Source organism: Mus caroli, unplaced genomic scaffold (assembly GCF_978045245.1).
Source record: "Mus caroli unplaced genomic scaffold, Mus_caroli_1 scaffold_10, whole genome shotgun sequence".
Classification (NCBI taxonomy): domain Eukaryota; kingdom Metazoa; phylum Chordata; class Mammalia; order Rodentia; family Muridae; genus Mus; species Mus caroli.
This window is the reverse complement of record NW_028227265.1, coordinates 54,627,953-54,771,507: the sequence shown is the minus strand read 5'-3', so window position 1 is coordinate 54,771,507 and position 143,555 is coordinate 54,627,953. Positions and strand designations below refer to the sequence as shown.

The 143,555-nt window shown below is 45.3% G+C and overlaps 2 protein-coding genes and 1 pseudogene across 6 annotated transcripts; all 3 read left to right on the top strand.

Moving 5' to 3' along the window:
* Positions 1-52,787: 52,787 nt before the first annotated feature.
* Positions 52,788-91,495, top strand: Hmgxb4 (HMG-box containing 4). Of its 4 annotated transcripts, none has more exons than XM_085843808.1 (11): positions 52,788-52,888; positions 57,938-58,041; positions 58,662-58,810; positions 58,915-58,993; positions 59,750-60,684; positions 81,205-81,286; positions 83,540-83,604; positions 84,934-85,039; positions 85,727-85,896; positions 90,552-90,674; positions 91,092-91,495. In XM_085843808.1, exons 2-11 carry the CDS (start codon positions 58,011-58,013, stop codon positions 91,134-91,136), a joined length of 1,785 nt encoding a protein of 594 aa, XP_085699934.1. In that variant the 5' UTR covers positions 52,788-52,888; positions 57,938-58,010; the 3' UTR covers positions 91,137-91,495. The 4 variants fall into 4 exon arrangements, with proteins under 4 accessions (XP_085699934.1, XP_085699936.1, XP_085699935.1 ...); XM_085843810.1 differs by lacking the exon at positions 57,938-58,041 and adding an exon at positions 59,101-59,215 and having other exon boundaries at positions 52,817-52,888; XM_085843809.1 differs by lacking the exon at positions 57,938-58,041 and having other exon boundaries at positions 52,821-52,888.
* A 369-nt stretch (positions 91,496-91,864) lies between these two features.
* On the top strand, positions 91,865-129,620 carry Tom1 (target of myb1 membrane trafficking protein). Of its 2 annotated transcripts, none has more exons than XM_085843812.1 (15): positions 91,865-91,959; positions 107,507-107,591; positions 109,704-109,782; positions 111,005-111,154; positions 111,422-111,556; positions 111,649-111,795; positions 114,111-114,227; positions 116,696-116,829; positions 118,153-118,186; positions 118,528-118,621; positions 120,166-120,286; positions 124,054-124,129; positions 126,965-127,024; positions 128,612-128,651; positions 128,761-129,620. In XM_085843812.1, the coding sequence occupies exons 2-15, from the start codon at positions 107,554-107,556 to the stop codon at positions 128,913-128,915; spliced, it is 1,380 nt and encodes a 459-aa protein (XP_085699938.1). In that variant the 5' UTR covers positions 91,865-91,959; positions 107,507-107,553; the 3' UTR covers positions 128,916-129,620. The 2 variants fall into 2 exon arrangements, with proteins under 2 accessions (XP_085699938.1, XP_021025109.1); XM_021169450.3 differs by lacking the exon at positions 91,865-91,959 and adding an exon at positions 94,773-94,922.
* Positions 129,621-138,533: 8,913 nt separating this feature from the next.
* Positions 138,534-138,899, top strand: LOC110300854 (protein dpy-30 homolog pseudogene; annotated as a pseudogene).
* The last annotated feature ends 4,656 nt before the right edge of the window (positions 138,900-143,555 follow it).

The following is a 143,555-nucleotide window of genomic DNA, read 5'->3' as shown; positions in this document are numbered from 1 at the left end:
CTGGATGCATACACAGACCAGGACTCTTACTAGCCTATCTCACTATGTTTAGTAAGATTCACAGCATAAGTTGTCTTTCCTGAGACTGAATGTTTGCACGGGGTGTCATGGGTCACTAACAGTTAGGCTCCAGGTAACGACACAGGACCTCAAAGGGCAGGCTTCTGGGGAACATGGTCTGAGTGTTAGCTCTGGCTGTTAGCTTTGGCTGTGCATTTTTGTTTTATTCTTTTGCCTCTATAAGCAAGGGAGAGGTCAGATAATGTGAAATTCTGTGCAGGGCATTTAATATACCGCACTGTGCTGCCATGGGGCTTGATTGTGCTGCCTGGAGCTTCATGTTATGTGGCTCTGCTCTGAACAGCTCACTGAGAATAGCATTGATACTGAAGCCTGAATCAAAGAAAAGTCAACACAGAAATAGCAAACATAAAGGACAGAGCAGGAAGGAAGCAGAGAGGAAGAGCATGGGGTTAGAGAGCAGGAAGGAAGAAGAGAGGAAGAGTGTGGGGTTAGAGAGCAGGAAGGAAGAAGAGAGGAAGAGGGTGGGGTTGGAGAGCAGGAAGGAAGAAGAGAGGAAGAGGGTGGGGTTGGAGAGCAGGAAGGAAGGAGTGAGGAAGAGGGTGGGGTTGGAGAGCAGGAAGGAAGGAGTGAGGAAGAGGGTGGGGTTGGAGAGCAGGAAGGAAAAAGAGAGGAAGAGGGTGGGGTTGGAGAGCAGGAAGGAAGAAGAGAGGAAGAGGGTGGGGTTGGAGAGCAGGAAGGAAGGAGTGAGGAAGAGGGTGGGGTTGGAGAGGGTGGGGCACTGTGAAAGGAACAGGCACAGGGAAAGACTGAGAGATAAAGACGAGGAATTGGATTTTAAGGGCAGGGGAAAACATTACAGTTTTTAGAGGTCTGAGTTTTTCTCCACCTGCTTTGTAGGAAGTGGCTTGTGATTCAGGAATGGCAGTGAGGGGAACAGAGATGAGCCGCCAGTTTTGATGACCATGGTGTCAATGGCTGCCCACCTTTTTCCAAAAGTATGCCCCTTTCTGACCTCTCAATGCCAGGAATCCCCAGTCATGCCTCATATTGTGTGCCCAAGGCTCTGGAGTTTAGAAGGCTCCTTTGCACCAAATGGCACTTGATTTGAGCTTCTTAACAAATCTGAGACATATATCACCCCACCACCACCACCACTTCCTAGGATTCAGAGAGGTTGAATGTCTGCCTAAGGACATACAGCTAGTTAGTGAAAAAGCTAAAAGTGGAAGGATACCACTTCCTTGTCAGAGAGACAGCCAAAATACAGAACTTTGAGAGAAAACAGTGTCTAGACCCATGCTTCCAAATGGTATGTTTGCGGGCGTGGGGGGGGACACAAAAAAGGTCAGAATCTTTACAATCCAGTGACCCTCAAAAAAATGTCTGGATCCGGGGGGTGAGTACAGAATTTGCTACACAATCTTGGATGGGATCCAGGTAGACTGGGACCCTGGGCCACCTTGGCCCTCTGCCTTCTCAACTCTAGGGTGAGTGGAATCAACCAGGCTGTGAGAACCCAGCAGAGATGGGGGAACCTTCCTCAAATCTTCTCCACAGGGGACATCCTTATCCTAACGTGCAGTCTCATTTTATATATTAGTATGTGTATACCCGACCCTCTGCAGGAAGTTGGGGGTGTGTGTAGATGGTGGGATGACCAGGGATCGGGGGTCAGAGTCTACACTAGGACACGGAATTTCAAAAGACCTTAGTGCCTCCTCCCTGCCTGGGGGAATCCTAGGTTCCTAAGCTAGCACTGCCACCTAGTGGTCATTTTCTCCTCTCTCTAGAATAGGGAAAGATGGCAGGTCTCTCCCATCACTGGACTGACAGGTTCCAGATGGGAATGAGCTTCTGCTTTTCTAAGAAGCCTTGAGGAAGCACTGGCAGAGAGAGCCTAACCCTAAGCGTCTCAAGGGTCACCAGAACTATGAGGTAGAATAAAGAACCCGAGAGATGGGGTGGGGGGGCACTATAAAGGAAAGAAGCCACTCACAATAATGCCATCATTGACTGCAGAGACCATAATCCCTCTTCCAAAAGATGTCTCAAATAAAACAGCAGGTGAGCTGTGCTCACTTAGATGAAGACTGTTTGTGACCTTGAATTTTACTGCACTCCCGTCTCTCATCCTTAACTCTCAACAGTGTGTCTCATTATATGTATATCATTTATAATATATAATATTGTGTATATTATGTATAGTAAAATGTAATATATAATATATAGTAAAAGTGTAATATATAATATATATTTAATTTACAAACGAAAATCTAAGATTAAAAAGCTGGCAAGATGGCTCAGTGGATAAGAGCACTTGGCATTAAGTTGACAAAATGGGTTCAGCCCCTGGGACCCACATGGGGAAAGGAGAGAACCAACTCTCACAAGATATCTTCTGACTTCCAAAGGCACCTCGTGCACATTTGTGCACACACACACACACACAAACACACACACACAAACAAGAAAAAGATGTTTTTCTCGAAAAAAAAAATGATGTTTTTAAAGTAAGTCAACTCATATGTTTTCACGTAAAATTTTTTAGACATGGAGAGTCTTATATAGCACAGGTTCATTCTGCGATAATCCTCTTGCCTTCACTTCCACAGTGCTAATTACAGGCATGTGCCACCACGGCCAGTAACAAAGTGCCTAGAACCTAGGATGCCATGCTTACTAGGCAAGCTCTCCAGTCACTAAGCTCCCCAGACCCAAGTTTTACATAATTTTATGCCACTTAAATTGTATGCCGGGGCCTAGCAAACACAGAAGTGGATGCTCACAGTTAGCTATTGGATGGATCACAGGGCCCCCAACGGAGGAGCTAGAGAAAGTACCCAAGGAGCTAAAGGGGTCTGCAATCCTATAGGTGGAACAACAATATGAACTAACCAGTACCACGGAGCTCTTGTCTCTAGCTGCATATGAATCAAAAGATGGCCTAGTCAGCCATCACTGGAAAGAGAGGCCCATTGGCTGTGCAAACTTTATATGCCTCAGTACAGGGGAACGCCAGGGCCAAGAAGTGGGAGTGGGAGGGTGGGAGTGGGTGGGTAGGGGAGTGGGGGGAGGGTATGGGGGACTTTTGGGCTAGCATTGAAAATGTAAATGAGGAAAATACCTAATAAAAATATTTTAAAGAAAAAGAAATACAGGTACATCCATTACAAAAAAAAAATTGTAGGCTTTGCTTAATGTCTAAATGTTGTATATCTTTCCCTTTGAGCAGTAAAAAGCTGCAAGATCATACATACAGCCATTCAAAGGACCCTCAGATGCCACTCATTGTGAGAACACTTGAAACCAGGTCTTGAGTGTTGCTTTCATCTTCCTATGTGTCTCACTGTCTAAATTCATTATAAGCTGACTAGCTTTAACTCATTCTGGGACATTCCTCCTGCGGCAAAGTTACGGATCCAGCTTTCCCAAGGCTGAGGTTCCTAAGAGAGGAAAAGAACTCCTGGGGCTGTGGTAGTGATCAACTGAGATGAGTTGATCATCAACATGAGGGATGGCTACTTGGTATTATTAAAACGGGTGCTATGAAGCCACAATTACTCTGATACCTAAACCACACAAAGACCCAACAAAGAAAGAGAACTTCAGGCGAATTTCCCTTATGAACATCAATGCAAAAATACTCAATAAAATCCTTGCAAACTGAATCCAAGAACACATCAAAACGATCATCCATCATAATCAAGTAGTCTTCATCTCAGGGATGCAAGAATGGTTCAATATATAGAAATCTATCAACGTAATTCACTATATAAACAAACTCAAAGACAAAAACCACATGATCATCTCATTAGATGCTGAGAAAGCATTTGACAAAATCCAGCACCCATTCATGATAAAAGTCTTGGTAAGAACAGGAATTCAAGGCCCATACCTAAACATGATAAAAGCAATGTACAGCAAACCAGTAGCCAACATCAAACTAAATGGAGAGAAGCTGATAGTAATTCCACTAAAATAAGGGACTAGACAAGGCTGCCCACTTTCTTTTTTTTTTTTTCTTTTTTTTTTTTTTTTTTGCTCACTTTCTCCCTACCTATTCAATATAGTACTTATAAAAGGGATAGAAATTGGAAAGGAAGAAGTCAAAATATCACTATTTGCAGACGATATGATAGTATATATAAGTGACCCCAAAAATTCCACCAGAGAACTCCTAAACCTGATAAACAACTTCTGCAAAGTAGATGGATATAAAATTAACTGGAACAAATCAGTGGCCTTTCTCTATACAAAGGATAAACAGGCTGAGAAAGAAATTAAGGAAACAACACCCTTTACAATAGTCACAAATAATATAAGATACCTTGGTGTGACTCTAACTAAAACAGTGAAAGAGCTGTATGATAAGAACTTCAAGTCTCTGAAGAAAAAAATCAAAGAAGATCTCAGAAGATTGAAAGATCGCCCATGCTCATGCAGTAAAAATGGCCATCTTGCCAAAAGCTATCTACCTATTCAATGTAATCCCCATCAAAATTCCAACTCGATTCTTCATAGAGTTAGAAAGAGCAATTTCCAATTTCATCTAGAATAACAAAAAGCTGGGCGGTGGTGGCGCACGCCTTTAATCCCAGCATTTGGGAGGCAGAGGCAGGCAGATTTCTGAGTTCGAGGCCAGCCTGGTCTACAAAGTGAGTTCCAGGACAGTCAGGGCTACACAGAGAAACCCTGTCTCGAAAAAAAAAGAAAAAAGAAAAAAATAGAATAACAAAAAACCACAGGATAGCAAAAACTATTCTCAATAATAAAAGAACTTCTGGTGGAATCACCATACCTGACCTCAAGCTGTACTACAGAGCAATTATGATAAAAAAAAAAAAACTGCACCGTATTGGTACAGTGACAGGCAGGTAGATTAATGGAATAGAATTGAAGACCCAGAGATGAATACACACACCTATGGTCACTTGATCTTTGACAAAGGAGCTAAAACCATCCAGTGGAAAAAAGACAGCATTTTCAACAAATTGTGCTAACACAACTGATGGTTAGTATGTAGAAGAATGAGATTTTATCCATTCTTATCTCCTTGTATAAAGCTCAAGTCTAAGTGGATTAAGGAACTCCTCATATAACCAGAAACACTGAAACTTATAGAGGAGAAAGTGGGGAAGAGCCTCAAGATATGGGCACAGGGGGAAAAATTCCTGAACAGAACAGCAATGGCTTGTTCTGTAAGATCAAGAATCGACAAATGGAACTTCATAAAATTGCAAAACTTCTGTAAGGCAAAGGACACTGTCAGTAAGACAAAACAGCAACCAACAGATTGGGAAAAGATCTTTACCAACCCTAAATTCCATAGAGGGTTAATATCCAATATATATAAAGAACTCAAGAAGTTGAAATCCAGAAAACAAAATAACCCTATTTAAAATGGGGTATAGAGCTAAACAAAGAATTCTCACCTGAGGAATACTGAATATCTGAGAAGCACCTAAAGAAAATGTTCAACATCCTTAATCATCAGGGAAATGCAAATCAAAACAACCCTGAGATTCCATCTCACACCAGTCAGAATAGCTAAACTCAAAAACTCAGGTGACAGCAGATGCTGGCGAGGATGTGGAGAAAGAGGAACACACCTCCATTTCTGGTGGGATTGCAAGCTGGTACAACCTATCTGGAAATCAGTTTGGCAGTTCCTCAGAAAACTGGACATCGTACTACTGGAAAATCCAGCAATACCAGTCCTGGAAATATACCCAGAAGATGCTCCAACTTGTAATAAGGACACATGTTCCACTATGTTTATAACAGCTTTATTCATAATAGCCAGAAGCTAGAAAAAAACAGATGTCTTTCAAGAGAGAAATGGGTACAGAAAATGTGGTATGTTTACATAATGGAGACTATGCAGCTATTAAAAATAATGAATTTATGAAATTCTTAGACAAATAGATGGATCTGGAGGATATCATCCTGAGTGAGGTAACCCAATCACAAAAGAACACACATGATATGCACTCACTGATAAGTGGATATTAGCCCAGAAGATCAGAATACCCAAGATACAATTTGCAAAACACATGAAACTCAAGAAGGAAGACCAAAGTGTGGATACTTTGATCCTTCTTAGAAGGGGGAACAAAATACCAATGGACAGAGTTATAGAGTTCAGAGCAAAGACTGAAGGAATGACTACCCAGAGACTGCCCCACCTGGGGATCCATCCCATAAACAACCACCAAACCCAGACACTATTGCAGACACCAACAAGAGCTTGCCGACAGGAGCCTGATATAGCTGTCTCATGAGAGGCTCTGCCAGTGCCTGGCAAATACAGAAGCGGATGCTCACAGTCATCCATTGGACAGAGCACAGGTTCTCCAATGAAGGAGCCAGAGAAAGTACCCAAGGAGCTGAAGGGGTTTGCAGCCCTATAGGAGGAACAACAATATGAACTAACCAGTATCTCCAGAGCTCCCTGGAACTAAACCACCAATCAAAGAAAACACATGGTGGGACTCGTGGTTCCAGCTACATATGTAGAAGAGGATGGCCTAGTCGGTCATCAATGGGAGGAGAGACCTTGGTCTGTGAGGCTGTCTCTTATACTGTATAGACCCCAGTATAAGAGAATGCCAGGGCCAGGAACCAGGAGTGGGTGGGTTGGAGAGCAGGAGGAGGGAGGAGGGGATAGGGGATTTTCAGAGGGGAAACTAGGAAAGGGGATAACATTTGAAATGTAAATAAAGAAAATATATTTTTTTAAATGTGAACTGTCATTTACAGTACCCCTTAGACACCTGGCTCTGTGTGAAAGTGGTGGAGTATATGTTTAAACAGTATTGAAAGCTTTGACCCTCTCTCTCTCTCTCTCTCTCTCTCTCTCTCTCTCTCTCTCTCTCTCTCTCTCTCTCTCTCTCTCTCTCTCTCTCTCTCTGAGCTTCCACCCTGTGAAATAAGGATGACCACAGGCCTCACACAGGTACACAGGACTCAAAAGTCAGTTACACATTTTAAAGTCATTAGTAACATTGCTGAGACAGAAGAGCTGTGGTTTGAATGTGTGTCTCTCATGTGTTGGAAGCTGAGTCCCCAAATTCACGTGTTTATAGCATTTATAGGACTAAATGAGGCCATGAAGTGTGGCTTCCATTATGGCCTTGTGAAGTAGAAATTTCTGGTTGTGTGTTGTGATGATTTCCTGAAGCAGACCCGTGAGAAGACATGTGATGTTTGAGGAGAATATTAAGTAGGACCCAACAGACAGTGATAAGGCACTTGCATTGTTAGCTGTGCAATGTTTCATTGGTCTCAATTCATCTCTGATGATTCACATTTGGTGACACTTTTGAACTGGACTATTGATATCTATCAATGAATATTGGAATCATCCCAAAAAACTGCTTCTAACCAGGTCCACATCCCCTTGTCCTATTATCCATCTTTTATCCCCTACCTTTGGATGGTGGGCTAGAAGGGAGGTCGAAGTATTTGAGAACCCTTATTAAGGTAGGTTTTGAAAAATCTAAGCCTACAGATGGGGCCCAAAGTGACTTAGGTATAATGGGAAACTCTGCTTTGACTATGATAGAGGAAAAGGCAGATTATGAGGGGTTAGCAATGCTCTTTAAGGAGCTTGGCAAAATAACAGCTACAGCCACTGGGTGGTCTCCTACCTTATTCCCAGAGGTGGTTTTCTGGTTTTGCTTCATGGCATTCAGCATACTATTTTGAAAAAGACTGGTGGGAAAACTGACAATTATCTTATATTAGAGAAGACTGCAGAGTTGGCTATGCAATCGGGGCTGCTATTTGAAGAGGTTATGGAACCTTTAGAGGGTGGAGTCTTTCTAGAGGGAGTCTACTGGGACCAGGGTTGACAGTTTTCTGTGCCCTCTTCCAGCTCACTCTCTGCTTCCTGTCTATGATTGGAGATGTGATTTCTCAGCTTCCTGCCCAGCCACCTGCTGGCATGCCTTGGCACCATTATGGTCTCTCCCCCTAAAAATGGAAGCCAAAATCAACTCTTTCTTCCATTAGTTACTATATCAACTTGTGTTCTCATGCTAATTTTGTTACTAAAAAAAAAAAAAAACCCTGTTTGCAATGTCCTGCACATAAGCTAAAGGAAGCCTGCCCCCAGTTGGCTCTGATTGGGAAATAAAGTTGCCAATGACCAGTGACTAAACAGGGTGAAAGAGGTAGGACTTTTAGGATTCCTGGGGAAAAAAAAAACACTGGGGTAGGAGGGTTAGATTTCACCAAGAGAGAGGTGTAGGACTGACCATGTTGTGAAAGAGAGGAGGGTGAGATGGCTGAAATGTAGGTACAAAGGGAAAGCGGCCCCATGGGAGGGCTGCCCAGAAGGAAACAAGGCAGCAAAGAGAAAAAATACATTTAGAAAAAAAACTCAGGAATAGTGGAAGAGAGTGTGTGCTAGCCGCAAGGAGGTTCAGGAAGTGCCCAACCATTGAGTTAGTAAGGCATGGTATAAATAGGGCTACATGTATATTGTATGTCTTTCATTCACGAATCCAGAGAAGTCTGGAGGGTGGCTCGAAATGGGATCACTTGCTGGGAGGAAGCTCAAAGCAGATTAAGTATTCTCTGCTACATGTCACCTTGTGGTCATGGTGTTTTATCACAGCAACAAAAAGTGACTAATACCTCTGCTAACCCCTCGCACTGGGAGAAGGTCATCAAATCTAAAATATTCACTCTTGCGAAGTCACAAAATATCTATCTCTAACAGAGTGCCACAGGCCCCCATTCCTCCTCTGCCTGTACCAGAGATGGGGCTTATCAGTCTAGGTAAATGTCGGCAGAGGACAGCCCTGAGCTCAGCTGTGTGCTCACCTTTACCCTTGCTCTCACCATGACAAACACATTCCCGAGAGCACTGCCAGTCAAGACACTCAGCATACCGTTAACTGTTCAGAATTATGATTTCTTTATAGATGGGCAACAGAAGAGATTTTAAGGCACAGGAAAATTGCAATGCTAGAGTGGATACACTGTGTAAAACCTAATCCTCTACACCGGGAAGGCCCAGAAGACATGCTCTTCATGAATCCTATAAGACACAAAACGGTGAGAGGTGAACCTACATATTTGAAGAGTTTTGTTGTTGTCCTTTTCCTTGTGCCGGGGGTTAGGGTTGGAGATGCTGCTCCTCAATTAGATGAATTAAATGCTATGGATTTAATTCGGTCCCAAGGTAGTAGGGGCCAGGTGGCAGCATTGAATTGCCAGAGGCAATGTGATCATAGGTATCATAGTGAGCAGCATAGACAAAGAGTTCTCACAATGACCTAACCCAGAATGGTCAGCATAGGCTGGGTGAATTTTATAATGAATGGCATGACTCCTTTGGACCTTTGGTACTGGCATCATGGTATTTCCCAGCTAGAAAGAGATGAGAAGTCCGCTACATTTCTGCTTGGTCTATATAAGCAGAAAAAGTCTCAAACAAATGAAAGAAAGTGTGTATCGAATCATGGCAAAAGGCAATCTTGGCCAATGAATCATTTTCCAGACTTGAGCTAGTTTACAGATTCAGAATCCCTTGAAATAAGGGGTGGCTAGGTGATAAGTCACCTCTGTTAGCCTCTCTCCAGTTCTTCCCCAGAAGTACTTAGAGCCTTTTACAAGGGTAACTATATACTCAGAGAAAATAAATAATTGAAGTTCTAGTGGATACTGGTTATGTCCGATTCACAGTAGGTCCTCAAACTCATCCTGTGGTTATTTCCCCGGTTCCAGAATGCATAATTGGGATAGATATACTTAGACATTGGCAGAATTGGTTCCCATCTTCATCCAAAGGAAACCAGGAGCAGACTGGCTCCCATGTGGCTAGGAGGAGAGTCTCAAAACCCACCCACACAATGACACGCTACTTCCAACAAGGCCACACCTACTCCAACAAGGCCACACCTTCTAATAGTGCCACTCCCTTGGCCAAGTATATTCAAACCACCATGATTCTACAGCCCCAATAGGCTTGTTGAAACATATGAGTCTATGGAGACCATACCCAAGCACAGCATAATGCAAAATACATTCAGTCCTACTTCAAAAGTCCCCATAGTCTATAGCAGTCTCAAAAATATTAAAAGTTAAAAGTTCGAGGTCTCTTCTGAGATTCATTCAATCAATGAATCTCTTCTGAGATTCATTCAATCCACTATAAAGAGTCAAAATCAAAAAGCAGATCACCTCAAACATCACAGGATATACATTACCATTTCAAAACGTCATAGTGAGGAAATAATGAACCAAACAAGACCAAAATCAGCTGAGCAAACTTCAAACTGCTTCTCCATGTCTGATGTCAAAGCACTCTTCAGATCTCCAACTCCTTTCATCTTTATTGACTGCAACAACCTTCTTTTCATAATAATAATTACAACCACAAATATTACTATTAATTATTTATTTAACAAACCAATGCTTTTTCACAGAAGGCTTACCTCCGGGGCATGCAAAAGGGGCCTACAGATGAAGCAGCCCAAAGTCAAAACAAGGATGGTGACCCGGGTAGAGGGAAATGTCCCTTTCCAAGAACTGCCAGGCTGTCAATAACATTCCAACACCCCAGTTTCTCTGCAGATGGGGAGGGAGGGAAGGTGAAAAGATTCATCTCTCCTTGCTGAATCAGGAAAGAATCATTAAGTACTCAAAAGTCTAAAACAACATAAAAACACTTAGCGACTGCCAGGAATTATTGGGGAAGAATAGCAAGTACATCATCAAGTGTACAAGGTAGTTCAAAACCCAGGGGCCCAAGAAAGAGGCTTAAGTTCAACTGTCACTGAAGACAAAATGAGAGTCCAAAGAAAGAACTGGGTACCTCTCCCTGATGAAGAATGTGGGCTGTCCTCAGTCCCTGAGGACACTGGGTGGAGGCACAGGATGAGAGCAGACTCCAGGCAGTTTGAAAAGCTCTCCAGCATAAAGGGAGAGTAAACATTATCCAAAAGGTGATGGTGAGCATTGCTATAGTCAAAGATGTTTATACATATAGATGAGAGAGGGGAAAGTAGCATTAACTCCTAGTGCGTAAATGAGCAAAGAATGTAAGCAGACAGCTCACAACGGGGAAATAATGATTAGGAATAGAACAATACAACCTGCCATAATTAAGATTTGAAGATGAAATCCTCATTCCCCCAGGCTCATTTATTGAAGCCTAGGTCCCCAGCCAGTGCCACTGTTTTTAGAGTTGTTGAAAGGTCCAGGAGTGGGTCACAGATTGGGGGTCCATTGGGTTATGACTTGCTCTGACTGTCCTCATTATCTCCCTCTGCTTCCCATCTTCAATGATGTGTTTTCAATGCCATGACTTTCTGCCTCATACGGACCCAGGGTCAAGTGAGCCAAGAACTTTGGACTAAAACTTTAAGTCAAAATATATATTTCTTCAGTTAACGTTTGTATATATATACTTGCCTGCATTAGTTTACATGCAACATATGCATGCAGGACCCTGTGGAAGCTATATGAAGATGTAGGATCCTATGCAACTGAAGTTGCAGATGGTTGCAGTCTGCCATGGTGATGCTAGAATATGAATACACAGGTCATCTGCAAGAGAAGAGAAGCACTCTCAACTGCTAAGCCTTCTCTCCTACCCTATGTCAGGTGTTTTCATCGTAACAGTGAAAAGTCTAACATACTATGATGTAGACTAAATTAACAGACCACAAATACCTCACCCATGAAGTAAACAAAATGGTTTTCTGTTAATTAATATTTGTTGGACTGGACAGATAGTTCAGTGGTAAAGAGTATTTCTTACTCTCAAAGAGGACTCACGTTTAACTCCTAACATTTAACTCCACATTGCAGTTTATAACCACCCATAATTAAAAAAACATTTAATGGCATTAAGAATTGCTTATAATGTTGAATGAAAGTTCAAGTCACAGATCTGGGCATGTGGCTGGACTGGGAGAGTGCTTACTAGCAGACAGGAGGCCCTGGGTTCAATCGCCAGCGCTTCATAAAACCCAACATGGTTGGAAGCTAGAGAGATGGCTTAGTGATTGATACATTTGTTGTTCTTCCAGAGGACTTGGGGGTCAGGTCTCAGGACCCTCATAGTGGCTCATAAACATAAAGGATTTGTCACCCTTTTCTGACCTCTGAGCACCAGACACACACGTAGTACATACACATGCAGGCAAAACATTGATATGCATAAAATAAAAATATAAATTAATCTAAAAACTTAAAAAATATTTCTTGCAATAGCAAGCATGGTAGCACACACCTGCAACCTTGGCAGTTGAGAGGCAGAGGCAGGAAGATCAGCCATTCTTAATCATCCTTGGCTTCATAAGGAATTCAAGATCAATGTGCCTATGCCTTGGGTACATGAAACCCTGTTCAGGCTGGGGGAAGGGTGTATGGGGGACTTTTGGGATAGCATTTGAAATGTAAATGAAGAAAATACCTAATAAAAAAATATATTAAAAATAATAAAAAAACTAATAGGTAATGATATACATAGGTAAAATATGTAATTTTATAATACATATGCATAGATGTAGAAAAGAGGTAGAAGGAGAAAAATCAAATTGCTAGTACTGAAAATTGTGATCTTAAAAACTTAACTGGACATGATGGCACATACCTGTAATTCTAAAACTTGAAGAGGTAAGACCTTGAGTTCAAGGACAGCCTAGGTTCATAGTAAGACTCTGTCTGAAAGGAAAAAAAATAAGATACGAAAGATCAGACCAGCAAGGTGGCTCAATGGGTAAAGGAGCCTGTCACAAGCCTAGTGACTTGCGGTGGATCCCTAAGGTGTTCATGGTAGAAGGTGAGGCAAACTCCTGATGCTGTCCTCCGACCTCTACACCCAAGCTGGGAGCACACAAACACAGATAATAAATAAGTGCATTCAGGGCATATGAAATGTGGAATAGTTCGACACTGGTCAGATTTCCTTTTCAGGTGCATAGCTTTTTAATTCCATTTTTGCTACATGTTTTAGTTAGGGTTACTGTTGCTGTGAATAGACATCATGACCATGACAACTCTTTTTTTTTTTTTAAGATTTATTTATGTATTATATGTAAGTACACTGTAGTTGTCTTCAGACACTCCAGAAGAGGGCTCCAGATCTCGTTACGGATGGTTGTTAGCCACCATGTGGTTGCTGGGATTTGAACTCTGGACCTTTGGAAGAGCAGTCGGGTGCTCTTACCCACTGAGCCATCTCACCAGCCCGACCATGACAACTCTTATAAAGGAAACCATTGAATTGGGCCTGGTCAAGTTTCTACCCTCAGAGCTGGTGTGAGAACAATGAACTTCATCAAGTCACATGCTCAACAAAGCCCAGAGGAAGCAGTTGATCCATGACATCTACTGGCATCAGTGCTCAGAGGCAGAGTCCATCTGCCCATCTGGAGAGGAAACCGTAAGGTGCCTAGGGTCACACAGAAGGAGTCCTCACTTAGATCTGTGTGATTCCAAAACCTCTGGTCCTAGCCACCCCAGATACTGGATCTCATTATCCATCAAGCAGTGTGCAAAAGGCATATATACAGCCTGGACTACTTCATGCCCACAGGGAAGGTCCCAGACAGGACAGCCCAACCCCAAAGTACAGCCCATCAATCCACCAGGGTCAAGTCCTAAAGTCCAGGGAGAGTGACATGAAGGGGCTTCCATGGCCAGGATGAAAACTAGGACCCCACCATCTCTGATCCTTCTATTGGGGGTGCATTCCCCTCTACAGCAAGCCTGGGAAGGCAAGAACTATATCTACACTGATTTTTCAGGGCCAGGCACAGACAGGGCCTTGTGTATGAGAAGTGCTGGGTACCAGAGACATCCAACTGATGGATGACAGACAAACAATAAACAACTCAGATTTATAGGAAAAGCAGTCTAGGAAAGAAGACAGGAGCCCATGGCTGAGACTAAAATCAGCACAGCCCATAGCAGAGGCAGAACAAGGATGTGACTTTGAGATTCAACACTTGTGCGATCCTGGGGAAAGCTGGCCCCAGACAGAGAATCTTCCAGTCAAGTACTGCTTGTGGAGTCAGTGGATACAGAAACAGAAGAGGCAGGTCACAGCCACTGAAATCCCCTGACTGCTGGGCCGGGTTCTGGGGTCTCAAGTACAAGCAATGTCAGCAGCTTTAGTCTGTGGGATTTTTTTCCTCCGGACCCACAAGCTGAGTACTATGGCAGAAGGTGACTCCTTTTTCCTTCCCTCCATGGCCCATGAGGCTAACCATAAAATACTCTCTATTTCAAGTCTATAGGAGAAAATGCTTCTAAATCCATTAAGTTGCTAATGCATGCATTCCGATACCAAAAAGAAAGGTGCAGGATTGATGGATGGACCTGTCATATTTATGGTTGATAGCTGAGTGACTAATGGGCTTTGCAGTTTATAACACAATGCTCTCTTCCTTCTCCTCTTCAAGCTCAGGGTGATTTATAGAGCGGGTGCATTGCAACGGTATGACAGTGATGACACTCTATCACCCTAGATTATCAATGAGTCCCTTTGAGAAAAGGATGCCCTGGACACAGTGTAGAAACAGAGTGGAGAGAGAACATTTGTGTCCAGCCATCTGAAATTCACAGCCTTCTTCCCTGAAGCTACCCTCCTCTTTCTATTAGGGGTGGAGGAATTTTTAGACAAAACAAAGCTGGTTCTCTCCCACCCAGACTGGTTGAGTCTGCCCCCAAAAATGGGCAATGGCTCCTCTTGGCTGTCCTTACTCCCCATCTCTCTGGCCCAGCTTCAACAGGCAGCTTCCCAAGGGAAGAGGGAGGCTCATAAGACTTGAGAAGTGCATGAAGCATACAAGGTCCAGAAAGTAAACTTTACAATTCCACGGAAGCTCCTGAAATCCAGGTTTCTCTCTCCAAGGGAACAGAAGAAGTAAGAAATTGCTATAGGGAAGAGGAAGGCAGGCAGGCAGACAGACAGACAGACAAGCTCAGCTGTCTGCACATCATACAAAGAGTTACAAGAATGCAGCTCTTACAGATGGAGGTACAAGAATGGCCCATCCATTGACCAGGAAGGAAATATGTAGACAGAGGACCGCACATCACTCAATTGGGATCATTAGTATCCATTCCACCACCTATGTGCCCCGAAATTGGCTCTCATCTATCCTTTTGACTCAACATCACCAAGCTGTGTGTGCCTGGCCTGATGCCTCTGTCTGCCTTTCCCTACTGCTTGTTTTAAGAAAAGAAAGGAGAAAAAGAGAAAAAAACTGTCCTATGCTAGGGGTAAAATTTGAGTCACCTACAACCTATGTTCCTGAAATAACCCTAGTAAATTCTCTGGCTCATGAAGTAGACTCATTTCTCTGGCCTGTCATTGGTGCCCTATCTGGGGTAGATAGACATTTGTTCATGTCATACAACATCATCATATCTGTCAGGGATTGAATGTGGAATGTGAATACAGGCCTATGTGTATGAACATCAGATGATACTGTTCTAGAAGACTGTGGAATACTGACGTTTTGAGGAAGGTAGGAATGAAGGACTGAGTGGAGTAAATTCCTGTCAACTAAAGGGAGAGGACATATGAGCAACCACATAAATATAGCAACCTCTTTAAAAGGGCTGAAATAAAGAAGAATAAAAAGGAGGGAAGAAATGGGATGGGTGTCAATGAAAAGACAGAGTGCAATGTTATTGCTGTGCTGTGAGAGAGATCCAGGGCCACAGGGTGGGGGGCGGGGGGAGCAAGAGAAGAAAGCAAATACATAGGAGCAGGTCTCACAGATGGAGGTACAAGAATGGCCCATCCATTGACCAGGAAGGAAATATGTAGACAGAGGACCGCACATCACTCAATTGGGATCATTAGTATCCATTCCACCACCTATGTGCCCCGAAATTGGCTCTCATCTATCCTTTTGACTCAACATCACCAAGCTGTGTGTGCCTGGCCTGATGCCTCTGTCTGCCTTTCCCTAGTGCTTGTTTTAAGAAAAGAAAGGAGAAAAAGAGAAAAAAACTGTCCTTCAAGTGAAAGCTTTTTGAAAAAGTTACTAATGCTTCAGACAGGCAGTAGCACCACCATTTGGCAGCTCCAAAGCAAGACAAACAAAGCTAGGTGTCCATTTTAAAGGGTCTAGAAGGAAAGAGAGATCTCATACCACAAGGCAGCTCAATTAATATGTAGCCTGTGCTATGGAACATACACAACTTAGACTTACATGCTAAGAGTCATTAAGCTGCTGGATAAGGAAGAGGGGTTGATTAATGTATGGCTGCCTCAGACCCAGATGGCAGGGTATTTCTATCCTGAAGTAACCTTATCTGTGCGAGGCCTGGATTACCTAGAAGACCCGAATATCCTGGTCATCCTACTGTTGATCTCCAGCCTCAACACTCCCATCCCTAAGACATTCCATTAAAGTGCCAACAAAAGGTACCCTGAACAGACACAGATGGGCAAGGGAATGTGCCTATGCCTTTAGCAGCCCTGATGGAGCCTTGGGAAGTCAGCAGCCTAGAACTTGAGCTAGCTCTACAGCTGCAGTCAGACTTTTCTGTATTGGGTAGAAGATTTAAAAGATCCCAGACCTTCATTCTCTACATCCTCTGCCCCTGAAGCTACCTCAGCATGGCTGGAATTGAAGATAGCATGTTGACCGTCGAAGGACATTTGATTACATTGTGAACCCCCAAAACTTGGTTGTGGTGTGACCCAACCCTAGTACACACCTTTAATTCAAGAGCTAATAAAGTCAACCCTAGGTCAAGAGGTGAAACAAGTCACCGTCAAGCACAAGTAAACAGAAAGAAGGGTCTTTGGGTTGAAGGGTATTTAAGACAATATGGGGGGGAGGGGATATGCTGGATAGTCCTCCAGGTTCAAAGACATACGCAAAGACTCAGACTTCAGTACAATAGTTGTATTTATCATTTTCTATTCTAGAGAGAAGACACACAGGGGAATTGTGACACTTAGACATGGGGGTAACTCCCAGAGGGAAACAGGGACAGGTTTCCAAAAGTCCTGTATTAATTACTTTAAGGAAATCAGGATTTATTTTGGCTCACAGTTTGAGGGTGCAGCCCCTCATGATGAGGGAAGCAAGAGCAGGCGAAAGATGGTCACATGGCATCCCCAGTCTGGAAACAAGAGAGATGAATGCTGGTTCTCAGCTTGTTTGCTCTCTTAAATTCAGTCTGGGACCTGAGCCAGTTAGCTCAGTCCAGAAACTCCAGTACAGACATGCCCACAGGTGTGTCTCCCAGGTGATTCTGTATCCTGTCAGGTTGACAATCCACTTAACTCCTCAGTACTGACTCAGGAGAACACATGTGGGGATGCTGTCTACCAGGGATGCTTGTTACAAGTTCAGTTCCTAGTTCTTTGATGATCTGGTCACACAACCCCTTCTTCTTGTTTAGCAGGAAAACTCTAGATCTCCGAGGAGAGCAAGTGTTGAGCATAAGCCACATTTTTTTGTGTGTCAGTTTCCTTTAAAATTAAACATTCTCTCCTATAGAGAAGGGGGGGCTCAGGAAACTCACAGAAAAGTTCTCAGACTTAGGAGGCCCTCCCCAGATTATATACTCTCAGACTTGGGGACCCCAGAGGTTCACAAGATTCACAGAGCCCCCCTCAAGGTGAAAGAAGCGGTTAACAGTTGCTGGGTGGAGAAGACTACTTGGCTGTAACAGGGATGCAACGTGGCTTTTGTGAGCAGTCACTTCTATTAGAATGTGGGCTTTCCTCAGATACATCTGCCTTGAGTCACATGTGCTTCTGTAAGGTACCTTCACTTCTATAAGCAACTCTAGGAAACTCCTTTTCTGCCGAGGTAAACATGGGTAGAATATTTTCTTTGATCTGCTCTCAATACCCTGTTTAATCATGTAACATATTTATAGGTGTTCTATCCAGTGAATGTCTAAGGTCCTCTATTCTACAGCAAGAGCTCCTGTGTGCTGCTTTTGAGGAATAATCAAGGTTCTGGTAATAGAATTTCCAAATTACTTTTGATCCATATAGCAGAGCAAAATGCACAGATTTAGCCGGGCATGATGACGCACGCCTTTAATCCCAGCACTTGGAAGGCAGAGGCAGGCGGATTTCTGAGTTCAAGGCCAGGCTGGTCTACAGATTGAGCTCCAGGACAGCCAGGGCTATACAGAGAAACCCTATCTCAAAAAACAAAACAAAACAACAACAACAACAACAAAAAAGCACAGATTTGAGGAATTGGTAGATCTGTTCTTCCGTACCATGCACTAAGGCACTGAAGGAACCTGGCTTTGGATATTGTGACGTTTGATTGTCATTGTGAATGGGATGAAAACACCTGAAAGACTTGGGGAGAATATTTCCATTAGGGAAGCATTAGAGGTACTCTGATTTGCATGCTACAACTAGCTCTGTTCCAGGCATTGATGTCACACACACACACACACACACACACACACACACAGAGAGTCAGAGACAGAGACACAGCGAGAGAGACAGAGAGAGACAGAGAGCTATACCTGTAGAAAGTGGAAACTTAAGGGTTCTTTGGAAAGTCAGTTGTGCTGGATGGTGTTTTGCTATGAAGGAGTGTTTTCCTGAAGTGGAAACAGGTTAAAGACTAAGGCAGACTCATAAAGTAGTGTTGTGCTGAAGCAGACGCAGGAGAGAGGATGTGCTGCTAAAGCAAGGTGATGGATGGGCTTCTTCACCCATCATGAAAGGACAGGAGATGAAGGATTCTTCGCTAACAACACATATATTGGTCTGCCTTACCTTATGTAGTTGAGCTGCATAGACAAAAGCACACCAAAAACTTCCGGTGGTGTGCTGCAGTTTGTTGCTGCTTCTTAGGACTCAAGCTGATTGGCAGAGTGATATCAGCTAAGACAGACACACATGCTGAGGCAAGACCCATGGAGGACACATGATGCTTGGAGGGTAAAAATAGGACTCCACGGAGTAACAGAGGAGAGCTTGGCTTGCTGGTACAATTAGCTGTGCAATACTTGTGGGTCTCTAGTCTTCGCTGATTTTCGCTTCCCTGAGAGTGGCATAGGCAAGAACTTCTGGTGTTCCTGCTGTCCCTCCTGCTAACTTGAATCAAGGCTGAGGCCTGTCTGTCTCTGCTAAGTCATGTCACCTCTATTGCTAATCTGACTCTACAGAGTTGGTGTATTTGTAAAGTGTTTGCGAGTAGATAGAGCCACTGTTGTCTGCTAACCTGTGAACTGAACTGCTGATTTCCGGACAACACAGGCAGGAGTTGCTCCAAAGACCCTTTCTAAACAGATCCACTTCCCCCGTATCCTTTCTTTCCCACTACCTCTGTTGTGTAGAAGGCTAAAAGGGAGGTTAAAGCATTTAAGAACCATCATTAAAAGTAGGTTTTGAAAAGAAATTAAAGTTGTACCTGTATGATGACTATGTGGTCACTGTCCAGAAGTGCAGAACTCACTCTGGTACAAGCCTTTGGCTGATGGAATGAACTCCTTGTCTGAGCTCTCCTGAGCTGGACTCTTCTCATCACATCATTTGGTTTCAACAGTGACAGCCTCTCAAGAAAGAACAAACATCTTATCCTTGAAGGACAGCCATGGTCATCCCTGTGGCCCTGGGAAGTACTCCCTAATAACATATCAGCACAGGGCCTTTGCCTCTGCCTCTGTTTTTCTGGGAAGACATGTTGCTGAAAGAACAGTTGTTGGAAGGATGGATAAATTCAGACTCCTGGGCTGGGAAAAAGATCCTTCCCTGTGGTAGGATCATCACTAGGGGCAGGACCAGATAGGATCAGGAAGTGAATACATTTGGTAGTGGATATCCTATTTCATTCTCAGCCAAGAGATGTTGGTGGCTTACATGAATAATGAGGACAAATTTTTCCATGAAGATATCAAAGCAAAAGGAAAATAGGATGAAAATATAAGATGAACTCAGATGAGACCCCGAAAAGTATGTTGGAGGTAATACTGACTCTGAAACTTCTGGCAGCAAAAGCAAAAAGGGAAATTTGAATATTTTATTATTATCGCACCCCCAGTGTCCCGAGCACCAAGGGTAACCCAGCCAGGAGACATAACAGAAAGGACCCCAGGCAAAACTGAGACTGCTGGGAAGGAGGCAGAACTTTCCATCATTCCCCACAGCAGCCGCAGACAGAGTTCTCCTCTTACTTCCTATAATGATCTTAGAGAAGGCTAATAAGAAAGCAGTTCGATAAGGTGTCAAGACAGACAAGCATGGACACAAAACTCACTGAAGTCTGTCTTGATCCACAGTCATGATCTGTAATGATCTAAGCCATCATGACCAATGGTATAATGGCTCTTGATTGTTTAGAATGCAACTGAATCACACAAAGGCAAGGTTTACTGAAGGAGGTAGCACCTAGGCTGAGTCCAACTCCAAGTCCCCGAGCTCTGTCGCCTCTGTGTGTTGTCTTCGTTTCCAGTCAAGCTGAATGATAACAATAAGAACAGCAATAGTAGCAGCAGCAAACATGCCAGACACCTGTGTCTTAGTCAGGGTTTCTATTCCTGCACAAACATCATGACCAAGAAGCAAGTTGGGGAGGAAAGGGTTTATTCGCCTTACACTTCCATACTGCTGTTCATCACCAAAGGAAGTCAGGACTGGAACTCAAGCAGGTCAGAAAGCAGGAGCTGATGCAGAAGCCATGGAGGGATGTTCTTCACTGGCTTGCCTCCTCTGGCTTGCTCAGCCTACTCTCTTATAGAACCAAGACTACCAGCCCAGGGATGATCCCACCCAAAAGGGGCCTTTCCCCCTTGATCACTAATTGAGAAAATGCCTTACAGTTGGATCTCATGGAGGCATTTCCTCAACTGAAGCTCCTTTCTCTGTGATAACTCCAGCTGTGTCAAGTTGACACAAAAATAGCCAGTACACCTTGTGTCCCCAGAGCCCATTGGCCAGCCAATCTAGCTGAGTTAGTGAGCTCCAGGCTCTGTGAGAGACTACCTCAAAACAAAGGTGGAGGGCCAGCTAGGTGGCTCAGAAGGTAAAGACACCACCAACCCAGACAACTTACTGTGAGCCCCAAGACCCAGAAGTTAAAAAAAAATCAACATTAAAAGGTGGAAAGTGAAGACACTAGATATCCTGTGGCCTCACACACATGCACACCTACATACATGTGCGAGCACAGCCACATGAATCTGAACATACCACATAGACACTAAAGCTGGCTGTGGTAGTACACACCCATTATCATCAGGATAGCACTCAGGAAGCAGAGGGATTGTGAGTTAGGGAGACCTGCTGAAGCTACATTTATAAGAAGTTCCCAGTCAAGGTGAAACAAGGCCCTGTCTGAAGAGAACCTGTGTTTCTGAGCCCAGACAACATGACATAGGAGAGAGCAGAAGCAGGAAGGTGTATGGGAGGGGACTGCTGTAGTGTAGCCTCGGCATAAGTAATGGGGAAAGATTTCACAATGTGAACTGATGGAAGAACCAAAAGTGTCAGGAGGTAAGTTAAATCCCAGTGTCCTTGTCCCTGTTGCTCTCTGTTGGGCCTGAGTTTCCCTGTTTGTAACATAGGGAGCCACCTCCTTGCCACTTCTCTGTTGATGAAGCTGTCCCTTGAGAAGGGGTGCAGTACTACAGCAGGTGTTGCTATTAAGTGTGTTGATTGATTTAAATTGCTCCCCTTAAGGCGCTGCAATAGCCTCCTGAACACAGGAGAAAGATTACATTGCAATCACTATAGCTCTGTTGAGCGTCTTTGCTCCATTCATCAAGAAGCTGTAGAAGGGTTATCAGGTGTTCTACGCTGAGCCTGGGACTCTGAGATAATGCTGCAGTTCCTGGCCTGGAGGTTATTGAAGCCTCCCTCATCTTGCAGACGAATGCTTATATAAAGAACACTGGGCATAACCATCTGGGTAAGCTACCCAAGCACACATACAGGCTGGCAGATTCACAAACAGTTCAGCACCTCAGTAGGTCTGTGTGTGTGCACGTGTGTGTGTGCCTGTGTGTGTGTGTGTGTGTGTGTGTGTGTGTGTAGACCAGAAGTTGTTCCTTTTTTTTTTTTTTAAGTTTTTCAAGAGAGGGTTTTTTAGTTTCTCTGTGTAGCTCTAGCTGTCCTGGAACTCTGGGGACAAGACTGGCATCAAACTCAGAGATCCACCTGCCTCTGCCTCCAGAGTGCTGGGATCAAAGGCGTGAGCCACCGCCACCCTGCTCATGTGTCATTCTTAAGACCCTGTCCACCTGGTTATTTGAGACCTGGGACTCCCTGCTCAGGGTAGGCTGGCTATGCAGCAGGTGCCAGGGATCCGTCTACCTCTGCTTCCCCAGATCTGGTATCACAATGTATATCCCCACATCTGCCTTTGCATATGGAGGCTATGAATCCACTTGGGTCTTCACAACTGCATAGCATGCACCTTCCCAACAAAGCCATTGTACCAGTGCAGCCTTGTGGATACTGAAGCTGTTTCAAATCTGGTATTGGTCACAGGAAATCCCACAAAGACAATTATCTCCTCTCAAAAACATGTTAAGTCATCAAACTGTGAGGCTGGAGAGATGGCACTGATTCCTCTTCCAGTGGACCTGAGTTCAATTCCCAGCAACCATATGGTGGCTCACAATCATCTTTAATGGGTATCTCTGATACCCTCTTCTGGTGGTGTCTACTCATATACATAAAATAAATAAATCTTTAAAAAAAATTAAACCTTGTCAAGTGGGAAGAAATATCACAGGGACTTGAAAATGATTTAAATATAATCAGAGTTCTTAAGTGCATTGGTCTCTTCATTGCCTATATTCCAGTAAAAAAAAAAATTGTCAAGAAAGATCAATGAGATGGTTCAATGAGTAAAGGCACCTGCTTCCAAGCCTGAGACTCTGAGTTCAATCCCTGGAACCCACATCTTTGAAGGAAAACCAAATCCTGCAAGTTATCCTCTGACCCTTGTAAGCACAAACACTAAATTTATTAAAATGTAAATAAAATATTTCTTCAAGAAATGAATAGAAAAGTGCCAACATCAACTTTGAGATGTAACGATGTGGGCCGGGACTTTGGTCTGTCCTGGTTAAGTCCTGATATAGTCCCTCGAATGCTAATGCCTTGTGCATAAAGCAGCTGAAAGCACATCTCTGGTAATCGTCACAGCTGTGCTTGACTGAACAGCCATGATAGCCAGATGCATTTATCAGCTCAGTCCTCGTTTAGACTGACAGAGCGGCTGTGGCCAAGGTCACAGAGTTGATGTGATCTTTTGAAGTTCAGAGAGCTCTATGGAGAAAATCCATAGTTCAGTACCCAGCATTGTCTGTTCCTATTATCTTCAACACTGAAGCCATTTTTTGGAATCTGGAAGCCCTGAGGTAATGAACTTGGCAGACTTACTGTGAAGCACCTTTAACAGTAAGTAAAGAATAACCTACCACAACCTACTTCTTTGAACCATGTTCTCCCTTGACCCAGGCAACTGTGCAGCCATGTTAAGACTCTAGGAGTCTGAAGAAGTGCAGGGGCTCTAGGTACTTGGAGTTCAGTTGGCAGATGCCTATGGAGAGGCACACACCAGAGATGAAGTTGAGTAAAACCTAGTACCCCACCTCCATTACCCATTCTGTACCTTCACTCTGACTAAAGGAGGGGACCTTGCCACCAGGACCCCCATCTACACCTAGCCAAACATGCATGCAGAACCACACAGGAATCCCAAATTAGCTCAACCTGCCTCCCAAGTGCTGGATAAGCCTAATTAGACCAAATTAATAATTTATTCAAGCAAAATGAGATATGCCAAGAATCTCCAAGGAGGCTGTGAAATGATAATGCCTTCTTATTAGGAAATGTGTCAACACTCACAAAAGCTCCTTGGCTCCACATAGAAGGCCAGCAAATGTGACATAATTCACCTTCTGAGACCAGTTTCTAGGTCCTTCCACCTGTCTCCTGGTGTGTGAGACACACATCCCCACTCACCACACATCCCTCCTTCTCCTCCATTTTGTCTCTTTCCTGTGCATCTCCCTCTCCCTCCCTACTTCTCCCTACCCCCACCCTACATCACTAACCTAACTTTTGAAATGATTCTCCCCCAGCTGAAAGGAATGCCAATGACAAGCTAATATTTCCATGTCACACATTGAGTGACTCTAACATAAAAATTAACTGGCGCCTGACAAAGTCATAATTACTAACTAATAATGCATTATGAAAATTCCATAATTAGTCACGTTATAGATATTTTCATCCAAGCATGAAGCTGGAGGAGGGGCACCTGTATTTATAGGGACAAAATGTCTGCATGTAGGCTGTCCAGGGAGAACTTGGGGACATAAATTCCTTCCAATACCTTTCCAGAACCACATTTGCCCTGTGCACTAGACCCCATGGGACTGATTTGTGTCTTCAGAGGAACATGAAAAAAAGCAATGGGTTCCACGCAAGAACCCACTGAGGACACAGAAACTGATCTCTATAGAAAATATCTCTCTCAACCCAGGCTCCTGAAGCACACCACAGATGCACAGGTGGTAGCAGGGAACATCTATATCCTTACAGTCCCTTGCTATCATCTCACAGCAGGCCTCCTGAGGACATAGTTATATATATAGTTATATATCCACCAGACAGGTGTGGAGACAGAGGCTCAAGAGGTGAAACCACATAGCTGACTGTACAGTGAGCTGGAATGTAGACAGTTTTCTACTTAATAAAGCAAGCTGCACACAGAGGTATAGATGGCAAGTTCTGCTCCTCAGTAGCCACTGACTCCGGCAAATTGCCTTAGTCAAGCTGCTAACTCAACCCTGGTGTCCTTATTTTTACCCTTAAAAGACTATTAAGGGGGCTAAGAATACAGTTCAATGAGGACAATGTTAATCTAACGTGCACAAATTTGATTACCCTAAATTTGATTACCCCCCCCCAACTGCACAAACCAGATGCAGCGGTACAAACCTGTAATTCTATCAATCAGGTGAGAAGATCAGAAATTCAAGGTCATCCTTAGATAACTGGGCAACTCTAAGGCCAGACTGGGATACATGAGACCCTATCTAAATCATACATTCATGTGTGTTTATATACATATATACAGACATACATACATGCATGCATGCATGCACAAGTACCATAGTAAGTCCTACCTTTGATGTTATAAACTGCATTGCCTTGTGCTGCATTTTGAGTTACCTCCTGTTCATTATATCACACTACAACATTATTTGTCTTTTTGCCTTCTTCTTCATTGTTTGTCTTCCTAGCTAGAGGATAGCCCCCTCTGTGGGCAAAGACAATGTGGGCTCTACATCTATGTTCAACAAACTGACAATCACAAATGTTCAGAGAAAAAACAAAATAAAGCAAAACATAGCTACATGTGATACAAAAATAGGGCAGAAGAATACCTAGGCCTATGTTCAAAAAACTGACAATCATAAATGTACAAAGGAAAAACAAAATAAAACAAAACATGCTACATGTGATACAAAAATATGGGCGAGGGATAGCTAGGCTTAAAGACCGAAGCAGGGATGGGGACAGGAAGATGGAAGAAAGAAGTGGGTGAGGTAAAGTTAACCAAAAGTAAGGACTATCAGACTGCATGTGTGGGTAATGGTTCCCTTGGCAAGCATAGGTTATTAAATAAAAATGTTAAGTGTAAGAAACCTCCATATGAATTATCGGTCAAGGAGACCCTAAAGGATCCCTCAAAACAACACAATCTATTGCCATTTCACTTAGTTGCACATCACAGCTTGATGGTAAGACCCTTCCTCTGAAGATATAACATACTTTGGTTGTAGAACATAGAGGCATAAAGCTAGAACTGACCTAGAAATGAAGACTTCTCATCATTCCCAACAGTACAGATAACATCTGTACACATAACACCCACAAGCACCGGGATGCTTTGAAGTGTGCTGGAGCATGCATAGTACTGCATGAGGCACTTGAAGTACAAAAAAAAAAAAAAAAAAGCAACAGAAAAGGAAAATGGTGCATACAGGAATTTGCATAGGTTACACACAACTGCTTCAGTATTTCATAGAGAGAGGCCACAAGTGTCAACAGACCTTGGATCCAATCTTCATAAACACATAGGTGACTACAGCTCATTTGGTTATTATCATGCTCCCTCAGTGCATGTTAATTGTTCCAATAGTGAATACATGAAAGAATGCTTCACATACTGCCCAGGCCATCATTGACACTCAATAAAAACAAATCCCTTCTCTCCCCACAACTATAGTCCGAGATGCTGCCAGACTAGTCAAGCTGGAGGGGGGTACCTTTCCTAACCTAAACTGACCTAACTAATCCTGCAGAGGACAGCAAAGACAATGGGCGCTGGGCAATGGCCTAGTGGGTAACGTGCGTGCTGCACAGACATCAGGACTGGAGTTTGATTCCTCCCTGGCACCTGGAAGAGCCAGGCACAGTGCTGCACATTTGCAATCTCAGCTCTGGGAGGACAGAGACAGGAAGACCCCACGCTCACACACCAGCTATTCTCAACTAATCAGCAAGCCTGGGTTTCAATGAGAGACCCTCTCTCAAATCAAAAACAAAGGACAAAAACCGAAAAGGTGAACAGTTCCTGGGGAACATCGCTCCAGGTTGACCTCAGGTATACCCAGGCACATATACCCACTGCCTTAGTCAGGCCTTCTACTGCAGCAAAACATCATGATCAAAAGGCAGGTTGGGGAGAAAAGGGTTTCTTTGGCTCATCACCAAAGAACTTAAGCAGGGCAGGAACCTGGAGGCAGGAGCTGGTGCAGAGGCCATAAAGGGTGCTGCTTACTGGTTTGCTTCCCATGCCTTGCTCAGCCTGCTTTCTTATAGAACCCAGGGCCACCAGCCCACGGATGGCATCATCAATAATGGACTGAACCTCCCACATTGATCACTAATTGAGAAAATGCCTTATAACTGGATCTCATGGAGACATTTCCTAAACTGAGACTCCTTCCTCTCTGATGACTCTAGCTTGTGTCAAGTTCACACACAAAACCAGCCAGTACACCTACAAACACACACACAGGGCAGGGAAGAGAGAGGAAAGAGAAAGGAAAAGAAAATGGAGAGGAGGAGAGAGAAAGGGAGAAGAGGAGAAGGAAAGGAAGGAAGGAAGAAGGAAAGAGAGGGAAGGAGAGAGGCAAAGGAAAAAGGGATAAAGGACCCTCAAGAGCTACTGAAGAAAATGCTGAGAGGCCCAGCTCTCATTTAAGCCAGGGAAGGTCCAGATAGGAGAGATAGAGCAGGTTCCCCAATTACAGTTGTTTAATAAATTTATTCACACTTGATCAAATGGGGAGAGGGTGGTGAGAGAAAGCAACTCGGCCTCAGAAGCTAAATCTTACTGCCCCTCCCTTAGCAAGAATGTGTCCTGCCCCCTGTGATGGAGTCCCAGAAGCTGTTATGGTTCTGTGGGGACAGCACTTACTGCCAAGCCAGGCACCTGAGCTTTTTCCTCAGGACCCATGTGGTGAAAAAAAACAGACTCCCAAAAGTTGTCCTCTGCCTTGCATGAATGCATGCATAGCGGCATGCATGCACCCTCACCCCTACACACCCAGACAGAGGATGGCAGGACTGGGTGTAGGAAGATGGACTCTGAGGCCCTCAAGTTCCTGTGAGACTCAGTTTCTCCATGAGCAGCAGGAAAGTGAGATGGGTAGCCATGGCTTCCCAACACGCTGACCTGGGAATTCCTACATTGCATAGCTTTGTAACACATAGAATCACCATGAATCTGGTGGCCCTATGAGCCTCCTTGAAGTCCCAGTGCAGGCCTCTCGCAGCCCAGCACTACCCTGGGTAGCATGAGGAACATCCTGTCCCTCCCCACAGACCTTATAATGCATGTTATATTGACAAATTGTTGGGTGCTGTAAGAAGCCCGCTCCGGAAACCTTGTTACCCATCCCCACCCCCCACCCCAACCCCCATTTCAGGCACAAGCACTTTCCTCCCTAACTCTGTGACAGGGAAGGAAAAGAACATCAAAACAGTCCGAGAGTTTAAAAACATATATATCATGCCCTTGGGCTGGAGAGGTAGCTCAGTGGTTAAGAGCACTCTTTGCTCTTCCAAATGTCATGAGTTCAATTCCCAGCAACCACTTGGGGCTCTCTCTGGAACGCTGGCTGGCTGCTTAAGCAGGACTCTCACGGTCATTTCTGCGGGATATTTTTGAGTATGTGGTATACCCTCACACAGACACAACCATAAATAAAACTCTCCTTCAAACTCTTGTCACTCCACTACAATGTGACCCTTTCCATTCCTCTTCTTTCCACTCCCAGATGAGTTCTTTCTGATCAAATTCCCTCCAGTGAGCTCCCCCTGCCCACCGAACCCCACCCACCTGACCCCACCCACTGCTTCCCTCTCTTTCTCACCTGAGTGGCTCTCTTATCCCCAACTCCCCATCTCGGCTCAGTTCTGCTCAAGGATCCAGAACTGTTCCTAAAAACTCACAAAACAGACAAGAACCCTTGGGCATAGGGAGCGGGAAGGAAGGAAGTATGCTAGCTAGGAGCCGAGTTTTAGTTTTTTCCTATCAGGGTCCCAAGTCAGCAGGTCCAAAAGGCTCTCATACCAGAACTGACTCTGGAAAAACCTAGTGAGCAGCTGCTGGCTTTAAAGAAATGGGCAGGGGCGGGGGGGGGGGGGGGGGGGCGGGGGGGCGGGTTTGAAGGGAAAGGAGTAAGCTTTGAGGAGATGTAGCCTCCCCTAGCCTTGAGCAGGCTGGTTCAGACCTGTTCCTACCGCTGTGAAAGAGACCACCTATCTTCTGACCGTGATAGGTCTATTGTTGTGCCACCTCTGCTGCTACCTGCTGAGAGGCTGAACCCATCTTCCTGAGGCATTCCTGAATAAGCCTGGCGACCAAGTGCTGACAGCCTGGCAACAAAGCATCAAGAACCTGGCCTGGTGGGGGATGGGCCTTCCCCCTTTATAAGCTCAGACTCTTTTTTTTTTTTTTTTTTTTTTTTTTTTTTGAGACAGGGTTTCTCTGGGTGTCCTGGAACTCACTTTGTAGACCAGGCTGGACTCGAACTCAGAAATCCGCCTGCCTCCCAAGTGCTGGGATTAAAGGCGTGTGACACCACCGCCCCGCTATAAGCTCAGACTCTTAAGTAAACTTTGAGCCTTGATCAGTATCTTTGTCTTGGTTTCGTTATTTCTCTCCCCATTTTCTCCCATGCAGCCCCAGCCTCCCTTTCAGCCGCTGGGGGCGGTGGGCGGCTACAAGGAGAGACTATCTTCCTCACAATCAGGGTACCTTCTTAAAATCTCAAAAGTAGCTCCCCTGGTATCTCATCCACTCTAAGGCTGGTAAGGAAACCATTTGAATGAAAAATGAGAACATGGCCACTCCTAGGAATGATTGAGGTAAAGGACTTTACTGTAGGTATAAGGGAGAGAACAGCCAGAGGCATTGAAAGTATAACGTAAAAACAAAATTCTAGGCCTTTAGGCCCAGGCTTGGGAATGTGACCTCTGTGACTTAATGCTCCAAGGTATGCTAATCAGATAGCAACATTCCTCCACCCACCAGCTTCCTGGGTTCAAAGAGTGTTCATTCAAAGAAAGTCACCCTGACCATTACCAGAAACTGCCATGCAAATGTGCTATTGTTAGGGGCTCTTAGAAACTAAGAGTTAACCAGAACAATTACCAAGTATTCTTTGTGACTCTTGTGACTTTGCACTTCCTTGTGACTCTTAACTGGTATCTTTGGTATTTTTCCAACAACGCCCTCCCCACTTCCTTTAGTTGTGGTTTCTTCCTTTAAATACCCCCTTATACAGCTACTCTACCCCTGCGTGGTGTATGACCGTGGGGCCAGAGCGCTCTTGAATAAAAATCCTCTTGTAATTTGCAGCAAGACTGTTTCTTGTGGGTGATTTTGGGGTGTCGCCTCTCCTGAGTCAGAACATGGGGGAGTCCTCACGTTGTGGGTCTTTCAGCATCTGTTAGAGTTCAGAATAAATCCTCAATGAAAAGAGGAAGAGGAAGAGGAAGGGGGTGGGGCAAGGGGACCAAGAGAGGAGCCACCAAGAGGCCAAGAGAGTGCAGATGACTAAGAAAGAATGAACCAAGAGAGTGTGTGGCCAAAGCAACGGGGGCTCTTTAGGTACCAGAAGCTGGGGGAGGAAACTGAAGGCAGGCCCCTCCCTGGGTTGCAGAGGTGTAGGGTAGGGGGCGGGGCGAGAAGTGCTGGGAGGAGCCACAGGTACAGAGTGAGTCCAGTCCTGGTTTCTTCTGGACCTGACACCATTGTGTAGCTGGTCTCATCTGAAACACAATTCTTAATTCTGAAGCTATAAAATCAGTAAACAATTGCCAAGAAACTGAAGACTCTTGCGTAAAGCTGACCAACGGATGAGCTGTAAGGAGCTGCAGATCTCTACCTCCTCAGTACTGGGATTGCAAGCTTTTTAGGTGGGAACTGTGGATCCGAACTCAAATTTCCATACCTATATAGCAAGCACAGAACTGTCTCCCTTCCTCTCATTTCTACATCTGTTTCTTTTTTGCCTAATACAATGTCTGAACAATACAACAAACTGAACATTAATAGGCTTGAAGTATAATTGAGTGAACAAAAGAAAAGAGAGACAGAGAGAGACAGAGAGAGAGGAAGGGAGGGAGGGAGGGAGGGAAGGAGGGAGGGAGGGAGGGAGGGAGGGAGGGAGGGAGGGAGGGAGGGAGGGAGGGAGGGAGGGAGGGAAGAAAGAAAACGAATGGCTCGATACTATATCATTAGCTATCTATCACAGTGACCCCAAACACATGGTGGCCTTAACTTCTTAACAAAGTCCCAATGTGGAGTAATGAAAGTTATAAGCATGCACTCTGTCCACACAGCTCTGCAGTCTTGATGCCTGCCCATCCAAGCAAGCAGATAACTCATGCTGAGATTTACTTAAAAGGCATTTAACTCAGCTCACACATCTGCCAGCCGAGCCTATTACTTGAAGAAATGTATTCCCTGTGTTAGCATTTTGATTGCCAGCACTGAGGAACAGTAGTGGGTCAGCAGAGTCTTCTTTCTCCCCTCCTTTCACCATTTGAATTACTGCCGGCTTTTTGTGGAATAAATTGCTATGAATTGAGTTACCAGCACTCTAATGCGAGGAAATATATTCTCAGTGCTCTATGGGCAGCTGACAACATTATGGAAATACACAATGTGTACGTTGAAGTTTATGTGGATGGCGATGAGTTGTGATGGCTGGTAGAAGAATAGGGGTGCTGGTGGTGGCCTCAGGCAAAGACACTCTGTGCATACCCTTTCAGGAACTGTGGCAGTCCTTCACCCCTCAGAAGGGAATGTGGGGAATGGAACACTCGGTTCAGGGCAAACAGGAGGTGTTTGAGAGTTGTCTTAATTAGGGCTTCATTGCTGTGAACAGACACCATGACCAGGGCAACTTTATAAGGACAACATTTAGTTGGGTCTGACTTACAGGTTCAAGGGGTCAGTCCATAATTACCAAGGCGGGAACATGGCAGCATCCAGGCAGGCATGGAGCAGGAGGAACTGAGAGTTCTACATCCTCATCTGAAGGCCACTAGCAGAATACTGGCTTCCAGGCAGCTAGGATGAAGGTCTTATAGTCCACACCCACAGTGACACACCTACTCCAACAAGGCCACACCTACTCCAACAGAGCCATACCTTCTAATAGGGCCACTCCCTGGGCCCCATTGATTGCCAGGAGAGCCGATTTGGACAGCATAAAAGCTCCCGGAGATAATAAGCATGATAGCAGGACTCTGGCTGCTCCCTGGCCTGTGTGCCCATCCTGAGAGTTTCAGGTGCTCAGCTCCAAAAGGCTCAGGCAACCTCCCTGGCTGCCAGTGTTCTCTTCAGCTTCACAGCCCTAGAGCAGTCCTTGGTGTGGGAATCTAAAAGAGATTTTAATGCAGATCCATAATGAGGGATAGAAGAAGGGGAGTACACACCCAAGTGTGGGCATGGGCTCAAGGGAGAGTCATGTTTCAGTGTCTTAATAGTATGTGGTTTGTGGGCTGGAGAGATGGCTCAGTGGTTAAGAGCACTGACTGCTCTTCCAGAGATCCTGAGTTCAATTCCCAGTAACCACATGGTGGCTCACAGCCATCTGTAATGGGATCTGATGCCCTGTTCTGGTGTGTCTGAAGATAGCAACAATGTTCTCTATAAATAAAATAAATCTTTTAAAGAAAATAGTATGTGTTTTTCGTGGCTTTTAAATTATGTTCTTCAAAATTCTGTAAGGAACTTTTCTTTTGCCTGGTTTTTAGGTAAATGAGAAGACAAAGTAATTCAAGGATGCTTTGGGTAAGATTGAAACATGAAATCATAGGTCAAGTAGATCACACAAGCGGAGTAAGACACATGTTATACCATAAATGGAATTTAATCTAGCTCATTAGATTCTCAAGAACTTGCAGGTTTCTATTTAAAAAAAAAAAAAAAAAAAAAAGGCCATATTTGGTCATGTACGTGTAGGCCTTCAACTTGGCTCAGTGCTATTCTAACATTCTTATTTGAACTCTCTCAATAAAAGGATACTGTCTCTATGTGTTCATTGTGGCAGGATTCTTGACTCTCAGTGAGTGAGAGACTTGAATCAGAGTCCAGAATGAGAGATTCCTTTCCTTTAACATAAACCCCTATTTTTCCTGTCTCCTTGTGTTGTGTGCCATCCAGTGGCTCTCGAGGAACAGGGTACGGCTGAGATGGCAGACTCGAGCTGAAAGAAAGGGAACTAGACTGATGAGAGAAAGAACGGAGCTAAGACAAACCAGGCTCTGATCAAAGCTCAATTTTACTATTTGGTGCACCAAGTTATGAAGGAGGGGGAAGGGGCCCATTCCTGCCAAATCATCCTGGAGCCCAGTTTCAGGTGACTAAGTGTTTGCTTTGGAACAGCAAGGTAGCAGGCAGCAGCAGTAGGAGTGGCAGAACGATAGGGCAGCAGGCTCCACCCCGATGCTCTCTTCTTGCTAACAGTGAAACCTGAGCAAACAGATTTCAGGCTGGGGGTGGGGGGGAGGAGGTTAAATCTCCTCCCTGTTGTTAATATAAAAAAGAAAAGGCTGGCCTGAGGCATAAAATTTGTTTATGCTCAATAGTTCTGTCTGAGTTCTTAGGGCCTAATGAAGAAACCCGTCTCAGTGGATTTTCCTAACATTTCTTATGGTAAACCGTATCTGGATAAGACTGTCCTTTCTGTCCTAGTAAACATCTAGCAGACTAGCCCTGAGCTTTTGGCTCCATCTTTTAATATGCTAATTAATTACTATATAGGTAATTTCCTAGTTGGATTTTACTGAATACCAAGTAGTCAGCTACACGGTCTTTTTAGGGCATTGGAACACTGGTGAAGACTGACTGTACAATTTTGAAAGGCACTTTATTATGACAACACTGAAGGAAAGTACATGGATTCTCCTCCATGGCAGGCTGGGAACAGAGAGGAGGGGGTGATGCCCAACTCCGTAGTACAAGGCCATTTGGCTTGTTAGGATGGGAGGCTGTGAAGGGCTTGCCCTTCTCACGGTATGGTCTCCAACCTCTCTCCCCACTATGAATTAAACTTAATAAGGCCACGCTTAACTGAGGTGATCAAATGATTTTCTCATCCTTGGATGAGTGGGCTTTAACCATGGCTGGGGGGATATTGACCCAATTTCTCCCGTGGGTGCTGTCACGACCCACAAACATGGCTCTTGGTATCTTTTGGGGAGGGGAGGCAGAGCCTTAGAAAGATATTGTTGGTTGTAACTAGAACTAGATATCAACCTCCATCCAAACCAGGTGTATCTCTCAGGGAACCCAGAAATGGTCAAGTTGGACCTTCCCCTACAGTGAAATCTCTTGCACCCACGCTGGTGCCCATACTGTATTTGTATTATTATGAATCAACATGCATAGTTCTGAATACTGTGCAGCTCCCAAGGGAGAATTGTCAACCTCAGATTTAGCGAGGCCTCTACAAGAATTACGTCACTAGTAACACCACAATTTGTGGCTCTTAGGCTATATTAGGAGCTGGAGGTCATCCTCCTCATCTCTGTTATTTCCACAGTCTGAGGAACTGAGGGGACCTTGCAATAACAGCAAGGGTGGAAAACCAGAGACCAGCTAAGGGACTAAGCCCATCTATCAGAATAAAAACCAATTTCTTCTAATATTTGAAATTTCTGCCTTTCTAGCCCTAGTAGCAAACCTTAATCACAAATCAGACCGAAAGCCACAATACGTGTTGGAATGTCTTTAGAATGAAAATTAGTAGCTGTTTCCTGCACACTCTAGGGGGCGGGGATGCACGCCCACGAAGTCTGGCTGAAGAGTGTAGATTGACCTGCTTGATCCAGACAATGAGAAGGTAACAATGCAAAGCTGCTTTTAGGGAAGTCCAGGTACTTTATTCCGTTGTAAATTAGCAAGGCTTAAGCTCAGTCTCCTGCCTCCTGTGGGGGAGCTGGCTCTGAGAGTTGCAAGAAAACAGCTTTTCTGGGAGCCTGTGTTCCCAACTGATTTCCAGGCAAAAGAGGAATTTTAGCCCTCAGAGTGATACTTACAAGAAAATTCAGGATCTGTGTTTAGCTGATGAATTAATCTCTCAGGCAGCCATCACATTCCATCTTCTTCTCGTGAAAAAAACACAGACCGAGCCCCTTCCCCAGATTAGAACCGGATCTGGACCCTTTCATTCGTTAGTTAGTGGTTCCTTCCATTTTACCAATGCATAAGAATTTGAAGTAACTGGATGCCAGTGGTGATCTGCTGGAGACTGACCTTTAATATCAGTTTGCAAAAAATTTAGAACAAATAAAGCAAAGGCAAGATGTGCCTTTGGTGACCTTGGCGGGGGCGGGGGGGGGGGGAGGTTACATCCTTGTCCTGCCTCTCATAGATGGACAAGATGATCTGTTCGTACAGAACAATGCTTAGAAGGAATTGCTGATGAATGTGAGACATCCAACTAGGAGGAGACTAATGCGAAATTCCACATTCTCTAAGAGTCTGTGGTGGTCTGAATGAGAATGGTCTCCACTGACTCAGGTGTAGAACTGTCAGGATTAGGAGCTGAGACTTTGTTGGAGGAGGTGTATCACTGGTGATGGGCTTTGAGATACCCAAAGTCCATATGTATTAATCAATCATGGTTTTCTCTCTCTCTCTCTCTCTCTCTCTCTCTCTCCCCCCCCAAGATTCATAAGAATTGCTTACAGGCTGTGGTCCATCCAAGTAGTCCAACAATAACTGTCTACCAATGGAAGGTCCAAGAATTCAGAAGTGGTTAACTCCACAAGGTGGGATATCTCCACTGGTCTTTAGAATACACCAGAGCATCAGAATCCTGAAGAAGTAGGCTATAATGCCAGTGAAGGAGTGGACTTGCTTTCTTCTTCCACATCCATTAAACAGTCTGACAGGAGAAGGTGTGGCCTCAAGTGATCTGGATTAAAGACGTGTCTTACTACCTCAGAGATTCTGATAAATGATTCTGATAATTTGGGTCTTCAAATTTCAAGTGATTTAATTAAGCAAAAATACCTCACAGGTGTGCCCACCCACTTTTAGATTTTAGTTAATTTAAGATGTAGTCAGGTTGCCAACCAAGAAGAGCCATCACCGATTTCAGCCTGCATAGCTTCCAAATAAAAGACATGGAAACCTGGTGTTTTATTTACAAGCTGTTGGAACTGTGCTGGGCAGGTCCTGAGCTATTCTAACCTATAGCTCAGCCATAATCCTCATGTTATTTGCTGTTTGAGTCTTGTCAGGTTAGCTCTGTTCAATATGTGTTCACAAGGCGAGCTTCTCTTGACCATATCCTCATGGTCCATCCTGTCTCCTTCTTCCTCTCTCTTTCCCTCGAGGTCTCCCCTCTCCCCTCCCCCTTCCCTCCTGCCTAGTCACAGGCTCTAGCCTTTTATTACCCAATCACAGATTATTGGGGAGTATTCTTTACAGCACACTGGTCAATGTCCATGTCCAGGCTGCAACCCAAACTTAGGGCACAGAACTCAGCATCTGGATACACAGCACACAAGACCAACACCCAAAACAAGGTAACAAGATAACAAGATCTAAGCCCTGTTTCATCACCATGTCTTCATGCCTGCTGCCGTGCTTCCCAACCCTCTGAACTATAAGCATGTTCCAGATAAACGTTTTCTTCTATAAGTTGTCGTGGTCATGGTGTCTCTTCAGAGCAATGGAAAGGTAACTAGGACATATTCCATTTCTATAGAATTCTAGAAAATGTAAAACACAGTGTACAAAGGTGCATTAGTGTGGCCATGGACCAGAGGCTGGGAGACAAAGGGAACAAAGGAACACTGGGGTTAATGGCAACATTCTGCAGCAATTCAGAGCTGATGGCTATTGAAACCTACCCCTAGCATAGCTGTGGCCATTTTGTTCTATGCCTGCCAGCTATTTCATACTGTTGCTGTAATATGCCTGCCAATCATTGACACAGAAAAATAACTTTCAGAGCAGGGTCGTGCTGACCGCATACCCTGTTACGTTCTGTATGTTCTGAGGTTTGTTAATCTTAAGAAATTCTACAACGGTAAGCTCCACTTAGGACCAATTACAATAAAGGTCAGTTAGAACTATTCTGTCTAGCTAGCCAAAATAGCTTGAGTCAGAACTGACCACTGGCTAGCACTTCCTGCATCTGTTCATGAGCTCGTTGTGTTTTTATTTTTTCCCTTTGTGAGCCTCCCCTGAGAAATATTTGCCTCAAATATTTGTCATAGCCTCAGCCCCAAACTCTCAGCTACAGCCCTGATCAATCAGTCTTAGGGTGTGTGTACAATAAACTATCCTTTTCTGACTGAGATTAGTGTTCACGTGGTTTGTGGGGTAACTCCTGGACCCCAACAATGGCAATTCTACTACCATTGCCTGTTTAAATTGTCAATCACATTATGGCCCCCATACACTGACCGAAATGTTCGCAGCTTTGTGTATTCATCAGTTTTATTACTAGGATCTGAACCGTGGCAGCCCACCTAGGCTCAGTCACCTGCCCTTGGAAAGCCAACTTAGCAGAGAAGTAATATAGAAAAGCAGAGAAAAGAACAGCAGAGAAAGATTTTCCAATGGAGCCATTGGATAGAGGAACAAAGAAATCCTGTGTCTTCTCCCCAGACCATTTTCAGACTCCTGACATGAGGTTTAGGTTTAAAAAGAAGGCAAGGGAGGGTGGGAGACATGCTGGCTCAGCAGTTAAGAGCCACATGGTATTCATAAAGGGATCTGATGCCCTCTGCTGGCATGACTGTGTACATGCAACAGAGCAGTCTTATAGATAGATAGATAGATAGATAGATAGATAGATAGATAGATAGATAGATAGATAGACAGACAGACAGAGGTAATTAATTAATAGAAGTCAAAAGGCTAGGCAATGGTGGCACATGCTTTTAATCCCAGCACTCAAGAGACAAAGGCAAGAATCTCTGTGAGTTCTCAGCCAGCCTGTTCTACAGAGCAAGTTCCAAAAGCCAGAACTACACAAAAAAATCCTATCTTGAATAAACCAAAAAGAAGAATAGGAGGAGGAGGAGGAGGGGAGGAAGAAAAGGAAGAAAGAGGCAGGAGATGTGGATAACTGCTAGATCCCATCCACCGTCTTCCCACCCATCATCTTCCCAGAAAAGTGTGATCTGCTAAGTCATCAAAAGTTTGTAACATAGTTTTCCCACCAGACTTCAGTCTTTTCCTTCTTCCAGCTGCTAGAGAAATTCCAGTTCCTTGGTGTCCATTGTCTGAGGGGTCTGATAGCCAAAGGGGAGCACAAAATTGTCGCTAGAGTATTTTCCTACCTGCCATGACAATTCCAGCTTTCTGTTACTATGATAAATGACCTGGGTTAATCCACTCACAGGAAACCTCTTATTTTGGTTCAAAATCTTGGAAGTTAGGTCCGTGACTACTCCTTCTGTCTTGGAACCAGTGGTGAGACGGCCAAGCCTCTCTGTATTTTAAAGAAAATTAGGAGCGCTAGAGATATGGCCAGCCTGGTCGACAAAGCAAGTCCAGGACAGCCAGGGATCTGTTACACAGAGAAGCTCTGTTTCAAAAACAACTGAGGCCGAGCAGTGGTGGCGCACACTTGTAATCCCAGCACTTGGGAGGCAGAGGGAGGCAGATTTCTGAGTTCAAGGCCAGCCTGGTCTACAGAGTGAGTTCCAGGACAGTCAGGGCTACACAGAGAAACCCTGTTGTGCCCTGAGTCCACGGGAAACCCAGAATAACCCAAGAATTGGGAAGTCCACTGCAACTCACAAAAGAGTCTTTTATTGTTTCAAGTTCGAACTCGGTTTGCCCACCTAGCACTTACTGTGTGAATACCAGCAGGCAACCCCGAGTCCAGAAAACACTGGGTTTATATACAGTATAGTTAGGAAGAGTGTGAATATTCACAGAAAGGGGTACAAGAGTGTGGAATAGTACTGAAGTGGGAGAGGGGTGTTTGTTCAAGGACTAATTTTATGGCCAGTTGTAACTGTCTGTGACCTGACCTCTGTTTCCTTGAGCTTGTTATTTCTCTAAGTTCTCAAGGACAGGTACCTGGAGTTTTGCTGCTTATCAGCAGGAGGGTTGGTTTTTGGAGACACAGAGGAGGTGCCATTCTAACGCTAGGGGAGGAGGAGGGAGCCCCTGGCTGCTGCAGGAGGACATAGTACAAAAACCAGCTGTCTGCATATCCTGCTTGCCAAAAGGGGGAGAGAGGACGGGAGCCTCTGGTGGGAAAACTGTCTGTACAACACTGAAGTTTCTCTAGTATCAGTAATTCTGGGGTTACAACACAACAACAACAAATACATACATACATACATACATACATACATACATACATACATACATTGGATTTATTTTCATTTTTGTCAAATGGGGTAGGGGTCTGATGTGAGTGTCCACCAGAGAAGACTACTCAGACATGGGTTTAAGCCAATAGAAAGTCTTTATTAGCTGCCCAGCAACTACACTGTGTGTTCAGGACCCAGTGTAGCTCTGGGTCTCCTCAGGGTGGCCTTTCAGATACAAAAATCATATTCCTTCTTGACATACTTCGTTTAGCAAGAGCAGTTAGCCAGAAGTAGAACTACAGAAGCCAAAAAGCAAGGTTAGTACATTTAGAGACTTTCCCAGAACTATGGACATTGATGGATCAGGCCTTTGTTTTAGTTTTGGCAGGTGATACTGTCTGTGTGCTGAGTTTTACAGTGTGAATGGGACTTACATCGTGGAGTCAGTTGTCTTTACTAAGGTCTGGGGCCTGTTACAGTTATAAGAGCAGAATTAGGGGATGGTTGGTGTGTCCACTTGTCTGTTTGTTCAGTATACATGCACATGCCTGTGACAGCCATAGGACAACCTACAGTGTTAGCCTCGGAAATACTACCATCCACCTCCTTGAAAATTGGCCAGGAGCTCACAAGTTAGTGTTTGAAGCTCAACTCTATATATCTCAAAAACAAAAACAAAACGGATGTTTAAAGAGAAAAGAATAGGTTTTGTGGCAGGCCAGGAATCTGTGAGGAAGAACTTCCAGAAAGGGACTGGACCTGTCACTGACCTTTCGGCAAGCCAATCAATGGAACTTCAATCACTGCGTGGAGACTGGATGATGCATGTGTCGAGCCGAATTGCAATTTATCACCTTAAGCTATCTGAACTCACCCAAGCAGCCCTTCCTTGCCCTCTGTGTCTAACCCAACATCCTGTTACTAACAGATAAGCCTTTGGAATGTATAAAACTATCCTTTCCCACCAGTCTCTGTCTCCTAATTTCTTCTGGTTGCAGTACTGGGTTGTTAGACCTCCAGATTCAATAGGAAGAGACTTAGAAGTGAAGTCCCACCAAAAACACCCGAACTTTTAAATTAAAAATAAGCCTCAAAGAGGAGACAAAAGTAACTTCAATGCCCTGATGGGTTATTCGCCTCCTGTCATACTTTTGCTATTCATTTGCAGATGGATGAGCTTGACGGAAAAGAAGAAAGGATCAAGTAGGGAGAAGTTCAGTTCAAGCTGTCCAGGAGGAAGCTGGGATAAGGCACAGACAGACCACAGGAAGTCTCACCAGTCTGCTCAGACCAGAGGACCCTCAAATGCCCCAACCTTGAGCAAACAATGTTTCGCATACGGATTTGAGAGACTGAATTTGTTCCTGGAGATTTCTTTGTGGAAAAAATACTGCAAAATGATAAATGTAAAATTGAATACAAAAATAGAAGGGGTCCGTGCAGGGGAGAGTCCAGGAAACTGAAGGGTTTTTTAGTTTTATAGTAAGCAATTCAGACTCAGGCAGCACGCTGAACTGGGCTAGCTGCGCCCTCTAGCGGCGTCTTGGAGGAAGGACTGAGGGAGCTAGAATAACCAGGAACACATTCTCTAGTCCAACACATTCACTATTCCAAAAAGGCTAGTGAGAGCTTTCTAGGCATGGTCTCACTTGTCCTCCTATGGTCTTGCTCGGGGAATCCAGCTGTGTGATGTTACCAGCCCACACATCAGCATCCAGATAGTTAGTTACAGCTGGAGAGTTACTTACTGTATCCCTCTGAACTTCCATACCCTGTCTGTAAATAAACAGTATCTTGTTAAAACTAAAAGCATACCTACTCCAGAGAGTGCCGAAAGGATGGAGACGGTGCTTCCATTGGTGTATTATAATGTATGGACACTGGCTTGTGCTAACTTCTTTTTCTGCTTTTGAGTCAACTCTGAAGGAAAGGAGTCTTGCTACTGAAAACTAAAGTTCCCAAGGAGGAAAAACAAAAAAACAAACAAACAAAAAAACCTGCTGGCCTGCTAGCACACACCTTTAATCCCAGCACTCCCAAGGCAACAGGCAGCTCAGTCTACACAAGAAGACCCTGTGTCAAAACTAAACAACCAAGAAAGACACACATTAGAGATGCTATAAGACTGGCTGATAAGAACTCGTGACTGCAGCGGGGAGGGAGATACAGCAAATGTATAGTAAAACGACCTTGGGCTACTTTTAGTCCCTGTCACATCTACCAGCTTTGCCCATTTCCGCATCTAACCTAACATCCTTCTGTCAGGTAAAATCTTTTAGAATGCATTATGAAACTTAAGAGACCACTAACTTCAACCAATCTGAAGGCTAAGCATGTCAGCAGATGGTGTAATAATCCACTTGGGATAGTTGTTGCCAACCAGCCCAATTAAGCTAATTAAAAGCTTTAAGTCTGTGTTTATTGATAGCCAGACCAAGAGCATGCTCCAAAAAGTTTCTTGGTGTCCAAGTTCAGAGATACGCAGTTTTAAAAGGCAAAACCATAGCAATACATTACAGTTAGATGAGGGTCAGTAGTTATTTTAGACATAACTTGCCAATTATTTTTGTTAATATATCTGGACATATAGTCAAGACAATGGAAATCTCAAGCGTGTTGCCATGGGAGACATGACCAGTAGGGGAAGGGGGTAGAGGGCTGAGAACTGTCTAAGCAAACAAAATGGAATCACAAAATGGCTTTCTTAGTCATTTCAATAGCATCTGAGACCTACTGCATAGCCTCATGTAACCTATTTGTCTGATGTTTTTACCACTATATGTGGTAAATGCTTCGATTCATGACTTCCTTTTGTTCTGTAACTTTTAAAAAGTTTATGTAATTGCTTTCACATTGGAAATCCAGTCAACCTGAATCGGTGTTCCTAGGCAATGGTCCCTGGTATCTGCTTCAGAATAATTTCTTCTTTACTTTGAGGTAAGAGCTGTGTTTCCATAGATACTATGTTTTCATAAAGCACCACTGAAGCCCCAGTTACAACGAGGAAAAGGTAGAGGACTCTATTTCCTGCTAAGCTCCCCATGCCCCCAAAGGATAAAGAAGTTGATTTCTCCATAGTCTTCAGTACCCTCCAACCCCCTGACTAATGGGCTCCTGCAAAAGATGTGGTCATTTTGAGTGGTCTGTAAGAGCAATGGAGACTTTCTCAGCTCTTGGGTGGGCTTTAACTCAGGAGTTAGACTGCCAGACACTTATGGTCACATGAAGCTTATACTAAGTCAGTGCCACCTAGTCTTGCCTCACATATTCAAAGAATGAAATTCACATATCACAGGGGGTCAGGCTTGGTTTTTTGGTTTGTTTGGGGATATTTTTGTTTGTTTGTATGTTTGTTTGTTTGTTTGTTTGTTTGTTTTGATTTGATTTGATTTTGGAGACAAGGTATCTCTGTGTAGCCCTAGTTGTCTTGGAGCTTGCTTTGTCGATTAGGCCAGTCCAAATGCAGAGATCTACCTGCCTCTGCCTCCTGAGTGCTGGGATTAAAGGCATGCACCAGTATGTGTAGCTACAGGTGGTAAGTTTTAAAAAGAAATATAACATAGATTCCTAGGTGAGAGCTCCAGAGAAAGAAGGCAGACTTCCTGCACAGGAAAAACAACCGCAGAACTGGGGCACAGAGGAGGGCCACTGCTGTGGAGTTAATAAGGCATGAGGAGTGCAGTGACAATTTTGGAGTTTTGATTTCATGAAAAACAGAAATATTATGAGACTATGTCTTTGTTCAATCTCAGGTGTTGGATATGAGGCTGCTTCAGTTTGTCCACAGCAGCTGACTATGATTTGCCTCATGCTCTAGCTGAAGTGTGATTTTGCCCGCTGCAGACAGTTTCTGCGAGTTGTATGGCATTTGGAATTCTGGGAACTTTTCAGAGGGTATATAAGTTCTAGAGCCCTGATAGGTAGGTTGTTGGCTGTTGGTGGGTTGTTGGCTGTGGTTGGTGGGTTGTTGGCTGTTGGTGGGTTGTTGGCTGTGGTTGGTGGGTTGTTGGCTGTTGGTGGGTTGTTGGCTGTTGGTGGGTTGTTGGCTGTTGGTGGGTTGTTGGTTGGTTGCTGTTTGTTGGTGGTGGTCACAGTTTGTTAAGTAGTCATGAGAAAAAAACAAAAACAAAAAGAAAAATAAATTAGTAGAAAAAATGTAGCCAAAGTCTGTCTGTAGGGAGATGCACTGCTCAGTCCAGTCTTTATTCATAAAGTGTCCAGATGCCCCTCTATTTCCATCAGATCCTCATAAATAGTTCCCAAGCGGGAGTGCTCCTGTCAGGGGAAAGAGATAAGGATAAAATGGGCTCCCCCAACTGTCATCCCTGACCTCTGGCCAGGGCAGAACCAACACTATGGCATCTCTGGTCTCTGACAGACAAAGCTGCCACAAGGACAGTAACCATTGTTTCTCTGTGGCCTCTACTTCAGCTCCTGACTTCAGGTTCTTCTTTCCTTTTGTCAGTTCCTACTTTGACTTTCCTTAAAGATGGACTGTGACCAGGACATATAAATCAAATAAACTATTTCCTTCCTGAAATGGTTTTGGTCAGTATTTTATCACAGCAATTGAAAGCAAACTAGAACAGGCCCCAACACAGATGTGAGGCAGATGGGACCAAATGAACATCCTTTTAATTAGGGAGATTAAGGTCAGAGCCATGCCCTGGCAGCCTTAATAAGCCAGACTCAACTACTCATCATCAAGCCAAATTTTAAAAGCCAAATTAAATACCACTCCATCCCCACATATAAAATAAATAAATTATTAAATGTGATTTTTTTAAAAAGAGTATCATCTTGCCAAACATTGTGATACATGCCTGTAAACCCAGCACTTATGAGTGGAGGCAGTGGGGTCAATATGTATGTATGTATGTATGTATGTATGTAACAAATGTATGTATGTATGTATGTATGTAACAAATGTATGTATGTATGTGTGTATGTATGTAACAAATTGAGTAGTTCAAGATCATCCTTAGCTATGTAACAAATTGAAGGCCAGCCTGTGCTGCATGAAAACCGATATCAAAATAAACATCTCAGGGTTGGAGACAGCTCAGTGGTTAAGAGTGCACACTACTCTTGCAGAGGATGAAAATTTAGTGCCTAAAACCTATATCAAGTGCCTCTGTCTTAGGGTTTTACTGCTGTGAACAGACACCATGACCAAAGCAACTCATATAAAGGACAACATTTAATTGGGGCTGGCTTACAAGTTCAGAGGTTCAGTCCACTATCAACAAGGCAGGAGCATGGCAGTGTCCAGGCAGGTATGGTGCAGGAGGAGCTGAGGGTTCCACTTCTTGTTCGAAATACAAACAGGAGAAGACTGATTTCCAGGCAGCTAGGACCAAGGTTTTTTTTGGTTTTGTTGTTTGTTTGGTTTGGGGTTTTTTGTTTTGTTTTGTTTTGGTTTTTGGGGGTCAGGGGAGGTTCGAGACAGGGTTTCTCTGTGTAGCCCTGACAGTCCTGGAACTCACTCTGTAGACCAAGCTGGCCTTGGCCTTGAACTCAGAAATCTGCCTGCCACCACTGCCCAGATAGGACCAAGGTCTTAAAGCAACACTTCCTCCAACAAGGACACACCTACTCTAACAAGACCATACCTCCTAGTAGTGCCACTACTTGGACCAAGCATATTCAAACCACAACATCTTCACAACCTGTAACTCTAGTTCCAGGAGATCTGTGCCCACTTCTGGCCTCTAAGGGTACCTGTATTCACACACACACTAATTTTTAAATTAATCTTATACAACCACACTTCGATTGCCAAAAAAAAAAATCAACAAAATCCAATGTTTTGGGGGGGCTTTTGGGGGGGGGTGTTGTTCTTGTTTTCTGAGACAGGGTTTCTCTGTGTAGCCCTGGCTGTCCTGGAACTCACTCTGTAGACCAGGCTGGCCTCGAACTACGAAATCTATCTGCCTCTGCCTCTCCCTCCCAAGTGCTGGGATTAAAGGTGTGTGCCACCACCGCCCAGCCCAATGCTTTTACCTACTCTTCAAACCTTATTTACCTTTCAATTCTGCCAGAGAGTACACAGGTTCAAGCATGGCCTTCCATAGTTGGATGTTTCCCATCCCTTCAGTTTTATATGAATGTATGTGCACACTTCAAGACATTGGCACTTTTTAAGTATGCAGGCCAGGTGCTTTGCAGGGTGTAGTTAGTTTGAGGAGGGTTTGGATGACCCACTTCTGGTAAGATCCCACAGTGGCGGCTCTTCTCACAGCATCATACCAAGAAGAATATGCTATCACTTTACCCTGTTACTGATGCTGTTAATATTGATTCTTTAAATAAAGGAGCATCTTTTAGGGGGACTGAAGGAACAGGCCAGTGGTTAAGAGCACTTGCTGTTCCTGCAGAGAAGACCTGAATTCAGTTCCCAGCACTAACATGGAAACTCTAACCACCTGTAACTCCAGTTCCAGGTGATACAAAATCTTCTTCTGGCCTACATGGGTATCTGCATGCACTTGATGTATAGAAACTCAAACAGCCACACATAAATAAAATAAATAAATCTTTTTGTTGATCTTCAAGCCAGGTATTGTGGCTAATGCCTTTATCAGATACCAGCATCCTGCAAGTTCAGAGCCAGTCTGATCTACATAGAGAGTTCTAGACAAGTCAGGACTACACAGTAAAAACCTGTCTCAAAAAAAATATAGATATAGATATATAGCCAGTCAGTGGTGCCACATGCCTTTAATCCCAGCACTTGGGAGGCAGAGGCAGGCGAATTTCTGAGTTCGAGGCCAGCCTGGTCTACGGAGTGAGTTCCAGGACAGCCAGGGCTACACAGAGAAACCCTGTCTCCAAAAACCAAAAAAAAAAAAAAAAAAAAAAAAAGACTATTGGAGAGTCTGAGTTTCAAGGTGGCCTTTCTCTCCTCTGAGGAAGGCTTTAACTCAGGAGTTAGAGTAGAAAGGTTTTGGTTTCCTGAATTTACAGAATAAAATTCTTGGGCCACAGATGGTATCTTAGTCACCCTAACCACAGCAACTCTTTTTTTTTTTTAAGATTTATTTATTTTATTTATGTGAATGCACTGTAGCTATCTTCAGGCACACCAGAAGAAGGCATCAGATCTCATTAGAGATGGTTGTGAGCTACCATGTGGTAGCTGGGAATTGAACTCAGGACCTTCAGAAGAGGAGTCGGTGCTCTTAACCTCTGAGCCATCTCTCCAGCTCCCACAGCAACTCTTATAAAAGAAAGCATTTAATTGAGCGGCTTGCTTACAGTTTCAGAAGACTGATCCATTGTTGCCATGGCAGAGAGCACGGTGGCAGGCATAACAAGCATGGAGCTGGAGAAGTAGCTGAGAGCCACATCCTGATCTTCAGTCAAAGCCCCTCCCCAGGGCCACACTTCCTGCAACAAGACCACAGCTCCTGATCCTTTTTGTCCTTTCAAATAATGCTTGCCTCCTGGTAAAGAAGCATTCAAATATGGGGCTAAGCCAGGGCCATTCTTATTCACAGGTGGGCACTTAAGAGGTTAGAGGGGGGGCTGGTGAGATGGCTCAGTGGGTAAGAGCACCCGACTGCTCTTCCGAAGGTCCAGAGTTCAAATCCCAGCAACCACATGGTGGCTCACAACCATCCGTAACGAGATCTGGCGCCCTCTTCTGGAGTGTCTGAAGACAGCTATAGTGTACTTACATATAATAAATAAATAAAATCTTTAAAAAAAAAAAAAAAAAAAGAGGTTAGAGGGGGAAACTCCCCTATAGCAAGAGTGGGTCCCAGGAAACAGGGTGCCATCAAGCTCTAGCGCAGGGTCTTACAGAGTTACGGCACACAGAGAGAGGGGTGAGCTGGTCAGTCCAGTTGGTCAAAGCACGAGGTGTGCAGGTGCCTCCTCTCAGTTTCATTCATACACTCAGTTCAGACTCCAGGAAGAGGTAATCAGTTAGGAGAAGATTTAGCAAGCAAGCAAGTACATTCATCACGAAACAGCTTTGAGCTCCCAGCCCTACCTGGCCTGATTGTCTCCTCAGCATCTTCCCTTGTCACCATCATTGGCTTGCTTAGTTAGTAGGCTCCGTCAAGTCCACTTAATTCAGTGCTAATACAGTAATTCTCCTTAAACAAGATCTCCATTCCTGGGGTCGCAGATACCCTGGAACAACCTTAATTTGAAAGTATTAAGTGAAAAAAAATGTATGTGTATATGTGTGCTACATCCTCAGCCCACTAAATGCTTTCATTTTTAAGATTTATTTTTATTATTTTTTATTTACATGTATCTCTATTTGAGGAAGTAGGACGCATTGGATCCTCATGAAGCTGAAAAAGTTATGGGCCACCCATTGTGAACACAGGGAAGTGAACTCAGGTCCCCTGGAAGGGCAGTACATGCTCTTAACCACTGAGCCATTGTTCCAGCCCAGGCTAACTACCTTTTATAAATATGAGGTCGACCTCATATTTTTTTTCTTTTTCAACCACCACGTGGTTGTTGGGATTTGAACTCAGGACCTTCGGAAGAGCAGTTGGTGCTCTTAACCACTGAGCCATCTCTCCAGCCCGCTAACTACCTTTTAATGTCACAGAATTTGCTACCAGAGGCCAAAAGGAAAGCAGTGGGATGGCAGCCTTCTGCTGTTGTACTGCCCACTTGATATTTATTTCTTTGTAGTTACTTTTTACATAGGCAAAGTACTCCTGGGAAAAAAGGAAAAGGGGACTCTTATCTTCCCTCTGATGCTTCAAGTCATCAAAACATATCTTGTAGACTGGAGTAATCTCAACTATGGCCTGGTTTATGGAAAAGGCCGGTATTTTGCTCTGAGATGGAATAGTGGAAATTAAAGGGTATTAAATTGGTCTCTGGACCAGTGATCTAGTGTGGATGCCTGACTCGCCAGCAAGGAAGACGCCACAACAGGATTCTTCTGCACACGTTTATTGGAAGAGCTTGATAGCCAAGGCGAAAGCCCCAGAACTGGTGCTGCTTATATAGGCCTAGGAGTGGCATGTCTATACCTGATTGGTTGTGCTTTCACTACCTCATTTACATTCCCCGGGATGGGCTGTGACTTGGGGGGGGGGGGGACCCTTATGCACATGCGTACATTGGCTGTTTACCCAAAGTGGCCAGCGGTAGCCAGCGCCATCTTGTAATGGCGTATGTGGCTTCCCACAATCTAGACTCAGCCCTGACATTTGTGTTCTCCCCATCCCAACCCCTTTCCCTTTCTCCCTCTTGCTTTGGGCCCTGCTCGATCCATCCCCCAGTTCGCTCCAGTCTATAGGGTTGTTTGTTTGTTTCTCATTATGAATGGTTGTGAGCTACCATGTGGTTACTGGGATTTGAACTCATGATCTCCGGAAGAGCAGTCAGTGCTCTTAACCACTGAGCCATCTCATCAGCCCCCGGGATTTGTGTCTTTAATTAGCAATGGCAGTCCAGCTATCCAACACTGAATTCATTCTTTGAGGACAAATGGTGGCTATTCATCCTCCTTAGGGAACTCATTGCTACCCACTTGGGCATGAGATCCTTTTCCACATGGCTCCTGGACCCAAGCATAGAAGGGCAAGGTGGGGAGGCAGAGCTAGGCACAGGGAGCCTTGTCACTGCAGAGATTCTGAAGGTCCTGAGGTAGCTGGGGAGAGTGCTAGGATGAAAAGAGGTGTAATAGAAGCTAAATGGTATATCCAGGCACCTGGCACAATCTGGAAATGACGAGCAGAAGCTGAAGCCTCTATGCAGAGGGCTCTGAGCTGTTGCTGTTTGAGCAATGTACGTACTGTGTGTGCATTCAGGAAACAGAGAGAGCTTTGGGGTTCTGTTCTCTGGATAACTGACTGGTCATGAGCCAGAATTGTCAACCTTCAGACAGAAGGGCAAGAAAACTAAAGCTGCCTCCTAAAATTCAGGTGTCCAGAGACTATGGTCAACATCCAAACCTACAGGCAGACCTTAATAAGCACAGCATGGCATGTTAAATGTTTCCCCACACGTATAGCCTTTTCTTCTGGCTACTTTTATTTTAAAACTGTCTTATGATCACTGTTTGCGCAACTAGCTTGTGATGATGCCTCGTGGCCTCAGTTTTAGATTTGGGAAGTTTCTATCACTTCTTTGATTTTTCTCTTTATTTTGTTTTGTTTGTAAAAAATATTTATTTATTTTATGCATATGAGTACACTGTCTTCAGACACACCAGAAAAGGGCATCGGATCCCATTAAAGATGATAGTGAACCACTGTGTGGTTGCTGGGAATTGAACTCAAGACCTTTGGAAAAGCAGTCAGTGCTCTTAACAGCTGAGCCATCTCTCCAGCCCCCAATTTTCTTCCTTTCTTTTCTCTCTGGTTCACAAAGAGTTAATGAGTTCCCACTCTTTGGGAACTAGGTGAGTCTGACTTCACTTTTTTCTGTAAGGTTTCATCAGAGCACTCCAGAGCACCTTCCAGGCCTTGCTCATAGGCTCTGACTGTCCTGCTTCATCTACATGGGACTTGTCAAGGTTTTCAGACATCCTCAGTTAAGTCTGTTTACTTTCCTGTCGAGGCGTTGGCAATCACCCAGGGTCACTCTGACTGCGAGTCCCGCGGGGCCCGCAACGCAAAAGGGTGGGAGCGAAAGGGTGGGAGCGACGCACAGGCACAGCGGGCTGGGCGCTTAGACCTCCACCCTGGCGCTTCGCTCGCCCCGCCGACCTGCCGGCCATCCCCTCTGCCTCTTTCTTTTGTTTTAATCAGTGATAATGATGATGCTAGGGAGCATTCGAGTGCCTAGATTATATGTGGAAGTCAGAGGATACTTTTCAGAAGTCCATTCTTTCCTTACAGGCAGATGCCCGGATAGAACTCGTGCCATCAGGCTTGCCTTTACCCACTGAGACAGCTTGCTAACCTTTCTCCAATGCTGTCGGTTTAGAAGTAAAAGTTTCTCTCTGTAGGATGCCCAGGCTGGCCTCAAAGTCCTAGGCTCAAGAAATCCTCCTGCCTCAGCCTCTCAAGTAGCTACAGGTATGTACCACTATACTTAGCTCTCTGTCTTTTTGCTTTGCTTTGCTTTTTTTTTTTTTTTTTTTTTTTTTTTTTTTTGAGACAGGGTTTCTCTGTGTAGCCCTGGCTGTCCTGGAACTCACTCTGTAGACCAGGCTGGCCTCAAACTCAGAAATCCCTTACCTCTATGTCTTTTTTCATATTCTACTTATTTTCATTTTATGTCTATGTATGCTTTGCCCGCATACAGATTTTCATACCACCTGAGTGCAGTTCTTCAGAGGCCAGAAGAGGGAACTGGATCCTCCCTCCCCCAGGGACCAAAATTACATATATTGTGAGCTAAGGGTGGTGTTAGGAACTAAACTCATGCCCTCTGGAAGAGCAGCCCACGTTCATAACCACTGTAGCTCTCTAGTTTTAATAACAACAATAACAATAATCAAATAAAAATTCATTCTCCTTTCTCAGCTTCTCAGATTGCTTTTATCTTAAGTTCAAAGTTATCCCACAGTCATTGAAACCTCATCTGGGGGCTTTTCCTCTGTATATTTCATTTAGGTGGTATCTTTGATGGGTCTTAAGGAGATCTGCTCTTTGGTATCTTATTGGCTGCTCATTTTATCCAGGTATCCCAGGCATTATTATAGCTTTCATTCCTAGAAATTGGATTTGTGTCTCTCTATGATATTTTGATACCTTTATTGATGAACAACTGAAATATTTCAAATTGTCATGTATTAAAGTATGAGGTTTGGTAGAGTTTTGATTTATGTCAACCCAACCAACAACTACAATCAATATGGTGAATGTGTTCTTTATGTCCCATGAAGCCAGAGGAGAACTCTGTGAGGTCAGCTCTCATCTCCCACCTTCTGTTGCCAAATTCCAGAGAGCCATGCTAGGATGTTCACAGCAGTGAAGCTTCACGCACATGCTTCTGAGGAGGAGCTTATTCAGAGTGCCTCGACCTCCTGGACGCCACCACCAATTCCCCTTCCAGCAAAGCAAGTGCCAGCAGGCACCTCATCACAAGAAGCACCCAAGTCATATTTTAAAGAGCAGGCCTTTCCACCCTTACCTGCATCTGTACTGCTCTTCCCCAACCAACACACCACCACTCACTACAACACGGCTTTATTATTTTCTGCTGCCCTCCCAGCCAGAGTATCAGCTGCTGAGGCTCAAGTACCTACCCTTGACTTTGTTCTCTTTTTAGTGCCCAGCACCTTGCCCAGTGCCTGATATACCCTCTGCTTTCCATAAGGTCTGTTTCAGTGAATAAATGAATGAGTGTATGTTCAGTGATCCAAGAATGATAGTATTGTGGTCAAGAACAGGCTGAAGAGCTGAAGAGATGGCTGCAAGGTTAAGTGAATACTACTCTTCCAAAGGACCTGAGTTCAGTTCCCAGCATTCACACTATACAGTTCATGACTGTCTATAATCCATCTCCAGGAAATCTGGTATATTCCTTTGGCTTCTATGAGTATGTGCACACACACACACACACACACGAACACACACCAACAGTTAAAGAAATAGAGGCCATGAATTTGAGAGAAATAAATGGAAAGGGTTGAAAAGAGGGAACATGATCTAATTATATTTATATATAAGAATTAATAGTAGTGCATGATTTTAATCTCAGGGTTCAGGAGGCAGAGGCAGGAGGATTTCTGTGAATTTCAGGCAAGCCTTGTCTACATAATGAGTTCCAGGACAGCCAGGGCTGTCGCTTCCTCCACCCATCCCTCCTGCCAAAACTGCCTACCTCCTGTGACTTTGACAAAGCAAAACAGAAGAGAACTTCCTCCCTAGAGCAGATGAAGGCTGGGTCTTTTCAGTGATGAGGGCACCAGCTTCTGGTTGCCCTGATGGAGTGAGCACTGTTCACACGGAAGGCTATAATATACTTAACACTATGCTACAAAAACAAAGTCTTTATATTAAACCAGGCTCTGGAAATTGTAAGTGCTATTGATTTATTAAGTTCTCCTCAATAAATCAGAAGAAACTGTGTTTTCTCCTGTTTCTTAGAGAAAGAGTAACTTTTATTTATTTCCATTTTGTGTGTTTTTAGGGGACATTCCTGTGGCAGTCAAACTTGCATGAATCAGTTCTCTCTTTCCACCATGTAAATTTCCGGTGTCAAACACATACCCAGAGATTTGGTGTAAAATATTTTAACCCACTGAACCAATTCACCAGTCCTCTTAACACTTAAACAAAAATTGGTGTGAGCGGTGTAATAATTTGGTGAGAAAACAGCGTGTCTTACAAGTGTATGGTCTTCCACTTCACCTGGGCTACTATCCAGATGTAGATGCTAAATTACAAATAAATACGGCTATTAACCCTTATCGCTCTGAGTCCAGCAAAGAACAGATTGTCTTGAAATAAACAGCATAACATTCCGCCTTAAATACAGAAGATTGAGGGGTAAAGGGAGAACAAGAAGGGCTACTATTAGGTGATCAGAAAGGACGGAGATTGCAGAGAAGGACCCATGAGTTCCTAAAAGAGAATACAAAGCTAATTGTCTAATTTTAAGTCTGTCATGAAATTTTCGAGGTTTGTATAAGCACGTGGTAGATTAGTACATAAAATTGTAACTGACAGTGAACGAATAAAATCCAAAGCCAAGCTCCATAGCTTCAGAACGACTGTTCTAATTGCATAGAAGTTTATGGAGCTGTAAAGACTTTGGGTTGGGGCAGGTGTTTGGCTACATTAATCTAAATGCCTGATATTTTTTATTCGCAATTTCTTTGCAGAAAGATATTTTTATTGAAGAATAAACAGGAGACGGGAAATTATTTGTTTAGACCGAGAAAAGATTTCTAGACTAAACCTGGAACGGAGGAGTTGTATTCTCAAACGGTACCGCGACCGCGCTCAGCAAGCAGGTTTTATTCGATGAGCTCGACGCTCTTTCGCCGGCGCGGTAGCCCCGCTGCAGTAGGAGTCTGCGCTCTGGGCTCGACTGAGGCGCCCTTGTTGCTCGCGCTTTTCTCTCCTTCTCCAAGATGGCGGCCGTCGGCGGCGCTGAGGCGGGATCCGAGCGAGCCGAGTGAAGGTAGCGGCGAGCGGAGCCCCCACCAGACCCGGCCGGACCCCCACCCCGGGGCGGCAACGGCCCCGCCCGGCCTCCGCCCACCGCTCCGGCCCCCCGACACCGTCCGGGAGGCGCTTCAGGCCCGCCGCGGCCTAGCTCGGGGGCCAAGCCGGGAACTGGAGTAGCGGCTGCAGCCGCCCCGGGGAAGGGGCTCGAGCGGGCCGCAGGAGGAAGGCGGCGGGAGCTGTTCAAACGGGGAAGGCGGGAAAGCTGCGGGGCCGGGAGGGGGCGTGCGGCCGCCCCAGGGACCCGCGGCCCGCGCCGCCCCTCCCCCTGCGCCGCTGTCTGGGCGCTCCGGGGCGCCGGAGGCCGACGGGACGTGGGAACACGGGTCGGGCGGAGCGCGGCGCGGGAGCCGGGGCGCGGGCTACCTGGGGCTGTCAGGAAGAGAGGTCCCGGGCCGGCGGGCGGGAGGGCTGGGCGCGCGGTGAGCGGCGAGCGGGAGAGGATGCCCGGAGCTTTCTGCGCTGCGCAGAGCTTTGTTGAACTAGCGGTTGCAGCAGACCTGCGGAGGTTATCACAGCGGGGACCCCGGGAACGGTGGTCTTGGGGACCGTATGGATAAACGATCTCGTATTGTGTGTGTTCTTTGCGTGCGACTCAGTTTGAACATGCCTTCTTAATTGGAGTCATCTCCATACAGGCCCATTTCCCCCCTCCATAACCACTACTTGTAGATTCACTTTAGTTTATATCATATAGCAGACAAGATATGTCTACCACCCACCCCACCCTTGTTTCTAGTACTGGCTGATTCTATACCCTCGTAGCAAAATAAATTTTTAAAAACTGCATCCAAAGTAAAGCCTGTTGATTATGGCTTGTCAAAATTTGGATCGCTGAACTCGTGGAACCGAGTATGTTATCAGCCAATCTGTGCAGTGGTCGTGGTTCCAATTATTAGCATTGCAGTGAGAAGATTCAGTGCGCCTTTCTGGCGATGGAGATCTCTGCAAGTTGCGAAGCTGGCAGGGGCTGGAGTGCTGCATAGGTGGGTCCTTGGAAAAGGGTGTGGCAAGAACTCCAACAGATCCAAGAAGGAAGGAAACCCACTGAAGTAAGAATTCACCTGTGCTATCCTAGAAGTAGCAACAAAATATCAGAATCTGCCAACAGCTGGATGTGTTTCTTCCTTTGACTGCACGGACTGGCAATCTAAATTCCTAAAAACAGCCTTGGAGGAAACTCCCGCCTGGAGGAGACAGACCTTCCTTGCCCAGTTTACTGGGTGGATTTTCTTTCTTTTTCAGTTCTCCGATCTGTTCTGGGATGATGATACTATTAGCGATTGATGGAACTGGGATTACCTCCAAAAACTTAGTTTCTGAAACTTTTTTTATAGCTAACGCTTTGAATTTCCAAAATAACAAAATTCTACCTTTGAAGATTTTAACTTTTTTCATAATTACTTGGTTATCCCAAAAGCCTGTGCTGAAGTTTTATTTTCAAGTGGAATTAACAGCCTGCTTCTCCTTTCTCATACCCTGAAGAAAAGCCTTGGAAGAGCCGAGCCACGCTGTTCACGTTTTTCTAAGCATTCGCTATCTATAATGGCATAAACAGTATTAAACAATGAATGAGCTTTTCTATGCTGTCATGTTTTTGCACACTAAGACAAACTAACTGTAAGATTATCCTGCCCCAAGAAGTTGACAGCATAGAATTTTGTAAACTCCAAAATTATGGAATTCAAGAGAATGGGTTTTAGCACCTGTTTTGTGTTTGCTAACATTTGATGTAGTTGTTTTCTGATGTGAAAAATCAAACCTAAATTTTTGATCTTCATTAACTCTCCCAATTTACTTTGTACCCCTAAGCCCTCAATTTAATTTGAGACATAGGGTTCATCTAATCTTGTGTAAATGCTCCTGAACTCTGCTTGCTTTCACACTGCTGCTTGAGACCTTTTCCCCCTCCCTGGTACTGTCTTTTTCTTGTGAGGCAGCCACCATTTAGGGCCAGTCAGTCTGCCCAGCCTGGGAATATTCCATAGTATTTCTCAGGTTCTGGGCTGCCCTACGTATTGGATTTGAGTTCAGGGTTCACTCACTTTTCCTACAAGCATCTAGTCTTTGTTTGTTTGTTTTTAAGATTTATTTATTATATGTAAGTACACTGTAGCTGTCTTCAGACAGCACCAGAAGAGGGTGTCAGATCTCATTATGGATGGTTGTGAGCCACCATGTGGTTGCTGGGATTTAAACTCAGGACCTTCAGAAGAGGAATCAGTGCTCTTAACCACTGAGACATCTCACCAGTCCCTGGTCTTTATTTTAAGAAAGTTCCAGTAGTAGCAGGCGTAGTCCTAATACAGAAAGCCAGCACGTCTGTGTTGACCTGCCTTCAGGAGCATTCCCTAATTTTATGTTTCCAAACCTTTTTAAAATCTACTAATTTTCCCAGCAGTCAAGAAGTAACTTTTCACACCTAGTAAAAAGTTCAGTTGGCTTCCAACCCAATAAGACATTGCCTGATTGTATCTTATATTACTTTTAATGTTCTCAAAGGGGGAAAGCTGTTTATGAGCCTCTGGGCCTGCCATTACTTATGTTTGACCAGGGACTGATGGATGTCTTATGAGACTAAATAAGGATGTTGTTGGACTGGGGAGGAGGGGGCCATTATTTCTCAGGAATTCTATGCCAAAGTTCATCAGGTACAAAAAGCCTGAAACTTCAATCTAAAGTTATTTTACTTAGTGTCAGCTTGTGAAAGCCAAGATCACCTGTATGGCTTTCTAATAAACTCATCATTTTTGAACTAGTGAGAATATTGCCATTGTTTTGTTTGAGAGATTCTCTCTAGCCCCGGAATCCATTATGTAGATCAGGCTGGCCTTGAATTCACTAGATAGCCACTTGTCGATGCCTTCCAAGTGCTGGAAGTGTGCCACTTGGCAAAATTGTTGTCTTTAAATGAGTGCATATCATTTTCAGTGGCCCACCTTCACTCCCTTTTAAGTTAATACCAAGGGGTTGGAAGTGAAGAACCATTTCTATTTAAGAAAGTGTAGTAATTAAACACTAAAACAGAAAAAAATGGCCATGTATATCTTGTCACCTTACATTCTTGCATGAGGCCTGACCCTACATTTTCTTCATTTCATGAGAAAAGCCCTGTGAGCAACCAGCATGCCAGCTCTTTAAACAATCGGCTTCATGTAGATTTACTTCCCTCCAGCTTCCCTTACCTTGAACAAATTCCTTCATTTCACATTTTGTAATTCTTAGACTTTGAAAATCATGACAGTGCTTTTCTTTGTATTGTCAACTTTGGCCTGCCTGTGCATTGTATTTATGTGGCTTTTAAAGAAACATTTGTTGTTTTGTTTTGAGACAGGGTCTCACTTGGGAGCCCTGGCTGGCCTGGAACTCATGTAGAACAGACTGGCCTGAGATTTACAGAGAACCACATGCCCCTGACATGCTGACTCCTGTGTGCTGGGACTAAGGGTATTCACCACCAAGCCTCACTAAATAAAAACTCTTAACCATTAAGTCATGAAATTTTCCCGTTAATCCAGCTTATGTTTTCTTTCCCACAAAATCTGTGCTTCTGTTTTCTCCACACCTATCTGAAGGGCTTAATAATGTTACAGAACTGTCCTTCAGTAATCCTAAAGTCATTTATTATAATGAAGGTTAAATTAAATTACCAATTAGATTAACTTCTAAGCACTTGACTGAATGAGAACATTTTCAAATTAGTTATTTCAGATGTCCTGCAAAGCAGTGAGTTCTAGGCCAATCAGAGCTGCTACATAGTAAGACCTTGTCTCAAAAAAGAAAAACTATGCAAATATTTTCTGTCCTTAAGGTACTTTAAGGATTTACTTTAGAGTGCAATATATAACTTTATCACTTTCAAAGTCAATATGGACATTTGAACTTGAATGCTACAAAAGCTTTAAGTCAGTGGCTCTCAGCCTTCCTAATGCTATGACACCCTTTAATACAGTTGCTCATGTTGCAGTGACCCCCAACTATAAAACTATTTTTGTTGCTCCTTTATAACTGTAATTTTGCTACTGTTATGACTGAATATCTGCGTTTTCTGATGGTCTTGGGCAACCCCTGTGAAAGGACTGTTTGACATCCCTGCCTCCAAAGGGATTGCCTGACCTACAGATCGAGAGCCACTGCTTTAAACAATAAAATATTTAGAACTATGTAAGGTGATGAACATTGTTTAATTCCAGTGTTCAGGAGGCAGATGTAGGTAGAGTTCTGTAAATTCTAGACCTCTCTGGTCTATAAAGTGAGTTTTAGGCCAGCCAGGGTTATGTAAGGAGACCTTGTCTCAAAAGACAAAACCCAATTCTTAGAACTTTTAAATTAAAGTACTTATAAATTAATTTTTAAAAAAAACCTTAAAATTATAAATTTTATCACCAGTGGATAAATATTTCTTTCTATCCTTTAAAAAGGGTTTGTTAGTGTTGGAAATTTCCATATAGCCAACACATTTGAGAAGTATGCCCGTATTAGTGGTTAATTTAAATAAGTTCATAAAGCCCAATCGAATGAAAAGCTTTAAATTATTAGTATCTATGTGTGTGCTGTTTAACTTACGAGCTCAGCAGACTCATCAGTAGGACTTTGTGGTCTTCCACTGTTGGTGTCCTCTGTCCTCCTCTGCATCTGGCTTTATCTGTATAGCCTGTGACTATGACTGAACCCAGCCTCTGACTTAATGTCACTTTCTACCCTGTCTCAGTGTCATTAGTCCCGTTGGCATTCCAGAAATTCTCATTAATTTTGGAAGTTTTTTTTTTTTTAATTGAGAAGTATCTTAGATTTCTTCAAATGTCAACTCTAAGACATGAATTAACTCCAGTTAAGCTTAGCATCCTCCCTGCAAGTTCAACTCGAGTGTATGCACAGAGGGAGGAGCTGACAAGACACTCCTGTGTTCCAGTCAGCCCTTGGATTACTTGGAATTTCCACCTGGAAGGTTGCTTCTCCACAGTGATTTCACATTACAGGAAGGTTTTCCTTGTTTGTTTCTCAGACCTGGTCCTGTAGACGGGAAGGAGCCTGGACACAGTGACACAACACATTCTCAAAGGCCCTGCAGGACCACCATGGCTTATGATGACTCCATGAAGAAAGAAGGTATGACCCCTTACTCAGAAGCATTCCAAAGGGCATAACCTCTTCCATCCCTGCAGTCCATGGATATAGAGACCAAGACTGGGCACACAGCCTAGACCAAGTGATGCTCCAGAGGACTGTGTGAGACACAGCCTCCACATCATCCCCAGACTGAGCCCATGGACATGAAAACCAGAACAGGGGTTCCTACACAAGAGTCTGAAATAAGAGTCTTAGTTTTTTGGGGTGATCCCCACAGCACTCGTAGTCCTTGCCAGCTCCAGTGTGCAGGAGTCTGGGACTAGGAATCTTACACTGGACTCCCACAGAGCAGCTCAGCACATGAATCCTTACCCTTTCCAGCCTTCCCTCGCAAGTCTGTATCTACCTGCCAGATCACTGCTAAGAAACCATGTCTGAGGACGCACACTGGGCATTTGGATAGCATGGAAGCATTGTGTTTTCAGGTTTGAGTCTTGTGTTTGCAGCCAGGTCGTCAGAAGTCTTCTTGGCCCTCTGGGTTTAGCCCTGCATTTCAGTGGACGCACTGAGACATAACTGTAACTGGAAATGGGACTGTTGGCCTTTGGTTGTTGTGTACTTTTGTCATTTCCATCCCTAAATGAACCTGTGCTTCCCAGATTGCTTTGATGGTGATCACAGCTTTGAGGACATAGGACTTGCAGCTGGCCGAAGCCAACGAGAAAAGAAGCGGTCTTACAAAGATTTCTTAAGGGAAGAGGAAGAAGTTGCTGCGCAGGTCAGGAGTTCTTCCAAGAAGAAGTCAAAGGTCAGTTCCAGATGTCTGTCAAAGCCGGGATCCCAGAAGAATGGCTCCAAACCGTTCCCTCGCCATCTTATTACTCGCCAATTCTTCTCCCTCTTTAACCACAGGACAGTGATTTGTTCTTCTTGGGGACGGACACACACAAGAAGAAGAGGAAGCACTCCCCTGATGATTACTACTATGGAGGTAAACGAGGGAGTGGGCTGCAGGTGGGATCTGCACATCTCTGGTTCTTGGAGTCGGGGTAGGGGAAGGGATCCCAGATATTGCTGACTCAGTGGCCTATTTAACAGGACAGTGGTTCTTGTTCTGAGTGCCGATAAACCAGTGTGAAGGAGGAGAGAGGTGGAGGGCTGGTATTTTGGAGGATTCAGCATAGAAGAACAGTCTTCATTTGTGATACACAAGGTACCAGGTTCCTTCTCCCCCCAACCATCCACTTATCTGTGCCATTGCTACTTAGCATCCCTTTGCCAGATGCAGCCCTTGGGCCCTCTACATATCTGTGGGGCATTTCTCAGCCAACATATATCTACTCACAAAACCTGTTTTCTTAGCTATGCTCTATGTGTAGCTGATGAGACTAACCTCACTAGAATGAGTTTGTCCTCAGCACAAGAACCAGTTACACTCTGTCTGCAGTCTAATCTAGATTGGAACTACCCTTAATCCCACAGCTCTATCCTAAGTATGTTCTCTGTCTCTTGTGAAGACTCAAGGAAGAGAATCAGCTCTAGGGGCAAGAATGGTCTGCAGGGCCAAAGGCTGAATCTACTAAGGCAAGAAGTACATGGGGGTTCTCTCTGAATGTTAGGAGCCAGTGTCTCCCCTCAGAATCACTCCTGTTAGCCTTTTCCTCATGGCAGTTGGGTTTTGGTGAGAGGGGGCACTTGCTACAAGTTACTTCCTGTCCTATTGACAGTACTTCTTGGTTATTTCTAGACATTTCGACTTTGGAATCATCACAGAAGAAAAAGAAGAAGTCTAGCCCACAGTCTCCCGACACAGCAATGGACCTGTTGAAAGCTATCACCTCACCACTGGCAGCAGGTGCCAAGTCCTCTAAGAAGGCAGGGGAGAAATCTTCCAGCTCTTCAAGCCATTCAGAGAGCAGAAAGGAGCACCACAAGAAAAAGGGCAATGGCAGCAGTGGAGAGCTCTCCCTGGATGACAGCAATGCCCACAAATCCAAAAAGATGAAGCCACTCTATGTGAACACAGAGACACTGACTCTTCGTGAGCCGGATGGCTTAAAGATGAAACTTATTCTCTCACCAAAGGAGAAGGGAAGCAGCTCAGTGGAAGAGGAGGCTTTTCAGTACCCTGCCCAACAAGCTTCGCTGAAGAAGCCCTCGAAGAAACTAGCTCGGGACGAGCAAGGTGCTTTACTCCTAGGACACGAGCTACAGAGCCTCCTGAAAACGGCCCGGAAGAAGCACAAGTCATCCTCAGACTCACACTCCTCTCCTGGCCCAGAAGGCTGTGGGTCTGATGTCTCCCAGCTTCCAGAACCCCATAGTGCCAATCTCGACATCACAGGGCTTGACCCAATTCTAGTAGAGTCCGAATCGTCCTCAGCTGGGGAGCTGGAGGCCGGGGAGCTGGTGATAGATGACTCTTACAGGGAGATCAAGAAGAAGAAGAAGTCAAAAAAGAGCAAAAAGAAGAAGGACAAAGACAGACACAAGGAGAAGCGGCACTCCCGGACCAAGAGAAGCTCTGCCAGAGAGCATGGCACTGCTCGGGAGCACGGGCTGATACCCGGCCCTGCCTCCAGTATCCCCACCCTGCCACTTCCTGCTCTACACACAGACGGACATGGGGAGAAGAAAAAGAAAAGGGAAGAGAAAGACAGAGAGAGAGAGAGGGGAGAAAAGGTAAGGAGAAGGTCTTGATGAAACAGGTTCTTGCCACCATTGAGCTGATGGCATAGCACAGGGCATAAAGTATTACCAGTGGCCAGATTGGCCTAGGGAAAAGGGATGGCAATTTAATCATTCCTGGCTTCTCTTAGTTGAGCTAGCTGTTCTAGCCTGTTGATCAAAGGACTAAGAACACCATGATTCTTAGACATCATAGGAAAGATCCCTTTTGGGTCATCTTGGAGGAGATTTTCTAAACTAGTAGTAACTAACTGGTCAAGTAAATAAAATGAGCTCACATCTTTGTCTTGACTGGTATGGGTTAAGACAGTCCTTCATCTTCTTTTTGTGTCTAATTGCCCTATCAGTGTCTGAGTGCTTACTATGTGATGAGCTACAAAGATCAACAGGGGACAGTTCTTTTTCATTTATATGTACTTTGATGTGTCTGACTCGGGTGTGTCAGAAGAAAGCCTCAGCCGTCTGGAACTGAGATTACCCATGGTTGTGAGCTGCCATGTGGATACTGACCCTGTGTTCTCTCTAAGAGCAGCCTGTGTTCTTAATAGCTGAGCGTCATCCCAACCCAAAGACCCAGTTCTTGACCTTAGAGAGCTCCTTGTCCATTGGAGAGATGGGTGTGAGAGGTCAGTCACCTCACCACCTGAGAAGGGCTCCAACAGATGTATTTTAGGGTCAGGTAAAGACAGTCTGATTCTGTTACCAAATTGATACCTATTTTCATGGGAAATTTATAAACTCAAGAGCTGGGGGTAGTGGCCCACTCATGACACTCCCAACACTCCGGAGGCTGGGGCAGGAAGAAGAAAAGTTCAAAACCAGTGTAGGTAAGACCCCAAGAAAAAAAGAAAAAAGAAATGTATAAACTCAGAAATAAATCAATTGGATATACTATAAATGTATTCCATGAATGAACTACTAGAGCCTTAAAGGAAAAATGTATAATTTTTTTTCTCAACAATAGAAAATACAAATAACTTTGTTGCCTAAAACCAACCATTCCATTCTCTTCCTTTGTTTATATTTTTACAAAGTAAAATATATAAAATCTGAAAGAAAAGCTACTAAGAAAAATGATAACCAACTATATTTAGAATTTGAGTACCATGGGTAGTATAAGCCTGGAACCCCAGGCTCTAGGAAACTGAGGTAGGGGAGTTACAATTTATGCCCAGCATCTGTTACAAAGTAAGACTCTGTTTTAAAAAGAAAAAGAAAAAAAAAAAGACAGAGAGAGAGAAAAGGCAGATGTGAAGCCAGGCATGGTAGCGCACATCTTTAATCCCAGCACTCAGGAGGCAGAGGCAGGCGGATCTCTGAGTTCGAGGCCAGCCTGGTCTACAAAGTGAGTTCTAGGACAGCCAGGGCTATTCAGAGATACCCTGTCTAGAAAAAAAAAAAAAAAAAGAAAAAAGAAAGGCAGATGTGGTAGCAGGTTCTTAGAGAACAGAATCAGGAGAATCAGGTTCAAGGCTAGCAAGACTCTGTCTCAAAATTTAAAATAAAATGAAAATAACTTGGGAATGAAAATTTTATCTCGGTTTATAAAGGGCAGGTTGCAAGTTATTTTCTCCACTATACAGTGTGCCTGGGTATGGGTGTAAAAGCTATACCTTGGATACAAGAGTCATTATAAGCACAGACAACATTTGGATATGGCAGGTTTTCATTTGTTCATTTGCAAATTATTTCATGAAATCCAGGTGAATACTCTGTGTGAGTCTATTATTAGCCCTGCTTATGATAGGAGTAGTGGGCTGGAGAGTTGGCTCAGAGGTTAAGAACACTGACTGCTCTTCCAAAGTTCCTGATTTCAAATCCCAACAACCACATGGTGGCTCACAACTATATGTAATGAGATGTGATGCCCCCTTCTGGAGTGTCTGAAGACAGCTACAGTGTACTTACATATATATAATAAGTATAATAAAGAAATAAATTTTTAGCCAGGCAGTGGTGGCACATGCCTTTAATCCCAGCACTTGAGAGACAGAGGCAGGCAGATTTCTGAGTTCGAGGCCAGCCTGGTCTACAGAGTGAGTTCCAGGACAGCCAGGGCTACACAGAGAAACCCTGTCTCGAAAAACCAAAAAAAAAAAAAAAAAAAAAAGACAGGAGTGTATGATAGTACCATAAACAAATCCCAGGGCTGAGCATGGCAGGGCAGGCGATCAGAAGAAGCTTGAAGAAGAGAAGTGAGGTTAACAGAAGGCATGGATGCAGAGATGTTTAAGTAGCATTGGAAGTAACCACTGACATTCTGCTCCTGGTATTTCTCCTGGATCCCCCAGGTGTCTCAGATCTTTGTGTCACTAGTTCTCATCTTCCAAAATCCACACCTCTTCAGTTTCCCCCTGTATTCCCAGTCAGCCCAATTTCAAAACTAAACACTTGTTTCTTAGTGTTTTATGAAATTTGTTGGGCAAGAATTAAAGGAATTTCTAGTGAGCATCATATGCCCTTGTTTAATAAGAGTTCCCAGTTGCTTGGCGGTGGATGCGCACAATTTTAATCCCAGCACTTGGGAGGCAGAGGCAGGTGGATCTCTGAGTTTTAAACCAGCCTGGTCTACAGAGTGAGTTCCAGGACAGCCAAGGCTACACAGAGAAACCCTGTCTCGAAAAACCAAAAAAATTTAAAAAAAAAAAGAGTTCTCAGTTGACATTTTGCTCTTTTGTTTTTGGTTTGGGATCGGGATTTAAAACGGGAACTGGCCGTTTATCCTTAGCTGGCCTTGCACTTTAGATGGTACTTCTACCTCTCCGTCAAGAGTGCTGGGATTATATGTGTGCGCCATCATGGCCAGCTTCAACTTGGGTATTTGTTAACTTGAGTTGAACATTCACTTATTTTGGGGGGGGGAGGTTGTTTTGTTTTGGGTTTTTTTTTTTTTTTCAAGACAGGGTTTCTCTGTGTAGCCTTGGATGTCCTGGAACTCACTCTGTAGACCAGACTGGCCTACCTCTGCCTCCTGAGTGCTGGGATTAAAGGCATGCGCCACTACTGCCCAGTTTAACCACACCTTTAAGCTAGACATCACCCTCATTCCCTTACCCTACTGTCACACTTCCAGCCTTAGGGTTGACTTTTACATGTCCCTCTTCTCTGTGTTAAGCCTGACAGCCCTTTTTGGTGACTGTCTTTTGTCAGTATGTCGGATGAGTGGGTACGTAGATGAAATAGTATTGGAAATGTTGATCAGAATGAGATTGTAGAGAGCCTCGTAAATGAAAAATAAGGCACTTAACCATGGTTTCTAAGGCATGTTTTGGTGTGCTCCCAGTGGCAATTGGAAAGTGGAACGACAAAGCTCTACAAGGACTGGTAGAGTACAACAGACCAGCTAGCAGGGTAGGATTGTGGTAGTGCTGAGGACACGGACAGAACCCTAGGAGAAAGGGGAAGAGATTCAAGAGACTGAGGAAGTGGGAATAAGATCTAACAAGTGGGAAGCTGGAAATAGGTCAAGTATAAAGGGTGAAGTAGTCTTATTTTGAATCTAATCACTTTCTCAACTGATATTCATAGTGATATATAATGCTTTTGAACCTGACCTAGACATAAAATAATCCCCTATGAAGTACAGAATGTATCTTTTCCAGAGATTTTGTATAAAAAATAACCATTGGGACAGAATGGCTTAAAGAGTCAAGAAGGACACTTGCCACCAAGGCTAACCACCTGAGTTTGATTCTGGGTCCCACACGGTAGGAGAGAACTGACCTCTCCACTGTGACACTCTAATGCATGCATGTGCGCGCACGTGCGCACACACACACACACACACACACATATGCATACATACATGCTCAGTAAATAAATGGTTTTAGTTTTGGTTTTGGCTTTTATTAAATCAGGAAAGAGGCTAGAGAGATGGCTCAGCTGTTTAGCTCACCTGAATCTCCTGCAGAGAACTTGAATTTAGCTCCAGCATTTATGTTTGGCTCACAACTGCCTATACCTGCAGCAGTGGATGATCTGCCATCTTCTGGTAACTGTGTAACTGCACATGCACACACACATTTAAAAAAAATCCATGGAAAAAGTTCATCCAGAAGTAGGAAGAGAGCTTGGGGCATGCTCCCTTGATCTGGAGGGGGTGGAGCCTGACTGTACAGGCACCTGGTAGGAATGCTAAAACTTCAGTGCCCACGTCACCCTAGACTTTGTGATGGAGTATAGCAAAAGTAAAGATGAGAAGAATAGCTGTTTTGGCAGATGGTAAATTTCATTGAGATTCTGAGAAACAAGCATCACAATGTTTTACGTAGGTAGGTGAGTTGAGGTGTGGGCTGAGGAGCCAAGACCACTGAGTCTGAATCCTGGGACTTCACCAGATTAGAAGTGGGATGGAGCCAGCAATGGCTGCTCAGCTGGTATGGGTGCTTAGTGGAGGAACCTGCCAAGCTGAGTTCCACCTGAGTTGCTGGGGTTCCCATGTAGTGGAAGGAGAGAACTTACACGCAGGTTGTCTTCTGACTTCCGATGTACAACAGGACATGGACACTCTCCCCCTAACAAATAAATAAGTGCAATTTAAAATGTTTATTTAACAGAAGCTCTGTATGTTAGACAGCTTTTTGTTTGTTTGTTTGTTTGTTTTGTTTTTGTTTTTTTCGAGACAGGGTTTCTCTGTGTAGCCCTGGCTGTCCTGGAACTCACTCTGTAGACCAGGCTGGCCTCGAACTCAGAAATCCTCCTGCCTCTGTCTCTCAAGTGCTGGGACTAAAGGCATGCACTACCACCGCCCGGCTATGTTAGACAACTTTTATAACTTGCCCAGGGTAACAGTATTCAGCCTAGGGCTGCTGAGGATTAAATGCATGTAAACTCACTTAGGGCCTGCCTCAGCCACTGCTGCATGTTTTAGATGTTTTAAAGGGAAGCAGCCATCCCTGACAACTGTTAGGTGCCTTAGGAACTACTCTCTCAAGGCCATTTCCAGTCTCAGCAGCTCCTGAATTCCTTTCAGTCCTACTGGTGTCTGTAAACATGGGTTTTCTAGGATTGTTGTGATAAAAATCAAAACAAGTAAGTGTCACATGTTTCTTTCCCAAAACTTCAGGTTCAGTCCCTAGCACTGTGAAAGATACTTACACGAGAACTAGGAACCTTTGGGAATTTTGTTTTTGCTTTAGGTAGCTTTCAATAAATGGTAGTTGTTAAAATCATCGCCTAGTGGGGGAGTGATCTATATAACCCAGAATTTGGGAGACTAGTTGAAACTGGAGTAAAAACTAAATGGTATATGTGCAGTAAGAAAAATGTATGAATGGGAAAGAAGAGGTGCCATGAGCCTGTTTAGTACTTGTATACCAGAAGGAAGAGGGGAAATTATGGCTGACTTTGAGGCCCGCTTTCTGTGAAATAGACACATTATATAATAATATCTTGATTTCCACCTAAAATTAATCCCACCATTGGGTTAGAAGTTTTCCTTTTAAAAACTTTTATTTTAGTCATTTATTTATTTGTGTGTGTGTGTGTGTGTGTGTGTGTGTGTGTGTGTGTGTAGAGGGTTACCAGCATGCTTAGGCATTGCTTGTTGATTTACTGAAAAAGTAAACTTGATGATACAGTTAGACCTAGGACAGTGCTATGTAAGTTCTCCTTCTAGCTAAACCAAGACTGGATAGCAAGAATAAATTGTAAGAATTAGTATCTGTTGAGTTCTTGCCTGTGTCAGGCTTCCCAAGGCATTTTATCTATCAGTCATCAATCATAATTGATCAGTACTTCACTTAACAAAAGTAAGAAGCTGGGAAGCAGTGTGGAGCCAGCCTTCAACACAGATCCTTTAACTCTCTGTACCTAAATCTTTCCACTTATACATAAAGCTTTTATACATGGCTACTGAGCACCATGTTTTAATATTGCATTCTGTTGTTTTCTTGTGCTAGGGAACAAAAAACTCAAGGCCTTGTGCAAATTGGACAAACATCCTACCATTGACATACATCCCCAATCTTTGTTTTTTTATTTTGTTTTATTTGTTTGTTTGGTTGGTTTTAATATATACCCTAAGCTGGCCTTGAACTTATGGTCCTCCTGTGTCAACCTTCAAAAGCAAGCACCACTATGTTCCATAGTTCATATTTAACAAAACAAAGTATTTTCTAATTTCCAAGAAAACAAAATATCAGAACTAATCATGGTGGCACATATGTGTAGTCCTGGTATTAAGTCTGAAGCAAGAAGAGCACAAGTTTGAGGCCATACTTAGTTATATAACCAAACTTTTAATGTTGGGCAGTTGAGCATCCTGGTGTTATATATGTTCTATTGAGGAGTATAATGTTTTTTTTTAATTTTAGAATCAAAGTATAAAGAGTTACAAAGACTAAAATCTACATGATCTAAAATGACTAAAATCTCTGTATAGCCCTGGCTGTCCTGGAACTCACTCTGTAGACCAGGCTGGCCTCGAACTCAGAAATCCGCCTGCCTCTGCCTCCTGAGTGCTGTGATTAAAGGCGTGCACTCTCCCCCTAACAAATAAATAAGTGCAATTTAAAATTTTTATTTAACAGAAGCTCTGTATGTTAGACAGCTTTTTGTTTGTTTGTTTGTTTTGTTTTTGTTTTTTTCGAGACAGGGTTTCTCTGTGTAGCCCTGGCTGTCCTGGAACTCACTCTGTAGACCAGGCTGGCCTCGAACTCAGAAATCTGCCTGCCTCTGACTCCGAGTGCTGTGATTAAAGGCATTGGCCACCACGTCCGGCTTTCTACGGTTTTAAAACCTTCTTCTTCCCTCGGTTCCCTTACCTGGGAAATCTAAAGTCAGGTCTCTGTCTCTCTGCCCACCCATTGGCTGCCAGCAACTTTATTTACCAATTAAAGCCAACTAGAGGCAGGGACCCACAGCGTCTTACATGCAGACGTATGAATCCTGTGTAATTTGTGAACCCCCTTAACATAATAACAACAATAAACCAAATCCACAACAGTCAGTGTCAACAGCTTTCATATTAGAGACACTGTCTACATCTTTTACTTTAGGGAAACTGAAAGGATTTGACTCCTCCCTCTCCTTCCTAACAGAAGAAAGCCAACTCTGCATTTGTGTATGCTGTCCATGTGCACATGTGTGTATGCACGTGTGTGCATGTGTATGTGAGTGTGTGCTAGAAGTTGAACCCTTGTATCTCACTTGCTTGGCAAGTGCTCTACCACTGAGCTACTCTTCACTCCCAATTTTAAGATTCAGACTACATCTTAAATTACCATCCTAAAGAGTGATTTCCATTGTCCTTTTGGTTCCCTGATCCAAAAGAGTTCAACAGGATTGCTTAATAAGATCTTTAACAAGTTGGTTTTTTTATATACATCTTATTATCATTTACTTCATCAAAAGTGGTAACCACTTCTGCCGGTAACATTGTATCTAAGCACATTTAGTGAATCTACTTGTTATAAGTACTTTGTTTTTGGTAATTTAGTATTCCAAGTTTTGACACTGTTACCATTTTATGGATCCAGGCCCTGTATCCAGCTCTAATTTGTTGACCCGCTCTTAAAGCTTGCTTTGTTAGCAACTTTTGTGAGGATTGCCTGCCTTTGTATTTGGATCTCATTGCAGTCATTTTGTTTGAGTGACTATCATCCTCCCTTCCTGCAGTTCTAATTGCCTGTGCTATAGAAAATGTTCAACCCTTCACTTTGAAATCTGAACTCTAGGTCCACAGATTGGATGTTCTTCTTATACAGTGACGAGGCTCCAGGTCAACACAAGCTTTGGGAAGGCTTCACTTGGAAGAGGAACAGATCCCTCCCAACAGAGTATCTCCTGGTGGAGCCTGGTTCTGCTCTCTAGTGCCATATTATATCATTGGCATAGGCTCAGGAACCATAGATTTATTTTGTTTTTAATTACTTTATGTGTATGGGTGGTTTCCTGCCATGCAAGTATACCACTTGGATCCCTGCCATCTGCAAGGGCCAGAATTAGGGTATCAGATACCCTAGAACTGGAGTTATAGATAGTTGTGGGCTTCCATAGAGGTGCTAGGAACCTAATCAGGGACCTCTGGCAGAGCAGCCAGTGTTTTTAATGCCTAGATATCTCTCTAGCCACACCTCCCCGCAATTCTATTTTTTTTTAAAAAAAAGGATTATGTTGTATAATCCCTTTAAAAAAAAAACCATCAGAATGCTACTTTGATAGTGAAAGTGACATATAGGAACTATCTAGGAAAGGCAGATTTATAAATTTAACCCCCCTGTCACACTTACTCAAATGTATAGATTCTTAGGTAGAATGAGTGACAGGTGAGGTGTCATGAGACTCTTCTCCCCAACCCTATATATCATGATATCACCTGTGTAAGTGTACCGATACAGCCTGGGGAGGGTGCTATTCTATCCTGGGCCCTACAAAAGCATTTGGAAAGAAGTGTCATAGTTAAAATATATTTAGGAATGAGGCTAGAGAGAAGCTCAGAAGGTAAGAACACTCACTACACTGCAGAGGACTTGAATTCAGCTCCCAGAAGTGTCTGTAACTCCAACTCCAGGAGAGAAGACACTTCTGTCATTCACAGAGCTTCCCATACATGCATGCACTTGTATGCATGCTTGCTTGAATACACACACACACACACACACACACACACACACAATTTAAAACAAATCTTTGCTTAAGTCAGGGCTATAAACCTGTTACTGAGTAAATAAAGAAGCCACAGCTGCCAGAGCTCCTCTGTAACATCTCTAGATGGGACTAGGTCCCTAGAAAGATGCTAAGACATGGGACCTTTACTCTTTGCTTGTTGCTTAGCATGTATGTTGTTGTACATTGCTACTACACGTGTGTCATGTAGTGCCACAAGCCCCTACATGGTTCTCTCTGTTTACAGCATGGGCACCATGAACTAGGTCATCAGGCTTGACAGCAGGCACCTTAAACTGCTTAGCCATTTTGCTAGCTCAGACCTTGTTCGTTTGTTTGTTTGTTTGTTTGTTTGTGTATTGGTTTTTCAAGACAGGGTTTCTCTGTGTGGCCCTGACTGTCCTGGAACTCACTCTGTAGACCAGGCCGGCCTCGAACTCAGAAATCCGCCTGCCTATGCCTCCCAAGTGCTGGGATTAAAGGTGTGTGCCGCCACTGCCCAGCTATTATTTATTTTTATTTTTGTTTGTTTATTTACTTTTTGTATGCTTGCTTGCTCCTTTTTTCTTTTTATTGAAAATATTTCTTTCACATAATATATGCTGATTTTATGTTCCCCTCCATCACCTCCTCCCAGTTCCTCCCTGTCCCTCCTCATCCAGATCCACTCCCTTTTTCTCACTGGGAAACAAGCAGGCTTCTAATACATAATGATAAGATATAACAAAGTAAAATACAACGAAGGAAAAATATTGCATTAGAGTTTTACAAGACAGGAGGAAAATAGCCTAAGAGAAGGCACAAGACCCAGAGACACACTCATTCACATGCTCAGGAAGCCCATACAAACACTAAACTGGAAACCCTAACACACTGAGGCCCTGGAACAGATCTGTGCGAGCCCTCTGCATGCTGCCTCAGTCTTTTCATTATACTGATTTAGAGGGCTTTATTTTCATGGTTCTCCATCCCCTCTGGCTCCTATACTCTTTCTGCCTCCTCTTTTAAGGGGTTCCCTGAGCCCCGGGGAGAGGGATTTGATAGGGACATCTCTATTCTCTGTGTGGTATCTGGCTATGGGAGTCTGTGTTCCCATTTTCTGCAGGAGGAAGCTTCTCTAACGATGACTGGGCAAGGCACTGATCTATGAGTATAGCAGAATAGCATGAGTCACTTTGTCACTATGGTTTTCTGAATTTTGTTTTTGCTTTTTGCTTTTTTTCTTATTTTTTAGTTTTACCATAGGCCCCTGGGCTATCTAGTTTCTGGTTCTTGGTCTCCCAACCAGTGTCAAGTATGGGTTCAGTCTCATGGGATCAAATATTGGTTGGTTACTCTTTCAAGCTTCATGCCACTGTTGCCCTAGCATATCTTACAGGCAGGGCACCATTGTATATCAGAGGGTCTTTGAATGGATTGGTATGTACATTTCTTTTTTTGTACCATTCAGAATACCTTCCTGTATCAAAGACACTAGAAGGTATGGGTAAAGGCTCCATGGAGGCACCAGCTCAACTTCTTCATGTTCAATGAGTTATGTATGTGTTGTATTCAGCAGTGGGACCCTGTCAGTTTTTGGAGAACAACCTATATAGTCTTGGTAACAGTCTGGATTGTTTGGGAATCCTTTTTGACCCCTTTAGCCAACAGCTTCATTTGATAACAAGAGATGGCAAGTTGAGACTCTGTTTTCTCCTTTATTTGGCAGTTTCATTTAGATCAGTTTTATTTGTTTGTGTGCGCGTGCTGAGAAGCTCCTATTGTATTGGTTTCCATGGTACGTAACTCAAATTGCCCTTTTTTGTTTTGTTTTGTTTTGCTTTGGTTTGGTTTGGATTGGGTTTTTTGTTTGTTTGTTTGTTGTTTTTTTGTTTTTGTTTTTTGTGGGTTTTTTTTTTCTTTCTTTCGAGACAGGGTTTCTCTGTGTAGCCCAGGCTGTCCTGGAACTCACTCTGTAAACCAGGCAGGCCGAACTCAGAAATCCACCTGCCTCTGCCTCCCTGGGATTAAAGGCGTGCACCACCACGCCCAGCAGCCTGAATTTTAGATGTCTCTCAGTGCATTCCCTCCCTCATACCCCTCTTTCTTCATCCTCCCCACCTGAGCCTCTCATTCCAGCTCCCACTCATAACTATTTATTCTATTTCCCCTTCCCAATGAGAGATCTATCTATACCTCAGATCTCTAACTTCTGTGGTTCTGTGATAGCATGCTTATTATTGACTTAACAGTAATACCCTCATAGAAGTGAATACATACCATATTTGTCTTTGTGGGTCTGATTACCTCACTCAAGATGATGTGGTTTTTCTATTTTTATCCTCTTACCTGTGATTTTCATGATGCCATTTTCTTTAATGGCTGAGTAATACTCCAGTGTACTATATTTTCTTTATTGATTCTTTTGTTGAGGGACATCTAGATTGTTTCCAATTTCTGGCTATTAGCAATGAACATGGTTGAACAAGTGCCTCCATGGTAGGATGAAACGTCCTTTGGGTATATTGCTGAAACTTGAGGTAGATCTATTCCTTTCTTCCTGAAGAACCACAGCACGTATTTCCATAGTGGCTGTACAAGTTTACACTGGCACCAGCCATGTATGAGTGTTCCCCTTACTCCACCATCATCACTAGCATGAACTGTCACTTGTTTTATTGATCTTAGCCATTCTGACAGGTATAAGATGAAATCTAAAAGTAGTTTTGATTTGCATCTTCTGATGGCTACGGATGTTGATTGAACATTTTTTAAGTGTTTTTCAGCCATTTGTATTGAGAATTCTTGTTTAGATCTGTATTCCATTTTTTAACTGGGTTATTTGTTTTCTTGATTTGTTTTTTAGTTCTTTATGTATTTTGGATATTTGCCTTCTATTGGATGTGTAGTTGATAAAAATCTTTTCCCATTTTTGGATGCTGCCTTTCTGTCAGAACGATGATACCCTTTCCCATATGGAAGCCTCTCAAGTTTCATGAGGTCCCACTTATTAATAATTGCCGACTTTAGTGTTTGTGCTTTCTGTTCAGAAAGTCTTCTTCAATACCAGTATACAAGGCTATTCCTCACTTTCTATCAGGTTCAGTCTACCTGGCTTTATGTTGAGGTCTTTGGTGGATTTGGAGTTTTGTGCAGAGTGATAAGTATAATCTGTTGGATTCTTCTACATGCAGCTGCCAGTTTGACCAGCATTATTTGTTGAAGATGCTATCTTTTTCCAGTTTGTATTTCTGGACTCTATCAGAAATCAGGTATCCAAAGATTAATGTCTGGGTCTTTCTTCAATTTGATTCCATTGTGCCAATACCATACTGTTCTTTATCACCTACAGCTTTGTAGTACAACTCAAAATTGGGCATAGTGATGCCTCTCGGTTCTTTTATTATTCAGTATTGTTCTACCTATTCTGTGTGTGTATGTGTGTGTGTGCGCATGTGCGTGCGTTTTCATATGAAGCTGAAAATTGGCCTTTAGAGATCTGTGAAGAATGTGTTGCAATTTTGATGGGGGTTGCATTGAATGTGTAAATTGCTTTTGGTAGGATAGCCATTTTTACCATATTAATCCTGTCAACAAATGAGTATGGGAGATCTTCCATTTTTTGATACCTTCATTTTCTTTCTTCAAAGAATTGAAGATTTATCATACAAGTTTTTCACTCCCATGGTTAGAGTTACTCCAACATATTTTATATTATTTGTAGCTATTGTGAACAGTATTGCTTTCCTGATTTCTTTCTCAGTCTATTTGCCATTTTTACCACTCTGTATTAGGAGGGTTAGTAATTTCAGTTAATCTTGTATCTAGCCGCATTGCTGAAAAAATTTTTAAATCCCACTAGGAGATCCCAGTGGGATTTTTAGAGTCACTTATGTATACTATCATATCATCTGCTAATAAAGATATTTTGATTTCTTCCTTTCCAGTATACTTCCTTTGATCTTCTTAGATTGTCTTATTGCCGTAGAAAACTTTAATAGCTTGAATAGATCTGGAGAAAGTGGACAGCCTTGTCTTGTTCCTGGTATTAGTGGAATTGTTTTGAGTTTTTCTCCATTTCAGTTAATGTTGGTTATAGACTTGCAGTAAACTGCCTTTATTATATTGAGGTACATCCCCTATCTCCCTAATTTCTCCAGGATTTTTATCATGAATGGGGTAGTAGGTTTTGTTAAAGGCCTTTTCTGCATCTGTGATATGATCATGTGGCTTTTGTCTTTCCAATTTGTTTATATGGGATTTTCAACATCTTTTATATTGGCTAAAACCACCTGGCCCTGGGCTTTTTTTGGTTGGGAGAATTGTTTTGTTTTGTGAAACAGTTTCTCTGTGGAACAGCCCAAGCTCTCCTGGATCTTGCTTTGTAGACCAGACTGGTCTTAAAGTCAAAGAGGCCCACCTTTGCCTCCCAAGTGCTGGGATTAAAGATCACCACAACCAGCAATTGGGAGACTTTTAACAACTGCTTCTATTTCACTAAGGATTGGTTATATGTTTATTTAAATTGATTTTCTGATCTTGATTTAATTTTGTTACATGGTATATATCAACAAAATAATTCATTTGTGTTAGATTTTCCAATTAGGTGTGGAGTGCATGTTTTTAAAGTATGTCCTTCTGATTCTGTAGATTTTCTCAGCGTCTGTTGTTATATCCCCCTTTTATTTCTGATTTTGTTAATTTAGATAGTCCTGACTTTTACTGTGGTGGTTTTTTTTTGGGTTTTTTTTTTTTTTTTTTTGGTTTTTCGAGACAGGGTTTCTCTGTGTAGCCACAGCTGTCCTAGAACTCACTCTGTAGACCAGGCTGGCCTGGAACTCAGAGATCCACCTGCCTCTGCCTCCCAAGTGCTGGGATTAAAGGCGTGCGCCACCACGCCCGGCTTTACTGTGTTTTTATGCTAGCATCTGGGTTTGGGAAGATTGTAATTCTAGGTCTTGTATTGGGGGGGTAGGGGGGGTGCCTTGGTTTCTGTTTCCTCTCTGGTTCTTAAGATAGTGTAGTGGCTGTGTGTTGCCTGGTAGGAAATTCTTCTAGGGTCCTGGTAGGTGTGGCCACTGGGTGTTCCATCTAAAAATTTTTTGGGTATTGGGAGCTGACAATTAGGAATGGGGAGGAGTGGGGGACATCTACCAGAAGAAGGAAAGCAGCATGTTCCTTCAGGGTCTGCTTAGTCACCTGGGAAAGGGGCTGAGTGAGGACAGGCCACAGCAGGAGCTCTACTGCACAGCTAAGGATGAGCCTGGGGTGCTGGGCTTGGAAGAATGGAGGAAAAGGTGACATCTGCAATGAGCCTACTTGTTTCCCTAGTCAGAATGGCTTGTGGATTCCCAAGGAGGACCTGCTGGAGCTGGAGGCTGGAATAAAACAACTGGGTGGGAAGAGGGAGGTTAGAAGATCTGTAGGATCCACTAGCAATGGGGGCAGGGGCTGCAACAGTGGTCTCCTGGAAAGCTGAGAATGAGACTGGGGACTGAATGTGAAAGACCTGAGGGATGGGAAGATGTATAAAATTATCTTACCTGTTTCCCTGGTCAGACAGGCCAGAGGGTTCCTAGAGAATGTTTATATATGTACTTTTGAGACAGTCATGGCTGGCCTGGAACTCAGTACTAGATCCGATTGGTCTAAACTCTTAGAATCAAAGCTGCCTGCCTTTGTCTCCCAAATGCTTAGGACTGGATCTAATACCTCCCAAGGGACCATTACTATTTAAATGAAATTTTCTAAATAGGGGGTAGTGGTAGGGTGGTAGATGGATGGGGACTTTAGAACTGTTTGTATCAGCTGCCTGGATGCCACAGCTGCTATTTTTTAAATATACAGAGGGAATGAAGAGAACTGTTCAATTACTTCTGCATCATAATTTAGTGGGTTAAAACAGCAGCCATGAGTTCAACCCAGTTTTGTAGAGTGTAAGCCTGAGGAGTCCTGTACATCAGACCTCAGAGACTCAAGGTGAATGGTCAGCTGATGGCGTTCTTATCTGAGGCTCATTCCAGTTGGCATTCAGTTTCCTGTAGCTGAAGAATCCTTAGGACTTATGTTTTTTTCTTCAACGTTCCATTTTAATGTTATTCTTTTACATCTGATATTTTGCCATGGTTTTGTGGAGGGTGTTTTGTTTTGTTGTTTTTGGTTTACTCTTAGATAGTTTACCTGTGTAGCTTTGGCTGGCCTTGAACTAGCAATACTTGTGCTTGGGCCTTCTAAGTAAGCAATCACCATACCTGGGAAGAAACTTTTTAACTATTTTTGTAGAGCAAATTTTTTTTAAGTTTTAAGGAAAGCGTGGTGGTGCACCAGCCCTCTGGAGGCAGAGGCAAGTGGATTACTTCCAGTTCCAGGCCTGCCAAAGCCTTTTTTTTTTTTTTGAGTCACAGCAAGATTGAGAAGAAAAGAAAATGCAGACATTTACCATATATTCCTTGTCTCTGTCTCACGCATGGCCTCCTCCACTATCAACACCCTCACTATGTACCTGTTACAGCTGATGAACCCAAACTCAGACTGACATATCTTGTCTCTCCAAGTCTGTAGCATAGATAGGTTTGCACTCAGTGTTGTCCATGAGAATGCTCTATCTCTTTTTTTTGTTTTGTTTTGTTTTTTTGGTTTTTTCGAGACAGGGTTTCTCTGTATAGCCCGGCTGTCCTGGAACTCACTTTGTAGACCAGGCTGGCCTCGAACTCAGAAATCCGCCTGCCTCTGCCTCCCGAGTGCTGGGATTAAAGGCGTGCGCCACCACGCCCGGCGAGAATGCTCTATCTCTTACCGTATATCACAAGGTACTTTAAACTACCCTAAAAACCTCAATTCTTCACCTGTTCACCTCACCTTTTTTTTTGGGGGGGGGGCTCCATATTTTGACCTTTTTTTAGTTTTTTTTCCCTTTTTTGTTTGTTTGTTTGTTTTTTCGAGACAAGGTTTCTCTGTATAGCCCTGGTTGTCCTGGAGCTCACTTTGTAGACCAGGTTGGCCTCGAACTCAGAAATCTGCCTGCCTCTGCCTCCTGAGTGCTGGGATTAAAGGCATGCGCCACCACACCCAGCTAGTTTTTTTCCCTTTTTGCTCTCTCTCTCTCCCTCTCTCTCTCTCTCTCTTTCTTTCTTTCTTTCTAAAAAAAAAAAAAAATTATTTATTTCATGTGTATGAGTATACCATTGCTCTCTTCAGACACAACAGAAGAGGGCATCAGATGGTTGTGAGCCACCATCTGGTTGCTGGGAATTGAACTCAAGACTTCTGGAAGAGCAGTCAGTGCTCTTAACTACTGAGGCATCTCTCCACCCCACCCCCACCCCACCCCATATTTTGACTTTTTAAGAATGCCACATAATTAGAATCATTTGTAGGTGGCATTTTCCAGTCAAAAGTCCTCTGTTCCCTATGTAGTGCTCTGATGCCTGAATAAACCACAGTTCATTTGTTCACCAACTGCAGGCTGCCCGGGCTGCTCTCAAGCTTGTACAGTTGTGCAAAATCGAGCTTCTATACACATCCATATGTCTAATTTATGTGGAGAGATGTTCTCAGCTCCAGTGTGTAAATACCAAGAGGCACGAAGGACTGTATAATGAAGTGTATTTAGTTTATGAGACCTTGACTGTCTTCAAAATGGCTACCCCATTCTACATTCCCCAGCGTACATTGATGCCTCTGTGAGAGGAGGTCTGCCACTGCTTATATCCATCTAGTACCCTCCCTAATCAGCTAAAGTCTTAGCGCGCGCGCACACACACACACACACACACACACACACACACACACACACAGCAACCACTAGGCAGGGTGGGGCAATAGAAAACTCCTATCCAGTAATTTACTATTATGCTAAACATACCCCTCCCTCTGAGTTTAGAGTCCTCCTCCCCTCACGTCCTGTCCGTAAAGGCATCTCCTTTGTTCTTGGCTCTTTTGTACCAGCTTCCTCCTTTGTAGGTAGCCAGTGTTACTAAAGGACTGGTTACCTGAAGTTGTCTGGGCACGTCTACGGAACCTGAAAAGGTTATTTCAAACATCTAACAGCTGAGAGCTACTGTCTTCCACTTCCTTGGAGCTGCGTTCGTGGCCAGTTGTCTGAATGGTATCTCAGTGTTTAATATGTGCTTCTTCTCTAAGGGCATGAATTTTTTTCATCTGTGTTTGTTTACTGTCAGCTTATCTTTCCTGGCAAGGTGGCTTTTAGCTTTTGGCCCAGTTTATATTATTTTCTTGTTGATTTTTAGGGATTCTTTGTGCACTTTGGGTAACAGTACCTCATCGGATAGGTCTTATACAAGTGCTTTTCCTAACTGTGGAATCATTCTTCTAACAGTACCATTTGCAGAACCAATGAGTCTCTTTTAAAAGCTGAAGCTGGCCTTGAACTGATCTTTCTGCCTTTGCTGCACAAGTTTAAATTCAGGCATGTACCACGTATACCCAGATTAATTTTTACTTTAAGGAAATCCCACTTATAAATTCTTTCTGCTTGGGTTTAAGCCTTTGGTATATTACCTAAAATACTCCAGGTCATGGAGATTCTCTGCTGTGTTAATTTTTAGTTCTGTAGATGTTTTTGGGGTACATGTTGCATGTGTTTGTGGGGTGTGTGTGAGGACAACTTGCAGGAATTGGTTCTTTCCTCCTATCATATGGGCCCCAAGATCAAACGCAGGCCCTTGGGTTTGGCAGCAAGTACCTTTACCCCCACCCCAGCCATCTTACTGGCCCCTTTAGTTTTTTATGTATGCCTATTTTGAGACAAGTATCTCGAAGGGTATAAAGTCTGTGTCAAAGTCTTTTTGTTGTAGTGATGACTTTTCCCCTCACCTTGTGACTATCTAGTTGTTCCACTTAAATTGGGTCTCTTCTCTATTGTGGTCCCTTTGCTCATTTGTCAAGGTCATTTCAGTGCATGCATTGCTGTATTTCTGGGCTCTCTGGTGTATGCTTGGTGTTCTTGTGCCAGTCAGTACTGTGGGGTAAGTGATGCCCATTGGGTACTCTTTTAGTACCATGATGGTTCTTCTGGGTCTTTTACCTCAGTATACAAACTTTGATTCAGTTTGTCATAGCTACTAAATAACTTGGTAGGTTTTGTCTTCTTTTGTTTTTGTTTTGTGGTTTTGAGACCAAGTCTCACTATGTAGCTCTGACTGGCCTGGCTGGGACTTACAGAGATTTGCTTGCCTCTGCCTTCAGAGTGTTTTAAGGGCTACCTGAGAAAGCAGGCCTTATTCAGGAAAACTTTCCTTTTGATTGACTTAGATGCAGCTTAATTATGTATGCAAAAATCTCTGCCTTGTAATAAAATATACAGGAGCCAGTACCCTTCTTCTTTAGCACCTTGTCCACAAAAGGACAGGTACAAGACATGCATACCAGGAAGCAGTAACGGAAGACATCTTGGATTTAATTCTTCAAGTGAGCACTTTCTGAAATGTGGAACTTTTGACTAACCCCACCTTCAAGTTATGGTATAGGACGAGATACCTTTGCATGCTAGGCCAGTACTCTTCCATTGGGCTATCATCTCAAACGTCTACATTTTATTTAAAGAAACTAAAACTCAGGAACGTGAAGCCATTTGTGAACCTGGTGTTTGGTTTGTTTAGATCCTGTTAAGTCTCCAGATTCTGCCAGTTGTTGTTTTGATGTTTCAAGACAGGGTTTTTCTGTGTAGCCCTGGCTGCCACTCTGTAGACCTCAACTTGGAGACCCACCAGCTTCTGCCTCCCCAGTGCTGGAATCAAAGGCGTGCGCTACCACTGTCCTTCAAATTCAGCATTATTGTGTCTAATAACCTATCTTATGGATAGGTTATTTCTATGCCAGTAAAATGGACCAGTTCAAACCAGATTAGATTATATGTGATAGGTTATTTCTCTGCCTTTGGTGAAATGAACCAATTTAAACCAGATTAGATTATATTAAAGGCAAGTTTTTTGGGAAGCTGCTCTCAGGCAGGCAAGTTCATTGGCTCCAAGGCCAAGGGAGTCACCTTGGGGAAAGATGGGGTGGGGGAAGGAGAGAGAAAGTGGAGAGAGAGGATGGATTCCTGGATTCTATAGGGAGGAGCCTCTGGGGGAGTGCAACCCAGTCCCTGGGCTGAAAAGTTCAGGGTTGGGGGGAAGGGCACGCAAAGTAGGAAATGAGGGACGCTGGGAGAACCCGGAGGCCAGGTCGGCTTTGGTATGTAAAATATGCATACCCTGAGTCAGAAACCAAACAATTTGTAGGCAGGTTTTTTTAGGAAGCTGCTTTTGGGTGAGTTCACTGGCCCCAAGGACAGAGGCCAGGGAAGTCACCGTGGGGATGGGGGAGAAAGGGTGCTTATGCGGATAAAGAAAGGGAGGGAGGGGAAGAAGAAAGGGAGTGAGCGAGGGAGAGCCCAAAAGATCTGGATTATCTAAGGAAGAGCCTCTGGGGAAAGGGTAGCCAGTCCCTGCACTGAAAAGTCCAGGTTGGGGGTAGGGTGTACCAGGTAGGGACTGAGGAATGCTGAGAGAACCTAGAGGCCAAATCTGCTTTGATCTGTGAAATGTTCACCTCGATCCTGGAGAGCTCAGCAATCGGCCCTCCATCTGCTGAGTCCTGGGATTATAAATGTGAATTACCCACCCTGGTTTAAATTTACAACATGTAAGAAAAGCTGTTAGGTTTTTGTGTGCTTACTCAAGATCAACCATGTAGCATAGCTGGGTAAGATGGTGGAGGACCTTTAAAGGCAAAGTTCCACGTGTTCCCTAGAGATTCAAGCTCATTCTACTACACCATTACCCAGTATAATTCTTTGGTAAATACCAGTTTGTTTACTATTTATGATGAACAAAGTCCTCTATAACAGGGGAATTCAGTATGTGTGACTTTGGACGTTGACCAAAAATGATTGATTTTATGAAGGTACTTCATAAAGTTGTTAAGCTCTAAGTGGCTTTGAGACAAGGGGGAGCAACTCTTGTGCTGTGTTTAGACAGCATTGTTACAAACCCTAATGTCTCTGTTTAGCAGTGAGATAGATTACGCAGGAGGGAAAGATCGGGAAATGTACACATTATTTTGGTGGGAGAGGGGTTAAGCATGCAGATAGGTGAGGATAGACTCATGCAAGTTCAGGTAAGTGTTGATGAGCAAGACAGTAAAGAAAGCTTTTCCTTGTGAAGTGACACAAGGGGCATGTTGTTATTTGGGTTTTAGTCACAAATCTGACCCTTAAGGCAAAGCCCATAACTTTGAAAGCATGAATTGTTGCTTTGTGTTGGTCATTACGCTAACTATAAAAGGGACTCTTAGGAGATCATCATATTTTGAAGCTTCTGCATGAAGTAGAGAGGGTTTTAGTTGGTTGCTGGTTTTCCCTGTTCTTTCATTTGGTTTTGAGCTTCTCGGGTTTCCATTGGTGTTTTGTTGAGAAAAACCAGATTGAAAACATTGGGTGCCACACCCCTTTAATCCCAGCACTGCAGGGGCAGAGGCAGATAGAGCCCTCTAAAATGGAAACCAGCCTGGTCTACACAGTTCCAGGACAGCCAGAAATACACAGAGAAACCTTGTCTGGAAAAGCCTAAAAAGAAAAGAAAAAGAAATAAAGAAAAGGAAGTCATGTGATTCTCCAGCATGAGAGAATTAGTCTCCTCCAAAGAGGATGGAGATCTTATTTTGTTAGTACTTGATGCTTAAAGAAATATGCAACATGGGATTTTTTTACTTAAGAATCAAAGTATTCATAGATGTTTAGCATGTGACTTTTACCTCCAAAGTTAAATCTGATATTAACCTCTGTATAATAAGTAACATAGATTAAAAATTAAGTATCCTCTTCAGGGAGGCATAAATGGAACTCCTCTGTGACTGGAGAATGTTAAATATACTACTTGGGTCCTAATCAATTTTTGCTCTGTTCTATTTTCTTTGTGGCTCTAGCCGAAAAAGAAGAACATGTCTGCCTACCAGGTATTCTGTAAGGAGTACCGGGTAACCATTGTGGCTGACCATCCAGGTATAGGTAAGAGCCTTTCTGAGCTTCGGGGTTTGTTTGGTTTTTTGGTTGTTTTGTTTTGTTTTTACTTTCTAGTCTCTGAAGCAGTGTATTTGATTAATTCGATCACTAGGCAGCTTCACCCTATAGCATTAGAATACAAATTGAAACTAGCTGCAGTGGCCTAATGTCAGGAAAGCTGAACCAGCTACCACAGCCTAGGTTACAGTATGTGCCCCTGTCTCAAACCAAAGATAAATCCTCTATTTCCTCAGTTCTGCAAGTCCTTTAATTTACCCTGTATATTGTTTGTTTGTTTGTTTGTTTGTTTGTTTGTTTGTTTGTTTGTTTGGAAACAGGGTTTCTCTGTGTAGCCCTGGCTGTCCTGGAACTCACTCTGTAGACCAGGCTGGCCTCGAACTCAGAAATCCACCTGCCTCTGCCTCCCAAGTGCTGGAATTAAAGGCGTGTGCCACCATCGCCCGGCTTTATCCTGCATATTAAAGGGGTGTGTGTGTGTGTGTGTGTGTGTGTGTGTGTGTGTGTGTATCAGAGATTGATGATATCAGATACCTCTATCAATTGCCCTCTACCTCATTTTTATTTACTATTAGTATTTTGTTGTTTTGCTTTCTATTATGTAGCTGTGGCCATTCTAGAACTAACTCCCTATGTAGATCTGGCTGTTCTTGAACTCACAGAGCCACCTGCCTGGGATCAAAGGTGCCCCACTATGCCCAGCTCTAGCCTATTTTCTATTGAATTTTATGTATTATTTTGTGTGTGTGCATGTGCGCGTGCATGTCAGTAGAGATCAGAGGATAACTTGTAGGAATCAGTTCTCCAAACCATGTGTGAGATCGAGCTTAGTGGTGAGTGTCTTTACTCTCAGCCATTTTTGCCTGCCTCTCTTAGTTTTTGAGGCAGGGTCTCTTTTTGGTTTTTTCTAGAGCCCTAGCTGTCCTGTAACTCACTTTGTAGACCAGGCCGGCCTTGAATTCAGAAATCCACCTGCCTCTGCCTCCCGAGTGCTGGGATTAAAGGTGTGCGCCACCACCACCACCCGGCGAGGCAGGGTCTCTTATTTAGCCTAGAACTCATCTATTCTGCTAGGCTAGAGGGCTACTGAACTCCAAGGTTCCTTGTATTTCTGCAGTGCTGAGATTCTAGACGTTCTTGCAGAACTGAGGAAATACATTTATCTTTTGTTTGAGACAGGGGCACATACTGTAACCTAAGCTGTGGTAGCTGTTTCAGCTTTCCTGACATTATGGGCCACTGCAGCTAGTTTCTAAACTCCCACAAGTGGCTTTTAAATTCTCGTAAAATTTTACATTTACAGTTTTGGGGAATCTGAATTAAGTTGTCAGGGTTATATGACAAGAACTATACCCATAGAGCCACCTTCTTAGTATGTATTTCTTAACCAATAAAAGAGGAAAGTATAGGAGACTGGCAAGATGGCTCAGTGGTTAAGAGCGCTGACTGCTCTTCCAAAGGTCCTGAGTTCAAATCCCAGCAACCACATGGTGGTTCACAACCATCCCTAACAAAATCTGATGGAGTATTTGAGGACAGCTACAGTGTACTTACATATAATAAATAAATAAATCTCAAAAAAAAAAAAGAGGAAAGTATAAATTAAACAGATATAAGAGCCAGGCCAAAAGAAAAAAGAAAAAAAAAAGAAAAAAACAGAGAAACCTTGTCAAAAGAGCCAGACCCTCTATAACCTCTGGGTTGGGGAGACTAACCTAAAAAGATCACAGGTTTCAGACCAACCTAGGCTATATAGCAAGATCTTGTCTCAAAGAAACAATGTATCATTGCACCTAAATATGCAAAATATGCATTTTATTTCTAAGAGCATAGACTTTTCCTTGAATTCCCTTTCATCTGTACTGTAGTGTTAGTTCTTATCTGTGCTAGCACTTAGATGGGCAGACACCGGCCTGACCTTACACAGTTCACTTTATGTCACAGTCCCCTTGAGCTTATGTAGAAAATGACTTTCCACTCTACCCTGCAAAGGTGCTATGAAAAATTAGACATTGCCAGGCATGGTGTGACAGGCCTTTAATCCCAGCACTTAGGAGGCAGAGGCAGCTGGGTCTCTTGAGTTTGAGACCAGGCAGGGCTGTACAAAGAAACCCTGTCTCAGTAGTAATAAACGAAGAAATCTGCTCCTCCAATCCTTTTCTAGTGTCTGCTTCCCCAGACTTCTGCTTTCTTACAGTTCTGTGTTTTTGTTTGTTTGTTTTTTTAACTCTTTTATATCAGATTTTGGGGAACTTAGTAAAAAATTGGCTGAAGTATGGAAGCAGTTGCCAGAAAAAGACAAACTGGTAAGTATATTTTATTATGTAGGTTTCAATGTGTTTTACCTGCCAGCCACACAACCCTGAGACAGTGAGAAAGAAGCAATAGCAGTAGTTAGCAGAGGACATGGCCACTGTTGTTATCAGGCTATTCTTGCTATAAGAAGACTGCCTTTTTCTACTGGTGTCTACTTTTTGTCCCCAAACCAGACTTAAATAAAATAAAAACACCCTGGTTGATTAAAATATTCCTAAAAGAAAATCTACAGTTATAGTGCCCTACTGCAAGTGCCAGTCAGTCATAGTCTTAGGGGCTGACGACCATCACCTTCTAGATTCCCTTAGCCAGACTCTGGGTCTCCATTCTCATCAGCCATTTGCAATATATTCTATGAAGAACTAATAAGACTTCTGGGTATGGGTGACTCATGCTTATAATTCCAATGCTTAGTAGACTGAGACATAAAGGTTGAAGATTGGCCAGCTCAGGATGGGTGGGGCGGGGAGGGAGAGATAGATAGATAGATAAAAAACAAGTCTGTCTTAAAAAACAAAAAGAAAAGTAGTAGAGCCAGTGACAGTGAAGACAGTAACAGTTCCGTCTGATTCATGTAGTCAGGTCCCAGTCAGCGTAAGTGGCAGTTATGGCATCTTAGGGTTCCATTGCTGTGAAGAGACACTATGACCAAGGCAAACAACTGGGGCTGGCTTACAGTTTCAGAGGTTTAGTCCATTATTAACATATCAGAAAGCATGGCAGCTGGCAGACATAGTGTTGGAGGAGCCAAGGGTCCTACGTCTTGACCTGAAAGCAGAGAGGAGGAGACTGTCTTTGCGCGTTTGGTGGCGCTTGAGCACTAGAAGACTTCAAGGCCTGCCTACACAGTGACACACTTCCTCCAACAAGGCCACACCTCTTTACTAATACTACTTCCATGGGCCAAGCATATTCAAACCACCACATACGGGAACAAGAATTATCATTCTTACTTTGAAGAATAGCTTTTTTAAATAAAAGTAACTCTTTTCCACCCAGATGATTCTTGATAGCTTGTTGTTTTCCATTGCCAGGCAAGTTAGAGGAAGTGGCTAGCCACTGGACATTACTGTACTGAGCCAGATTTTCCGCTGTATGACCTACCTACATGTAATTTTAAAGTACATTGAGACTTGACCCTTGGCACTGAAGAATGGGTGCTTGTAGTCCTGCTGACATTTAAGATATCAGCTCATCAGCCTTGAAGCTACTAAGATTCAAACTTACTATTTGCCCACTCTCCACCTTCTCCCAGCTCCTTGCTCCCTTTCTGTTTCCTCTTTTGCCTTTCTTAATTCTGTGTGGGTGATCTGTTGCAGATCTGGAAGCAGAAGGCTCAGTATCTGCAGCACAAACAGAACAAAGCTGAAGCCACAACTGTGAAGAGAAAAGCATCCAGTGCAGAAGGTTCCATGAAAGTCAGAGGTAGCAGACACTTTTCTCTACTGCTTTGCTAGGAGGCTGGGAGAGCAGACAGCTTATAATAGAAGGAGGCCTTGATACCTTCGTATTACTGAATATGACAGGCTGCATAAAAGTAGTTCAAATTTAGAAACTGTAAGAAGTCACAGACTTCGCTGAAAAGATCCAGAAAGTAAGCCAGGGGTCAGGCCTTCTGCTTCCATGTAATGCAGCAAGCAGGAGAATGCAAGTTCAAGCCTTAGCAACATAGCAGATGTAGTAGACAAGTCTGGACTACACTGAGACTACAACCTCTTTAAAAAATAGAAAGGATCCAGAAAGTGAATGTTACAACATTTGTGTGTTACATGCATTCCCAGTCACACATGCATGTGGTTTGTTTTTGTTTGTTTGTTTGTTTTTCTTACAGCCCTTTAATGTATATAGCTAGGGGCTAGAGAAATGGGCCCTATGGTTGAGAGCACCAGCTGTTCTTGCAAAGGACCAAGGTTCAAATCCCAGTCTCTTGACTTGCTCACAGCAGGCTATAACTCCAGCTCCTGGAGCTACAATGCCCTCTTCTGGCCTCTATGGGCACTGCATTTATGTGGATAGGTTAGCTAATACCTGGTACATAGGTTTCAAGAGGGAAAACAGTCATTATTGTTGACTATGAGGGCCATAGGCAAATTTTCATCCTCCTCTTCTCAGCCTCTTCTGTAGGAATACTGTCACCCCAAAAGAAGTCCCCACCCACCACAATGCTTTTGCCAGCTTCACCAGCCAAAGCTCCTGAAACAGAGCCCATTGATGTCGCTGCTCATCTCCAGTTGCTGGGAGAGTCCCTCAGCCTCATTGGACACCGCCTACAGGAGACAGAGGTAAGCACCACGTTCATCAGCAGGGTTCCTGTTTCTTAGGCTGTTTAGATCCATGTTTATTTAATGAGCAACTACTTTATGTAAAATTATGCCGTGGAACCCACAGTGTGGTGAAAATTTTCAAAAGATTTGGGAGTTTACCTATCTGCTCTCAGAGTTTATGGATTCTGTAGAAAGTGTTGCTAAAAGAAGTCAAGATATGGGCTGGTGAGATGGCTTAGCGGGTAAGAGCACCCGACTACTCTTCCGAAGGTCCAGAGTTCAAATCCCAGCAACCACATGGTGGCTCACAACCATCCGTAACGAGATCTGGCGCCCTCTTCTGGAGTGTCTGAAGACAGCTACAGTGTACTTACATATAATAAATAAATAAATAAATAAATCTTTAAAAAAAAAAAAGAAGTCAAGATACCTGTAGTTAGGTTTTAGTCTTTAGAAGTTCAGTAGAAGTGTTAGATAGATGGCTCTGCTGTTAAAAGCACTGGCTGCTCTTCCCGAAGACCAGGATTCAAATATCAGCACCCACAAGGAAGGTCACAACAAACTCTGATCTGGTGTTTTATTCAGGCCTACTTAGGCACTACATGCATGTGGGGCACAGACAAACATGCAGGCAAAGCACCCATACATATAAACTTGTTTGTTTTTGTTTTTCAAGATAAGAGTTTCTCTTCGTAGCTTTGACTATCCTGGAACTCATTCTGTAGACCAGACTGGTCTTGAACTCAGAGATCCGCCTGCTCTTGCCTCCTGAGTGCTGGGATCAAAGGCAAGCATTGCCGCTGCCACCACCTGGCTCATATAAAATAACTCTTAAAAAAATTAAGTGGGGGGGGCTGGAGAGATAGCTTAGTGATTAAGAGCAATGACTGTTCTTCCAGAGGACCTGAATTCAATTCCCAGCAACCACATGGTGGCTCACAACGGGATTGGGTATACTCACATACATTAAATAGATAGATAGATAGATAGATAGATAGATAGATAGATAGATAAGTCCTTTTTTTTCCTTTTTTTTTTTTTCTGAGAGAGAGAGAGAGAGAGCTATAAATTAATGTTTTAAAAAAATTAGGAGAGGCAGGCGGATTTCTGAGTTCGAGGCCAGCCTGGTCTACAAAGTGAGTGCCAGGACAGCCAGGGCTACACAGAGAAACCCTGTCTCGAAAAACCAAAAAAAAAAAAAAAAAAAAAATTAGGTAGAATCTAGGCATACCAGCTCAGCCCCTTAATCCCAGAACTCAGGAGACTGAAGCAGAATTCCTGCAAGTTCAAGATCAGCCTGGACTACAGACTGAAATACTGTTTGAAAAATAAATAAATAAAATAAATAAGCCCAAGTAAATTAAAATGTGAAAAGCTTAGTTGACATCCTGGTACTTTGTAAGAACAGGATTGTTCAGTGTAATTTCTGTAGTTTGAATGATCAGACAAGATTATATAGGGAGAATAGTTCCCAACTGTCTCTGAAAATCATAGCGTTCAGAGCCAGAGGTGGGAGGATGATGTCAAGTGTGAGGTCAGCTGGGGCTATACAGTGAGACCCTACCTTTAAAGAAAGGTGCTAGGGAAAAGCTCACAGGGCTTAACCCTACACAGAAAACTACAGACAACTAAGGACTGCTGAAAGGAGAAGAAATAGTCTTCCCCAGGGAAGAGCACACCGTTTGGATATCCAATACCAATGGGTCAGCTCTGTAAACACACCAGTAATATACAAACCGAGCAGATTATATTTATGTGTTTAGGAGAAAAATACACACCTGCACCCCTATATGCATTACAACAGTTAATGACTTTTTTAAAAGCTATGAATTTGAAAGGGGGTGGGGGGTATGGGAGGATTTGGTGGGAGGAAAGGAGAGGGGGAAATGATGTAATTATATTACAATTTCAAAAAATGAAAGATGTATGTTCACCTTAAATCTCAGCACTTGGGAAACAGAGGCAGGCAGATCTCTGAGTTTGAGGCCAGCCTCTACATAATTTTAGGGCAGCCAGGGTACACAGAGTTTGAAAAAAACTAAAAGAAAAAGAAAGTGGGCTGGAATAGGGCACAGCTGCTCTCCAGCAGATACAGATTTAATCCCCAACACCCGTGTGGCGGCTCACAAATGTCCCTATTGCCAATTCCAGGGACTCCAAACACCCTCTTTAACCAAGCACAAACATGGTACACAGACATACAGTCTTTTGGTGCTGTTTAATTAAAACTAAAGGAAGAAAAGAATGTAGACAATAAATGGAGCTGTAGTGTGTATTTAGGTTGTACAGTGCTGTGGACCTGACAGAAGTCTATACTTCTGAGATTTCATTTCAGAGGGTTCATTTCTAACTCTTCTGCCCTTTAGCTAACTCAGTAGTGTGGCAGTTCAGTTTTCAGCCTGGAGACATTTCAGCAAAGAAATTATTATATGCTACTGAAAGGCATTTTTAAGTTAGTCAGTGTAGAAATATAAAAGCTAATGACTTGTTTTTATGCAAAAGCTAAATTACCATTCAACAGACAAAATGGCAAAAGCCACAGGTGTTGAATCTATATCTGCGTTCTTTGGCTATTTTCTAAAAAGTCAGTAGGTGTTGAAAAAAAATGTGTGCATTCTTATAAATATTCAAATACCTGGATAGGTAAAAGTATTTCCAGAATTAAATATACAGTGATCTTTATTTTATTTTCACATTAAAAGTTGAAAATTAAATGGTTTTATGTACCATTCATTTTCCAGATTTTCCAAATAGTTCTTTTTTATTTGGCAAAAAGTTTTGAGTTCTCAGATTATTCCAAGAACTTACTTAGTAGAAAAATCTAAATGTCTATTTGTTGTCTTAGGGATGCTTATAGTCTAACTGGAAAGACAATTATGTGATTTACATCTTACACATATATATGTAAGAGCTGCTTTGCGGGTTTGCGAATACACCACAGGCTCCAGCCACTCAGCTGCATGCCTAAAACCACAGGCATCACTTACACCTATTCAGAAACAGTGAAAGCATGGTGGTTGACCTGGTACCAGAGATGGCGACTAGAACTAATAAGCAGATTGCCCATGCAGCATGGACGTTATTAATGACATCATGCTATTCCAACAGCATATGTGCAATATAGAATTGGGAATTGAGGCTGAGTGGTGAGCACACCTGTAACCCCAGAAATTAAGAGGGGAAGGCAGGAGGATCACAAATTTGAGATCAGCAGCAATACATAAGAACAAACAGTAGCAAATCTCTTCCTGCCCCAAAATCCTGAGCAACTGCAACCATGCAAGGGGAAACTGAATTTAAGGGGTGGTTACCATAACCAGAAAGGGAAAAAAGTTCACACATTCTATTAGTACTTATCTTTTGTAGCAGTCTTCATAAATGTTTCATGAGCCAAAAGTTCACCCTTTTATCACAATACAGGACTAGTGGCTCTTAATACTCCACACAGTTTTGGACCCATAACTATCTAAAACATTTTCATTACTCTAGAAAGTAACTTCAAGCCCATTAGCAGTCATTTCTCATTGCGTGTGCTGTGTGCAGTACTTATAGTACATAACCCACACGTGAGAAGTACAAGAATGCAGTGTCCATGGAGGCCAAAGGAGGGCGTCCATTCCCTGGAGCTGAAGTCACAGGGAGTTAGGAACTACCATGTGGGTGCTGGGAATCGAGTCTTCTAGAAGAGCAGCCTGTGCTCTTAACTCCTGAACCATCTCTCCAGTCCCATGATTTTTATCTAATACACTGCCTAGTGGATATGTAACTTAAAATAGTTGAAGTTCCTATATGTCACTTAACATATGCATACCACACTTTCAGGAATACTGATTTACATAACTCATTAATGTAGACATTAAATATCTGAGCGTTGTTATCATAAATTTACACAACTGTCAGTACCAAAAATAGAGCTCAACTGTCCTTCCCCTCCATGAGCAGCTCTCCTGTTAGGAATTGCTGTTAGTAATTACAAGCCTTAAAGAACAGTGTCACCTAAGCATAGCACTATAGTTCTGCTGCTAGGAGCCTGACTCAGGAAGATGGCTGTCTCAAAAAAAGTGACTCGAGAAAAAGAAAGTAGTGTGCCAGGTTAGGGATGCCAAAGGCCTAGCAGAAGGGAGTGGGGTAGATAACTGGAAAGAGAAGTTGCAAACAGAAGACAGCACATTCCTGTTAACCCTGGAGTCTTTTGCAGAGGTCTGTTGAGGCTTTAAATGGGTCTTAAGAAGAGCCTTCCTGGTTAACTGTTACGGGGCAGGTATACAGCACATTAGGTAGGAAGAGGAGGTGAGCACCAAAGCCAGGTATCTTGGTGGACACTGAGATATTTGTAGTTCCTGTTTTGGAACTGTAGGGGTATTTTTGAGTAGGACGGGTGTAATTAGAGTTCCTATTGGCCTGAGAACATCTATTTTAGATAGTGATTGAAAGAAACCAGCACTGGGAAGAATGTACAGCAGCAATGTCATGTAGAGGTGGTAGAGACTCGTGGTTATTGAGATCTTGCTTGATTACATGAAGTGAATCCCAGTAGCCTGTGGGTCCAGCCTCTCACAGGTCCTCTGCTGTCCCCCACACTGCCGTCTGTTAGTGTGTTATTGAGAGGACATAAAGGAGAGCTGAACAGAGAGCAACTGAGAGTATGACTCAGTTGTCTGCTCTTCTTGCAGGGCATGGTAGCAGTATCTGGAAGCTTGTCAGTGCTCCTAGATTCCATTATCTGTGCTCTTGGCCCTCTGGCATGCCTGACCACACAACTACCTGAACTGAACGGCTGTCCTAAACAGGTCTTGGTGAGTTTTTTTGGTGGCGGTGGTGGTGGTGGAGGTGGTGGTGGTGGTGGTGGTGGTGGTGGTGGTGGTGGTGGTTTCCCTTACCTTTGGAGGGCTGGAGCCTTTGGGAGCCTTTCTACCCCTACCTTAATGAGCACTGCCCAGCACTCCTCATGAGGCGAATAGCACTATTACATACTGTCCACAGACCATGACAGTGTGTATCAGCTGCATGGTGTGATGTCAGTGAAACTAGAAAACATGCTGTTTTCCACAACACTACTCTGGAGAGAGCAGTCCAGTTTAGCCCTTGAGGAGCCGCAGCTGAAAGCAGCTGGTGGGTCTTGTCCACTTGTTCCCATCTCTCCCCTGAGCATGCCTTGTCTCAGGGACTGCAGTGAGGTGTGCCACAGCTGAGTCCTTTCTCCTTATTTACAGTCAAACACGCTGGACAACATTGCATACATTATGCCTGGACTGTGACTTCCAAGACGCCTGGGACAGAAGACTGTCTACCCCTTCGCTAGTTTATGTATAGATGACTGTTCCAGACCCTCCACTGACCTCTGGGTGTAGGTTTTAAATTTTTATAATCTATATATACGTATATAATGTACAGTATATACATAGGATTATAACTACTTTGCTTTTAATAATTTTATGAAATGGCAAAGGTTTAGCTAAAAGGAAACTTTAGCATGAATGTGGGCTTGGAATTATTTTTTTGTGGAAAAAAAATCTGCCTTAAAAAAATCAGTGTAATTTGGGGACTAGGGGCTTATTCTGGGTGCCATGTATATCTCCTCATAGACTGCTAAAATGTGATTTTTTTTTTTTTCCAAGCTTGGGTTTACCTCCAGACCCATCACTGACCATTTGCCTTACCTGTCTTAAAATCAGAAATGTAGTAAAGATCTTGGGAGGAGGCCAGCTAACTACAAACTTTTTGACATGGAGTAACCTGGGTGGGGAGGTGGAGCTTAGGTGGACTGGGTAGGGGACTCATTCCAATTCCTACTAAAGAGATATCTGTGTCTCCAGTTTTATTGTAACCACGGTACCACAAAGAGTCATCGGTACCATCGATAGCCTCAGTTATGTGATTCTTGGCAGCAGAGAAATAAATACCTTGGAGAAACCAAAGCTGTTGGTGCCACCTGTTGAACCTGCTTGTCTGGCCAGCAAGGCTTGGTGTATAAAAACCAAAGCTGCCATCTTCCACTAGCAGCATTGGTTGCCCAACACATCCTGAGAGATTCTGCTGCTTAGCGGCTTGGTGGTTCTTGGATCAGCTCTGGTTCCCCAGGTGGGTACACTGTGCTCTGCATTCCACACAGAGCTGGATCACAAAGAAGTTCTTGGTTCTCAGGAGGGTTATCTATATGTGCGTGTGAGTGTATATTTTAATTATGTGTATTTAACTCTTTAGAATTTCTTAGATTTTAATTTATCCTGTAAATTTCTGTATATATAATTTAATAACAAGCCTCCACCAGCAGGAGATTGTGGAGCATACAGATTTGTCATTTCTTAATGTCTGTCTAAAAGCTCCAAGACGTCCATATGTTAAGGTGTTGTGACTCAGAAAGGAACTTCATGGCCCTCAATAATGTTAGGAAAGTGAAATAGAAAGGAATGTCACCATTCCTAATTTCCCTTATTCCCAAAGACCCAGACCTGCTTCCCCATTAAAGAGAAGATAGCTGAGTGCTCCAGGGTTGCTTGGGAACTCGGTGAGAGATTCCCTTCCCTGCCAAAACCAAGCTGAGTTAATAACCATGCTTTCTTCTAATGGCCTGGATGGAACAAGGCAGCATCACAGTAAACCTTTGGGGACCATGTAGGCAGCTGGCATCCTAGGGAACTCCTTCCCATAGCCCGACTGCTGTCACAGCTAAGCTTCTCACAGGACTATGTCAGCTCAGAGCCGTTTTGAGATTTAATCTGAGAAATAGGGAAAGGAACAGGAATATGTGGGAACTGAAATCAAGCAGAGCAGAAATTTCTATTTGAGTTAACATGTCAGAACCTCATTTGACCCTGCAGAAGTTTCCTGTGAGAAATGGTATCAAGGAGAGGCCAGGGAAGACATGTGTTGTAGAGGAAGCAGCCAGTCCTCCATTGCCCTTGCTACAGACAGTAGTGAACTCCTAAGGAGAACCGGCTTTTTCGGGTTTGTTTTCCTCTGAAGCCTAGCCCTGTTGTATTTGTATTAAAGATTTGTACACATTTGTATAATAATCTGTACCTTGTGGTATTTGGTACTATTAGAGGAAAAATTTTGGATTCAGGCCTTCTTGCTGTTTTTATATCATTGTTTTATTTTGTTTTTTAAATAAATCCTAGTGGTTTGATCCAAATCCTATTACAGTTGTATAAAGAAACAATATTTTGTACCTATATTAAAGATCTCATTTTTAATATTTATAGTCCAGTCTTAGCTGTCTTTTCCCTAATTGGGCTAATCGTAGTTGGTATAACTCTACTCTACCCTGACATTTCTCTATAAGGGAGTGGGGGCTGAAGAGATGGTTCACTGGTTAAGAATATTTCCTGCCCTTGATAAGGACCCAAGTTAGATCCCAACACTCATCCAATTGAATGTAACTCCAGTTCCAGAGGATCAGTCACCCTCTGTAGCCTCCTTAGGCACCAGCACACAAGTGCATATACCCCCCACACACACACACAAACATAATTAAAATTTTAAAACCAAATCCTGAAATAAAGGTTAAGTTACCATGTTCCTACCTATCCTGGGCCATGCAGCCCTTGGGGCTCAGGTTGAACACACCTTATATGTAAAGGCTCTCAAATATCATTTGCATGTATTATAAAAGGAGAGAATATGATAGTTGTGGCATAGCAAATGAAACCATTTACAATATGCTACTGGCCTAAATCAAGAAGTATCCATCAATCTTTTGTCAGAGTTGCATGAAAATTCTATGCCAAAAAACAGACAGTTCATATCCCAGCAGCTTTCCAGAGTCTTGTCTATTTTAAACAACAACAACAACAAAAATGTGATGTCACCTCCTTGTCTCTGAATCTATAGCCACATGGCCTGAAGTAAATATGTGCTAATACTGTGAACATTGAAATATGGAAATTTGACCTTTCATGGTTAAGGAAAAAGTTAATGGAAAAACAAGATGTTAAAAGTCAAGATGTTAAGTAGCAAAAAAAAAAAAAAAAAAAAAAGGCTGCATGTTATGATGCACATACTTCTTTAATTCCAACACCCCAGGGATCTGAGTTTGAGACCAGACAAGGGAGATTGTCAAAAAAAAAAAAGGGGGGGGGGGATGCAGCACTGGCTTTCAGTGTGGCAAAGTCCTAGGTATGAGCCCTGCCAAAATGGAGGAGGAAGTGAGATGGCCCACAGTACTTGTTTAATCTCAGATTAAATGTGGTGAGAGAATCAATTCCTCCACATTTTCTTCTGACCTCTCTGTATGCACCATGGAACACACATAGAGTTAAAAAAAATTTACAAGTTTAAAGCATAATGACTTACAAAACGATACAGCAAGGAAGAAGCAACCATCATGGAATGCCTTTTGAGTGATTTTCATGTCACCTCAATACTCTGAAAGCATTACATTATGGATATTTACAGCTGAGGGGAACAGATAAAGAAAAAGCACTTCTCCGGTTTGCCAGCTAAGAGCCAAGGCAGATGAGGTGGCTTATGAGGTAAAAGCATTTGCCACAGGACCGGCAGTTCATTCTCTGTCTCAAGGGAGCAAAAACCCAGGCCCTTGCCTCCTCTGGCTCTTGGGGCAGGGAGACATCAAATGGAAATTTCGAGTCCGACTTGGGCAAGGAGGCTGTCATCCTCAGGGCTTGGTCCCCAGGACTGAAGGCTAAGACACTAATACTAATACCTGTCTGAGTATGCGTAACCTGACCCAGGTCTTTCCCTGGCCAGAGACCCAGTTTCAGGATGTAAAGACTTCTAGGCTCCACAGTGGTGCGCACTGAAACTTCAGGGGCGTGGCTTAGAAGCCGGCCCTCCCAGGCCCCGCCCTGGTGTGGCGTCAGCCACGGCCCGGGGGCAACCTAGTAGGGGGCGGGGCCTCGTGGCTGCGCTCCAGAGCCCCCGCCTGCCGGCACCACCCCGCGGGCTGGCCAACGGGTCACGTGGCGGGTCGGCGGCGCCGGCGGTTGCTGTCACCTGATTCTGGGAGCTGGTGGCAGCGGTAGCCGCGGCAATGGACTTTCTCCTGGGAAATCCGTTCAGCTCTCCGGTGGGACAGCGGATCGGTGAGTCCCCCGAGCCGCGCGCAGTCCCACCCCTGTGTGCCGCTCTGGCCTCGGCCCTGGGACCTGTCGGAGTCCACAGTCTGGCAGACAGGAGGGAGGCTAGGCTGGTGAGGCTGGCGCGGCGCTCTGGGCTCCGCCCACCCTATGACCCACCTGATTGACAAGAACACGGGCCAATCGGAAGTCTTATGTGGGGATTGATGCTTGGTGTAACCAATAGGCAGTGGAAGAAGGCGGTCCTGGGCGGATGTGGTTCAGCCAATGTGTGCGTTCTGGGGTCCGAGTAGAGGGAGAAAGTTTGGGTTAAAGGGACTGCTGTGGTGAGAAGGCGTTGGGCCGCGCCACCACCGCGCGCGCTCATATTAAGAGCCCCTCCCGGGCTGGCGGCGTCTGGGTCATTCGCTGCGTCACCGACTCTTCACATTCCGAGACGCCGGGATGTCTAGATTCGGCCGCGCCTCTGTCCCCATGGTCAGGAGTCTCGGGTTTATGTGACGTCGCCCCCGTGATGGTCCTCGCCCATAGTTAAAGGATCATGACCCAGCCTTCCTGGACTTGTTTGATCATTAAATGCATTAATAAGAGCGAAGCACTGAGGATGTTTCCTGGCACATGGCTAACGCCTGTCATTGTCAACGTGTTACCACCTATTGGGGCTGGAGCCCATGGGAAGGTGCCGGCTCCCAGCACCTACTCTCGGGCGAAGGCCAGGCGGCGACATTTCCCCCACGAAATGACACCCATACCCCCATACCTGAAGGGTCCCGACGGCATTGTGAAATTGGGAAGGCCGGATCTGAAAGCTAAGGCTTCCCCTGAAATTGTTAACCCAGCTCTGTGTTGTAACCACCACTGCAGCTGTTAGTAGCTCTTTTAAGGTTCTCATCAGTTCTCTGCAAGGGAGCTCTGATGCCTGAAGCCCAGGTGCTTCACCAAAACCCCACCAAAAATCGTTGTTTGAGACCTGGAAAGAGAAGGCAGATTTCCTATGTAAAACAGGCAAATTAGTCTGGCCTTCAAAGCCAGCCTCAAAGTCCTGAGACTTTTTGGATAAAGTCTTTTGGGTTCAGTCTTTTAAACTGCCTGTCAGTTCAAAGCTCAGCATCTCTCCCTGCCCTGAAAGTTGCCTGCCTTGGGCAAGAAATACTTCTGGGTAAAAGTACTGCTACATCAGTACCTCGGAACACTGACTAAATCTCACTGCTGGACCCTTTCTGCCTTGGGGTTCATGTCAGAATAAGTGTAGGGTTCCCAGTTCTCTTTGCAACTGGCTGGGAGACCACGCGTTTTGACATTTCCCACCAGAAGCAGTGGTTCACATCTGTAATCCTATACCCAGGAGACTAAGACAGGAGGATTGACACAAAGTCCCAGGCTAGCTGATTCTGAAATTAGTTGCAGGGTAGCATAAGCTGCAGAGTAAGACCCAAAACCAAGTGAATTGAGACGAGATGGCAAAGCTGTAAAAGAGCCAGGTGTGGTGGCACATGCCTATAATCCCAGCACTCAGGAAGCTGATGCAGGATGATTTTGAACTCAAGTCCAGCCTGGGCTCAGAGACCCTACCTTAAAGAACAACAACAATATCGGTGTTACATACTCTTCCGTGTATAGAGATAGAAGCACTGGAGATTAAGTCTGCATTTGTTTTTGAGACGGGGTCTCGCAGTGTTGACCAGTTGGTCAGAAACTTCAGGACTCAAGAAGTCGTCTCCCATCAGCTTCCAAGTAGAGAAGACCTGACTGGCTGTGATGCTTGATGACAAGCAGGTTTTAGCTGCTTGTGTTTTTATAATCCAAGCCCCTCTTTGCTGCAGGAGTAAAGTGGTATCTTCCCAGGTCTGCTGACTTCCTGCCCTGAGAGTGGAGTCTCATAGAATTGGCATCCTAGAGGATAGCAGTCATTAAGTGGTGTTAATCAGAGCCCAGTGTCACTGGCCTCACAATTCACATACACCTTGATAATTGCTGGTCTCACAGTCTGGAGTGCTGCCATGCCACATGCTGCCATGGGCTCATTCTTGGAAGCACTGGGCACCATCACCTCCTCCCTGAGGCCGTTTCCCAACTCCTCATCCAATCTCTGCTCTTTTGTTCTGTCCTCAATCTGTTACCAGTAGGCACAAAACAGCTCTAACCTCAAGAGAAATCAGAGATAGTTCATCCTATCCCTGGATCAAATATGAATTGCCGTGACCCAAGAACACATATTCACATCACACCAAATAGCATGGTCCAATGTGGAGATGGTTTCCTGTTTTTGTAGCCGCAGAGAACAAAAGCAAGCTCTAAATCAGACACTGGGGTTACAGCAAAGCATAAAAATCTATGCTACATGTCTCAGGTGCTAGCTGATGACATTTCTAACTCTTGGGTTGGTGGACACTAAGTTTTCTATTAACTTATTCCAAAAGGAGTAAGTTACCTGGTAAGTCACAGAAATGTTAGGTCAGACACAGAGATGAGCAATAAGTAGTTACTAAATGATCTAAAGCAAGGTAATTTGTCTCAAGATCTGCAGCATTCCAACTCTCCACAATCACACGGTTGTAATCAACCTTCTAACATCTTTAACACAGGTGTAGCTTTCATGGGAACTTCAGTTTGTAAACTTGAACTCTCTTGCTTGAGGGAAGTTATAAGAAAGCTGGTCCCTCGGTGAGTGACTGTGCAGTGAGAGGGTATGGGAAGCAGCTCCTGCTCGCTAGTGCTCTTTTTCCACCTCCATCACACTGATAACATCACCGTCCCTGCAAGTCTGTCTTTAACTTGGCTTGAGTTGAGTTCAATCCCTCCCTTTCCTGATGCCTTAGCACCTAGAAGGAGGTGAACAAAAAAGAAAAAAGGAAGGATGTGGCTGGTCTTGAGGATGGGGGAGGAGAATGTTTATTGTAAATAAAAGAGAGCGCATGACCAGAAGTGTCTGGGAGAATCCAGGGTGAGTGTGGGTAGACTGCGCTGGGTCTTGTGCAGAGCCTCTGCTCTGCAGGGAGCAGAGCCAGGCCAAGGGTCCTGCAAGGTAAAGGTAGATGAAAAAAGGCCAGATAGCCAAAATTACTACATTGTATAGGGAAGGAAGTCTAAGCTAATACCTGCTCTGGAAAAATTTAGGGCAGGGGTTGGGGTGTGCTAGACAGAAGGGCCCTGCAACAGGTAGGGACTGAAGGATGCTGGGAGAACCTGACTGCCAAATCCACTTTGATATGTTAAATAGGCACCTGAGGCCTATTTATCTGTCCCAGGTCTGAGACCTAACAGGAGGGAGAGAAGCCTAGCTACTCAGTGTCACTCAGTGTTCTCTCTTGTCCCTGAACACACCAGTCTACTCAGGTCCTAGTTTGAGTTTATATTAGCAGAACCCTGCAAAATTAATCTGTGCTACCACAGATTAGAGATAATGATGAGTTTTCACCCACCTCCAAGTCACTCAGGCCAACTCCAGGAGACCTCCACAGAGGCGCCAGCAGGCTGTGGGCCTGAGGGTCCAGTGGCTTATACCAGGTAGTAGCACAGAGTCGTCTTTCAAGAGGACAGAGCTTACTGTGGAAGAGATTTCCCCCTTCCATTTCTGGCTGTCCAGTGATGCTTAGAAGCCAACTGCAGGTGCCCCCACAGATATGGGCAGTTCCTGGGTACCAGTCTCAGGGAGTTAGGACACTGGAGCTCAGACTGAGGCCAGGCCTGGGCGAGGAGGGCAAGATAAAGAGCATACACCTATAATCCCAGTACTCAAGAGACTGAGACAAACCAATTGCCATGAGTTTGAGGCTAGCTTGGGCTACAGAGAAAACTTGTGTTTTCAAAGTGCACACACACACTCTCACATACACACACATGTGCACATACAGGTAGATCTGTCCTTGGATTCCCAAAACCTCCTCAGGCCCATAGACAGGAATCAGAAATTAATGACCAGCATCAGGGTCCTGGGGTTCCTTTGGAGCAGAGGCAGGAAACCCACAGACTAGACTGTGTTGTAGCTGTTGGGCTGGCTCAGGAGAGGAACTCTCAGTCCCTGTCTGCTTCTGACTCTTGCAGCCCTATCTATAATGGAACACAGAGACACCCCCATCCCCTCTCCTGCCCAGAGGACTGGTGAACAGCAGCTGAAAAGCAATGAAAATGAGGACATGTTAGTGCTACATGGCACAGAGAGGTGATGTGCTATTCCAAGAGGAAGTCAGTGCCAGGCGGCAGCCAAGCCTGGACCTGTCAGAGACTGACTAGGTAGGGGTCAAAGAAGAGAACTTCAGAGGACTCACTTGGCTGTCAGGGTAGACTATACCAGGCTTACTCTCCAAAGGGCCACACAGTAAATTCTCAAGACTTTAGAGGCCATCTGGTCTCTTAAAATACTCAACAACATCGTTGTTGCAGAGAGAGCCAAAGACAATAGGTAAAAGAATGGGTGTGGTCATGCTCCAATAAAACTATATGACCATGTATTTGAGTTCATGTCATTGCTATGTGTCATTAAACATTATTCTTCTCGGGTGTGGTACTGCATGCCTCTAATCCAAGTACTCAGGAGGCAGAGGCAGAGGCAGAGGCAGGCTGATCCAGGCCAGCCTGGTCTGCATAGTGAGACCCTATCTCAAAACAGTGTCTATGTGGGGTTTTGCCTTGGCTGGACAAATACTAGTAATGCCCAAGGTGACCTTGAGTCAGAACACTAGCTTTGTCACTTGGAGTAGGTTACTAACCTCACTATCTCTGGTTCCTCCTCTGTAAAAGGAGGCTAATAATAGCACCTGGCAGGTGGGGTTGCTGTGTATACAGTGTGTGGCATTTGAAGCACTTGGCTTGTGCCTGCCAGACCAGAGGCATCCACAGCTGTTAGCCCTGGGGATTCTTGTAGGTGGTGTCACTGTTCCTAGGGCACTCTTACTGACAGAGCTAAAGTAACAATGCAGGACCCTGACTCCAGTCCAGCTTGTGTTTTGGTCTTTGTGTCATTGAGATATGAGCAGTCACTGGCTGGGTGGCTGCACATTCACAGGCTGGTCAGGTTTCAGGCAGTGGGGTGGAGCCAGTTCTCCTGGGGATTGAAGGCTCAGCCTGACTGTGGATTGAGCTGGTAAATAGGTTTTGTTCTCACATGGAACACTGAGAAATAAGAGTAAAATCCTATATTTCTGGTCTTGAGGGTGGTGTGCAGGCAGCTAAACTAAAACCCTCAGGATGTAGCTAACTTGGGGCTGCCATTCCTAAAAACACTGGAATTCAGGACACTGACTCTAGCCCTCTGACGAGGTTCTGATCTAGGCCAGGGCTCTCAAACTGCCACATTCCTCTGCCGCCTCCTGACCTTCTGTATCTGTGTGCCTCCTTTATCATTTCCATGGTGCTTTCCTCTAATTGCCTCGTTTACGCTCCTTTAGTTCCATCCTTCATAATTATGTCCATGATGTCATGACAGCAAGCACCCTTACCAATGAACCATTGCCCTCCATCATGTGGATGATCCGTAATCAGTGAAGACTTCCTGAAAGGATTGACATCCCCAGAGCAAGGGAAACTCTGCCAGCCACACGTCTCTGCAGTCTTGTTAGTGCGTGCCTTAAAGTTAAAATCAGTGAGCCCACTGCTATATGCACACTCATTTATTTATTCTCTCTCTCTGTCTCTGACTCTCTGTCTCTCTGTCTCTGTCTTTCTCTCTCTGTCTCTGTCTGTCTGTCTGTCTCTCTCTCAGTCTTCCATTTCTCTTTTATTTTTAGTGTGTGTGTGTTACATGGTACATGAATGCACATGTGTATATGTACAGTTCCGTGTGTATTTGTGTACCTGTGTTTGGAAGTCAGAGGTCAGTGTTAAATGTCTTCCTCGATTGCTTTTTTGAGAGTGACTGTCTCATTAAGCCTGGAGCACTCCCAATTTTGCAGACTACCTGTCTAGTAGCTCCTGGTGTTCTCCTGTCTCTGCCTCTCCAGTGCTGTGGTTACATGTACACACCAGATACCCAGCTTCTTATGTAGTGCTGGGATGGGAAGCCACATCAAGCCACATTGTTACACAGCAAGCACTTAGCCTTACCTTGTTTCTCCATTGCTCTGAGCTCTAACATATCTCAGAGCTCTCTCCACCTCCCATACTCAGGCTGTCCTCACATCTTGCTCAATCATGGGTGGGGTAGAGAATGTCACCAAGAGTCAGCCCTTGCATGGTCTTGGTCCCTCCTGCCTGAACAGTTTAGGAAACCCTCCTTTGTGTAACCAAAAGTTTCTTCAGCAAGGACTTAAGTTAGTTACATCTTCTTGAAAACTGTGCACTGAGGAAACAATATGCTCCTTAAGGTATTTTAAGGTTTCTCTTGTGGCCTGTGGTTTAAAAAAATGACAGGGGAGAGACAGCCAGGGTTTTAAGAAAGGACATTTCAGCAACTTAGGAAGCTGATAGACGTTTCCAGGCTGGATCTGGAAGGAAAGAATTGTTGATGTGGAAAGTAGGCTTCATGACAACTTGCTGACTAGAAAGAAAAAAAAAAAAAGTTGGCTACTGTATATAACTTTTAGAGTATTTTTTATGTGAAGGTTTGAAATTTTGGGCTGGTTTGTGGCTGATATTTTTGTGGTGAGTAACATTTGTTTTGGTGCTGATGCTGCAGTCAGTGGGCACAACATGCTTAACCTGCATCCTTTTTTTTTTTCTAAAGATTTATTTATTATTATACATAAGTACATTGTAGCTGACTTCTGACTCACCAGAAGAGGTGTCAGATCTCATTACCGGTGGTTGTGAGCCACCATGTGATTGCTGGGATTTGAACTCATGGCCTTCGGAAAAGCAGTCAGTGCTCTTACCCGCTAAGCCATCTTGCCAGCCCAACCTGCATACTTTCATCTCCTTCACACAACCCTTGGAAAGTGGGTACTTTAGGTACCCTATTCTGCAAAGGAGGAATGAGGCTCAGAAGGGCTAAGGCATTCACTCGGGGTCACACAGCCACTGACTGCTGAAGTCAGGACCTACAATGCAAATTGTCTATTCACATCCCATGTTTCTAGTCTCCCTCCTCACCACTGTCCTGCAGGACTGAAAGGGACTGACTCACTGGTCTTCTCCATGAGTCACAGGGTATTCATCTTGAGTGATGTGTGCACTCGTGGCTCCTGTCTTCCTGCATCTTCCATACCAATGTCCTCCTCAGGGCAGGGAGCTCTGCTGAGGGTACCAGCAGTGCAGATCTCTTTACCAGGAGAACAGAGCCTACAGGTACCTTCCAGGGACTCCCACTTGTGTTCAAGTAGCTAGGGATGAGTGAAAAGGGACAAGGAATGCAAAACAGTGTGAGCCTGGGGAGATCGTCTGTCACAGTAACAGGTCAACATGGTGTTCATGAATGTCATAGAACAGGTGTCCACAGAACCCTAGTATCTATTGTGGGCAGATGAGTTGCAGCCATCTCCTTGTGGATTCCCACACTGCACTTCTAGCTGCACAGCTAGTCTGCATCTCAGAGGGTTGGTCATTCAGAGTGGCTGGATAGAATCATGTCCAGAATTGACTTTCATTGGGAACAAGGATGTTAGGTTAGAGGGCAGATTAAGGAACCTGGACCAGGTGTGGTGGTGGCACATGCCTATAATCTCAGCACTTGGGAGGCAGAGGGAGGTGCAGCTTGTGAGTTTGAGGCCAGCCTGGTCTACAGAGTGAGTTCCAGGACAGCCAGGGTTGTTACATAGAGAAACATTGTTTTGAAAAAGAAAGAGGGGAGAGAGGGAGGGAGAGAGGGAGGGCTGGGCAATGGTGGTGCACTCCTTTAATCATAGCACTTGGAAGCAGAGGCAGGTGGATTTCTGAGTTCAAGGCCAGCCTGGTCCATAGAGTGAGTTCCAGGACAGCCAGGGCTACACAGAGAAACCCTGTTCGAAAGAAAGAAAGAAAGAAAGAAAGAAAGAAAGAAAGAAAGAAAGAAAGAAAGAAAGAAAGAAAGAAAGAAAGAAAGAATAAAGAGAGCGAGAGAGAGAGAGAGGGAAGGAAGGAAGGAAGGAAGGAAGGAAGGAAGGAAGGAAGGAAGGAAGGAAGGAAGGAAGGAAGGAGAAAGAACAAACTTGGAACCTTCTGATAGGTTGGGATTTTATCCAGTAACTATGAGGGATCAAGGAATGCCAGGTTTCATGGTGCTTCTCCTAACCACAGTGCTGTACAGGTGACCGTGCTAAAAATACAGCAGGAGCATCGCCCAGTTACTTAGCAAACAGGTCCTGCAGGCTTCATCCAGTGTAGAGAACTTGGAGACTCAGGAGCCGGTGCCCTCAGAGCCACTTTCACCCTAATGGAAGGGACAGACAGACCAAGAAACCAACACTGTACCATGTTCCAAGGAGTCTACTAGACAGAGCTGAGAGTTGCATTCTATGCAGAATGCTGGTGCAGGAGTAGGCAGGGAGATCGCAAGGTACCCAGAATGTGATCTGACCTTATTGCTGGGCAAGGAACTGAGTTAAGAGACAAGGGCACTGTCCCAGAAGAATTTCGAATGTTCAGAAGTCCAGAAGGCTGAGTGCGGGCCACCAGGCCGTTTCATTCCAGGTAAAAAGCTGAGCTGTGTAAGGTGCAGATGCATCACAGCACTTGGGTCCTGACTGCCAAACTCCAGGAAGCACAGGACACAGTTCAGGCTTGGACAGATAATGGTGCTGGTCCAGAGTTAGCCCTGTCACAAAAGCCCTAGCAGCTTCTGGCCTATGCAAGCAAGGAGACAGCTGATATGGCAACAGGAAGGCAGTTGGTCATAGCTGTAATGCTATCTGTACTCCATTGAGCACCCACAGAATGATTCCAAGGGACAGGAGAGTAGGGCTCCTCTGGGACCACAGGGGCAAATGTCCTGCCAGGGATTCTGGGTCACCACTGAAGATGAACAGTTTGGAGGCAAGGGCAAGCACCCAGCAACTACCCAAATACATGACTTTTGGCCAAGGCTTATTCCTTCTTGTTGTCTCAAGATGTTCCTCACAGCCTTCACATGACTTCAGACAGTTGACTGTGGAGAAGCTTCTTCTGCTAGGAAGAAGGCAGGCTCAACCTGATCTGACACAGACACATGACCCATGAGTGAACATGTTTGCGTTAGGAGATATGGTCAGCAGGCCAGAGCCACTTTCCAGATCAAGTCACTAAGTTGCCTCTGGGCAGAACACACCTGCATCAAACCCAACACAGAACTAGCTGCTGATTCCAGGACTGCTATCCTTGAGCATTAGAAAGCTTATAATGATAACAGAGACCTCCAGGAGCTAGGAGAAAAGAGCCACTGCCCAGCAGCCTTTGAAAGTCAGCCAGCAGTGAGAGGTAGAGGAGTCAGCTATGCTCTGGGAAGCTGGTAAGGGTTTTTATTCCCTTCTTAAAACAGCAAGTTACACCAGGCAGTGGTGGCACATGCCTTTAATCCCAGCACTTGGCAGGCGGATCTCTGAGTTCGAGGCCAGCCTGGTCTACAGAGTGAGTTCCAGGACAGCCAGGGCTAAACAGAGAAACCCTGTCTCGGAAAAAAAAGAAAAGAAAAGAGAGGAGAAGAGAAGAGAAGAGAAGAGAAGAGAAGAGAAGAGAAGAGAAGAAGAAAAAAAAAACCCTAAAAACAAAATAGCAAGTTACTTTCATGTTTAAAAACAAAACATGACAATCCTGTTCTCAAATTCCACACTTACACGATACATTGCCACATCTCAGGGCAAGTTAGAAGAGTCTGCAATTCTTCACCTGCTCAGATGATCTTCTTACATGTGCTACCACCTCCTCTTTTTCTTCCTTCTCCTGTTTAGGTCACAGTCCTCCTCCTCTCTGCTTGTCACCATATCTCCATCTCTGTTGGCACTCTTGAAAGACTAATTAGACTACTTCTGCACCTGCCCCGTCCCACAGCTGTCCCTCCACAGTCACTGGCCTTTCCACATGACTATAGCCCCTTTTGAAACTTCAGCTCTCTTCCCAGGAGAAGAAGGTGCTCAGTTACCAGGGTTTGCTGATGGTCATCAGCAGCCCCAGTGAGAGGGCTAAGAGACCCTTGGGCGCCTGGGGCTGGGGGAGCAGAGTACACAACCTGGGGAAGATCAGGAGGATGCTATGGAGTGCTCTGACCCCAGTGATAGCAGGGCAGCAAGGCAGGTATGAGAAGTTTGTTGCAAAGCACCAGCACCCCTCACCATAGGATGCTGGTGTTTTGTTTTATTAGGAGTTTTGGTTGGTTGGTTAATTGGTTGGTTGGGTTTTTGGTTTGGTTGGGTTTGGTTGGGTTTGGTTTGGTTTGGTTTGAAATAGGATCTGACCATGTAGGTTTGGATTGCCTTGTTATGGTGACTAGGTTCACCTCTAACCCACAAAGATCAGCCTGCCTCTGTCCCCCAAGTGCTGAGATTAAAGGTGTGCACTGTGGCTGGCCATTTTAAGTTGCTGACCCCTCTGTCAGGGTTTCCTTATTAGAGAGATGGAGGTGGTAGTATACACCCCTTGAGGTGACAAATCTCATGCTTACTATAACTAGCAATTACACTGGTGATTATATGTATATATGTATAGCTTATAAGGTTAAAATATTACAGAAGGGTGTGTTGGCCGGGCAAAGACTAGGGAAAAAGAAAATGGCTATTTTCAGCAGCCTGACAAGTAGGAGGAGTGGATATGGTGAGAGAGAAAAAAGATAATGAACACAGTACAAACTTGTAAGGTGGGATTGTCAGGGAACTGGAACTATTAAACAGAGGTCTGAGCTCAAGGATGACTCAACACTGCCCATCTGGCTGAGGGCAGTGTGAGAAGGAGCAGGTTTTTATGGTTATGCAGCCCCTACCCGCAGACACTCTGCTCTTAGCTATAACTCATAACCAGCTCAAGGGGACTCTTGGCCTCAACATGAGGAGTGGTGACAGAAGCCACACTTGGTAGATATTTGAGGAAAGAACATGCCTTGTCTCCCAGCCCTTCTAAAGGGACACCTTGGCCTCCTCCCCTGGCTATAAGCCAGTGGCATGGCATCTGCCCTTCTGTCTCAGCCTCCTGTCATGTGTTTGGGACATACTAGCACCTGGCTGGCTACAGGAAGCAAGGGTGGACCAGAAGGCATACCAGTTAGAGAGCCAGCTGCCTGACCAGTTCAGCAGGGGCATTGCTGGAAGAAACAGAACCCTACCCAGTCACATGGAGACAACCCTCATCCCCTCCTAGTCCTGCTAAGAGTGTGCTGTGTTGTGAGGCCTGTTCCAGACACCATGGAGCAAGAACTATATCTGTCCACCAGGCATCTCAGTGCCTGGAATGGGCCTGGCTTACAAAGAGCTGTGTAATGGTAAGCCATCAATAGCACCCAGCTATGAAGACTGTCTTCCTTGTGTGACAAGTGACACTAGCATCCAAACTGGCTGACAAGCAGGTGTGTGTGTATGTACATGACATCTTCAGCCAGAGTCTGAAAACTAGAGGAGTCAGCATGGCAGCTGAGGAGAACACCAAGTTCTCACCCTCTGAATATGAAATGCTAACCTGTCACATGCTTACATGTGGTAAAAATACATACGTTTGTCATGCCAACCAGGATATGACAGGAGGTGGAACAAAGTTGAGTGTACATGTAAACAGCAGACATGGCAGTACATGTGTATGGGGGGTTGGTGAAGGGCTCACATTTTCTGAACCTAGATTCATCATTCACATAACACCCATCAATGCCCTTGGAGATGGGGTCTTATTATGTAAGATTGGGTTTGGTGTATAGCACCAGTGTGGCCTTGAACCCCTACCCCTGCCTTCTAAGTACTGGGATTATATGTATGTGCCACCATGCTTACCTCCCCATTACAAGCCTTGAGAACTTTGTAGCTGGTTCCTAGCTCAGAAAACCTACCCTAAGGATCACCCAGCATGAAAGTGGTTCCACAGCGTTATGACTGAACCAGGTGATGACAATCAAAGACGGCCCTTTATGTTTATGACTTGTGTCCATTTAAAGGGAAGGATTGGGCTAGGAAGGTACCTCAATGATAGAGCACTTGCCTGCCATGCATGAGATCCTACCTTCAAGCCCCAGTGCCAGAAAAGGAAAACAGTAATGCCCAGCATTCACTGCACAGCCATTCTGAGAGAGGGCCACTTGAACACTGGCCACCCTGGAGGCTGATCTTTCATTGGCACAGCCATGGAGAGAAACATAACGAAGAAACCGACTACAGTGGGGGTTGTAAGAAGTAAGAGCCTGGAAAGGGACAGAGATGGTTGCCCCCATTGACTACTTCTTTTGTGTTTTGAACCATGTGACTGCTTCCAACCCAAAGGATACTAGGAAGTAAAGAGGAGCATAGCCCACACAGATAAAACTACCCTGTCATTAACAAGCCCTCTGAGGTCAGGCCTGGCTTAGTTCTTAGCCCCATTCATCCACTTAGCCATTCTCCTTATCTATAAAAGGGCAAGGACACTTCTGGCCTCATATGGCTGGCATGATTCAGTGACAAGTGGGACCACATATAAGCCTGGGTGCCCAGAAAGCATCTGCGACCTTCTGCTTTATCTATTCCCTCCTCACTCCACTGTCTGAGTCTGACCATCTGGGACTCCCCATACCTTTGTGACTCACAGTTTCTTCACAGAGAAAGCTACAGATGGCTCCCTGCAGAGCGAGGACTGGGCCCTCAACATGGAGATCTGTGACATCATCAACGAGACGGAGGAAGGGTAAGGAGCCCTTGGGGTGAGGGGTGGGGATGCAGGCTATGACAGCCAACTATAAGAGTACATACCAGCACTGATTCCTGCCTATGTCCCACTAGATGATCCTCCATAGCCCCCAACTGTTGTAGCCCCAAAGTCTAGCCCTGCTATACAATAGTATCCTGACTCTATCTTAGACAGCAACATGGCACTTTAAACATCTTTAGACCCTTATACAATATAGTGCCTTCATCAAGTGGATGAAAAACTTAGAGATGTAAAGTCACTATGAGACGGTTGGTGGTAATGCATGCCTTTAATACTAGTATCCAGGAAGCAGAGGCAGGGGGATCTCTGAGTTCAAGGCCCACCTGATCTACAACAAGAGTTCTTGGCTACACAGAGAAACCCTGTCTCTGAAAAAGACGTAGTGTGTGTGCAGCTGGCCACTAGAGTCAATAGCTGTGACCCACAGTGTCTCTAAACAGCAGGCCAGATGTCACACAGATCTAGAGCTCTACCCTGGGACAAAATGAACTGGAGACTCATGTTGTCTTTCTGTATCCTGAAAGCTGGAGTCTTGGGGCAGCAGGTCTCTTAGAGCAAGAACACACTTTCAGTTCCTTAAGATTAGAAACCAGGAGTTCCCAGAGGGCAGCCCTGAATCAGAGCAGAGCTGTGGTTCAGAGTGTATGCCTGCAGGTGACCAGGTATGGGGCCCTAATGTTTGCTCAGAAAGGTGATTCCAGCCAAAACGCATGGTATGGGAGAAGTCTTGGAGTCCTGTCTTCCTCTGTGGAATGGGACCATGGATAAGTCATTCTACCTCTCTGGGACTTTTTCCTCAAAAGAGCTCAGTTAAATAGTGACAAAATTCTAGCCTAAATCCTTAACTGGGGTAGAAAGTAGGGTGAGGTGGATGTGGGTGGCCATGGCAGGCAGGGAGGGCAGCTGGATGAGGCCTCTGCTCTGGTTAATCAGAACATTCTTCCAGTTAAGTGCAGATTGACCAAGAAGGATAGGAGGCAGGGAGTGCACCCTGAACTTCGGGGAGACTGTGGATATCTTAAGCTAGGAGAGGATGGTAACTCCAGGCCCCAACCAAAGTCCCCCTCAGCTGTGCATTCCTACACATCTGCATCTGGACTCACAGTGAGTATAAGGTGCAAGTGGACAGATAGCAGGACCACTGGCCTCTGCTAGGGCCAGTAAGTCACTGCAGTAGCTTTGGAGACAGTGTCCTGTCTCCATGGTGATCTTGGGAAGCACAGAGTTCATTTGAGCACTTTAAATGTTCCAGACTCTGCCCACAGCATGGAGGATCCAGCCATAGGCAATGACAGGCATGACTCTTGACTTCAGCAATCTCACCTAAATTCCTGTGCCTTTGGCAGAATCATACCATTGCCATATGCTTTGTCTGTGTCTGTGCAGTACATAGTCTACTGCCAGTGCTGTCCCCTTTTCTCCAGGCCACTTCAGTCCCTTTCAAACACTAAAGTAGTCCACAAGCCAGTCAGCTTTTTATAACAATGCCCTTGAGATGATTTGCTTATAAAGAGAAATTTTTTATCTCACTTTTGGTTTGGTTTGGTTTGGTTTGGTTTGGTTTGGTTTGGTTTGGTTTGGTTTGTGGAGCTGAAGCAGAAGGTTTATTTTGTCTCAATCTTAATGGTGCACATCATGAGGAATGTGTGATGAGCCTACTCACTACATGGCCAGGGAACAAAAAAGTGACAGGGACAGAGTTCCATAGTGCCCTTCAAAGTCACATCTCTGACAAAAAAGAGCATCCAGCAGGGTCCAGCTCTTCTCCTAACCCCACCCCAATCCAGGGCCTTGCACATGCCAGACATGCAGTGCCATTGAACTGTAGCCTCAACCTAAGCCCACCTCAACGTGTCTCAACAGTGCCACTGTGCTGCTGAAAATTCAGGGTCTAAACAGTATAACAGTACTGCCACCAAGAACTGAAGCCAGCTGCCGCTAGAACTGGCCAGGGAAAGACAGGGAGCCATCTGAGGTGCTCTGAGTACAGGCTGTGTTCACTTTCCTGATCTTGGACCCCTGGGCCTTCTGTGCTGGGGAAGAAATTTCTATACCTAAGCCCATCCTTCCTTTTGTCCTTTTTGCCAGCCCCAAAGATGCCTTCCGAGCAGTGAAGAAGCGAATTATGGGGAATAAGAATTTCCATGAGGTCATGCTGGCCCTTACGGTGAATATCCTGCTGCCTCTCTCATCTGTCCATCTCTCCATGATCTCTTCCATGGCTGGACCGTGGTCTGCTGAAAGCTGCTTCTCCTTAGTTAGGTCCAGCAGGATTCCCATCCATGCTTGGGTTTCTCACCTGAAGACTCAGAAGAAAGTGACCATGGGCAAATTGTTTTCCCGTTCACACTGTTGGTGAAGGTGGATGACAAAGCAAGGGAACTAGAAAGGAAATTTCCAGCCTTAACATGGGGAGTAGATACACTGGGGCTACTTTCCTCTAAAACTGCACCCTAAAAAATGAACATAAAACAAATGCCTGTGTCTAAGAACAGTGTTGACCTCAGTACTAAGAAAGGCCAGCATGGGCCAAGCATCAGACTTCCTGTCTTCAGAACAACGTGGCTGGAAAATAGGCAGGAGAACACCCTATCCCAGCCTCTACACGGTAGTGCCTAGATCCAGATGGTTCTGCTACCCTGCAAAGCACAAGCAGCTTCTGCTAGGCCTTGGGAAGAGGAGGTCAGTGCTTGGTCCCTGGGTCATGATGTTACCAACCTAAGTTGTATCTGCTTCCTCCTGAATCTCTAAGCTTCCATACCAGTGTTTCGCAATTTATGGGTCACAACCCCTTTGGGGGTCAAAAGACTCTTTTACCGGGGTCACATATCAGATACCCTGCAAATCACATGTTTACATTAAGCTTCATTAAGAGAACAGTAGCGCCGGGTGTGGTGGCGCACGCCTTTAATCCCAGCACTCGGGAGGCAGAGGCAGGCGGATTTCTGAGTTCGAGGCCAGCCTGGTCTACAAAGTGAGATCCAGGACAGCCAGGGTTATACAGAGAAACCCTGTCTCAAAAAACAAAACAACAAAACAAAAAGATAACAGTAGCAAAATTACAGTTATGAAGTAGCAAGAAAAATAATTTTATGGTTGAGGGGTCACCACCACATGAGGAACTATGTCAAAAGGTCAAAGCATTAAGAAGATAGAGAACCACTGATCTAGACAATGTGAACTAGAAACCAGGGTTAGGTTATAGGCACTGGCCTAGTAGGAAGGGAGTCTTGTCTGTCCTGTCATGTCCCAGTCCCCTAGGAGGCAAGCCTCCAAATCCATCACCGTTTCCATTCTTATGTCCTAGGGGCTCCCTTCTGGAAGCCTCCTGTCTTCTGCTGGGCTTCCCTTCCCTGATGGGGCATTCTCTTGGGCACCTTGACCTACAGGTCTTGGAAACATGTGTTAAGAACTGTGGGCACCGCTTCCATGTACTGGTGGCCAACCAGGACTTTGTAGAGAATGTGCTGGTGAGGACCATCCTGCCGAAGAACAATCCACCCACCATTGTGCATGACAAGGTGTTGAACCTCATCCAGGTGTGCTCTTTGGCAGGGTAGGGTGTATTGGTGGCCTCCAGGGGTGGGGGAATGCTGGGGCTATTCTTCCACTGTGCTAGTGAGCTGCTTACATGTGCAGCAGGACTTATCACTGCGTGCTGAGCCTGGTGTACAGCGTTAGAGAACCAGGCAACAGGAGGAAGAGGAGGGAAGCACTCTGTCCTCTGTCTAGGTGCCAGGTCGGGCAGGCTCACAGAAAAGAAGGTGAGCAGTGGTTACAGGCAATGTCCCCTTGTCCCCTCTCAGTCCTGGGCTGACGCGTTCCGCAGCTCGCCTGATTTGACAGGTGTTGTTGCTGTCTACGAGGACCTGCGAAGAAAGGGCCTAGAATTTCCCATGACTGACCTGGACATGCTGTCGCCCATCCACACACCCCAGAGAGTAAGGAGAATTTTGGGTGAGATGAGAATTATCCTGAGGGGGCTACAGTGCCTTTCGAGGAAGCCTCACTCACCCTGTCTTTTGCCCCTTAGACTGTATTCAACTCAGAGACACCAACCAGACAGAACTCTGTGGGTTCTAACACCAATCAGCGTGGAGACCTGAGCCAGCATGCCACCCCTCTCCCCACTCCAGCTGTTCTCCCAGGTGATTCACCCATCACGCCGACTCCTGAGCAGGTAAACAGACAAGCCTGTGGCAGAACCAGAAGATCCAGGGAGGTGTCAGAGATGGCCCCTAGCATTGTGGAAACTCCTTTGTCTTCTCAGCAGCCCATAGATATGTACTGTTCATCCTATGTTCTGGATAAGGCTCAGACAGGCAAATCCACCAACTCAGAATCACACAGCTCATCAGAATCTGCTGAGATTCAAGTTCCAGTCTCTCTGACTTCTAGAATGCAGTTCAATACTACTGTCATTTTCCAAAGTCTTCCCTCCATGGAGCCCTTTGTGGAGCACCGTGGAGAGGAAATGGCCAACAGGCAGGTGTTCCCTTCCACTTGGGCCTCTCCACTTTATCTATGTGCTAGTAGGCTCACATAGAGTTTCATCTAAATTGAGATTCAAATTGAAGACAACCATAAAAGATCTGTATGCTTGCTGGGGTTGGTGGCATGCCTTTAATCCCAGCACTTGGGAGATAGAGGTAAGTGGATGTGTGTGAGTTCAGAGCCTCTGATCTACATGGAGACTTTCAGGCTAGCTAGGATGCATAGTGAAACTCTTGTCATAGAAAGGAGGTGGGTGAGGAAGAGAGATCTGCATCTTCACAAAATGAGAAATTTTATTTGTACTCCACTGAGGCCTCCCACAATTCCTCATGAGGAAGCTTAGAAGCTTAGCATGAGATTCTGGGGAAGTTTCTCTAGCCTATGGCTAGCTCTAGAGTATTACCTACTTCAGACCAGGTGGCTGTAACCTAGATTATTGGTCATTTGAGATGTGGTACTGAGCTGGGCTTGAGGCCTTCTCAGACCTTAGACCATCACCAGTGAAGTAGAAAGACTTAGCTGGAGGTAAAGATTCACAAACATGATACAAATGAGAGACACTTAACTCCCAAGAACCGTTCCCTGACCACTGGTGTATAGTGCATGGTCTCAGCCCAACAAAGAGAAGCTTCGTGCTGTCTTATACCACGTTACGAAACTGTACCACCACAAACATGACGAGAGCAGGCTGGCTCTCTGAGCACATAAAGTCTACAAAATTGTAAAATTACTCTGAAATCCAAAACAAGTCTCTACCTTGTTTCTGATTTTAACTAGTTTTTCTAAAGTCTGTATATTAAGACTAATTAGTGCTAGCAGGTTCTTACTGAGTAAAACTGAGTGTTCTTGTTTGATTTCATAGCCCCTTTGGCCTCTTGGGCATGTTAGGATGCTGTGGTGTGGTGATGTAATTCCTAGGCTCCTCTGTGGTTAGATCCCTTTGGGTTTGGATGGCAAGCTGGTGATGAGCAGCTTGTTCACTCACACCAGGAGTTATTAAACAAGCCGTTGTGCCTGGCACTGTGGGGTGTGCTGTGGGTCAGCTTCAGTGGGCATGGTGCTTGTCTCTGCGTGCCTGTTTCTTCATCCTTGAGCTCCATAAAGCTAGCCTACCTGTGATGGCGCATGTTCAGTGCTTGGCGCTTATTAACTAGTCAGGAAGTGGGAGCTGCTATCACAGTCATGAATTTAAATTCTGAAGTTTATTGTCACTGAATCACACAATTTAGAATATACCAGTATTTCCCCAAATGTAGTCTCCTAGCCACTAGATTCATGAGCCATCCCATTATAAGAGGATTCTTCAGCCAGGTACATCTGGGGGCGGGGAATGGGGGGGACGGTGCTTCATCTGCTTCTCAGTATTCAAAGTAAACACAGTGTCCATAGCATATAAAGTCCCTCCGAGTTCATAAAAAACACTGCAGAGTGACCCTCACACCTCATCTGTTTGAGGACACTGACCACCATCATTGCGAACCTTGGCTCCCTTCGATCACTGGTACTAATACTGGGTCTGAGTTTCATGTTCACATGAGTATCAGGCCTTGCGCTTACTTTTGGATAAACCTGGGCTCTAAAGAATCAAGGTAAAGACACAGACAAAACCTACTCTGTCCTCCCAGGCATAAGGGGACTCTGCAACCTGCCTTCCTAATCCTTAGGAGAACTGCCATCCCTAGGGCCTCATTAATTGCCATCTTGGCCCCCAGAGATGCTGGCACTCTTCCATCCACCCTCACTGGCTATTCCCCTCCGATTGTCACACAACTTTCAGCTTGCCTCTGTTCCTGGCTCCTGGTTGGGAGATGGCAGCGGTTGGTAGCACCTCTGTGCGGGGCTGTGAAGTGGGAGGAAGCTTCTGCAGGCTCTTGATCCGCAGGAGTCAGGAGGGAAGCTGTGTGGAGAAAGCGTTGGCTGGGTAGTGCCTGGGCCACACGACTGGAGGAGGCATGGGCTCTAGACTCTGGCTTTTCTCCCCCTTACAATGGTGCATTTCAGATTGGGAAGCTGCGCAGTGAGCTGGAGATGGTGAGCGGAAACGTGCGAGTGATGTCAGAGATGCTGACAGAGCTGGTGCCCACCCAGGTAGAGCCTGCAGACCTGGAGCTACTACAGGTGAGCAAACAGCCTGCCTCCAGGTTCAGCCCCCACCGAAGTGACCCTGTGTGCAGCCACACCTATTTCTTCCCTGTCTACAGTGCAGTCCTTTGTTTTTGCTGGGAGCTCTCAGGCAATAGAAAACATTACAACCAGGAACCTGGGATTTGCATCAGACAGGAATTCACATCTTAATTCTGCTGCTTTATGACTTAAACAAAACAACCTCTCGTTTTCTCCATCTGTGTGGCTGCTTTGATACAAGCAGGACATGAGAGTTCAATGAGATAGTACATGTGAAACATCTACTCCTCCACCCAGTACTGGTGAGCACAGACAGCACTGGGAAAAGCCAGAAGGGCTGATTCCCACCCATCACAGTGTTGGTGGTGGCAAACAGGAGGGAAAAAGCAATGTGGGCTTTGAGAGGAGTGACCATCCATCCAGTCTTGGGGAGCTGAGGCCAGTGGGAAATGCTGGATTTTGCTCCTGGGTGTCATATGATAGTCACCTGATCCTGTCTTCATATGGAGTGAGGCACAGGACTGAGGGGGGTTTAGTCAGTCTTCCTGTAGGGGACACTGAGGAAGGCAGTGAGAAAGTCAGCAACTGACAAAGCCAGAGTCTCCAGAATGTGTAGAAGGACAGAATGCTCTGTGTGCAGAATGCTCTGTGTGCTGTCTGTATCGCCCTCCCACCAACCCTCAGAGAGCAGTTTTGAAGCCAGGTCTTTATGCCCCTGTGACTGCTCAGAGATCCTTATATTTGGGGGTGGGGGCATAAAGTAGGAGTGTCTTAGCTGAGTGGACTCTTTGAGTGTGAGAACTAAGTGAAGAAAGGAGGTTGACTAAGAGTTGTTATAGTGTTATATGTCCCAAGCCAAGTCCATGCAGATATGAGTAGTCTGGGATACTCAGAAGGCTGGAGCCAGCTGTCAAGGTGACAGAGTCAGTGCCCACATAATGAGTACTCTTTGTATCAAGCTCAATGTAGGTGCTTGATATACATTCATTCATAGCCTAAACAAACCCATTCTCCAGATCAGGAAATTAAGACAAAGAGACTGTAACATGCCTATGGTTACTGTGGCTGGTAGGTAGCAAATCCAGGATTTGTGACTTGGAGCAACGACTTCGTCTAGGCTCTTCTTGTGTCCAGAGGGACCGATGAGGAAGCAGAAACTAATGTCAGTTATACTTCATCATAGGAGGAAGAGAAGGGGAGGCCAGGGATGTTGAAAGACTCCCTGTGCAGATGAAGAAACCCCAGGAGGCCTGGGTGGCGTGGGTGGGGAACAAGGTCCATGAAAAGACAGAGCTTGGTGCAGTGCCTCATCTTTGATGCTACAAGAGAAAGTGTGCTGGCATATCCATGCGAGGTGCTGGGGAAAAGGTGACCAGTCTCCCTACAGTTGCCTGTAGACCAAAGGAGGTTTATTTTACTTACTTATTTTTTAGTAAAGGTCTCATGATGCAGCCAAGCCTGGTCCTGCACATTCTCCATCCCCCTGTCTCAGTCCCTGACTACACGGGTTACAGATTCATCACACCCAACCTCTTAATCTTTCTCTTTTTTCCAAAACGAGTTTAACTGTGATTAAAACCCAGTCAGTAACACGGTGCCTAAATACATATAGGATCTAGAAACAGGAAACAAAAAGATATTAGCAGGAAACGTTCAGTTGATATCAGTGTTGATGCCTTGGTTCTGACAAATGTCAAACTGGGTGAAGGCACATGAGAGCCTCTGTGCCATATTGCAGCTCTTCAATAAATCTGAAAGATTGTTCCAAAATAAGTTTTACTAAAAGAGAAAAAAGCCAATCCGTGAGAAAAGTGAAGCAAAAACTTGTGTGAGGTAACAGAAGTTAAACGTGTTCACACCCGACCCCATCCTCAGGTCCGTCATCCTCCTCACCCTCCTCACTCTCCTGTTTTCCCCTTAGGTGTGCATCTGTGACTGTGGTGTGTGTGAGTGAGACATGGCAATACTACAGCTTGCATATAGAAATAAGAGATCAACCTTAGGGAGCCAGCTCTCTCCTTCAACTCTGTTTGAGGCAGTGTCTCTCCTGTTTGTGCTACTTACCACATGGGCCAGACTAGCTGGTCCAGGAGGCTGAGGTTTTTCTAAGTAAGCAAACATGGTGGCTAAAACTTGACTCTGCAGTCTGCACACAGTCCTGTTAAAGCAGTACAGTCATTATCATGACTCAGTCCAGTACTTTACATGTTAATGTAAAGCCTAACACTTCCAGCTACTCCAGAAGCTGTGGGTCACCTGAGGCCAAGCCTAGGCAACAGTGAGAGCCCATCTCACAACTCAAGACTGTAACCACACTGCAGCACCTGAGCAGTGATCTTGAGAACAGGCTTGTGGAACCCCAAAAGCTGTTCTGTGGTGCCATGAAGACCCCTCTTCCAGGACTGTTCATGAGAAGCAGCCTTGTCCTGCATGTGGCCTCAATGTCTCACTCCTCCCTGTAGGAACTCAACCGCACTTGCCGTGCCATGCAGCAGAGGATCCTGGAGCTCATCCCACGAATCTCCAATGAGCAGCTGACAGAGGAACTGCTCATGATCAATGACAACCTCAACAACGTGTTTCTGCGCCATGAACGGTAGTCCTACCACACCTTCACCTGGGCCATGGCCTTGGCTGCTCAGTCATTTTCCCTGTGCCCTTTTCAGACCTCAGCAAGCTACCAGAGCCCCCAGCTCTCTCCCCGTCACTGAGCTGCTTGGGTAGTGGGTAGTCATAAAAGCAGGAAGCAAAGTGCTCTGTTCTAGAAATGGTTATTATCTAGCCACCTCCCACTCCTTGTGTCTATTTTGTGTTCCCCACTTGCTGTGTGGTTTGCAATCAGTTGAGAGGGGCTGGGCCCCTGAGGGCAACAGTTGACCAGTTTTTCCTGTTCACTAGCCCAAGAGGATGCAGATCCTCCTCCTTGCCATCTTTGTTTGTTTGTTTGTTTGTTTGTTTGTTTGTTTTGTTTTTGAGACAGGGTTTTTCTGTGTAGCCCTGACTATCCTGGAACTCACTGTGTAGACCAGGCTGGCCTCGAACTCAGAAATCTGCCTGCGTCTGCCTCCCAAGTGCTGGGATTAAAGGTGTACACTACCACCGCCCCGCTCCTCCTTGCCATCTTGAGGTGCACTGTGTGGTAGTCCCCCAGTTCTCTAGCATCAGGCCCCTAGTTTACCAGTTTGTTCCGGTGGCAGCCAACTGCTACTCAGTGCCTCAACTCAGTCATCACCTCAGCTAGCAGGCAGGTGCCCAGAGACATTAGAACAGAAAATGAATTCAAAAGTGATGTCCTTTATACCAGGCCAGAACACCAACAGGCTGGTCACTAAGGTCTTCTCCACCTACCTCCCTAGCCCCTGGCCCCTAAGTAGTCAGGGTTAGAGACAAGTGGCCATCTTTGAGAGCCAACCATACATTCTCAAATGTAGAGTAGGTAACTAGACAGTTGACAAAGCAGTGCTCAACTCTGCTTGCTGAGTGTCCCTTTGTCCCTTTTTTTTTTTTTTTTTTTTTTTTTTTTTGGTTTTTTGAGACAGGGTTTCTCTGTATAGCCCGGGTTGTCCTGGAACTCGCTTTGTAGACCAGGCTGGCCTCGAACTCAGAAATCCACCTGCCTCTGCCTCCCGAGTGCTGGGATTAAAGGCGTGTGCCACCACGTCCGGCGAGTGTCCCTTTCTTTTGTGTTCCTGTGACCTTGTTTCTTGCTGACCATTGCAAAGTGTTCCTATGAGTGATCATATGCCCCCCAGCCCTGTGCAAGCCAAACAGGGGCTCTGCTAGTGGTAGCATGAGAACCGCAAGCATGCACTGCATCTGTGAGGGTAGACCAGTTATCTCCTCATCCTGGTAACGATCTGGGGTCCTCTGGGAACTGTGTCCATCTGTTCTTTTGACTGGGCTATTTTCTGTCTTGTAGGTTCGAACGCTTCCGAACAGGCCAGACTGCTAAGGTAAGAGGCAACCCTTCTGGGACTGTGTCATGCTTTATTGATAGAGGTGAGAGGGAAGCTCTCACCCGCTCCCGGATGCCTTCCTGTAAAGGATGCTGGTGCTTCTTTCTAGGCTCATAGGGAAGTCTCTGACTTCTTACACCACTATCCCTTTAAGGGAAATAAGGCTCTGCCACCACCAGTTTGTACCTCAGGGCCTTCCCAGCCTCCCAGGGGTATAGCTGAGCTGGAGCCCAGGTGGAGGAGGAGAAAGTCACCAGCTCCCATTCAGACATGTTGGGGCCTGGAGGCAGATCCTCTGCATCCTGAAAGGTTCATCCAGGCATCTCCCCTCACCTCAGGCCGCCAGTGAAGCTGAGCTAGCTACTGACCTGATTGACATGGGTCCTGACCCCGCAGCCACAAACAACCTCTCATCTCAACTGGCAGGAATGAGTAAGTATGATGGGGACTCCAGCCAAGGGTATGTTACAATGTGTGGGTAGCTTCAAAGTTCCTGTGCTCGCCATCAGCAGAACATTGGTCCACAGCTTACTTTGCTGGGATCCCAAGCCAAATCTTGCTACAGGATTGGGCAAAACTTGTGAGAATGCCCTGGGAGTACCAATGTCCCATATAAATCCCACTGCACTCTGACCATCCCTCTGCCCTGACTCCCCAACCCCTCCATCCACCCCACCTGAACAACCTGGGGACCATCAGCCAGTCTACTGCTCAGCCTCAGTAATCAGTTCCTACTTGAAGAAGGAAAGAAGGATTGGGCCCCTCTTCAAGGTTGGAAGAATGGAGCAAGAAACTGCCAGAAAGCAGCTTCTATCAGGGTGAGGCCAGAAGGCGCTCCATTCTGGTGACACTGCAGGGTAGAACACAGGACTTTGGCCATGCTAGACAATATTTTTGCCTCTGAGTTAAACTCCAGCTTGGTTTCCTTTGGTGCTTTGTTCTGAAAAAAAAAAAAATAGATAATTTAGGTTTTATTTGATTTTGCTGGCTTTTGATCCAGGTTGTTGCTAAGTGCTCAGTAGCCTGTCTAGGTAGGCCTCAAACTTTCTCCATCCTCCTGCCTCAGCCTCCCAAAACCTGAGATTACAGGTGGGTATACCTGGCTGTACTCTTGATAAATATTAGCAGTCATTATCTTCTTTGTTGTTCCTGGGCTGCTACTGCTGCTACTGCTGCTGCTGCTGTTGTTGTTGTTGTTGTTTATTTTGGGTGTTTGTTTTGTGCTGGGGATTAAGCCTCAAGCATGCTAAGCAAGTGCTTTACCACTGAACTATATTCCAACCCTTTAATTTTGAGATAGGGCCTCACAAATTTCCCCAAACTGTCCTTGAATGTGCTTAGTAACCTAGGCTACCCTCAGTCTCCCCTGGAGCTGGGATTACAGGATGGCATCACAAGGTCTGCTTATGATTGGGTTTAATATTATTGACTGCCTGCTCCACGCCAAACCCCAGAAATGCATTCTGCTCCCACATTTGTGAGCAGTCGGATCTGAGCACTGTTCTGCTGCTCAGCCTCTTCCATTAGCTCAGTGGTTCTCAACCACTTTAATGCTTTAACAAGGTTCCTCATGCTGTGGTGACCCCCAACCATAAAGTTATTTTCATTGATAATTCATAACTGTAATTATGCTACTGTTATGAATTGTAATGTAAATGTCTGATATGCAACCATGTGAAAGGGTCATTCGACCCACGGGTTGAGAACCACTGCTCAAGCAGGTGTTACAGGCAGGGATTTCCTGTTTTCTCATCCTCACCACAGCGGGAGGAGGATGCTGTGGTACCACCTTAGACGTGAGCACACTCAGCAGAAATGAAGGGCTTCCTACTGTTCTCAGGCAGTAGTCGGCTTCCCATCCAAGTCCCACCACCTAACCCCTAATGCTCTTCAAGCAAGCAGCCCTAGTCCCAGATGGAACATGGGAACAGCAAATGGAACAGCAGGCCTCTTGCCTGGCCTTTCTGTCTCTGCAGACCTTGGCTCCAGAAGTGTGAGAGCTGGCCTGCAGTCTCTGGAGACCTCAGGTCACCTGGAAGATGACTTTGACATGTTTGCTCTGACTCGGGGCAGCTCACTGGCTGACCAACGGAAAGGGTGAGTTACCTGTTCCATCCTGCTCTCCTGCGGGGGAGGGCTCTCTGTTGACAAGAGCATCTCTTGAGATCCCTGAATCTGGAATGGAAATGGGCAGGACAGGAGAAAAGACACACAGTCCCTAAGTTCAGTCCAGCATGGCCTGGATAACACTGTAGTTCAGGGACAGGAAGGGATACCAACATCTGACCAGAACCAGAAGCAAACCTCTGAGGGGCTGGAAGGTTGGGAGCCTCTGACCACTTCTACGTAACATTTTGTCTGGCTGGCCCACCATCTTACATAATGTGCAGCCAGTACCAAGCCCCCAGGGGCAAGGAAGGCTCCTAAGAAAGCCTTAGTGACTTCTAGGTTTTGACTATTGTCTCATAACCATCCTTCATCCCTAGAGGAGACTCTGGCTGCACTGGGGTATGCCCTTCCCTGTGAGCTGTCCATTTTCAGAGAGCTGTTGTCATCAATCAGACCCTGTAATGGAGCAGGTTTCCAAAGGCACTCCCTGCTCTGGCAGATCTTATACTAGCTCCACATGTGCTCGTCAAGGAAATAGCTTAGCTGATATTTTTCATCCCTTTGCTTATAACCCTGTTGGCTCAGCTATGGGAAGCTATGGTTCTTACAGCCAAGGAAAGTTCTAGATTAAAAAAGCCTTCTAGCTGTTCCCACTTAGTGTCTTAGTGCCTATCCTTTCTTTGACAACTTGGTTATTGGACAGTAGAAACTGGCCAGAGAGGATTTAGGCCAGACTGGGGTTTAGGAAACATTTCAGGTTCTAGGAACAGGAAATTTGAAGGCTTGGAGGCAAGGCAGATGAGCTGAGCTCTAGCCCTTCACAGGCACATGTCTGTGTAAGGGAGCAGATGCTGAGAAGATCACACAACAGTTCTTCCCTTTGACTGGAGTAGCTTCCCTGAGTCCCCTTAGGCCTTTGGTTTTCCTCACACTACAGATTCAGGTACAATCTGACACAGTCTGCAGCCAGCCAGTTCCACACTAAGCTGTACACCAGGTTTGTCTTTTCCCTCAGCAGTCTGTACTCCCCAGCCCAGAGGCCTCCGGCCTAGCAGCTTACGATAGCCATGGTATTAAGGATGCTGCTGAGGCTGCTGTGCAGATGAAAGCTAATGAGTCTAGTGGGACCCACACTCAGGAGGATGGAGTGTCCACATAGGCACCAGTGTACAAAACAACTAGGCACACTGGAGAGTCCCGAGTGTTTAACAGGTCTGACAGCATGGCTGGGGTACACTGCTTCACCAACATACCTCCACAGGGAAGGCACACATGCAGCCTCCCCTTCAGGCACATACATGTAGTGATTCTTTTTTTTGTTTGTTTGGTTTTTTTTTGTTTTTTGTTTTTTGAGACAGGGTTTCTCTGTGTAGCCCTGGCTGTCCTGAAACTCACTCTGTAGAGTATGCTGGCCTCGAACTTATAAATCCACCTGCCTCTGCCTCCCAAGTGCTGGGATTAAAGGCGTGTGCCACCACTGCCCAGCACATGTAGTAGTTACTATGTGGAGGAGTAGGTAGCTCTTCAGAAGGCTCAAGGCCAGACTGGGGTTTAGGAAGCCTTTCAGGTTCTAGGAACAGGAAATTTGAAGGCTTGGAGGCAAGGCAGATGAGCTGAGCTCTAGCCCTTCACAGGCACATGTCTGTAAGGGAGCAGATGCTGAGAAGATCACACAACAGTTCTTCCCTTTGACTGGAGTAGCTTCCCTGAGCCCCCTTAGGCCTTTGGTCTTCCTGTACCATTCCCACCCTACAGAACGCACCCACAGAGATCCCACTCCTGTGGGCCCTAGCTCTGAGGTCCTTGTTCCTTTGTTCCTGTGCCTGCCTAACCCACCTTCATGCTGTAATAGACCCTCTCATTCTGGTCACCTGGCGGACTTTTTTTGCCCAGATTGTTTCTTTGCCCTCCCAACCTCCCCATTCCATGCCAGCCTCCAGCTGGCTCTGCCAGGCCTCACAAGAAAGCCAGCTTTTTGTTAACACCCCTGTTTTCATTTCAGCTCCTACCAAATCCAGTACCACAGCCTCTCCAACCAGGCCTTTGTACTTGGAGTACAAAGGAAGACAGTAGAGGCCTGGGCATCCTGGTCAGGATGCTCCTCCTTTCCATCCTCTCTACTATCCTTAGGAGCCAGTTATCCTTCCTCAATGATGTCTACAGAGCAACCTCTTCAGAAGCACTGAGACAAGTACTGTCCCAAGTGCCCTGAGATCCAGCCCTACTCAGCAACCAATAGGGACAACCTGGGTAGAGACTCCCTTCTTCCTGCCCAGTCATGGGATGGTCAAACCCTAGCCCAGGGTCTGTAGCCCATAAAGGTCAAGTTAGGCTTTCCAGGGGAAAATACTGGGCTTTTCAAATAGTTAAGTTTCCACTGTAAGACTGAGGACAGGGACATGGTGGTCAGGAGTAATTAGGAAAATGGACCCAGGCATGGGTGTCTTCTTGCTGGTTGTCCTGGCTCAGACTTAGTTAGAGATGCTGAGCCCCATAGTGCTGATATCAACAGCCTGCTCTTCATGTGATCAGGAGCTGTGTGGCCAAGAGAAACAAACCAGCCAGTCCTGTTTGTGACAGCTGGGCCTCCCAGGAAGGGAGTGACAGCATCATCCTTGGAATGGGGATTGGGGATTTTATTCAAAGAGCCTCCTAGCCACAGCCTACACAGCCCCCAGAAAAGGGACATCAGCACTGCACAAGCTCACTGTGATGCAGCCTCTATTGCTGAAGTCTTTGGCCATAGCAGAGTAATGGGGCCCCAGGAAAGGAACTCCTTTCCATTCCTGACAGTGCCTATTTTCCCCTTGGGATAGAAACCGGGTGGCTGCATTCATCACCTCCAGGCTCAGCTGACCAGGACAGATGAGGGCCAGCCTCACTCCCACTTCAGGATGACCTCTCTCTCCCCTGAGGCTATTCTCAGTCATACCACATCCTCCTTCCCTCTCCTCATCTGCCAGAGCCAGCAGCCTTCCTAGCCCTGGCCTTCAGTTGCCTGGCTGGCTGGCCCCCCTTTGGGCTATTTAAAAGAGCTGTGACCAGTCCATCAAAGAGCCTGGGAGTGTCTTCCAATAGCAAGCCAAGGTCAGATAGGCCCTCAGCAGCTTGCACACTCATTTTGGCAGTAGAAGAAACTCCCCTATTCAAATACATCCTTAAACAGAACCACAGTTGATGAAATTCAAATGGGAACTGCTCAAAAAGGAACCTATAAAAACTATCCATGAGCACGGGAGTCACAATCTATCTCCTAATCCTTCAACTTAGTCCGTTGTGGTCACAGCCATGTATGAGCTTGTTCCTGGGCTTTGGTCACATGTTGTCTCTAGATTCTCTCTCTCTCTCTTTGGTTTTTGAGACAGGGTTTCTCTATGTATCCCTGGCTGTCCTGGAACTCACTCTGTAGACCAGGCTGGCCTCGAACTCAGAAATCCGCCTGCCTCTGCCTCCCAAGTTCTGGGATTAAAGGCATGCACCACCACCGCCCGGCATCTCTAGATTCTCATGCTCCGTTGATGTATGTCATTATGGGGCACATATCTGAACATAATCTTTAATAGCAAAAAATGGAGCCTCCTCTTCCTGCCCCATGCTTGGAGAGGAGGAACCTCAGACCAATACATTCTGTGACCTGAGCCATTTCTGCCCAGGCCAACCCAAGTCAGGCTCACCTGATACCCTCAGTCCTTATGCTGCCTATCAGGCCTGGTGTGGTCAAGCAGAGTCTAATGCCATACTGCTCTGTATTTCAGGGTCAAATATGAAGCTCCCCAAACCACAGATGGCCTGGCTGGGGCCCTAGATGCCCGGCAGCAGAGCACCGGAGCGGTAAGCAAAGAGGCTATGTTCTACCCAGAGCCTTCCAAAAAGGAGGGACTTCCAGCACTGGCTTGGTACAGCTCTTTTCCATTTGGCTCTCAGTTGGCCCTCTGTGGCTAGTGTGATTATTCCCAGTCAAGAGCCAAGGAGGCACTCACTCAACAAGTGACCCAATCCTGCTTCAGGGACTGGTGTCCAGTGTGGTCCTGGGTTCACATTCCACTTCATCACCTGCCAGCTATGGCAGTTTTGTCATCTTTACCTGGAACTCCTAACAGCAGTGGACATGGACAGCAGCCTGGGAGAGGGCAGCACTCTGTCGTGGTTCCCCATCACTCCTTTCACTCACAGGAGCATGAACAGAGGGGAGCAAAAGCAACCCTAGAACAACAGTCAGAATTCCCACACACACTCTTTTAAGTCCAGTTAATTCCTTGACTGTGTGTTAAGTGGCAGCCACATGCCCAGAACTGAACCCTCTATGGCTATCCTCCACAGTGGCAAGATTCCAAGCAGAATCCATAGTGAGCCAAGCCACTGTGAGTGAGACATCTAGAAACAGCACACTCCTCTCAGAAGCTAGAGGAGGGCAAGGAGTGCACAGAGGAGGAGAAGGAGGAGTGTAGAAGATGGAGTCTGAGGCCACGTGGTGAGAGAGGTGCTTGAGAGGTGGGAAGAGGTCTATGAGGTGGCTAGGACCATGGACACTGTCCTAGCTGAGGTAGAAGCTATTTGAAAGCCTTGAGCACAGAGGTCCTGCTCACACAGGGCAGGATCTGGTGACTCCCAGGAACTCTCCATGTGTGCTCCTGTACCTCCTAGCTCTTTGCTTGGAGCCCCTTTCAGAGCAGAACAGGCAAGAACACTTTTGGGCAGGCAGACTTCATAGAGTCCAAGGGCCTCTATTGGGTGCTTTGGAGCACACCTGCTCTGGGCCTCTCTTCTTCTGCATGCTTTTTGAGCCATCACTTCTTGAGCCTGTTCTCTGTGTTTGGCTCTGTGATAAACCCTCATGTTCCTCTTGTGGGAATCATACACTGTTCACTCCTGCTGCCACACAGAAATAGAGGTATCTTCCCAGGACTAACAGCAATGGAGAGGACGAGCAGTGTTGAGTTTCCCGGTTCCCACAGCACCATTCAGTAGCCTACAGTAGACAACACATGCACAGTTGCCCTTGCTGACAAGCATGACTGTGCATTCACTCCCACCACCCTTTATTTGGGCAGCCACCTGTTGGATATGATTTCTGAAGACCAAGCCAGCACCCACTCCCAAAGGCTTGAGTCTGTCTAGAGGCAAAGGCACATAACCCACTGACTGTGGGATGGTATTGCAAAATCAAAATCCAGACTGGAGCTGGTGGGCAGTGCCTTGTCCAAGGCTCAGCAGAACTCACGGCCTGTGTGATGGACATCATTGCACAAGGTTCTCTTCCTTCACTCCTTAGAGCTGCGGTAGGCTAAGCCTACACTGGTTATGAGCATAGACGTGGTCTGACATTAACCTCAGGGCACTCCTGGCATCTTACATAATGTTCTTGTAGTTTTCTTCCTCACCTGGCAACATGACTGTCATCCAAAGTAGACAGAGGGGTCAGTACATACTGGGTAGGAGCCTCGCCACCACCCTCCTGTGCTGGGACCTAGAAAGGTTCCTCTTTGCTGTTGTTAACTATAAAACCGGTGGACAAAGCAGCCTTTCTAAAACCTGAGTGCCCCTTAGAAGCCCTCAGTAGTCACTAGACCGGCTGACAGCTGCTGCTCTTCAGCTTAGAGTGTGTGGGCTACCCTTTGGAGTCCCATAGGAATGTGGAGGAGTGTTTTGTCTTGTTTTACTTTGCTCTCCACATTGCCCCAACCTGGCAGCTTCTGGGTATACTCCTCAGCCACACCACATACTCCATCCCTGTCCACATCTTCCAGCAGCCAGGTGCCAGCCACACCCCTCCAGCCCTGGCCTTTCACCTGCCTGGCTGGCTGACCTCCCTTTGCAGACATTTAAAAGAGCTGTGACCAGTCAGTCAGAAAGGTAGGGAGTGTCATCATGATTCTCCCATAGTGAGGCACCCTAGGTAGCTTAGGTGATAAGCTTGGGCACTAAACTGGTTTGGTCAGAGACTCTAGCCCTCCCTCTATTCGAAAGCTGTCAAACAGAAACTTAAGTTCCCAGCCTTCCTCTATACAGGCTCTCTGCTGGCCTTACTGCCTCCTGACAGCACTATGGATGATAGCCATGTTGCCAGGTAAGGAAGACAAGTACAAGAACATTATGTAAGATGCCAGGAGTTCGCTGAGCTCCATAGCAGACCACATCTATGCACATGCCAGATTGACACTGTTGAAACTGTTACAGAGGAAACCAACTCCTGCTCCTTTTAGAAACCACCATGTGAGAGCCCATGTGTTTGAGCTCAGAGTCAAATACTCCCATCTAGAAAGCTGCCTCTGGAACCACCAGCCTGGACTCTCTGAAACACTTGGAGCCTCCCTCCTCTTAAATTCCTATTTCTGCCATTAACTGAGTCTCCCTGTTTGCTCTGAGCACCTGTGACCAGGCTTGTCCTTGTCCTGGACCATGGCTTAAAACCCTTCTCCAGTTGGAGCACCTCCCATTGTTGGGGCCAGATATACATTTTCTCCATGCGGGGAATGATCCTATTTACCCCTTGCGCTGCTCCAGCTGCTAGGCAGAATGGTCTCAGGCAGCTGGAAGAGGTAACCCCAGGATCTGCACCCCAGTAGGACACGGAAGAAACTCAGATCGGGGTGGATGAGGGACTGAGGAAGCATTCAGCTTCCTTCCTGTGACTCACCCACTGCCTCCCTGCTGCCTTCCTTCCAGATCCCAGCCACTCAGGCCCGCATCATGGAGGACATTGAGCAGTGGCTGTCCACAGATGTGGTAAGTTGGGGCTCACGCCTCTCCTGCCAAGCAGGGATCCATTTGTCTTATAGAAGGGCTTTGTAAGTGACTGGAGGAGAGGCAAGTATTACTGTCTTCATCTCATCCCCACCGTCCTTTCCCATGCAACAGCCTTCCTGTTCCAGGTCACACCCTCAGCGTGACTTCCCTGTGCTTATCAGTCAGCACTCGGGAGGTGGCATTGGTTATGGATGGAGGCAGGGGTTACTAAACTCCCTACAGTAGGCCCTCAGAGGGAAATATCATCATGTCCCATTCCTATCAAAAAGGCTGGTAACTGCAAGGGGCCCAGCTCACAGCTACCACTTTCTAAAGGGGCATTACCAGAAGACAGAACTCCTGAACTGGACCTCCAGCCCCAAGCCCTGCTTCTTCCAAAGAACAGCAGTAGCAGCAGTCAGGATCAGTTCTGATATCAGCGCCTCTCTCTAGCTTCTGCCACCACTTCTGTGGACACTAAAGACCCAGGAGAGCTTGGGCACTTAATTTCCAAAGGCCCTTCTGAGGCAGATGTCTCTCTCATTCCAACTCCATGCCCCACACATCCAGTTGGGTAGTGGGTCATAACTTTACCTCCAGCCAGATTTGAGCACAGCAGTAACCCAAGCAGTCCCTGCGTGGGGGTGTCAGCCTTCCTGCCTTCTGTCTGTGAACCCTGGAGGGAGGAGTGTGCTACTAGGCATCATTCCTGGCTTTGTGTGTGGTCTGTGCTTATCGTCCCACATCCATGAGCTTAGCCTTGGCTGCACTGTTTCTCCTCCTTTCCGTCCGTCTGTCCATCTGACCTTCCTTCCTTCCTCCCTTCCTTCTTTTTGCCTTTTTGAGACAGGGTCTCTATCTAGTACTAGCTGTCTAACTTGCTTTGTAGACCAGGCTGGCCTTGAACTCATAGAGATCCTCCTGCCTCTGCCTCACAAGTGCTGAGATTAAAGATATGTGCCACTATGCCTAGCCATCCTCTCTGTTTCTTGACATTTAACTTTTTAAAAAAGATTTAACTTTTTACAAAATAAAAGACATCTGCTTCCTTGGAACTAGAGTTACAATTCATTATGAACTGCCATATGGGAACAGAACCCAGGTCCTCTGCAACAGCAAACTGAGCCCTTAACCACTGAGCAAGATCGCCAGTCCTAATTTTATGTTTTGTGTCTATGAGTGAGCATGCACCTGTATGGGCCCGAGAGCCGTACCCACAGAGGCCAAAAAAGGCATTGGGTCCCCTGCTTCTGGTATATAGGCTGTTAGGAGCTGCCTGATATGTGTGCTGGAAACTGAACTTGAGTCCTCTGTGAGAATTAGTATGAGCTCTTAACTGCTAAGCTATTTCTTCAGGGCCAGTCTCCCTGTTTCAAAGGAGAAAAAAAAAAAAATCATGGCTGAGAAATTGGAACACCTGGGTCCTAAAGCATAGGAGGTTGTAACCCAAGACCTCGGACCTGACACCAGGGTCAGCTTAAGGACAACAGCAACACTGGTCCTGATCCCAAGGCTGTTCCAGTGGGCGTCCAGTTCTGCATGCTCCTGACAGTAATAACCTCTGTTTTCTTCCCTCTGCATTCTCAGGGGAACAGTGCTGAGGAGCCCTCTGGTGTCACCAGTGAAGGTAACCTCCACCCCATCTGCCTGCCCCTGCCCATGCCCCTGCCCTTCTCCCTCCCCCTCCCCCTCCGCCTTCCCAAGCTCTAGCTTACAAGCCTACTCTTTCCCTCTAGAATTTGACAAATTTCTGGAAGAACGAGCCAAAGCTGCTGATCGACTTCCCAACCTGGCCAGCCCTTCAGCCGAGGGACCCCCCAGACCATCTCCTGGAACAGCCCCTCGGAAAAAGACCCAGGAGAAGGACGATGACATGCTGTTTGCCTTATGAATGCAGGGTCTGGCATCCTGCAGCCCAGGGCCTGATACTCTCATACCCACTGGGGCCCCTCCCTCCCTTGGTATTAAAGCTGCTTGGGGGTGTTTTGTTACCCCGCTTCTCTTCTCCCAGAGCCTGGGCAGCAAGGGGTTCAACTGAAGGAATAAGTCAGCCCTCCACTGGAGTCCTGGCTGGTCCTGCCTGCTTCCCATCCTGCTAACGACTATGATTTTACTGAGACCTGGGGCCCCAGACAAGCTGACCTGATAGGACCTAATTGACCTAGTATAAGGCTGCTTCCGTGATATTCCCCTGGTCCCTTCCCCAGAGAATCCCACGGGAGCCCTCTAGAATCTACACTACCAGTCTAGGCAATAGAGGAGACATTACCACAGCCTTGCCTATCCCATCCCCCTGCAGTGTGGGGCCCGAAAAAAGCTTCAGTGGCTTTTGGGATGGGCTATGGTGGCCCCTGCTGAGCTGCCCACTGTCCTGGTACGAAACTGCACCCATCGAGGAAAGACCTCACTGCCCAGGTGTCAAGATGAGACCTCGAGGATTCTGGGTACCCAGAGCCCCACAGTTCCTCCACTGCCTTTCCACTATCCTTACTCTGTACCTCCAGCAGGGCTCCACCCACCTGGGGCTCACCTGTTGATTGGTCCTCAGGTACAGGGAGAGGTGCCTTTTGTATCCCCAAATAAAAGTAGAAAACCACCTGTCAGTATGATCTGCTCTGGCGGAAGCAATTTGAGCTCACTGGGAGCAGGGCATCTGCTTTGAGCTAAAAGCCATCTGAGTGGTGAGCATCTCCTGCCCACAGCAGGGCAGAGCACACAGCCATACTCCGATACAGTCCCTGCTTCACCCCAAAAGATCCAGCCTCCCTCTGCTGTGCACAAGACAGCCATCTACCTGTTTGGGTCCCTTCATATACCACTACCCCTAGCAGCTGGCTTTTGCCCATCCTACAATAGTAGCATGTTGGTCAAGAGAGGGAGCCTAGTATTGGTAGGCAATGTTGGCATATTGGGACAGGAGGCCAAAGGGAGTGTGCTGGTGCCAGCCATGGCTTAGGTAACTGCACTGTCAGCACTGCATGCTGGTGACTAGAACTCATGGCTGCCTCAGCACACAGCCCTGGGCACTGGACCATGCAAATCACATGTGGGCACCAAGACCTTCCCTGGTTCTATACAGACCTCAAGAAGCCTTGTTTATAGATGAAGACACCTGCTGACCCAGCCCTTAGCAGCAAGTGTGCAGAATGCACACTTCTTCTGCACTGTCTTCTCCAAAGCAGTGGTCAACACACAGGATCCTGTACTGAGACCTGGCCCAGCTCCCTAGGGACACTTGTGTAAAGGAAGCAGATTAAGGACAGCCTGCATAGACTTGGGATATTCCATCTTCATGCAGGAGAAGGGCTGAGAGTCCATGTCCAAGCCAGGCCTGTCCACCCCTGACCTGATCCCATAGCATCCTGTGGTTCTCCTTTACATGTGGGTAAGCAGGGCCTTACCTGTTTAACAAGACATGGAGAAGAAGGGACCCCACCCACCCACTCCTCTACCTACCTGCTTCCTTTATTCTTTCCATATCTGAAGCCCACTAGGGAAATTGACTTTGTAAATGTTCAAAGGCAAGGCTGCTACTTTGCTAGGTACGCTAGAAAGTCTAGGGGGAGTTTCCATGACCACTCCAGAAGCCTAGGGCCCTACCAATAGCTACACTACCAGATTGTGTGTTTTCAGAGGTTGATATTGTGACTACTTGTACAGCAGACATAGTGTGCAACACAGTGCAGGTGATATGAATAGGGATGTGACAAATGTGCCTGCCCGAGGACTTGTAGAAGGGAAGGGGCAATAAAGACTAGATCTGAGATAAAGGGGCCACTGGACTAACCTCGAAACTGGGAATAAGTGAGCAGTTCCCCAGACTTCCACCAAGACAGGGCAGAGCTACCAGGGCTCTCCCTCTGGAGACCAAGCAGGCAGCAGAAGGGAGAGAAGGCTGGTAGGAAACTAGGCACTGGCTGCAGACCCCAGTAGTAAGCTTACAACACTGCTGCTCAGGTTCCTCAGCTCAGCCTAGGCTGTTGCTTCCTAGCTCCCAGTGTGGCCATTGAGGACAACTGCTGAAGACCTAGAAGGCAGCACCAGTCTCCTCCCTGCCTTGGATGCCTGTGCAAAGATGCCCACAATTGATTGGATCCCAGCAATGAGAGTGAAGCAGGGACTAGCCATGGGTCTTGGTTCTAGGTCTGCCCAGGTCAGCACTTCATGAAGCCTTCCAAGATAGCTGAAAGGCTCTCCTGCCCGGTGGACCTGGCTTCAGAACCAGTGTCCAACTGTAACCACAAGATGGCAGCAGTGCTGCATTCAAGGGAAGCTCTCCTTCCACCTTTCCCTCCAAGCACGTGTCACAGGAATACACACACACACACACACACACACACACACACACACACACACACACACACTCTCTCTCTCTCTCCCTATCCCTACCCTCACTTCAGCTCTCACTCTCCTGACTCTTGGACTGTATAGAAAAGACACACCAGAGCTAGCAACAGGCTATGAAACTTCAGATAGGTAACACCCATCTCCTGGTGCTCCTGACAGAACCCGGTGTGCATCCTAGTGGGCTCCTCTGCCACGTGCACAACTGAACTGTTGCTATGTGCAGGAAGTCAGGAGTGCACCATGGTACCGAGTACAGCCCAGCACAGTTCTCAGATCCCAGCTTCGTGTGCTGTTTGTTCACTTCTCCAGTAATGAAGCACAGCCCAGTGTACTACTGTTTTTTGATTGGTTGTGGTTTTTTAGTTGGTTTGGTTTGTTTCTTTTTGAGGTAGAGTTCTGAAACTGTTCTGAAACTTCTCTGTAAACCAGGCTGGCCTCAAACTCAGAGATCCACCTGGCCCTGCATCCCAAGTGCTGGGATTTAAAACATATGCCACCACTGCCCAGCTTATTTTTTGTTTTTTGTTTTTGTTTGCTCTTGAGCAAGCAAACTGCCTAACCTCCCTCCTCAAACCCTGAGTGCTGCAGTCTCAGACATCATCCGTACACCTAGCTTGGTCCACTCTTACTGCTTCTTGCTCCATCCCTTTACCACTAGTCTTGCTGTCCCTATCTGATGTTTTCCAGGCCATCCTCTGCTGGACCCCATGACCCTGTCGAAACACAAGTCTTCCCTCAACTCAAGCTCCTGAACCCCTCCGACCTGCTGCAGTCCCCTCGCTGACAGTGGCCATTCTGCCACTCACCTTACAGCTTTGGGACAGGAAGAGAAGTGGGGAAGCAGGCTTCACTGTAGGCAGATAGAGTGACTAACACATCCTACTGTCTGGGGGTTCTGGGATTTGTCCCTGGAGGAAGCCTCTCCACCTCCAACATCAGAAAGCTCCACAAAAGTCCTTGGTCCATGCTGTTCCCCTGCACAGCTCCCCAGCAAAGGGCCGTAGCTGGCTGAACAACACACATTTGTTCACACCATAAACTGGAAGTTAAGATCCAAGTGTGGCAGGAACGTCCTTGGTTTGCAGATGGCTGTCTTCACCCTGTGCTGTCACTGGCCTACGTATCTTCACTCTGACTTCCTCTCAGAAAGACAGCAGTTGTACCGGATTAGCCCTTCGTCTAATGACCATGCTGCACCTTAGTCACCTCTTTAGAGTTGTTCTCTCCAAAAACAGTCGCACTGTGAGGTCCTAAGGATTTCAACATATGCATTTGGAAAGACATATCATGCTCATGGCTAGCACACACAGGTTCCTTCAACTGTATAGAGCAGTGGCATATAGGACCTGCCTCCATCAGTCCTCATGGAGATTGACAATGACTGACAGATCATACTTAGCCCATCTCCAGAGACATGGGAACCTACCAAGAGCCAGCCATGAGGTCAGAGCAGAACAGGAAAGGACTCAGATCCAGGGAGTCTGACTGGGGCTTCTACCTGCTCCCTAGGACTCCCTACCCATTTATAAGCTGCACCTAGAGGGCTGGAGAGATGGCTCAGTGGTTAAGAGCACTGACTGCTCTTCTGAATATCCTGAGTTCAAATCCCAGTAACCACATGGTGGCTCACAACCATCCATAGTGAGATCTGGTGCCATCTTCTGGGGTGTCTGAAGACAGCTACAGCATACTTACATATAATTAATAAATAAATAAATCTTTAAATTAAAAAAAAAAGCTGCACCTAGCAGTGAGCAAGCAGACTTCACTGCCATCTACCTGGAGCCCTAGCCTCCCCTCCCTGGCTTAGCCTATCTGTACTCTGCCCCTGCCAGAAGCCACCCTGCATCTCAATCCCCACAGTTACATGTGACAAAGGACGAAGGCTCAATTCCCAGCATCCACATGGTAGCTTATAACTGTCTCTAGCTCCAGTTCCAGGGAATTTGGAGCTTTCTTTGGACCTCTGTGAGTACATGGTACCCAGACATAATATAAACAAAACACATACATATAAATTTTGTTTGTTTGTTTGTTTGTTTGTTTTTTGAGACAGGGTTTCTCTGTGTAGCCCTGGCTGTCCTGGAACTCACTTTGTAAACCAGGTTGGCCTCAAACTCTGTCTCTGCCTCCTGAGTCCTGGAATTAAAGGTGTGCACTACGTGCCTGGATGTTTGTCTTTTTAAAAATAAATGGTCTCGCAGCCGGGCGTGGTGGCGCACGCCTTTAATCCCAGCACTCGGGAGGCAGAGGCAGGCGGATTTCTGAGTTCGAGGCCAGCCTGGTCTACAAAGTGAGTTCCAGGACAGCCAAGGCTACACAGAGAAACCCTGTCTCGAAAAACCAAAAAAAAAAAATAAATAAATAAATGGTCTCTATTTTTATTTCTAACTATGTGTCCCTGGTGCAGTCTTTGGAAGGGGGGTACACAAAACTCAGGAGTCAGACAACCTCTGACCTCAGATTTCTACCCAAACCACTATCTCAGCCTGGCTTTGGGAAGAGGCAGCTCCCACCCAGACTGAGCACCAGAGCTGCATGGAGGCTGAGACCACCACTTTGTGAATGCATTGAAATTCATATGTGTGTATAGATAATCACTTCTGTGCTTGTGTCTACATGATAACTTTGCAATATGTTGAGCAGTTCCTATTTCTCCCTTTTGCACACCAGTAATCAGACTCGGTCCAGTATTACCTTCCCATCGAAGACGCTCTAGCTGGCCAGCTTCCATCTGTGCAGCCCTGCTGGTTGAGGCAAACCCCCTGACCCAAAAGGACAGAAGTCAAGGATAACCAGACTCACTGGGCCACAGGCTCTGAAACACTCGTGCCAACCTTGGCCTCAGCCTCATGGGCGTGTTTATTCATGAAACCCTAGTCCTTGAAGGCTTTGCTCCTGGCTTTGCAAAGTGCTGAGCTGGTACCTTTCACTCGTCACTTTACTGCCACTGTCCCTGCTATCCCATCCTGGCACCCATGCCTTGACCCCCTCCTCAGTCACTGTTGTGTAGGAGCCTGACCTCTAGGTCCAGCTAGCAAGAGCAAGCACCTGCACTTTGTCAAAGAGCAAAGACCTGGAGGAGACAGAATGTAGCTGAGGATCGGGATGCATCCCAGCCTTCCTCTTCTATCAGGCTCCTCCTTACTCAGCCTTGGTCCATGTGGCATACTACCATCATACATGCAGTGCACAGGCACACCGGCCCACACATGCTCCAGCCACCAGGAGTCCTCTTGGCATAGCCTACAGTGCTACATGAGCACAAGAAGAGGGTGTTCATGAGATCTGAGGTTAAACTTTCAAGGTGTGGCTTTTTAAAGATTATATTGGGCCAGGCATGGTGGTGCACACCTTCAATCCCAGCACTAGGGAGGCAGAGGCAGGTGGATCTCTCTGAATTGATACCAGCCTTGTCTACAAAGCAAGTCCAGTACAGCCAAGGATACACAGAGAAACTGTCTTGAAAAACAAAAAGCAAATTAACAACAACAAAAAAAATGTATTATTTCTATTTATGTATATGCATGTGTGTCTTTGTGAGTCCATGTGTACATTAAAACTCCTGGAACTGGCTTTGCAGCTGTTAGTGAGCCACTGGTGTGGGTGCTGGGAGCTGAAGCTGGGTCTTCTGTAAGAGCAAAAGTTACTTTTAAGTCATCTCTCCACCCTAGAAGCTGAATTTTTTAAAAATCTTCTTTTTATGTGTATGGGTGGTTTTGCCTGATGAACGTCTATGCACTACTTACATACAGTGCCCATGGAGGCCAGAAATGAGCATGTGTTCTTCTGGGACTAGGTTATACATGGTTGTGAGCTGCGTGCCATGTGAGTGCTTAGAATTCAACCTTGGTCCTCTTGATGAGCAGTCAGTGCTCTTAACAGTTGAGCTATAGCTCCTGCCCCTGTATTTTTTAAACAGTGTTGTTGTTGTTGTTGTTGTTGTTGTTTTACATTAAATGCTTGCAAACACACACACACACAATCTGAGAGTGTGAACATATTCCACAAATGAGCATGTGAGGTCAAAAAAGAACTTAGAGGAATTGGTTCTCTCTGTCTACCATGTGAGTTCAGAGACTTTCTGACTTTTTTTTTTTTTTGACATGATCTCATGTAGCAAAAGCTAGCCTCAAATGATTGTGTAGCTGGTCTAAACTCTTGATCCTTTCTCCTCTAACTCCTAAGCTGGTTCACAGACACGTACTACCCTGTTAGGCCGAGGCTAGACCCTTTCCTGCATAAGGGACAAGAAAGTGAGTGGCATTGTCTGAACTGTAACAAAGCATGCAAAAGGCTAGGGAATGGCTGGCTATGTCCAGGAAGTGATGAGAAAACATGGAACCAAGTTGATTCAAGTTGTGAATCCTACTGTAGGATCTTTAAGTTCAAAGAAGGAAGAGCTGAAGTGCTTGCTGGGAAAGGGGCACTGTCCACACTATCCCAGGAGAACACCAGCAAGCTAAGACCAGACAAATCATCTCAAGGCCCAGGAGCTGATGGATGGGAGAGGAAACCAAAGCCATCCAAAAGAACCTAAGGTACCATTACACCTCTTTCCTGGTAGCTTACTATCAATTGGACCCAGATCTTCTGCCTACAAATATTTGCCAAGAGTGTCACTTTGTAGAACTGGAGAAGGAGTGACACTTCATGCCTGAGTCAGCACAGCACAAAGGAGGAAGGCTGTGAAGGACAGAGGCTCCTGGGCTCCGTGGTGAGAGCAGAAGTGCCCCCCCCCCAGAGTCTGGGCACTGCCCTCCCCAAGATGGGGACTTCCACACGGCCAGAAGGCTCTTAAAAATATTTTATTGGTACATATTTATTTTAATTTTTAAAATACTAATTTATTTATATATTTATTTATAAGTGTTCTGTCTTCAGACACATCAGAAGAGGGCATTGTATCCAATTACAGATGGTTGTGAGCCACCATGTGGCTGCTGGGAATTAAACTCAGAACCTCTGGAAAAGCAGTGCTCTGAGCCATCTCTCCAGTCCCTTATTTTAATTTTTTGTTTGTTTGTTTGGTTGGTTTTGGTTTTTGAGACAGAGTTTCTCTGTATCGCCCTGGCTGTCCTGGAACACACTCTGTAGACCAGGCTGGCCTTGAACTCAGAAATCCACCTGCCTCTGCTTCCCAATTGCTGGGATTAAAGGCATGTACCACCACACCCGGCTTTAATTTTTTAATTAAGTGTGTATGTGTACAGATATGTGCATGTGAGCATAGTGCATGTTTGAAGAGGGCATTTGATTTCCTGGAGCTAGAGTTAAACAGGTGGTTGTGAGCCACTTGAGGTAGGATCAAGATACTGGGAACTAAACTGTGCCCTCTGGGGAGTACAGGGTAATTTCTCATAGCTGAGCTATCTCTTCAACCCCTGGATGAGTTTTGTTTAGTTTTTAAATTACATTTATTTGTTTGTCTGTTTACATATATATATATGTGTGCATGCTTGCTAAGGGAGGTCAGAGGACAGTTTTCAGTTCTCTCCTTCCATTGTGTGAATCCCAGGGATCAAATTCAGGTTATCTCAAGTCCTCGGGCTTGGCAGCAGGAACTTTTACAAGCTGAGCCATCTAACTTACTGTGACCATGTTTAAAATAACTAGCATCCTCAAACCTCAACAAAAATCAAATCCTCACTCCAGTTAAAGACTCACTTTCTGGCCTGGCCAAAGCTCCTGGGTCTGTGCCCAGAAACACCCAGAACACAGGCTGTTTCTACACCACACACACACACACACACACACACACACACACACCTCAGAGTCCAATGGTCTGACTCTGTAGCCTCTAAACAAGATGTTTGCTGTGCCCTGAAGAACATGCTTCCCCACGAATTATCTCACCTGTTCTTCAGTGTGTCACCTCTCCCAGTCAAGTCATTCCTGACACCCTGACCTGACATTCACCCATCATGGAATTCTCTGTGATTATAATAACAAGATGAATAGAGAGATCATAAGACAGATTACCTTAGATATGTATGACTCTGCCGTCACCATCCCTGAATCTATTGTCCATGTGGAAAGCTGGAGAAAAAAAATAAAGGCTTCTGGGCTGACAGAAGGCTAGGGGTGTGGTATGGAAGAGGAGCGCTTGCCTTGCTTGCAAGCAGGAGAGGCAAGGCCCTTGGTTCCATCCCCAGCACTACAGGCTGTGGGCAAAGAGAGCAGACCTGTCCCACCTCTTCTCTGTTCTCAGTCCTGCCATCTATGTTCACAACAGCTACAAACGTGCCTCTGTTCCCTGCCCCACCCTCTGTTCTGTGATCCTGAGATGGGTGCTAGGAATGTACCTACAGAAGAGTCACTGTCCTTGACCCCACAGACACAGGGACAGTTGGGAAACAAGTGAGTGCAACTGGTAAATGGATTGATAGAAACTGAGGGCTCCTGTCCCCACAAAGGCTAGCTGATCTGCTGGATATTGGCCCTGGTGACCTGCCTGCCCTCTTGGACAGCAAAATCACAGGATGATACAAGCCCCACGCTGTATTGGCCTCTAGGGAATGTCAGGTGACAGAAAAGAAGAGGTGAGATGGCTGGAGTTGTTAGTAACTGAGGCCATCACCACTTCAGGACCCACACCTCACAGGCACAACCAACTAGAGAACATAATGTACGGCCTAGTCCAGAGCCTCAAACCTCAAACTACCAGCCTTTAGAAGATATTCATTTGCACTTGCGCTCTCTCTCTCTCTCTCTCTCCCTCCCACCCCCCTCTCTCTCCCCTCCCCCTCTCTCCTCCTTCCCTCCCTCCTTCCTTTCCAAAACAAGGTTTCTCCATGTAGCCCTGACTGTCCTGTAGATCAGGCTGACCTCCAACTTGAAAAACCAAAAAATAGAAAATAAAAAAAATAAAAGTGTCACCACCGACCGACCAGCTTGTTTCGTTCTATTATCTTATATGAAAGATTTCTAATTTCTAATTTTTTTATTAGAGAATGTAAATAGGGATTGGGGATGCAGACCTAGCTTTGATAGAGACTGGAAGATAAGAAACTCAAGGCCATTTTTGGCTTTTCAGGGATCTCAAGGCCAGCTGGACTACGTGAGACCTTGGCAAGAATCTGTTGGACTGTTGAACAGTCCTGGGAGTCGGTGGTGCCATGCAGGGTGCTTAGGGAACCAATAGCATTGAGGAAGACTGGTATCTGGTTGATTGCAGTTTGCAGGGTCTGCCATGGAGTCAGAGCAGATGCTGGAGGGACAGACACAGGTTGCAGAAACCCCTCACTCTGAGTACGGGCTCACAGACAGCGTTGAGAGAACAGTTGAAAAATGAGAAGATTAATGCAGAAAAGTCATCGAAACAGAAGGATCTACAGTCCTTGCCCACCTGTGCCTACCTGGACCAGACAGTTGTGTCTATCTTATTCCAGGGACTTGCTGTGCTCGCAAAGGGAAGACCACCAAATCCCATCGAGTTTCCAGCATCTTATCTTTAAAAGACAAGGCACAGTTTGAAGATCGAAATTGGTTTCTTGGGAAGAAAAGAAACATTTGGTTGCTACTGTAGACCTACATGATTACAAGGCAGCTTTAATTGCCACGTTTCCCCTCCCCACTCTGGATGTCTAAGAACCATCAGGACCACAGAACTCACTTCTGGAGTTTCAGGAGAGAGTATATCCCTGTCTGATTTAGTCATCATACTTATTTAATGAGTATCATCTATGCAATTTTTTTTCTCAGATTGTCTTTTACTTTGTTTTTTAAAAGACCTTCAAAATAAACTGTTAAGACACCTTAAAAAAAAAAAGAATCTATTGGAGCTGAAGTCCAGCTACTTTTTGGATAGAGGCATGTGAGTCCCATCAGGGTGTAGGAAATCAATCGTTCTGGCTTTCAGGGTGGTGTGCATTTACAGTTCATCAATCAGTAACAGTAGCAGGCACACTAGAGCTCGCATCCCCAGCAACAGGAAGCTATTTGCTTTGGTTAGAGTTGAAAAGTTACAGTCTGCTACACAAGCGAGCCCTCTAAAAGGAAGGTAGGGAACTGGGGCCCCAGGAAGAAAGGGGATTTCAGATGGGGACTATGCTGGATGATGAGCAGGAGAGACTGTCACTCACGCTCTGGAATGTCAGCTTATGGGGGAAAGAGGGTAAGAATTTTTTGTGATTTGGAACTATAAAAATTGTTATTTTGAGGGCTGTGGAGGTGCATGCCTTTAATCTCAGCACTTGGGAGGCAGAGTTATAGGATCTCTGAGTTCAAAGCCAGCCTGGTCTACAGAGAAAGTTCCAGCATAGACAGGGCTACATGGAGAAACCTTGTCTCAAAACAAACAAACAAACAAACAAACACAAAACATACTGTTTTGTGCTAACTTGCTGCCAGTTCTCTCTCTCTCTCTCCCTCTCCCTCTCCCTCTCCCTCTCCCTCTCCCTCTCCCTCTCCCTCTCCCTCTCCCTCTCCCTCTCCCTCTCCCTCTCCCTCTCTCTCTCTGTTATTTTAATTTTTTTTCCAAGATAGGGTATATCTCTGTATAGCCTTGGCTATCCTGGAACTCCCTCTGAAGACCAAACTGGCCTCAACTCAGAGATCTGATTGCCTCTGCCTTTCAAGTCCTAGGAATATTTTGCCTTTTCTTGAGGTTGACATCTGACTTGCAAAGTTGAAAATCTCTGCTTCAATTTTGCTGCTGAGTCTAGCGTTTTCTCTCTTTCTCTTTCCTCTCCCCTCTGTCTCCCTTCCCATGGCTACTTCCTTGGCCTCCTTCCTTGGGGCCAATAAACTTGCCCACCCTAGAGCAGTTTCCCAATAAACCTGCATTTATATATATTTTAATCTGGCTTGAGTTGACTTATTTCACCGGCAGAGAAATAACTTAGAAGTAAGTAACTCATTTGGGAACAGAAAGATCTAGAGTCTCTATGGGGGCACCCAACACCTATTCAAATCCCCCCAACATCTCCCAGGAGTCTATTGGGCATTAAGGTTGGCTCACCTGTGCAGGGAAGCCAGCAGAAGCCCCTAGGAAATAGAAAGGGACAGCCCCAGTCCCCCCACACACACAATGATCCCCATAGTCCCCACCTCTCACCAATATCACGTGACAGCACTCACAGCATTTGCGATTGATCCTGACCCCAGTTCTGCCCCCTGCTTTATGAGCCTGGTGACCCACCTGTAAACATGGTGTTTATGATAGCAAGCATCCCCACTCCTGACATGGTTGCCTGCCCATGGAAGCTGAAAGGTGTCTGGGGAAGGGAGGGTAACTAGAGTGGTGAGGAGAGGGCTGAGGAAGAAAGAGGAAGCACAGAGAGGAGGAACAGATGACACAGAACTTGAGCGGGTCTCAGGAAACAGCATGGTTTGTTTGTTTTTTAATACACTTGTCTGTCAGGGGCTGGCTGGAAAGGGCTTGGGACTCTGTCTGGGCTGCTAAAGTCACTGCTGACCCCAAGCAAAGTCTTGGTTTCTAATTATGGCACCACAGAAGGAAGATGGGTCAACAGGTTCTTGCCACTGAGCGTGACATGACTTTAGTCCCCAGGACCCACATGGACGAAAAGGAGAAGCAACTCCAGCAAATTGTCCTCTGACCTCCACATGCATGTCATTGTGCCACCCAACAAATAAACAAATGTACAGTAAGAAGAGGAGCGATCGATGGTGGCATGCTCCTGTAGTCCTAGCACTCCAGAGACAGAGCCAGGCAGATTGCTGAGTTCAGTTTGGTCTACAGAGGGAGTTCTAGGACAGCTGGGGCTACATAGAGAGAAACCCTGTCTGGGAGGGAGGCAAAGACAGGGGATAAAAAACAAAACAATACAAAAAAAAAAAAAAAAAAAAAGAGGAAAGGAAGTCTTGTACTTCTTGTTTTTGTTTTTTGTTTTTTTTTTAAATCATGCAGGATTTTTATTTGAGATTTATTTATTTATTACATGTAAGTACACTGTAGCTGTCCTCAGACATCCCAGAAGAGTGAATCACAGTTAATTACCGATGGTTGTGAGCCATTATGTGGTTGCTGGGATTTGAACTCATGACCTTTAGAAGAGCAGTCAGTGCTCTTAACCACTGAGCCATCTCTCCAGCCCTGTTTTTTTTTTTTTTTAATGGGCATTAGTGCTCAGTCTCTGTGTGTGTCTGTGTGAGGGCATCAGATCCCCTGAAACTGGAATTGCACACAGTTGTGAGCTGCCATGTGAGTTTTGGGACTTGAACATGAGTCCTTTTGGAAGAGCAGCCAGGGCTCTTAACTGCTGAGCCAGCTCTCCAGCCCAGGAAGTCCTGTTTAACCACACGGTTTATTATGAATGGACTCAAAGCCAGGCTTAGGGTTGCTTCTTCCTTCTGGTGTGTGATTTATCTGGTTGAGACAAGATCCTGCCGTGTGGATGTGCCTAACTCACTGCCTCCATCTCCTGCTCCAGAAGCCTTCACTGTGGACTCCTTTGCCCGCACAACCTTTTACTCTCTGCTCAGGGACCTGTCCGTACTCTCTGTGTTCATCTCCATCTCCTGCAAAAAAAGAGGCTTCTATGGTGAAAACTGAGAGATGATTGGGTATAAAGATAAGAAGTTAGGAGGCAGGCTGAGAGATTGGGTATAAAAATAAGAAGTTAGGAGGCAGGCTGGGTGTGGTGACACACACACCTTCCATCCTAGGAAGGTGATCTGACCCACAAGCCAACTCCTCCTGAACCCCACCAGGTGTCACTTTCACAACTAGTGGGCCTGAAATGTGTTTTGTTTGTTTGAGTGTTTTCCTTTTTGATCTACTGGAGATGGAGCATGGGCTTTGCGAATGCTTTACAGTGTTCTGAAAATGTTTATGTAAAAGCCACGGTTAGAAATAAGTGGGAGGAAATCAGTCTTTGTTGAGCAGCTTTGTCTTTCATTTTTACCTTACATAAAGCAAATTGTTAACAGAAATCAATCTGAGAAGTCCTGTTCAACCTCAATGACTCCCCTCCCTTTCAGAGGGGATGGGGTGACATCCTCAATCTGCTCCATCTTCATCCCAGAGCGAGCAAAAGCTCTGAGGGATGACTGGGCTCCAGGTCTTGGTCCTGATTCCCCTCTCGTGGCCGGAGTTTGATAATACACAGGGCAGTGATGCCCAGCTCCTTGCACCTGGGAGGCCACATGGCTTCATATAATGAGGACTCATCTAATCAGTCTTTACTTTCCTTGCTAGAAATCCATAACATGGACAAAGGTAACACCCAATACATCTGTCCCTTGGCCTCTTGAGGTCCCAGGCTGATGACTTACTCTTCCTTCTCCTTTCAAGGTGCTATCTCTCCAGAATTCTCCCTGTTAAATATGGTTTTCTTTTTAATGATTTATTTATTATTTTTATTTTCTGTACAGTGGTGATTTGACTGCAAGTATATTCTGTGTGAGGGTGTCAGATCCTGTGGAACAGGAGTTACAGACAATTGTGAGCTGCTACGTGGTGCTGGGAATTGAACCCGCATCCTCTGGAAGAGCAGCCAGTGCTCTCAACTGCTGAGCCACCTCTCCAGCTCCTGAGCAGCGTTTTAGTCTACTTGTTTTTCCAGACAAAGTTTTCTCTGTGTAGTCCTTCCTAGTTGTCCTGGTCACTTTGTAGACCAGGCTGGCTTTGAAATTAAAGATTCACTTGCCTTTTCCTCTGAGTACTGAGATTAAAGGCATGTGCCACTATGACCAGCTGTTAACAGTTTTAAGGAAAACAAGTGTGTGTGTGTGTATGTGTGTGTGTGTGTGTGTGTGTGTGTGTGTGTGTGTGTGTGTGTGTGTGTGTGTAACTGAGACCCTGTTGAATTCCCAGCAGTGACAGCAGCTGGTTCCCACCATCCTGAAGCTGAAGGCAGGGTCCACCAGATCACTTCTCCCTTCTAGCTTCCAGGGGAGAGGACTCGGAGGAGCAGGGGCCAGCATGCAAAGTGAGCAAGCTGTTCCCACCGAGCAGCAGCCAGGGCTGACCCGCCCGAGATCAGCAGTCTTAAGCAATCCATTAGGAATCCGGAGCTGTGCCTTTTCTGCTGAGTCAAGGTCCGGGGCTGTGTGACGCTGAGTCACGGTCCCGAGGTCTGTTTTCGCTGAGTCATGGTTCCCGTTGCTCCAGACTGAACCCTTAGGGGCGGAGTCCTGGCAAGGAAAGCGGACGTGCTGGCGCTGGCGTGGCATGGCCTCTCTGTGGGCTGGGGATAGTTCAGGCTCAGATACAGAC

Bases quoted from the DNA above. Each gene is read 5' to 3' on its own strand.
- Tom1 (XM_021169450.3), top strand. From the start codon at position 94,871: ATGGACTTTCTCCTGGGAAATCCGTTCAGCTCTCCGGTGGGACAGCGG. The intron at 118,622-120,165 runs GTAAGTATGATG...CTGTCTCTGCAG, and splicing joins ATCTCAACTGGCAGGAATGA to ACCTTGGCTCCAGAAGTGTG. The intron at 127,025-128,611 runs GTAAGTTGGGGC...CTGCATTCTCAG, and splicing joins AGTGGCTGTCCACAGATGTG to GGGAACAGTGCTGAGGAGCC.
- Hmgxb4 (XM_085843808.1), top strand. From the start codon at position 58,011: ATGGCTTATGATGACTCCATGAAGAAAGAAG. The intron at 60,685-81,204 runs GTAAGGAGAAGG...TTGTGGCTCTAG, and splicing joins AGAGAGAGAGGGGAGAAAAG to CCGAAAAAGAAGAACATGTC. The intron at 85,897-90,551 runs GTAAGCACCACG...CTCTTCTTGCAG, and splicing joins ACCGCCTACAGGAGACAGAG to GGCATGGTAGCAGTATCTGG.